The following is a 144179-nucleotide window of genomic DNA, read 5'->3' on the forward strand; positions in this document are numbered from 1 at the left end:
GTGCAACTGGAATAAAATGATGAATACAGGGCCAATCTTTACATTTTCCAAGAATATTTAATCTTGGGAGTAATTTTGTCACCAGGGGACATGTTCGTTACTTCAATTCAAGGCTATGAAAATCACCTCAGATATTGTTTTCTCTGTCGGAGAAAGTTTTTATGTGGTTACCATAGAATATAGAGCATCAATGCATGAAGCAGGAAGAGTGGTCTCTTTCAAAGGGATCCAGTGATATGGGGGCAGAAAAGAACTCCTGAGACTTTCAGCTGCTGATGGGGCATGACTGAAAAAAGATCAAACAGCTGCAAATATCCACCAATAAATAGAAAGTGAAACGTGTGAAGTGTGAATCCAGGAAAAATGGAAGTCTTGAAAAGTGACATGCACAAAGTCTTAGTAAACGGAGTGCGCACAGTGGATTTCCTGGATGTTGCCCAGATTTGCTGCCATCAAGTCGTTTCTGACTCATGGTGACACTTTGACTCTTTGGGACAGAGCAGAACTGCCCCTGTGGGTTTCTGGGGTTGTAATTCTTTACCTGTAGTACGTTGACTATGCAAAGATATTTGACGGCACTTTCAAAAAGTTTAATTGTGTTTATGTGGAACCTATACATGGACCAAGAGTGTGAACCAGGAAAGACTGCATACTTTTTATCAGAAAAGGTGTGTATCGGTGTCAACTGAGCAACTGATTAAAAAAATTAAACAATATGAAGAAAAAACTATGTTGTCAGGATTGGAGGATGGCTTGTTAACCGACAATGTGCAGATGACACAATCTTGTTTACAGAGAATAACGAGAACTTGAAACATTTCCTAATGAAGACCAAAGATTCTAGCCTTCAACGTGGATTACCCCGTAATATTAATAGAAATTACTCAGAATTGCACCAGCAAACATTATCAGGATAAATAAAGTTACAGATGGAAGCTGTCAAGAATTTCATCCTCCTTGTACACACAGTAAACACCCAAGGGAGTGGCAGTCAGAAAATCAAAGAACCTGGTGCATCGGCTAAATCTGTTCTAGTCCATTCTGTAGGTCGCTGTGAGTTAAAATGGACACAATCAGTGAGTTTTTGTTTTGAAATCAATGGTAAAATGATCAGAACCCTGTATATATCATTGTAATCTGCTGGATTGTGTCTCTGCTCTTTGTGTTGTCTTCATTCTTACATAACTGATAACATAAATTAACAAAATTGAGAGAAAATTATGAGGGTAATCATACATTGTTTTTTAGAGCTCCTACACAGGAGTGTTTTCAGTGGCTAATCTGTCAGAAGTGGATATTTGCCCAGTTTTTCTTTTAGTCTGTTTCTTAGTCTGGAAGTGTGATAATATCTTTTTTCAGAATTAATACCAGACTTGTCCCAAGGAGTTAGAGATGGAAGATGCCCCAAATTCTCAGCTCTTCCAAGATGTTGTTCTGCTCCGTTTTCCCCTCCTCCTGTGATTTATCATAACATCCCACAGAAACGCACGCACCTTTCAGGAAACGCCACATATTGTGATAGGAGCTGTTCAGCCAACCCTCCTGAAGCCAGACAGAGGTGAACTAAATGCAGGCTCCAGAGCGAGAAGCACAAGAGCTTCAGAAGTCAGCACAGGTCTTCCTGCTTCTACCAAAGCTCAGTCAGGAAATGCAGGGCTGGCTTCCTAGTTGCGTGTGTAAGAACTATACAGTGGTACTAGCATATACCCCATTCAAGAAGGGGAATGCAAAGAAAAATGCCGTAAGTCACACCCTCCAAAAGTCTTAAAGGTAACCCAAGGAAACAAAGTTGCCACTTGGTTCAAACCCTCTACTAAAGTCAGATCCTAGTCACACTCGGACCCTGTCTATTAGTAGAGTACAGAATACCCTCCAAATTGGGAGGATAGCCACAGCTCTAGAGTCCAGAGTTATAATACATCACACAAGGAATTATGGTTAGAATGGTCATATTAATTGACTACAAATTGGGAAGCTCCCAGAGACCCGGTTCACCCTGCTGGTGTTTGGAATAAGATGGTATAGCTCCCAGCTTCCAGAATCACACGACAAACAAGTCGACAACCTGAGAGATGAGTGTTGTCAAGAACAGATTGATTATCCAAAATTTCTGTTATACAAGGATGAAGTAGTAGCTGCATTAAAGGCATTAGTGAACAGCAAGGCTCCAGAATTGATAAATACCCATGGTCATGTTTCAAGAAACAGATGCAGAAATTAAGACATAGGACTACACAAAGCCTGCATGCAAATATTTAAAACAATTTTCTTTATAATTATAAAGATGAAAACACCTCAATTGTCCATCAGTTAATGAATGTAAAGCAACTTGTGGCACATCATACAATAGAATTATAATCAGCAATAAAATGGAGCAACTTATTGATGATAACGCTACCAACATGGATAACTATCAAAAGTATTGACTAAGTGAAATAATCCAGACTCAAATGGTTGTCTATTACTCCACTTACATAAACTAAAACAGTAACTGCCATTGAGTCTATGCTGACTAGAAGCCAGGGAAAAATTGCCTCTGGGGTTTCTGAGATTGTTATTGGATAAGAAAGTCTTGGGGGTGGGTAGTGGAGCAGGGAGGGGGGGGGAAATGAGGAGCTGATGCCAGGGGCTTGGGTGGAGAGCAAATGTTTTGAGAACGATGAGGGCAATGAATGTACTATGTGCTTTACACAATTGATGTATGTATGGATTGTGCTAAGAGTTGTATGAGCCCCCAATAAAATGATTAAAAATAAATAAGAAAGAACATCTTGTCTTTCTCCTGAGGAGGAGCAGGTGGTGAATTCAAACTGCTCACCTTCTGGGTTGCAACCCAACACCTAACTACTAGATCCACCGAAACTTCCATCCACGTATATGTGTGTATATTCCATCCATTAGTAGTCTGGATATAGGCACACAAAGATAACAACAACAACAAAACCAGTGATTGACAGGAAATGGGGGGGTGAGGGAAGGCATGGGTTATAAATGCAAACAAAGGAATTATTTTAGGATGATGACATTATTTTATATATTTTTAAGGTTATAGGTTAATTTTTGTGAAAACTCACAAAACAGTGCCTATAAACAGAATGAGTCTTACCGTATATTAATTTATACATCAATAATCATGAGTTTTAAAAGGAAGTTATATTTTCAGAATACATTATCATTTCAGACTTAAATAACTTAATACTCACTTAAAATACAAATCACACAAAAAATAAAGCATAACAATCCCAAACCACTTGACTCTGACTCTTATCAACCGAGGTAGGGTTTCAGAGACGGCAAACCTTCGCAGGAACACAGAGGTCAATAATTGTCCCGCAGAGCACCCTGATGTGTTGGAATGGCCAAGCCTGCAGTTAACAACCCAGTGCCCAACTCAGGGCTCCTTTTAAAGATGGATACTTTAACATATGTTGTTAACCTAATAAAAATAAAGCAAACAAAAAGGCCATTCAGATACAGTTTTTGTTTCTGTGGTTTACTTTTTTTCTAAGGCAGAAAATCCTATGTAGACCCTCCTAATGTAACACGCATGGGGTCATCATGAGCCAAAGCCTGCTGGAAAGCAATTTGTGTTAATTCACGTATTTAGAGAAAGCTTTGTACAAATACCACTTATATATGAAAATTTCATAATTAAGACAGGTAAGTTTTATTGTCACTTTAAGGGAATAATCCACGGAATGTTCTACTGCTTATGCATTTCATGACTTGGGTATTTTACAAGAGAAGTGGGTCCTAGTAGAAAATTGTACAGTGCTCTTGAGTCACTCTCATTCTCTAAGAAATATGAATTATCTAAATAAAAATGTTACATTTTAATGGGCATAATATTTTAATTTTGTAGTCCCGCAAAACTGTGTTCTGGCAGTTTATAAATTATATGAGCATATGCAAATTCAACTATCATGCATTATTCAAGAATGAATAAATATTCAAAGAGATGAGTAGAGATAAAAAGAATAAAGTATAATCACTCTCTCTCCAATTCGCTCTGTTTCCCTCCTTCATTTCAAAATAGCAAAATATGTACAGAAAATAGGGAATAGATTACTTTGCTCTATTCAATAAAATGATCCCAGTAAAAATAAACGATAACAGGATAGGGGAATATTTTAAATATTTGTTTCTCTCTGAAATACTTTTACATGGTTTGAGTAATTCAGTTGAAGAGCTGGTGAATTAAGATAAATATCTGTATTAGTTTTATCTAAAGCAAAACAAAGAGTGACCATCTTGATCGCTTATTTTGACATTTTCTGTGGGGGTAATCTTAAATCCATAAAGGACTTCTAAGAATGAAATGCTTGTATTAGACACTTGCATAGGGTCTGATCTATTCTTAATTACTTTATGTAAAGAGCTATCGCCGATCACAATTCTCAGCCTCTCCTTAAGAAGCCCGAGCGTGTGCAGGCTTGTCTCTTGATTGCTAGGTTTGTGGTCCGACAAAGTGGATGCATTTCATGCCTTGGCTGCCCTGTCCTGACTCCTCAGTCACGAATAGGGTTTCAAATAGATTTCGGTGGGAAGATATTTTATTTCTTGAAATATGACTCTAAAATCGATCCTGAATTGGTGCAGCAGCATGAGGCTTCCTAGCTAATTATTAAACATTTTTTTTAGGAACCGTGGTGAGTTGCTAGGTGGTGGAAATGGTTAGCATATTCAATTCCAGCAGAGAGCTTGTAGGTTTGAATTGACATAGAGACACTTCTACAAAAAGGGCCTGAGCATCAACTTCTATAAAAATGGCAATTGAAATCCCTACATGGCCTTTCTTTTCCTCCCACATCACTTTCTACTTTTTAACTACGTTTGATCATTCCTTCGTAATGGCCACACAGAACTCACAGACGATGCTCACAATTATGGTGCTTATGAGGGAAGTTAACAGCTTACAATTCAGATGATAAATGCTCAGGGAACAGTTATTAAATCAGGACAATTTTCTACTGTGCCCACAAGCAGGACCCTCTCTAGCCTTGACATTGCTTTTTGGGGCTGCAAATAAATTCCCAGAGGGCATGCTACTCTTCCATAAATCTGTAGGTCAGCAAACCCTGTTAACCAAGTTAAATGCCCAGATGCAACTTCTGATCAAGAGCACACAACTCGACGTGCTCTGTGGGCTGGGAACTCTAGTACCGTGTTTCTTGTCCTCTGGCTCCTGGCTCTGTTGTCACTGCCCCCTTGCCTCTCCTCTGGTGTCACTGCTCTCTCCGCTCAAGGAGATTCCCCTTACAAGGATCTTAAAGTCCAAGGGACACAGTACACCCCTGACTCTTGTCTCTGATTTGCAGTGAAATTCCTCTTACTTTTTCTGAGATGGTTGATTTTATACCCATCAGGGAGGCCATCAAAATCAGCCCTATTAACTCGCAACTGAATTATCACCACATTAATATCTTCCCTCATCTTCTTGTCTGAAGCTGTCAGGAAAAATAAGTCAAGAATAAAAAAGGCCATAGATAGAAGAGTCATATAGAGTAATTAATTACATTGAAACCATTGTTTTATTTTGACACATTTGGAGTCACCATGGGTTTGAATCAACCTGGTTGTAGGAATCCCTAATAAGGATCATTACTGATATATTGATATCAAACAACCTATGAATGGCATAGTCACTTTATCAAGCAATTTGGAACCTTGGCTGTGCTTTCAGGTCTAAGTGTCAGACAGTGTATTTGGCTTCTCTAGAGAAGTAAAATCAGATATCTTTATCTGTATAAATATGTAATATATATATATATATATATATATATATCAAACAAAACATAAAGCATAACAAGGCCAAACCACTTGATTGTGGCTCATATTAACCCCACGTAGGGTTTCGGAGATGGCAACCTTTTCTAGGAACAGAAAGGGTAATAATTTATATCAAGAAGATGGCTCACACAATTGCCAAAATCCAATACAGTTCAGGACTGTGGGTCCGATGTGAAGTTGGAGGCTTCTTCTAAGCAGCCTGTGGGAGCAAATGAAGCAGGAAGCATGAAGAACAACTAGGAAACGGGAAGGCAAACTAGAAGAACACAGGCTAGAGGATGCAGATGTCAGCAGCTCAAGACTGTGGCTGAAGCGTCCAATGAACCCAATCTTGGCAGGTCGGATGGGAGGCTGCTGACGGCTCTCAGGGCCACCCACCAATATGTTGGGGAATTTGCTCAAGCCCAAAGAACCAAAGGTCACTGAGCCATAAGACAAGAAGCAAAAAAAAAAAAAATCCCTCTATACAAAATCCACTTAAAGAAGAAATAAGCTACAACCCAGAAGCAATATTATCAGGGTTGTGACTTTCATAAGTGGATAACATCCCGCCCTATATTCTTATAATTGACTGGCTGTTCACAGTAGAGCCCGCGATAGAGTTGATTACACTGCCTTAACTCATAATGAAGGATTACTAAGTATTAGCTGCCAAACTATTGAGAACCTCAGCACAGCCAAGTCAACACAAACTATTACACACTGCTAGCTATGAAGTCAGTGATTTAAATCCACCAGTCACTCTATAAAAGCAGGATGAATCCTCTACAGGATTACTGTGAGTTGAAATTAACTATATGGCCGAACGTTTGGTTTGTATAGCAGATGTATTTCATTTACTGCCTTCACTCCTTACGTCGCAAATATTTTCAGGTTCATGGAAATTTATATAACCCCACTCTTCATAAAAGAAAGTTGATTTTGATTCCTAATGACCAACCTTAAGAGATAGACTAGAACTGGCCCTATCGGTTTCAGAGACTAAAATATTACTGCAGCAGAGAACACGTCTTTCTCCTGCACAGTAACCGCTAGGTTTAAACTGCTGGTGATTTTGTGATTAGCAGCTCCATGCATACTCTGCCAGACTCCAGAGCAGTTTATTGGAAGGATGTTTTCAGTCATCAAAAAAATCTACCTTTTAAACAAGTGTTTATCTATCCTCTCTTAAAAATTGATAGTAAAGAACCCTCCACAGTGTCCAGAACTATTTGGTATATCCTGTTCTGACCCCAACTTAGATGCATGTATTTTCTCAGTGATAGGTGGTTCTTAATCCATTCACGTACACGCATCCCGGGTTTGGATAAGTGATCAACCTCATGAAGTAGTCAAATAATGCCTGAGAAGATTTTAGTAGTGAGCAGATTGCTGCTCCCAGTCTCTGTAAGCCTAAGATCACTGGTAGTGGTAAAAGAAGTAATTAGTGATGCAATGATTGATTGGTTGGCTAGGGTCGGGTTTCTCATCACGACAGCTCTCGGGCATTAAAATAACACTTCCTGTATGGTCTTCTGGAGCCCTGGTGACTCAGTGGTTACACATTGAATTACAGTTCTAAACCACAAATGCTCTGCAGGCCAAAGATGTGGCTTCCTATTCCGACAAAGAGTAGGAGTATCGAAAACTCACAGGGGCAGTTGTACCCTGTCCAATAGGCTGCTATTAGTTGAAATCAGCTCTCTAGCAATGAGTTTGTATGAAATCTTTCTCCTCATACACTTGCAGCAGGCATTTCTGAGTAGATACAAAACGTGAATATGCTTAGAGACATTTGACCCTTGGCTTCTATATTTCCCTAACAATGTCTAAAATGTCTAAATTGTTCAAAGAGTTTTCACTCACATCTTCTTGCTAGAAAACAACTAGACTGCTTGGACAGGATTATTTTTTCCTAGTGGCAGGGTCCTTGTGACCCTTGGGAAAGAGTAGGAGAAGCTACCGTAAGAGACCCAACTCCATTGGTAATTTTAACAAGTATATGTAATATTCCCTATATATTTATATCTATTCAGCCTTCCAAAGGATGAAGGATCATGAGGGGGTACTATGTTATTCATTGAACTGCAAACAACAGGCCAGCAGTTCAAACACACCAGTTATGCCACAGAAGCACAATGAGGCTATCTATTCCAGTGATGTTTTACAGTCTTTGAAACCCACAGTAGCTGTGCTTTTTTGTCCGATGTATGTACACTGTGATTGGAACCGACTCTAGTGCAGGAAGTTTGGTTTGGGTTACATTGGAAGGATAGAGGCCACCCCCTGCCTGTTATTTGTTCAAACTGTGGAACATTATTGTCTATTAATATGATGCTGAAAGCTATGCCACCTGTAGAAATACTAGTAGGGTCCCTGAAAGTGGACAGGTTTGGGCAATGCTTCCAGGTTAAAACAGACTAGAAAGATGGACTTAAGCTTCTATTTTGAAATGAATTGGCCACTGGAAAAAATATAGTAGTGGAACACCATCTGATATAATGCTGGGAAATGAGCCACTCAGTTTGGAAGGCACTCAAAATAAGACTTGTGAAGAGCTGCTTCTTCGAAGTAGAATCAAGCTTAATGACATGGGTGAAGCAGGGCATTTGGGACACTCATTTGCTAATAAAATCATAAGATGGCATGAAACAGGTGACAACATGTTTTAACCCATAAAGTATATGTAAGAAGTATGAATCTAGGAAGAGTGGAAGTTGAAATAAAATTAAAATGAAATGGAATGTATACAGATCCATATCCTACACACTAATATATGAAGACTGACTGGTATCATCCATTTGAATTAAACACTACTGTGGTCTTCTATGCTCAAATGACAAAATGAGGAGGAATTGAGTGAAATTTATTTTCAAAATGGAAAATTTCAAGATCGAATCAGAAGTATAACACTCTCAGTGGCAGGATGATATTAGTACCCTAGAATGAAGACCAATTAATAGAACTATTATCCAAATTTAAACATCAAAAATTAAAGTCAAAGATAAAGAAATTAAAGAATACTTCCAATTTCTCTAGACTTAAGTTGACCAAACAAACATTCAATTAAGTTGCATTGATAATTACTAGTGATTGAAATAAAAAAGTTGGAAAATTATGGCCTTGGGAATAGAAATTATGCTTGAAATCACATGAAGTTATTTTGCAAAATCAATAACATAATTACTCCAAATACCTTTTTTAAAACAACATAAGTGATAATCTTGTCTAAAAGTACACAGGCATCAATGGCTCTTACACCAGTTTAATTGGAAGCTGACAAAATTTTAAAAAACTCTATGGGAACCAAATATTAATTTGATTGACTTTGAAGGTGAAGCAAAATAACACAAATACTTGAGAGCTAAAATAAAGTCTTAAGTAAATACCACCTGAACTTAGAGAGAATTTCAAGAATAAGTTTGCTGTAATGAACAACAATGACTTAAGACCAGCCAGGTTGTGTGATGATGTCCAAGATACCATACATGAATAAATCAAACAATTATTAAAAAGAGAGACAAGAAATAACGACCAAATTTAATCAGAAAGACTCTGTGCCTTGTTCTCTAGACCATAAATTTCTAAGGAAAATGAGAAAAGTGATGAAGTTAAAGAACTAAGCAGACCTCAAAGGATAGCACAGGAAAACAATGAGTGAAGTATTATACTGAAACATGCAACGACCCAGGATGTGAACAAGCTGAAATAACTGAGGAAAAATTGAAGCCTTCAGTTGAAATATTTAAGGATTCTATGGGGGCAATATTGAATGAACCACAAAGCATCAAAAGAAGATGGAAGAAATACACAGAGTAGTTTTTCCAAAATACATTCACTCATTTTACAACGTGACATGTGATCAAGTACTAGAAGGTGTCCCAGTTGCACTGAAGGTAGTCACCAAAAACAAACAAAAGCCCAAGGCTATAGGAATTGAAGGTATGCTGATGGACGTGTTTCAACAAACACGGGTTGTCACTGGGGGTGCTCATTTGTCTATGACAAGAAATTTGGAAAACACGAACCTCGTAAATTTACTGGAAGACATCTATATGGATGTCTACTCCAAAGAAAAGTGATGCAACAGATTGTGTAAATTTTCTAACATTGTCATTAATATCACACACAAGTAAACTTGTGCTGAGGAGAGTTCAAAATCATTTTAAAGAAAAATAAGATAGTGAATTACCCAAAATTCAGGCTAGATTCAGAAGAGGGAATGAATTGAGGGATACCATTGCTGATATTGTATGTATCTGAAAGCAGAGACTATCAGAAAGATGTTTTCCTGTACATGTTGATTATGAAAAGAGCACTCAGTTGTGTGGATCACAAGCTATGGATACCATTGTGATGAATGGGAACTTCAGAGTGCTTACATAATTGTACTCATAAGGGACCTATAACCAGACCAAGAAGCAGTAGTTGTTCTAACAGAACAAGGAGATAATGAGTGGTTTAAAATTAGGAAAGGTATTTATCAGCGTGATGCTGCGGTAATTACATAATCTGGGGTCAATTTGGGACTTGAGAGGATTAAGAGTGAAGGGGTGGAGTGTAGTCTGTCAATAAGGTTATAGCCAATAAGGCCTCTGTGTAGGCATGGCCTTCTCCTGAGGATTCTGGGAACTCCTGGATTTCCTCCTTGGGGTGGGAGACACTTTCTCTCTGCTCACTCCCTGAGAGGTGCTCTACTGACAAGACACATGGTACTATGCTGAGAGACCCTGTGACTTGGGATCTTGAGGAGCCATGTGGAGACCCCTGCCAGCGCTGAGATGCTTCTACTGCCACTGAATCCACAAGACTTCGTGCCCACCAGCCTGTGATCATGTGCTTCGTGAGTCTGAAGAGGATTTTATAGATGGGTATCGGACAGATGGGCTAATATTGGACTTAGGGATTTGATCTGAACTGGGATGGGATGTTTCCTCTATATTCAGCTGCTCTTGTAAATAAATCTCTTTCCTAAACATCTATGAGTCTCCCTGGATTTGTTTCTCTAGTCTACCCAGACTAACATATATGCCTTTCACCATACTTATTAAGTCTGTATGCTGCGCAAACAATCAGAAAAGTTGAATAGTATGAAGAATTCAGGCATCAGTATTAGAGGAAGACTATCAAGTTTCAGTTAGAAGATGATAAAGCCTTACTGAAAACAAGGAGAACTTGAGCACTTCCTGATGATGATAAAAGACTGTAGATTTCAGTATAGTTTATTCCTCAATATCAATAAAGAACATATTTTCATAACTGAACAATAAACATCTTTTTTCCAAAGAGTTTTTATTGGCACTAGTTTACATATCATACAACTCAAAAGTTCAATCATATCAAGGAAAATTGTTCAGTCATTACCACATTAGTTTTAGAGCACTGCCCCCCTCACCCCTCCCATGTTTACATTTCTGTGACAGTTACATAATCTCCTGTCAATTTTGCGAAAGGGTGGAGTTTAGCTTGTCAATTGGGTCACAGCTTGACAACCTCATTTGGAGGCGCTACAGAGATAAATAGCTCACTGGAGGCCTTATGTTCTCTCTTTCTGCTTTGTCTCCCTGTGAGACATTCCTGTTGATAAGTCACATGGTGCTATGCTGATGGTAGCCGGAACCCTGGAACTGGAGAAGCCACATAGAGACCCATGTCAGTGCTGAGATGCCTCCACTTCCACTGGATCCACAGGACTTTCCACCCACTGCCTTGTCATCGTCCTGCACTCAGTATCATTGCATGTGTTGTGTCAGTCTGAAGAGGAGTTTATAGACTGGTATCAGACATATGACCTAATATTAAATTATTTACTTGATCTCGACTGGGCTGGGATGTTTTCTAAACATACAATTAATCTTTTATATAAAACTATCTCTTATACATATATGAGTGGCTATGTATTTGCGTCTCTAGTCTACCCGGACTAACACAATTGCCTTTAAAATTCGTTATGCAATTCTAATTTGTTCTGATGCTCCCTCCAGCCTCCTGCCTTCATTATTTACTCTCCAAATCACCTTTCCTTCCCTATCACTCACTCCTATCCCCACGTTCCCTATATCCCCTTGTATCAGTTATTAGCATTCTGCATCCACAGCTCCTGTGCATCTTAATTAATAGAGAAACAAGGATTTTATTTTACTTGGATACACAATTAGAAATCAAATGATCTATTGAATTAAGCAAATCTGTGACAGATTTCTTCAAAATGTGAAAATACAAATAGGGCGTTGAGAAGGCGAAGTTGTATCCAACTTAAGTCATGGTGTTTTCAACCGTCTCATGATAAACATGCAGATGTTGGGCAATGACAAAAGAAGACTGGAGAATGGATGACTGAACTGCAGTGTTAGAAAGAACTTTGTACCAGGGACTATCAGAAGAAGGAATGAATCTATGTTTGGAGGAGGTGCAATAATATTGGAAGAGGTCCAATAATCTGAATTCAACTTGGAAGCAAAGCTGGGGAGACGCCCTCTCAATGCTCTAGTCATTTAATCAGAAGGTACTCGTTCTCAGAGAAGGACATCATGTGTAATAAAGCAGATAGTTGGCAAAAAAGCAGGAGCCTCAGTATGGAAAAAATGATTGCAATCATTGGCTAGAGTACCGCAACCCTTACTAAGATTGTGCAGCTGCAGGCAGCATTTCTGTCAGTTGTACGTGTAGAGTCACCACGAGTTGGGAGTGACTGAATGGCACTGCCTCATAACAACAACAAAGGGTAGGGATGACGCTGGCAGAAGAACTCAATTCTAATGCCTGGCTCAATTTCCTACAGGGCAAGGAATATACTTTATCTTGTCCTTAGAGGTGTGTCTCATCAATGGAAGGTTGAATAACTCCTAATGTAATAAATGCAAAGGAAATTTTCATATCAAAAGCAAGTTTTTATATATTATGTTATATAATAAGTTATAAAAGGAAAATTTTTCTACTTCTGTAAAGAGTTACAATCTGGGAAACCCACAAGGGCACTTCTACCCCATCCTATAGAGCTGCTGTGATTTGGAATTGACTTGATGGCCGTGAGTTGTTGTTGTTGTTTGTTTATATCCTATATTAAGAAGCCATGATAGCATAGTGGATTATACTGGTAGCATCAAGGTCAGCATCTCAAACCCACCAAGCCGCTCCTCTGGAGAAAGATAAGACTTTCTGCTCAAGTAAAGATTTAAAATCTCAGATATCTGAAGGTGCAGTATTAGTTAGAATCAACTTCATGACAATTAGTATACCTTATGTTGCATACTGGGCTCATAGTAGCTACTAGATGAATATATGCCGTATATATATACACATATATGCTGTATGTATATTTAAATATATGATTACACTGTATAAAATTAATGTCATAATGCTATGTTGGGTTGTGGAATTATGCATAGTTTTAGTTATTTTCTTCATTTTGGGAATCCCTTTCCAGATATACCAAGTTTATGTACAATAACACGTATTTTAATTTTTATTATGTACAACAATGTATATATTTTTAGCCCAGTGCAAAACATTTTATGTTTAAAAAGGAGATTTTTTTTCACAAAGAGGGACAACACCAATAAAACAACCAGTTACTGTTTATGGAAAACAAAAACTCAGACTTAGTCTTTATGTAGCTGTAATCTTCCCCACATACAGGGACAGCCACATAGCAGAGAAACAACTTCTTCCTGTTTTAGTCATGAACTAGTTTTTCCATTGTACATTTATTCCACAGCTAATAAAACAGAACAACTCTACTTGTTTTTAATGTTCTGCCAATGAACATATTGCTAAGAACAATAAGTATGAAATACATTCTCTCTCTCTTTTTTTAAGAGAAAACTAGTCTTTGACCACGAATTGTGGCCAAGTCAGGCAAATTGAACCTAGAGAGTTTCAATTACAAATGTTACAGCATAGAATTATCTTTTCAGTCCCCAGAGCAATTGGTGTTACAGAAATCCACAGATAATATAACAATAGTCGTTACCATGTAATTGTTTCATGCATATAATCAAAAGAGATGATTTTCTGCTGTGTAAGAAATCATCCAATCTTTACATTTGATTCAATTGTTCAAGAAATGCATATGGAAGTTTCATCCGTGGTTAGATATATAACATTGTATGTTACGTTAACATTTCTGGGTTTTAGTTTCATCTGTAACAGGCAGGTGCTATTCGTAATGACTCTTACAATGGAAGTTAAGGACACGTGAAGTGAACCACTCCAGCAGCATCTGAGAAGTTCTAGCATATGTTAAGACCTCAGACAGTGTTGGCTTTTTTTTTGTCCACAAAGCATGGTGTTAGTAATTGGAAGTGGAGTGGTATAAAAAGAATAGATTTAGATCTCATTTATAGTAGCTTAAAATCTAATGAGTATCACTGTTACCGAAAATTATCCATGGATCTGGTTTTTCTGCATGTCTCATAAGCAGAAACCTTGACAGCCTTTGATTCACCTTTTCAAGGATGTGAATATAAAGCACAGGCCTGTTTGTTGTACATTATATATAATACAGATAAATGCGGCTTGTGTTCATTAGAAATGCAAAGATGAGCTCGCTCCAGCCTTGTCTTAAAGATCGGCATTTCCTAAAGTCAGAATCCTGTTTGGTGACAAAATTCAGTGCATGTGCAGCCTTCACATTGCCTCTGCGTCTTGCTTGTGGGAATTGAGACTTGGGGCACTAGTGGAATATAAAGAAGGACACGATGCTTAACCAAGTAGAGGGGACAAAGAAAGGAGCTACTTCAATGAAGGGCATTGACACAGGGGTGCCAGCGATGGGTTTAAATAAGCAATGATTGTGCAGATGGTGCCGCATTGGGCACATCATACACAGAGAGTGGGAGCCCAGGCAAGGGCACCTCACCGCAATTCCTGTGAGCAGTAAACTTCTCATGGTTTCTGACACAAGAGTTCCTTGTCTGGAGCTAGCATCCCTGTAATGGAGATGAGATTGTCTTACTAACTTGCGTGCAAGTTAAACATCTCAGATTTCGCATGATACCTGGCAATGATTAGGTAAATGATCAGATGTAGAAAATATATATGTATAAATATAAGCATGTATCCTTACACACAAGTACACATTGTCATGTACATAGGAAAACAAGAGCGTGGTTAAGTGTTATAGGAGCTGCACTGTATATAGTAGACTGTGTGTGTGTCAATGTCCTGTTACCTTATTAACTTTATCCAAAGAATCGTAGAATTAAAAACAAATGATAATTGTGTTAGGCTGAGCTAACTAGAGCAACAAATCCAGACACTCATATATGTGTAAGAAAGCTTTATATCAAGGAGTAGTTGTATGTGAAGAAAACATCCCAAACTCAAGTCTGGCACTGGTCTGTAAGTCCCTCTTCAGACTCTCGCAGCCACCAGCAATGATGCAGAACGCGGGGGTATCACAGGTTGGTGGTGCAGAGGCGTGTACCTCCAATGGTGCTGCCGGGGCTCTGGCAGCAATTGGGGTCTGCCATTAGGAAGGGGACCGCAGAGAGAGGGAGCGTTTCCCAGCCCCCTCCTTTGAGAGGGTTTCAACATAAGGAGTCATCCTCAGGCTGTGATCTAATCGACAAGCTAAACTCCACCCCTACACTTTTACAGATCTTCAAGTTAACATGAAAATTTTGTAACTACCACCGCAATCCAATGAAATGTACTAGCTAATGATGAGACTGCAAATTTCACCACGTTCCAGGAACTGTGTGTGTGTGTACAGAAACTGTGAGATATGCGGAGTGTCAGAAATCAGAAATCGAGGTCATTGAAGCTTCCATTCCATGCTGCAGCTTCACGAAAGAACTATCCCATTGTCAATCTCAGACAGGACGACACGGGATACATCAAAAATGTTTAGTTTCACCACAAATTGTTGGGTTTATCTTGAAAAATACAAGACAATCCTGAAGTGAAACTTTCCTGGGCCTCCTAAGGTCGTGGCTTCTGTTATCAGGAAGAAGGAATGCTCTAATAGGAAATAAGTTGTGGCTTAGAAAAATAAAAACTCTCAACCTTTCTCATTCCAGGAACAAAGTGCGAAAATCTTCTGGAAACTACACATTATTTACGCATAAATGGAAGAGGTACTAATTTGTATTTAGAAAGTATGGGGTTAACAAAGTAATTGTGTATGTTTGCCCCCATTATCATTTCACTCTGCGATAAGAATTCTAAAACATGAAAAATGCACAGTGCCTAGCCTGCCTTTCTTCCAAACAGAATGGAGATCTTAAGGGGCAAAGTGCCTGGAAAAGGACTTTGTAATATCAAAAATAACAAATGTACAAGATCACCATTTGTTATTTCCTAAGTTTCCAAATTAAAACATCCTCCCAGACATTAGAGATGAAGCTAGCTGTCTGGGTGTTAAGAAATAAACAAGTAAGTTATTCTTATAGAAGAACTGGGAACATGACGCAGAATCGGCAAAGTTATAAACTCACTCTCTTCAATTCCCCTTTGAGTAACATGTGTAGCCTCTGTCACTAATAGCTGAACTCTAGAAACACTGAGTGAGTGAACAATGTTGAACAAGTCTTTTCACCCCTGTCTTGCCTCATGATTCTCCTTTGCATTGAGAGATAAATATTTTACTAATCTCTCATATTTGTTGTGAAGATAAGATGAGTTAATACATGAATAGTTTTTAGAGTCTTGCCTGGCACACATGATTGTCATTGAGTTGATGCCAACACATGGCATGTGCATGTGCAATAGAATGAAGCATTGCCTGATGCTGCAATACCTTCATGATCACTGGTAGGCTTGTGTCTATAGTGGTGGCCACAGTATATTTCTAGTGCCTTCCAAACTACGGAGCTCATCTTTCAGCACTCTCGTAATATGTGTGCTTGATGCATACAGCATGTACTATATTAGTTAGATCATTTCAGGAAGTCTGTCCCTAAGTAGACCACCAGTAAGTTGCTATTAGTTATTGTTATCAGAGTCAATGTATATTTGCTGAGATCCCAATAGATTTTACTCTTTCCCATTATACCACAGAGATTGTGGCATTTTAAATCTTTTAAAGTATTTTTGAAATATCACTCATTAAATCCAACATCGCATAATTGCTTTCTAGATTAATTTGAATATATATGTTTGAAGATGCTTTGAAGGATTTGATAGATTAGGATTTTTGAAATAATTAAATATTTTATTATTATAATTAAGAACTCATATCAATTACAGTTACAGTTTGGTTCTGCTATCGCTTGAAAATATTAGTATAAACCAGGTCTTCGAGGGGGGAGTGGGGAGGGAGGGAAAAAAAAAAGAGGACCTGATGTGGAGGGCTTAAGTGGAGAGCAAAGGCTTTGAGAGTGATTAGGGCAAAGAATGTACGGATGTGCTTTATACAATTGATGTATGTATATGTATGGATTGTGATAAGAGTTGTATGAGCCCCTAATAAAATGTTTTGAAAAAAACCAAAAAACCAGGTCTTCATTTGTGATATGTGGCACCACTAAAATTCACTTGGCTTGAACTTAATTTCCTTGAACTTAGTGCAGTTGAATCAATGTTGACTCTTAGAGACCATAAAGGGCAGGGTAGAGTGGTCCTTGTGAGTTTCTGAAGTTGCAAATCTTTATGGGAGTAGGAAGTTTCATCTTTGACCTGAGGTGAACGTGCTTTCAAACTGCTGGCCTTGCAAATAACAGGCAACCATTTCACCACAAGGACTCTTTACATGGCTTCCAGGCACTAAGACATTTTCAGCATCAAGCCAGAAAGCATACATACAAATGCTCATTACTTGTATTCCATTCTATTTTCTGTTGAAAGAAACCAAAAGAGGACCAAATGAACAATTTCACAACATTCACAGTTTACTGGGGGGGCGGGGGGCAGGAGTTGGGGGTTGGGGGTTAGGGGTGAGGTGGGGGGAAGTTTTCTATCTTGAATCAGTTCAACAGGTTAGTTTTATGTAGTTTATGATTGGTGCCTTGTGAGTCTACAAAGAAATACTGGACTCTTTTCTTTATGGAATTTATATTTTCATAAGGTAGGCAATTATGACAATTGAACTAATCATAGGAAAATAAAGCACATAAATACAAATGGCATAAAGTCAAGTTCCTAAGTAGAAAATATAGGCAATAAAAAGTGTAACACAAGGAAGCCAATTTTCATGTTAATATATATTTCCTACAGGAGATAAAACTTACAATGGGTCTTGGAAGTAGGTGGATGTTTAATATATTCCAGTCAATGGAAGCCACAGACAATAATGTTACGATGTTTTCTCCAGTGGCCTATTTATAAAAATAAATGAAGTGGGCGGCAAAGATTCAACTAAACTAAATTTAAGATTAAAAAAAGCGTGCATTTCTCATTTTTTGACCAACCACAATGCATGAAAATTTAAGGAAGAAACAACACAAACATAAGAGCAACTTTTGTTTCACAAACTTTTTTGGCCTTCAAAGTGGTCAAAACATAAAAAAGCTTTGCTATATAGAAAACTCCTTTTATGATTACTAAGCATAAATTACTTACAGGAATTGTCATATACTCTCAAAGTTCAGGCTGTCACCTCTGGTACAAAGTGAGGACACAACCTACGCTGCTTCTTTGTACCGAGTGATGGTTAGGAGTCATGTGAAATATTTTTTTTCTCTTTACTTGTTTTCTTCTGAATGACAGCAACATGGGTTTTTGGCTTTATTTACCCTGATGTATTTAAATCAAGTTATAAAACTAATGTATTAAAATGAAAACTAAATCCAAACCAGATTCTTCCGGCTGCTGTGACTTATTAGACCAATTGGTCTTTGTCTGTACCTAGTTAGCCTAGTGAGTTAGAACACAGATCGACTTATGTCAAGATCAAGGGCTTAATCGTGCTGGCCTACTTATCACTGTTCCATTCCATAGACAGAACTATACCTACACCCTAGTCAGAGCCACAGGACTGAATTTCCCTTGTCAGAAGTTGACAGACAGCATGAATATGGATTAATCTAGATCTGCCATTACTACTGGAAAAATTAGCAAAGAAATGGGCAGTAAACTCAAGGTACATCTTGAACTAAGAGTTCATAGTTATGATCTCTCACTAAAAACAGATTATTATTTGGTTAGGTGCATACTCTTTGATCCCTTTTGAATATAAGTCACCTCACTTCTGAATGCACAGCCTCCAAATTGGGGGTTCTATTATTAAATGTATATAAAATGTATGCATTCAGGAGTACTAGAATTTTCTGTAAAGTTATGAAGTCATGCTGAAAATATATGAAATTCTGCAAAACTCATCAAAGAAAGCAAAATTTTACTGATAAACCCTGTGAAATTCTCTACAGGGAGAACACAATAAATAATGATTTCATGGAGTGTGTGTTAATGGTAGATACTAAAGCCAGAGTGTTTCTTCGAAGTAAACATGACCAGGGCTTTAGATCACTTACTTTGCATATGTAATCAGAAAACCATTTGGTATTAAATGCAACATGTTTGGTAACATAGGAGATTAGTGAAAATGAAAGAACTTCTTAGTAAGATGGATTGACACTACTGACATAAAAATGGACTCAGACATATCAAAGATCTTAAAAGGAGCTACCGCTCAAAAAAGAAAAGTTCTATTCTTGGAAACAGTTTTCAAATTCATCAATTTGGATGGCAGAAAACACCTTCCTGATTTTTTTTTCTTCACCTCTTCTATGTCCTCAAATGGCGCTCCTTTCATGTCCCTCTTCATTAATGGAAACAAAAAGAAGTCTCAGAGAGTGCGGCCAGATGAGTAAGGTGTGTGAGGCAAGACATGCTGTTCTTTGCCAAAACTGGCACACTGACATGGTAGTGCAAGTGGTTACAGGAGCAGATGCATTGTTGTGGTGGCAAAACCAATCCCTGTCTGCAATAAATCAGGCCTTTTATGTCATACACTGTAATGCAATCTTTTCAGAATCTGTAAATAGAAAGCTTGATTAACAGTCTGAGAACCTTTTGGAACAAACTCCAAATGCACTAAGAGTCCACATTATCATCCATTAAGTAAGTTGATGCATGTCCAGAAGGAGGCTCATCGTCAATTGACATTTCATCTCTTTTGAAATGAGAAAACCATTCATGCACTTGAGTTTTTTCCCACAGCACTCTCCTTCTAAGCATCACAATAGGTTATGTGCCATTTTTTCCCAACCAAGAAAAACAATTTCACAGCCATATGCTTTTCTCTTAAAACAAGGTTCGAGCAAAACTGATTTATGAAAACATTCACTGTGACCAGAGAAGCTTCCTAGGCAGTGCCCCTGCATGCACTAACTCATAGCAAGTTGCTGCTCAATGCTCGTCTAGATGGGAAAATGCATACTAGAAAGCTCAGCTCTGCCCAGCACAATTCTGTTCAGGACTGGGGTAGTGACGTCACAGGACTGCTGTGAAAAAGCAGTTGCAATTTTTCTGTGTCTTCAATAAAACAATCTCACAGCCATTGAGTCCATTGCAACTGAGAGCAAGCCTCTAGGACTGTGCAGCACTGCTCCTGTGGTTCCTGGCACTGTCAATGTTTACAGAATCCAGTCCTTCCCCCTGGACTGCTAACTTTTCAGTTAGCGACCCAGGGCATAACCCATGATGGAACCAAGACCCAGGAAGTATCTTTAGAGTTATTTAAAATCTTATTTTTATCAAACAGAGCCAAACATGAAATATATCCAATGTCCCAATTATTGATTGTTAATAGATAAGGCTCACTTAGTCTGGGAGGGTCTTTAAGTAAAGTCATCAAATTGTAATCAGTACTGTGTACACCAAACTAAGATTGCCAACAACCAAATGGTAAATCAAAATTGTTGAATCTCAGAAGGAACTATTTACTAAATGTTAAAAAAAATATTGGAAAAGAGTCATCTTGAATCACATCGCAAATTTAAAAAAATCTACTCAATGTCTATGAAATTCTTGTAAGTAATCTTTTTTAAATGTATATGAGCTTACTAATGAAATCTTACCAGGCTGGACATGATAGAGGGAAAATACATTACAGATATGTCCCATGCTTGACTCTCTCGTGCTCTACTTCTTAGGCAGGATGATTTACTTGCGTATTTAGATCAGAACTCTAAAAAAGATCCCCAAATTATGTCCCCCCCCAATTTTTCCAGTTATCCTCAGATCTTCTTAATCATTTTTACCTATTTCACAAGTTACTGAGGTAGATTTTAACAATAGACCAATATTTTAAAGTTCAAAGTTGCTCTCGTGATGCAGTCTCAAGCCAGAGGCCAATGGTTTTAACCCACCAGTGGTTTCTTGGGAGAGAGATGAGACGTTCGGCTTCCATGAGGATTACAGCCTGGGAACACCTGTGAGGCAGTTCTACTCAGTCCTAGAGGTTTTGCTGTGAATCAAAAACCAGTCAAAGGCAGCGGATTTTGATTTGGGTTTAAAGATCAGCATGTATCGTTTTCACCTTGGTTTGTTTTATATGCATTCTATAGTCATCCTTACAGAACCCTATGCGTGCTTCAGTTTAAAATTGTTGTTGCTCTTATTGTGAACATACAAAGCAAACATATACCAATTCCGTAGCTTCTCTATGTATAACTCAGGTACATTGATGTCATTCTTGTATCTGTTTCTGATTTATTCTTTTCCCCATTAACGAAAGGAAAATGAAGCTTAGAGTTGTGTCTGATATCAAATTAGGTGTTCTTAGTTGTTATCTAGTTGATTCCAACTCATAGCAATCTTCGATGTAGAAACCATTTATTATTAGGTAATACGGTAACAGGGAACAGGTTAACTGATAAAAACAACGAACACCCAGGGGTTTGGGAGTCAGACTTGAAGTCAAATCCCTATCTCCTCATCAACTAGATGATCAATAAAAAAGTGCTTATTTTCTAGTCACTAACCTTTTTTTTATGTAAAATGTTGCTGTCAACTACTTCATTGAGTCATTGGGAGAATTAAATGAATGAGAACAATGAAATCTTAATCTCATTTGCAGTTCCTCAAAAACATGAGTTCCCTGTATCTTCCCCCATGAAAATACCATCGTTATAGAGTCTGTAATATAGACAGACACCTGATCTTCCAGAACACTCTTTTAATTACCCTTCTTTCTATTATAAATAGGGAGCCTTGGTGATGTAAAGGGTTCTGCTTTGGGCTGTTAACCCAGGTTTGTGGTTCGCATCCATTAGGCACTTCTCCTGAAAAATAAGTGGCTATACGTTGCCATCGAGATTTACATTATCAGAAACTCTATACAGAATTACTATAGGTCTGAATTTCCTCCATGGCAGTGGGTTTCTCCCATTAAAGCTTGTGTTTAAATACTTTTACATGATCTAACAAATTTATGTTTCGGTTCTAAAACAGTAAAAATCTACTCCTGAAAAAAATCAATTTCAACAAATTTGACTATGTTGACCACTATATGCCCCAAAGATTATTCCTGAATGAGGCCTAACATAATTTAGCAAATCATTCAATTATTGTTTGTTAAAGAGCTATTAGATTCCAAGATATCATAGGGTATAAAATTCACACTGGTAGGTGTTGTTTGTGTTCAGGTTTTGTGGATTATTTGGGGGAGAAGGGGGAGAAAGTAACAAAACATTTGTATTTCAAGTCATGTTTGTTGCTAAGAAGGGAAAGATCAGTCTGTTTTTTGGAGAGAATAAAGATTTGAGGCCTTAATCTCTTATTGTCTGAGTTGGTCTAAATTCCTGTATGCCCCTCTCACATTTCTACTAATTTGTCTGTCTCTTGAGTATGATTTTAGTATTTAAAATTTTGCATATTTCTTTAAGAGATAGGGCTCTTAACCAATATCTCATTGTATAAACCTAAAAAGAAGGCAATTTTTTTCTGATGGGGAGGCCACATGCAATGACACTGATTGCAGGAGGAAAGCCAAATCAGTAAGCGTGTAAGCATCTCAGTGCTGGCAGGGGTCTCCACACGGCTGCTCCAGCACCCAGGGTTGCATTGGGGTAGGCAAATATGACTTCTCCTCTGGGATGTATTTCAGGAAGTGAGCCTTGCCAGCTGAAACAGGGAATTGGCTAAGACAGCTGCACCTGGTCCAACCATCAGAAAGCAAGAGACCTGAGATCTAGCAAGGCAAGGCTCACCGAGCCGTTTATCTCTCCGTCCTTCAATTAATCCCACATGTGTTTATCAGCCAGGTTGGCATAATAAACCTTAACTATCTCAACCCACTCCTTGCCAACTTAGCACCTGTACACAATTCTTTAACCTAACAATTGCAGTTAAGTGAACACCTACACCTTGAACCTATAATCCTATGAATATATTCCCCTACCTTTGAAAGTTTTTAAGCCAACTACTTCATGCCTTTATTCCCCCAATTTTGGATATCCAATTTCTATACTGTCTGCCTACATCAACCCAGTGCTCTGAGGAGACAATCATATTTTTCAACATGAAGTATCTTCAGCCCAGTTGGAACCTTGTGAAGTCTGCATCCATAAGCAAAGTCAAATCTAGACAGGCTATCCATAAAGTCAGCAACAATATGCACCAGTTCACAGGCTCAAAAATCTCTTCATCTGGTCGGGTTCTGGTCAACTCTATGTGGCTGCCTCACTTAGCCTCCCCAGGGTGCCCATTGGTCATTTTGCCTTTAGACCACAGGCTTAACCAATACTCAACAAGCCTAGCCCCCTCATGCTAGGTCATGATCTTTAGACCTTCTTTTCTGTAGACCAATCCCCCAGGTGTCATGTCCAAACTCAACGCATCTTTTTATTCCTGAATTTCTCCCACTTCCACTCAACAAGTAGATCCAGGTGGTCACCTAGCAAGCCTTTCAGCCTGCCCACAGACTCGAGAGGAGTTTTCATCATGGTTTCAGATTTTTTCCAGCTTCTGGCAAAGACTACTGGTTTCTGAGTACTCCAAATAGCTGAGTGGGTCATATCTTTTCAAAGTGATCTTTGCAAACCTGGCCTAACCCCTTTCTTAAAGATTATATTTTAACGACTGAAGGAAGGTGGGCTTACAAACTTTCTATTTTCATACTTCCCATATTTTTCCCAGAAAACAACAGAATAAACAATGTGGCTTCATCTGACCTCTGGCTAGACAAAGAAGAAAATCCACCATGAGGGAGAGGTTAAACAAACATCTACTCAACATCTTATGATTTGTTTCTCCAGTACTACATTCCTGGTACCATATTGTGTTAGTTTGGGTAAACTAGGGAAACAAATCCACAGAAACTCATATATATATATGAGAGAGTTTTATATAAAGGTAAGCATCCCAACCCTGTCCATTTACCCCTCTTCCCTTTAAGTAATCCTACATGTGTTTATCGGCCAGGTTGGCACCATAAACCTTAGCTATGAGAGATGGAAATCTTTTATTTAAAAGTATACAGACCCAATGGCACTATGGTAATGCAGTACTTAAAGTTATGGCCTCTGATAGGTGAGTATTTGAACCAAGCAGTTCCTCTGTGGATGCAAGGTGTGACATTCTGCTTCCATAAAGAAGCAACAAAGTCCACATGGAAGAAACACACCAGCCTGTGTGACCACGAGCTGTCAAAGGGATCAGGTATTAAGCATCAAGGAACATAAAATCATATCATTGAAAAGGTGGGGGAATCCAGGACAGATGACTCCTCCAGAACCAGTGATGAGAGTGGTGATGCCTGGAGGGTGGAGGGAATGTGGGGTAGAAAGGGGGAATTGATTACAGGAATTTACACATAGCCTCATCCCTGGGGGAGGGACAGCAGAGAAGAGGTCAGGGGGAGATGTCAGACAGTGTAATATATGACAAAGTAATAATATATGAATGATGAAGGGTTCACGAGGTGGGGGGCGTGGGGAGGAAGGGAGAAAATGAACAGCAGATATTGAGGGCTCAAGTAGAAGGCAAATGTTTTGAGAATGATGATGGCAACAAATGTGCACATGTGTTTGACACAATGGATGTATGTATGGATTGTGATCAGAATTGTACGAGCCCCCAATAAAATGATTAAAAAAAGATTTATATCCATGGCCATTTGATGGTTGATAATGAGTTTGAATCAACTCACCTATAATGTGCTTTGAGGATATGATTTTATAAGGATATATGATGAAGATAATTAATTAGACAAAAGGCAGATTTTTTAAAAAGATGTGATTCCCTGAAGCATCAGGAAAGAATGAGATGGATAATATAGCACTAAGGTTGAGCCTTTGATCGGATGAGAGGGCAAGGCAGGGAGAAGGTAATAAGTCTAGCCCCACTCACTGCCATCAAGTCCATTCTGATGACAGACAGGGTTTTCACACTGAAAGCAGAGAGATAAGAAAGTTCCAATCTGATTGCTGATATTTTTCTCAATAAGTTCTAAAGCAGTAGCAGAGTGAGAATCAAAAAGGAAAAGAGGTGAATTTGCCAAGTAGGAGTTGTAGAGGAGGTGCGTGAGCATGGAGGCCAACATGAAACAACTACATGCTTGGGCTTTCAGAAGAGCCACGGAAGGCAGGTAATCCTGCAGGGCACCTGAATAAGATGTCTTATTGATTTGTGTGTATATTTTGGTCTCCCCTTTTATTTTCCAGGAACTTTGGTAGCATTGTGGATTAGGCATTGGACTATGAGCCCTAAGGTTGATACTTCAAATCTACCAGCTGCCTCAAGAGAGCATAATGGCAGTGTTCTCAGTAAAGCTTTACAGTCTCAGGAAGTCTACACAGGGTCCCTGTGTGTAGGAATGGACCCAATTGCAGTGGACTTTATTTGAATTTGTTTTCGTGTGTTCCTCCTTTCTATCCCACTGCGGTAATTGATGCACACTTATATCCATGCAGTCAGTGTTCTTCCATGGCCTCAGAACTTTAGATGTTGCTGCAGCTGTTCTGAGCTCACCTTCCCAATTGGATGAGAAATCTGCAGGGCACAGGTGGCCTCCTGGCTGGAAACATATGCCCTTCATTGTAGCTATCACTCAACCCCTTATTAAAACCTACTGCTTTCCGGAGGATTCCAACCTATGTAGGGTTGTTGAGACATCACCTCATTAAATGACTGTATCAGACTCCTATGGCTACTGTAGTACATCATCCTAAATTTTGTAACTTAAAACAATACAGATGGCATTACAGAATGACAGGATTGTGTTCATTTGAAAGCTCCGGTGGAGTCTGCTGTCTTGTCTTTTCTAGCTTCTGTAGTTGTTCCTCCTCCTCAATTTACGGCTCCTATGGAACTGCCACGGCACCGATGTCTGGTAGACATTTTCACATATCAGTTTCACAGATCACAATCATCAGAGTAATTAATGACAATATATATTTAAAATCAGCTGGTTAATAACTTCAACTTCCCTTTTACCATATAACATAACATATTCACAGGTTTCAGAAATTAGAGTGTGGACATTTTGAGGGGATAGTATTTTGCTTATCCAGGTTATGTTTATATACTCAAGATTTGGGGCTTCCATGCCCAGTCTAGTCATCCATATCCTTGTTTCTTCCTCTGGGCTGTGTTACCAGTGCACCTACCACCAGAGGACGAGCTAAGAGTCAGTGTATCTGTAGTTTGGGGAGGCACATGGAGGCAGAGGTAGAGATGTCTGTGCATGTGGACTACAAATCCCATATGTTTGCTATTGCTGGGCCAGTGAGCTAAGGAGGACTTGGCTGTCATTATTTTAAAAAGAACATGTTTCCTCTTCCTCGTTCCTAGCTCAAGAGGCATTAGCAAAATCTACTACAAATTGTCACTGTAAACAAAATATATTTGAGGCTTCACTACATCACAGTTGAAAATCTTGGAAACATCTTGAGAAATTTGGTTAGTGACGGCAGAAAGTCAGTGATTATTAACTCTTGATTAAAAAAACAAATGAAATTAAAGTGGCTAGTGAAGAAAATCATAAAAAGGAAAAACACAGAAAAGAAGTGGAAGACACACACACAACATGCATGTGTATACAAACAAATCTGTTTGTTTACCCAGAAAAACCTTTAAAAGCCAGAGCATGTATAGTTAGAGCAGAAATCTGTCAGAGAAAAAACAAACAAATATTTTCCACTAACAGAGAGTGACAGACAAGTGGTAAGATGTCCATCAAAGGCAGAGGCAGAAAATATTTGAGACCTGCAGAACAAGATCGTCCTGCTTGATTATGGCTATCCTAGATTTCACTGTCTATTTTTATCAGTGGGTGAAGGCGCCCTAGTGATGCAGTGGTCAATTGCTTGGTTGCTCACCAAAAGGCGGGGAGTTCAAACACACAAGCAGACAGGCCTTGGGCATCGATTGTTGTCAAGACCAAGGGAATAGTACAGGGACAATTAGGCTCTGGGTTGCTGTACATTGAAATGGACTGGATGAAACACTACTAAACACCAATGAAAGGGTGATAAAAAGAGCCCTGAACTAAGAGTCAGTGACTAATGCTCTTGGTTGCCCTTCTGCTAACAATTCCCTAGCAGTGTTTACTTAGGCCGAAGGTGTGCTCCTTGAGGACAAAAGGCAGAGAATGTTTCTGATTCTTCTCCATTCTAGAAGCCTAAGCATCTACCCAGGTGCTTCTGCTTTCCTATCACAATGACAATTGAGTTCTCATCACCAAATTGTTCTCAATTTTATTAATGAGTGAAATACTACAGACGTTTGGTAAGAAATTTTTTCTCTTTTTATGTTTTTCATTCTTCCTCTAAAGTTTAATTCTGGAAACATAATCATTTATTATTTTCTCATTTCCTTCCCTCAGTAAAATATAGAAACAAAGAAACATACTCAAAGCATACTTCCTGCATTGCAGGAAGATTTGGTGAAACAACCAAACTTTTGTGCAGGCCTTGCTGTTGTTGTGTCACTCGGGGTCAAGGATGGCTCCTGCTCCTGATGCACAGTCATTAAATGCTTGACTGCCGGGAAGAGCTCTAGCCAGCTAGGAAACCCCATGTGGTGATTGTACTCCATCCTTCAGAACAGTGTCCTCAACCTTCCTTATGCCACCACCCTTTAATATAGTTCCTCATGTTGTGGTGACCCCCAACCATAAAATTATTTTCGTTACTACTTCTTAACTGTGATTTTGCAACTGCTATGAATTGGGCGACCCCTGTGAAAGGGTCATTTGACTCCCAAAGGGGTCGTGACCCAAAAGTTGAGAACCACTGCTTTAGAATCACTATGTGTTATAACTTGGTGGAATCAGGAATTGCATCTTTATCAAGCAGTAAGTACTTGAACCACACTAGGAATGATTCAGTTCATTTGGTTATCACCAAAGTCAGTGGTTCAAACCCACCAGCAACTACAAGGGAGAAAGATAAGGCTAGCTAGTGGTTCCTGTAAACAATAACAGTCTTGGTAACCTTAAGGAGCAGTTTGATTCTGGCCTGTATGAGTAAGAATTGAGTAGAAGCTATGGTTTATTTAGAGGCAATGTAGGGGTCCTAGTGGTACAGAGATTAAGTACTCAGTTATTAATTCAAAGGTTGAATGTTTGAACCCACTAGCTGCTCCACCATGGGGAAAGAGATGTGGTAGTCATCTTCTGTAAATATTTAGGGGCTGGAAACCCTATAGGTAAGTTCTACTCTGTCCTATACATTTCTGTGAGTCTTAATCAACTCAAATGCAATGGGTTGAGACATGATGTAGACACGGAGAGAAGATATTGGTAGAAGGTATGAGCATCTGGAATCTATTTTCAACTCAACTTCAGGTAAAAAATTACATATTGAACACAACATTTCCATTAGCAGACAACCATGTGAACCATTTGCACCACCCAGTGACAGATTTTGGGAAAGGTAGTAATATAAATTTAGCATAAAATGGTATCAGTTTTATTGATACTCCCTCACAACAAAGTACACAATGTACAACTTATGGCATAAGTCCTCATTAAACATAATTTTAAAACATTCAATAGATGAAAGAAAAGGTGAATGAATAAGGACTATTATGTGGTGTAGTGGTTACATGCTGGTGATCTGCCTGGTTGGCTCTTAAAAACCACTAGCAGCTCCACAGGAGAAAGACTGGTTTTTCTACTCCTGTAAACAGCTACAATCTCAGAAACCCACAGGGGGTCACAATGAGTCAGTATTGTCTCCATTGTAGAGAGAGAGAGGGAGAGGGAAGGAGGGTGGGAGGAGGAGATATAGATTGAGAGAAATGAGAGAGAGAGAGAGAGAGAGAGAGAGAGAGAGAGAGAGAGAGAGAGAGAGAGAGAGAGAGAGAGAGTGTAGCAAAGGAGTAGTTTAATTGGTTAAGTACTTGGCTGCCAATTTAAAGGTTGACTGTTCAAACCCTCTTCAGGTATCTTGGATGTAAGCCCTGGTGATGTACTTGCCAAATATCACAGTCATTAAAAACCCTATTTTGACACTTATGGAGTTCCTGTGAGTCAGCATCAGTGCCACCACTGACAAGAGGTTTGGTTTATTGGTAAATATGGAAATAAAGATTTACTATTTTATTATTATCAGGGATCAGACCCTAGAAAAGGCTATTATACATTTTCAAACAGAGTCAGCAGGGTCTAAAAAAAGAAGAGGAACACTGAGATGGATCGACACCATGGTTGCAACAGTGTGCTCAGAAATAACATCAGTCATAAGAATTGTGAAGTGTTTCACTTTGTTGTACAGGGGTCACTGTAGGAGCCCTGTTGGCTTAGTGGGTTGTGTTTTAGGCTGTTTAGTGCTAGGTCAGTAGTTTGAATACACCAGTCATTCCAAAACATAAAGATGAGGTTTTCTGCTTTGACAAAGAGTCACAACCCTGGAAATCTAGGCCAGTTCTACTCTGTCCCATAGTCGGAATGTCTCATCGTTCCAATGAGTTGGCATGAGCTGAATGGCAATGGGTGTAGTCACTGTGTGTTGGAAGTTACCCTACAACACCTACCAACAAAAACGGCATGCGTTTATGATAGATTGGGCGTGAACGTGTGTACAGAGATTTACACCCTGTTAGTAGATCACAGAAGGCTGCTGCGTTTGAGCCAGCTCAGTCGCACCTAACACACAACAGTCTAGATATATAAATCACAAATCACAATGACTCTCCAGAACAGAGTAAACTTGCTCCACGGTGTTTCTAAGGCTATCAATCTGTGGAGAAGCAGAATGAAACACATTTCACCCCTGTGGCGGGTTCCAATTCCCGCCCTTTGGGTTCTCAGCCACACTTATGGGCTCCCCAGCAGGAGCTCCTCCCAAATAACACAGGGGCAGAGTTTATGAGACACCCGGAGGCTGATCTTTCCTCTTAGGAAGGAGCGAATCTACTAAACTAAGAGAGCTTGTCTGTGTCATAAAAAAAGTGTAGCTATTTAAAATGATAGCAAAAGCCAGAGCTCAAGTTCGCTCATTTATAAGCCCAAATCTTTTGTAGTTTGCATGATTATCTTGAAATATTCCTAAAGGTAGGTATTTTGCTTTTGTCCTCGCCCCCCCTCTTTTGAGGAGGACGGCTATAAACATATAAAACCTTAAATAAAGGCGAATAAACCAACATTAAGATAATAGTTACGTGAGTTTAAGCAAGTGTTGTTTTGTAGAAAACAGGAGGGAAAAGACCAAACCAAATCGAAGAACGTCCCACACTGAAAACTTACACGGAGGTGGGTAAAAATTGTGTTTCACGACTGTTTTGCGTGCAAGCAGAGTATGACTTTCACTGGAGTAAATCCCTATCTATCTTTCTATCTATCTATCTATCTATCTATCTATCTATCTATCTATCTATCTATCTATCTATCTATCTATCTATCTATCTATCTATCTATCCATCCATCTATCCATCCTTTCTGGTTTTGTGTTACCTCTTTGCACATTTTGCTCCTGGATGGGATGGCTCTCGCCCTTGAGATGGTGGTCCCTGGAAAAATCGAAACAGAACCAAACCAAGGTCCTCTGGGTTAAGTGGTCTCCAGGTGGCGGCCAGGTGACCCAGATGGGTTGGGAACGCAGGGAGTTTGGAGGGTGCGGAGCCTCTCACACACCATCCCCTCCCATAGCGGCCCCCCTGCTGGGAGGCGGAGCGCGCTGCAAACTTTGCTCCAATCGCAGGCTGCAGGCCCTCCCCGAAGTCCCCCTGCTGGGTGACGCGCTGGCCAGGGACCGGGTCGGCGGAACTTCGCGAAGCCCCGCGTCCCAGGCGGCCCCGGCGAAGTGCTCGCCCTTTCCCCGAGCGCCCCCTCTCCTGCCCGGCCCTGCCCAGCCCGCGCCGGCGGGGGACGAGCCGCGCGCCCGCCCCCGGGCCCCCCACCCCCCGGCCACCCCCGGGGACCCCCGGCCCGAGGCTGCGGCTGCGGCCCGGGCTCGCGCGGCACGGCCACGGCGCTGCCCTCCCGGAGCGGCGCGCTGCTGGGTCTCCGGCGCGCGGGGGGCCCGCGCGTCGCCCCGCCGCTCCCTAAGCGCGGGCAGCGGGGCACCCGGAGGGGCTGAAGATGAAGGTGCCCGCGCTGGGGCCCCCGCCGACTGCCAATCCCTCCCGAGCCCGCGCCCCGAGCGCAGCCCCGGGCCGCCGAGGACCCGCCTTCGCCGCGGCGGCGGCTGGAGCAGTGACAGCGGTGGCGGCGGCGGCGGCGCTCCTCCCGCGGGCGCGTAGCGCGGCGGCCGCAGCTCGGGGCCCGCGGCCGTCCCGGCTGCCATGAGTTGTGCGGAGGTGATGCATCACCCCCAGCCGTATGGAGCGTCCCAGTACCTGGCCAACCCCGTGGCAGCTGCAACCTGCCCCACAGCCTACTACCATCCGGTGCCCCAACCTGGCCAGCAGGTGAGTCACCGGCCGGGCAGCCTGCCGGGGGCGGGGGCCAGGGGCACCCAGAGTATCGGTCTGGGGCTCCCGCGGTGCCCGGCGGACGGGTGCCTGGGAAGATGCTCTGAGACTGCGGAAGGCGGCAGACCCGGTGGGAGAGGCTCCTGGAAGGGCCGAGCTGAGCGGCCGGACTGGCTGGGTGGGGATTCCTGGGCAGGGAGTACCTGACTGAGGACTTCAGGGACCTGTTGTCACCAGAAGCCAGAGGTGGGTCCTCCCTGCCACCTAGCTTTAGGGCTCAGTTCTCTGAAGGTCACCCAGGGCACCTGTCTTAGGAATATGTGAGTAAACGACCTTTAAACCATTTACTTTGTTGCCTGTGGAAAGGTGGAGGGGTTCGCGGTTTTCGTGAGAAGGCGAAGGCAGCGTGTATGCCTCAGGATGGCGGCCACTTGGACAGTGTTCTTAAGTAAACCTTTCTGGGACGTGATTGACTGGACAGGGCTCTCAGATGTTACTAGAACTTCCCCCGAAAGTCCGATCCCCCTTAGAGTGGGATTTTAGAGGGCTGACATGGATCCTACAGGTCCTCATCAATCTAACGCCAACATCGGTTTTTTTAGAGAAAATGATCAGTTTGTTGAAAGTGTGTCTGCCCCCCCACCCCAGCAAAGAGGCAAGCTATGCAAAGTGTGGAAGCCGCGTCTTTTATGTGCCAAGAGTGGATGAGAAAGCTGGGGGGAGAAGGGAAGTAGAAATGGGGGTGATCATGTAATTTAGATCATAGAGTTAGTTTAGAGGAGTAGAGTTTGGGGAGATTTGTCATTGGATATCCTTGGCATCCCTTATCCACAAGCGAAGTATATCCAGGCTAAGGCAGGTCTTCATAAAGCACATGTGTGCATATGTGGCAAGGGCCTATTCCAGAAGGGGGTCCCCAGGCTCTGCCAAGCATCGTGGATTGATTTGGACTTCACAACCACATTTTATAAGCTCTGAAATGGAGACTTATTTATAGGAACTGGGTAAGGTTAAGAAATTAGCATCCACAGAAATGAAAGGTGCACTTTTTTTTAGTTAGGAATAGTAAGCTTTATTGTGATTTTTATGGGTTTGGCCCTTTAATTTATCTGACCTTGTCGTTCCTATATTTCTTCTACCTCTTTCAATGGGCTAGGCTTAGAACCCTACTCTTTGGAAAGGACCCTCGACTTTGGTTTACAATTTAGAGACTGGGAAATTCAGCTGATTCTGCAAGGGTGGATGCCCCAGAGATTGATCAGGGCTAGTAAGGTAAAAAGAGGAAGGAGTTTCTCCCTCTCCCTGTGACTTCTTATTTATTTGCTTATAATCTTCAGCAACTTCTGCATATCAACATAAAATCACTTTTGGGGAGGGTGAAGAAGCATTCAAAAAAAATTATAGGCAGGAATCCAGACTAACACGTTGGTGATATTCTCTGCTTTTCTTGGACTTCAAATATATAAAAAACAAAATTAATGGTGAAAGTCATCTAGGTGCAAAACACGGAAGTGAGACAAATTGAGCCTGTGTATCAGTTCTGTGGGTCTTCTAAATGCTGCATCTCAGATCAACCACGCTTCCCTCCCCTTTCTCTGTACCAGAGACTCTGCAGCAGCAGCAGCAGATGTTGCCCTTTGGTAGATTCTGAATCACAATAACCCTCTAGGACGGAGAACAGCTATGCCACAGCATTGCCAAGGCTTTCCTAGAATCTAGACAGAAGCAGACTGCCACATCTTCTTTCCGCAGAGCAGTTGTGGGCCTTTTGGTTAACATTTGAACACTTAACCACTGTGTTAACAAAGGCTCCTTCAGAGACTGGAGAAGCCTTCAATTATCTACTGGAATGTGGACAAGCAACAGACTCCAACTTTACAAAAACACTCAGAAAAGTACATCTTTTTGCTTTAGAGATCACTAGAACTAGTGTAAAGAGTTGGGTGATTTTCAGAGCATCATGTACTTCCATTAAAATGTGACTCTGTGAAGAGGTATTCGTGTGCTACTTCTTGAACTAGAAAATAAAATTCAGAAAAAATTTAAATGAGCATCCATTAATTATAGTTCTCAATAAGTCAGTACTTCAATTCTTTATGAAACTTTTGCCATAGTCTTAAAATGTAGTCCCTAAATTGCATTCTTTTATTAGAACAACCAATAAGCTGGAAAATGAATTTTTGAAAAAAGTAACTTTAAAAAACTTAAAAAAAGAACTGAAAAAAAAAACCCTTAAGAAAAGTAACTTGAATTGTCCACAATCATATTAGTTTTAATCAACTTTTGCTCCACCATGGGCTTCTGTAGCGCTCACGTAAGAAATAGTCGCTAGGTTGAGTGGATCACAAGACATTAGTTTAGAAGTATGTTTGGAAATTTCCATGTTGCTTAAACTAAAATGGCTTATCTGATATGATTCTCTGTCTCTGTCTCTTTGTCTCTCTGTCTCTTTGCCTCTCTCTTTCTGTGTGTGTGTGTGTGTTTAGGAAAGAAACTATATCTGGCTAGCAAAATGATAAAAAAAAACTTGATAGTGTAACTACTGTTCTTTTACTGTCAAGAGTTTACTTGATGACCTATATTTTCTATTGGAAAAAGAGTAAATCAGGAAATTCTTATCAGGCTGACAGCATTTTTAGACGAATGCGATGCGTGGGTGAAGTGGGACTAATGTTCACTTGGCCCTAATGCAGTCATTTGAGAATACATATTCTGGTTGTTGTTGCATTCCACAAGGTTTGATCATTATAACCCATAAACATTGTTTTCTCCGTCCATGGGAAGTAATCCCTAATAGCAGTGTGCCTGAGAGAAAGGGGAAAAAACCCCCAAGAGTTCTAACTCTTGCTGTGTTTGAAAATTTGTTTGTGTCTCGCAGAAGGGGCAAGGAAAGAAACAAAAAAGTGACAGCGTTTTCAAGACAGTTTAATAGGCATTTATAAAATGCTACAAAAATGAATGTTAAAGTTTTGGGTAACTTCTATATGCAATTTTAGTATTTTGTCTTTCAATTGATTGCTTTCCCCAAATTGTATAGCCCGGAAGCACTTATGAATTAGTCTGTCATAATTGTTCATTATGGTGGATTTCCAATATAAATCTATTTTGCTCTTTTTACTGTCATATAACTTGCATCTTTTTTCTGAAAAAATAGAAACTCCATACTTCAGTCATTGCATATTCTCAACGTTTCCCCTAAAAGCCCACATGTGCACGGGGCATTTTTGATTTAGTTTTCCATGGAAACAGATGGAAAATGGGCAATAGGCGAAGTGCCTTAAAGGCATAGTTAATTGAATATGTATCAGTTTGTCTTAGGGATGTGTCACTTATGCATACAGGAGGCTACCTGAGTCCAAGGAACCTGTGAATGCGTCAGGCAAATGTTTGAGTCTCTGATGTAAATTACAGTACTAGAAATTGCATGGCAGTGCATACACCTTACAATGTGTTTCAGAGAGCATGGACTTTTCTGAAGGGGTGCTTCGCTCCTTGTTCCAAGTGTCCACCATATCCTTATAGCTTGACTATCCCAGCCAGCAGCATCTCCTTCAAAACTCTTGACTAAGATCTATCCCTGACTCTCTTTCTCTCTCTCTCTCTCTCTCTCTCTCTCTCTCTCTCTCTCTCTCTCTCTCTCTCTCTCTCAGTGTGCAATGTCAGCGGAGAGTGTCTGCAGAAAGGAATGCACTTATGTTCTAGGAGAAAGTAGAAACCAACAGAACATTTTTAAATAGGTGTCAGGGAAAATAGTCTGTTGTGCACATCTCCTCCATGCTCATAATGATACTGTGGGGCAGACACAGCAAAGCGTTCACACTTGTGTAGTTTATAAATGAGATGGTGAAAGCAAAGCACAGTGGCCAATTTTCCAAGTGTGCACAGGTGATACCAACAGCATACAAGGTAAAACGTTCCCTCTCTTTGCTCTCTTCAAGGGTGGCTGCTGGGAGATCCTACATGCATGCTTGCACTTAAAGTCATTAAAACCCCATTGGAAGGCAGTTTTCCAGTTATACATTTGTGAAGAGGTTTTGTTTCAGACTCTTTCTCTGGTCTCTGCCCCCTGAGTTAGGTCATAAAACTGCTCAGAGGTTCTGTTTGTCAGGCCAGATCCCTGGGAAGACATAGTTTAACCCTTTCTGAGGCAGATGAGGGGGAAAAAATGGATGTTCTGCAAAGTGTGGCTACAGATGCCAACGTCAATCGGTGGCCGTACGGGGATCACAGGTCCCTGGGTCTCCTTTCCACCATGCCAAATAGTCTCCGAAGCTTTTTCTCTGCTATTGCACAATAGCTTATTTTTTACTTTAATGTTTCAAATCAACTTCTTTGATAAAGAAGATTAATGTGCAGTAGATGTTTTGGCCTTGAAACTTGAAATCCTTTCCAAGTCCTTGGTTGTGTACTTTTTTAAGTTTAGGCATTCCAAAGGCCTTCTGCAAGCATTTACATTATGCTAATGACTTTTGCTATCCATGCTGCGTCCTTGGTTGACGAGGCAGAATATCCATTTAGCAATTGCACATCTATTATTTTAAAAATAAAATCCAGGGAGTAGTATTAGCAGTCAGTTTTCAGTGCCTCATGTATCTTGGGTACTCCAACACATGTTTAGATTGATTAGGAAGAAAGCATACAATATTATCCTAAATAGTTTGAATAGACCCTCAAATTAATTAAGACAGAGGATTTAATATTCTTGAAACTGTAAGCAAAGACTTAAGTGGATTTATAAGCATTCATATGGGACTTCTTTGAGAAATAGCAGCTCCTATAATTCTTCACTACACAAATTAACATGACAGAAGAGACTTAGAAGCTAAACGTGCACTCGGAGTTTCATGCTCCCAGACAAAACACTCAAAGGTAGAGGGGAAAAGAAATCTTAAAATTCCTAAACTCAACTGTTGTCTCTGCTCGTCCATCAGAGTGGAGATGACAATACTTATAGTAAAGGCAGGTATAAAACCATAAGATACATTCATCAAGATCCCTAATAGGGACAAGGAGACACATTTTGGAAACTCAAGGGAAGGTTATTAGGGTGAAACACATGGAAGAGCACTCTAACTGTTGATCTTAGCTGCTGCTGTCTATTTGGCGGCTCCTAGCTCATGGGGACTCAAGCACAAAGGATGGAAACACAGCCCTGTTCTATGTCCATGCTGAATTGGGATCAGAGTGTTTTGCCACAGTGCTTTTTTCCTGGGCTAATGTTCAGAAGTCGATCACCAGGCTTCCCCCACGCCCCTTAGGCACATTTCCACTAACTGAGAGGGTGGCTATTGGCTGGGAATCACGTCTGGGTTTGCTGCCTGGAAAGCTAGAACTATATCATGAACCCCCCAGCCCTTGATAAAATCTCATAAGACACAGGTTGAAAACCGGCCTCTACCAAGGGACATGAGGTTGTTGGGAGAACAGAGCCTCATCTTCAAGCACAGTGCTGTTGGAGGCCACTGAACTGACCTCCTTGGGCAACATCTATGTCTAGGTAATTTTCAATGAGAACATTTCAAATATACACCCGATGTCTAAGGAAGTTTCTAAAGGAAACTTGTGAGTTATGTGACTATCCACTTCTAAAACCTAAGTGTGTTTCCATTCTCATAGGTTTCCCGTTCCCATAGGTCCCTTTCCCAGCTAACTTACACAAACTCCAGAACTGTTCTATGAGGTAATCGATACTGATTTAAAGTATTATCTTCAGGAAGCCATTTTCAATTCAAGAAACCCCCCAAAAACAAGCTCTTTCGTCATGGAATTGCAGGCTCAAGTTGAGACAGCCAAGGGAATAATGTTGGGACAAATTCTATTCTGAGCTCTCCCGAACTCACCTCTTTAAGTAGCTGCTCTCCTGTACTGACTACTCATTTAGGAGGATCCCAAGGGTGATTGGGAGTTTCTGGGTGGTTCAAATGGTTAGCAAGCTCATTTGCTGGCTGGAAGTTTGAGTTTTGCATCTGTGAAACCAGCCTTTGAACCCCCCCAGGGAGCATAGTCCAACTCTCACACATCAGGAGATGCCATGGGCTGAGGTGATCATGACAACTAATTTTAGCAGTGACCTGAACCATTAGCTGCTGATAGATCACTCATAAATATCATAGCCACAGATATTTAAGTGGAGACCATATTTAGGCTATCAATTTAGGCATGTGGCCTTCAGATGGCTAACTGAATCCCTCAATCCCCACGCCCCTTATCACCGATTTTAAGAGAGAAAAAGAATGGCCGAAACACATGCCCTTTCCATTTAACTTGTGCCATTTTAGGGTTCTAAAGATCTTGTCATTGGGAGGGCATTGGGAGGGCATTGGGAGGGCATTGGAAGGGGGGGTTGTCTCAGTGAGAAACCATCCCACTCGCCACCTAAGGAACCATGATTTGGCTTATTATGAATGTAGCCTTCACGTGAATCTGAAGATAGAAGAAGGAAGTGCTATAAGTAATTCTGAAGAATTGGGCTAGATGACCCCGGTCTTCAGTGGTCTGTAGTATATTTTGGGCTAATTTTCCGCAAAACGACAGAGGCAGCTACTGTAAGAAACACAATTAAGTGCTAGCGTGTCTTTAGCTCCAGTATGCTGCTTATGAGGATGGAGGGAGGGAAGGTATCTCGGAGAGAATCACGTCAAAATTCTTCATCTGCCAGAATTGCCAGGCATGTCAGTGACTTGTCCACACTGATGGGACTCGTTATGGCCAAGCCTTTTCTCCCATTCTACTTCTTTCTACTGTCTTGCCTTCCTGTCTGGGTTTCCTTAGAAATGAGGAAACAATTAGTCATTTACCAACTGCTACCTTCCTGTCTTCATAATTTGCATTTTAGGATATTAGCTCTTTGTAAAAATAATCTGATTAATTGGATAACCATAACTCCGAGGTCTTATGTATCATCGCACGTACGATGCTCACCTTACTAATTATGAACAGTTTGAGTTTAAAGAAAGACTGTGCCCTGAATTTTTGTTTCTCCCTTTGCATGATTATTGCCATGAAATAGGAAATAACTTCTAGTTTGATGACTGGATCAATAATAGAAAAACATTTTAATGGCATCATACCTAAGTCTCATAATAAGATGATGCAAACAAACCAACAATGTACCCTTTGGAAACTGGTTTCATTCAAAGGAGTCAGTTTTGAGAGATGAACACATTCCCAAATGATGTGATCATTGCTTGAAACATTTTGGGAATGCAAATTTTGAAATTGCCTTTAAGCCCGTGGCACATTTTTTTTGAATGCTCTCAAACTAGAAAACTGTCATTCTTCAAGGGGGTGAGTTTGATTTAATGATAGAAATCATTTAGAAGTGAGTGTACTCAAAATAGCTCATCTATTAAATAATATTATTTTTGGTTTGCTCTTCTCTACTTTTAACACACACACACACACACACACACACACACACACACACGATCTTGAGGTGTGACTAACAGTGTCTCACAAATTGGCTGTGCTCACATTTCCTAAAAAGGATTTCCAGAAAATCTGTAGGCAGTTGTTTTATGTATCTGGCTTGCCAAGGAATTATGCTTTTTGTAAAATAGGATTTCAGCTTTGTCTAGATGTACATACATTTTAATAGTACTGTTTTATAGTCACCCCTACAGTATGTTTATATCCCTAAAGATACTGTTATATAGATAAATTTAGATGGTCTTTAGTTAGTATGAAATGCCATGCTGACTGTAGGCTTATATTTATTTATGTAATTAACACAAAAATCATATGCTTTTTTCCTTTAGTTTGATTTCTTGGCACATACCATCTAGTCAGACTGAAATAAATTCGAATTCTATCTCTGCCATTTTACTAGTAGATACAGTAAGTAAGTAAATAAATGTTTGCACATATAGATCAGGAATGATTATTCTGACAAGTTGTAACTGTGTGTGTGAATTAAGTGAAATAAAGCATATAAAAAGTCCTCTGACACAGGTTCCCCATCCAAATAGGCTAAGAATTAAAACTCCATCTTAGCTATTTAAAAAGCTATATGTCCCCCAACTGAAGGGAAGGATGATGAAAGGAATGTGGGGTTCCTTAATGAACTTTATAGTTGTAAACGAATTTCCCTGGACGCTAATGATGCATTTTCCTTTCCTTTTTTTTTCCCCCAATGAAAAAGAACTACTGCATTGGGAGAACATAAGCGGGAGAACATAGGCAGGAGAAATTGAAGGGAAAAAAAATAAAAACCAAGAAAACAATAGCAAATGATTCATTAAATTTCTCTTTTCTTTTTTTCAAGGGGAAAAGTTTCCACATATGCACAGTAATCATTTGGCATTTTGTAAGCTTAAGCCTTGGGGAGTTAGTGGTATTTGGCTCCTGACGTGGAAGTCTTTCTCTTGTCAGACACATCCTTTCCCTTGCACATTCCTGGTACACTTTGTTTCTGCTGTGCCTTGTGGCAGGCTTTGAGGCGGTTGGGTATAGATTGCACAGCCTGGACTGACCCTCCTTCCTATTGGCACTTTATCCTCTTCGTGGAGTAGCAGTGAGCAGTGTGGCTATTAACTAGTTCATTACGTCACCTTACCCAAGGATCTTTTTTACCTCGGGAACCGTTGTCATTACTCTGATCATTTTGGGAAGAATCAGTTAATGCACATGGGATAAATAAACTTGTAGTCTTTGACGTCCTCTTTCATAAGTGTATTTCTTGCTAAAGATCCTTCTAAGTTTCTTAAGGAAAGCGTGAACATTTCTGGCAGCTATGAATAGTTTTACGAAATTAATTTGCACGTTAATAAATTATGAAGTAGATTATGGTTTGCTCTTGATTTGGAGATGATAGGCTCCGATGATTTGAGGTTTAATCTAAATATTTTGAATATTACCTAGCATCCCTAAGGACCAAATATCCAACCACAATATGACAGAAGTGTGCAGGAGTTATTGTTGGTGGGTGCCCGTCTGTGCCAGCTCATAATGGCTGCATGTAACAGAGCAGAACTGTCCCAGAGGCTTTTCTTGGCTATGAAATTGATGGAGACATTCTTTGAGCTACTGGCAGGGTTTGAATTCCTAACCTCTCGGTTAGCAGCCAAGCTTAACTATTATGCCACTAAGGATTATTTTACTTGGTTTACAAAAGAAAGACAAATAATTTATTTGTGCTTTAATAAATATATGTGTATATGTATTATGTAGATGTGTAAGAATACCAATAGGTGCATAATCTATTGACCCATTGTTGATTTTTAGAAAATAAGCTAATGATGGCTATTGGCAAGCAGAACTCACTCACTTCTTTCCCATTAAAAATGCGTGGATTTTAGTTAATATCTTGGTATCCAATCAGTCAAGCAATAGAAAAAGCATAACACACAACTGTATAATTTAGAATTATTCTTGCTAAAGAAAGTTAGCTTATCCTAGGATATACTTTCTAAGTCTCTTAGAAAAAGAATGGACCATTAATCCTTAAGGGAAATATACATGTCATTGTTTGATTTTTATATCTGTAGGAATAAATCTATATTTCACCATGCTAGTCATTACGTAGTCATAGCTTATAACTGGAATAGTGTTTTGTAATGTAAGCAATGGGATATTTTTACATAATCTTAAATAGATCGAGTGTTTACAAATTAAGGGGTGTCAACTAAAAAATTTAAGCTATTAATGTTGATGATCAGAATTATATTTGACATATTTCACCAGAGTTTATAATTTTAAAATCTGTATATAACATCATTCTCCTTAATTTTATTTCATCAAAGAATTTATGACTAATTTGGATTAAAAAACCACTATTTCTTTGGATAGTTAGCATGGCCAGGACGAATCATTTAAAAGACGTGTGTTAAGTGAAATTAAAGGGATGAAACAATGGTATGCCAAGTCCAACTCTCAGAAACTGATGGTGAGCTGCGCTGGAAGGCGTGTCTCATAGATCACAGTGAGCACCGTGGGCAGTCTGTAGACTAGTATTAATTTTCTCTTTCTACAAAACAGTGCTTCTTTCCAACGGCTCATAATGTTTGACAGAAAGGGTGTGCATGTGCTTAAAACTGTGTATACTTTGTGTAAACACATATACACAGAGAGAAATAATGCTCTGATTATAAATGTAACATCCACTGAGTCTTACAATTTAGAAGGTAGAGGCAACTTTAGAAGTCACTTAGTCCAACCGCTGGTGTTCTATGTAAACAATGTTACAGGAAGGGGTCCCGGTAGTACAATGGGTTAAATGTTTGGCTGATAACTTTAAGGTCAGTACTTCAAGCCCACCAGATGCTCCAAGAGAGAAAGATCAAGCTGTCTGCTCCTTTACAGATGTACAGTCTTGAAAACCCTAGGGAGCAGTTCTATGCTGTCCTATATGGTCTCTATGAGTTGAAAATGACTCAATGGCAGTGAGATGGGTTATATGTTATCATAATGTTTTTACTACATTAAATATAAACATTTCCATATCTATGCAAGTGATGATAAATGTAGCCAATGAGTCATCATAACCTCATTTCATCAGCAAGGTATATTTTCTCAAGGAATGAATAATGGACTCATCAACAAGTGATTATCATAATGGCACCTCTTATATGAAAATGAACATGTATGTTTATAAATGACAGCCCTGCAACAGAAGCTATTAGCTCATGATGCTGCTGAACATTATGGAACTCATTTAACACAAAGCAAGATATTTACTGCTAGAGTGAAAAGGGTTTAATTTATTAAAGGATGTCTTTATAATCTGGGGTTAAAGATTTTACAGCTAGTTAATACATTGGACTGTGAACCACAAGGTCAGAAGTTCAAAACCACCAGTAACTCTGAGGGAATAAGATGAGGCTATCTGATCAAGTAAAACGGACAGCCTCAGAATTCCTCTATAGGGTCGGTAGGCATAGAACTCAGAAGCCCTGCACGCATAGTGGGTCGTGTGTCTGATTGATAGCAGCATGGCCAGGAGTTCGAATCTTCTGGGCCTCCAGAGAAAAATGAGACTTTCTGCTACAAAACTAGGAGGAGAGCCTACGCTTCTCCGTAGGCCACTCTGCATTGCAATAGAATCTATGGCAGTAGGTTTGGTTTGGGTTTTGGATTATTATAGTTATGATTATGCTGCCATAAACTTTAAGGCATTAAATGTTTTTTCAATTTAATGAAAAATTAGTCTATGCAAGTATCTGTATCGTTTTTAGTAGAAGATAACATTTTTTTCTCTTCCTGTATGATAATGTTGGTGAGTGGAACATCAGAAAAATATGTTCCATGCAAAATGGATCTTCACACAGACTTATTTTGTCATTTCAGCTTGAGTTTTGAGAAATAAGTTTGGCGCATCTGCCAACTCCTTTTATAAGATGTTACGTTCCTGATTTCATTTTGTTTATTTCATTTATGAGAAGCTCTCTTCCTTACCTCTCTGCCAAACACTTAGGCCTTCTCCCCCTTCCCCATCACCAACCCTATTCTAAACTGTAATGTTGCTGTAAGTAAATAGAACAGAGAAAGAATCACTACAAGGGATCTGCCACTCATTAAAAAATCAAATCACTCTCCTTTTGATACATGTGTGTTTTAAGCTAAGAAACCTGCGCACATTCTGAAAATACAACATTCCACAATGGGCTTTTCCATAGGAGGCAAATTTGGAATCACAGACTTTTTTTTCATTATGAAGGAAGAAGTGCGGTTTGGGGAGGGGAAAGACGGAGCAAACATGGGGCAAACCAGATGAAGGAGCATCGGTTTGCAAACATATGTTCATATGTAGACGCTTTTTTAAAGTAAAAAAAGTTAACTAGTTGATGCTTTTTTTTTTTTTTTGGTTTACAAACTATCTTTGATAATGTGTTTTGTTTTCTCCATCCCAGAAGAAGCTAGCGGTGCACAGCAAGATGCAGGACTCTCTGGAAGTCACCCTTCCCAGCAAACACGAGGAGGAGGAGGACGATGAGGAGGAGGAAGAGGAAGAGGAGGAGAAAGACCAGCCTGCCGAGATGGAGTACCTTAACTCTCGCTGTGTCCTTTTCACTTATTTCCAGGGAGACATTGGGTCAGTAGTGGATGAACACTTCTCAAGAGCTTTGGGCCAAGCCAGCACCCTCCATCCAGAATCTGTCATTACAAAAAGCAAGCTGGGGCTCACCCCCTTCTGGCGAGGTAAGAATTCAAAAGCAGACGCTCCTCAGGGCACTGTCTGTTTCACAAGCGCCTGTACCAGGTTCCAGCTGGATGTGCGCCCCTGGAGGACGGATATCCACTGGCTTTTTAATTTTTCAGGACAGCAAGGAATTTCTTTCAGACAAACAGCTGGATCAGTTTTGTCACATGTGGAATGCAGGGTTGGAAAGGATGCAGTCACACCCCTTAAATTCCTCATGGAAAGTAGTGATGCAACCAGCCTGAGTTTATAGTGGCAGGATCAAGCTGCAAAGCCCCATTCCTGAAGCCCCGATGGCCCAATTTGGATCTCTACATAATAGGCGTGCCTGAATCAGCTTTTAAAAAATTAGCTTTTGCTCATTCCACTAGGTGCTATGTGGTGACATATAGCAGAGATCTGAGTCTGACTCAAGAGAACAGACTTTGGAGATGTATGGGGTTCTCCTGGTAGCTTTCTGTGTCCTGCTATGCTGTAGTATTACCTGTTTGTCATACGCCTACATCCATATGGATCAATCCATTGCTTTCACCGAGGTGAGGTAAACTGGTGAATTGTGAATCTGCTTCTATATGGAGGTCACAGAAGAATGTTTGGATCTGATTTCTGGCTCCCAGAAAATTGCTGGCAACATCTTAACCAGTATAATTATAATGTTTCAGAAAAATTCATACACATAGTAATGATAGCTTCTGAGGAAGGTGTTACAAAGTTTTCTTCTCATAAACTAATTGTTAAAAACTATGATATCTCGATAGATACAAAAATTCTGAGGGCTATCCCATCCACACCTGAATAAGAACAGCGGATGAGGCCCCACATCCTATGCTTTAAAGATTCCACTCGGTGGGCCAGATAGCGGCTCAATTTTGATAACCCCTGTTCTAATAGTATGTATACATTTCATCCTGACCCCTCACTCCTTGCCCCCTCAACACCCCCCACCCCCCACCACAACTCACACAACAGAGATCTATTGAATCAGACTCTCCAAAGGGAGACTCTGGGAATCAAACACTAGCAAGTGCCCAGAGAGGACAGGCTAGCCATCCGTGGCAGGTCATACCAAATAACCGAGGCAAGGGGGAAGATGAGTGATTATTAGTGGTCATCTCTTAGGCGAAAGACTGGTTTTGCTACATTGTAGAGGAAATCATGGACAAATGTAATGTGTGGATCTCATTTTCCCTCCTCCCTCCCTTCCTTTTCTTTTTCCTTTTATTAAATATAAAGGCTGTTAAGATAAACAGTGACTAAAAAGCAGTAGGAGGAGTAGGAGTTAAATGATAGAGGTCTTGGTGAAAATGAACTGAGAAGCATACTGATGATATGATTAGCAAATTGTTTTGACTTTCTATAGCCATTGAGAACTAAAAATGTAAGTTGTTTATGGATTCAAAGAATTTCCAATTAAAGAGCACCTGGTGAATACTGTGAATAATTGGTGGAGGACAAACATGAAAATTTCACTGGAAACCCAGACCTTGAGAAATAATTTATATAACAATCATAAATTTTATCAGGGTCGTCAGTCCCAAGGTCGTAATAAAAATAGTGTCTATTTCTTTTAACATACAATCATATGTAACCTGATCATGTAAATGGAAAACAGAACATGGAGCCCAAAGTTATACCGAGGTCTAGGAATACTTGTATATAGTGTCATAAAAAAGAAAAAATATTAAGTGCGGTATGTGCAAAAATATCGGTTCAGCATCTTCCCATAATCTGTATGATGGAAGAGTAAAACAACTGCGCCGACATTGTGTTTATGTATAGAAAAAGAGTCTATTGATAATACTTAGAAAGTTTTGTTGTGTACTTTGGCGTTATCTTAAATTTTGCTCAGCAAGTATTTATTAAGTTCATACTGAGCTTAGTGATGGAACACTTGCCTTCCTGTGGGTCAGTGTAGGCTTTCATGTTGTTATGATGATCAACCCACAGTCCTCTGTCAGTTTAACCTACTGTGCAAGCTTGCATGTTGCTGTTATGATGACATCATCCCACAGATATGTCAATATTAGTAGGGTCGTTTGTGGGGAACAGGCATCTGTGGTGTTTCCGGAGCGACAAATTAGAAAAAACTTGTCAATCTAATTCTTGAAAAACAATGGTCAATGAAAACTGTATGTACTGCTATGGAACGTGTCTGACATAGTGGCAGAGATACGCCTGGGGCAGAGCGGTCTCCTCAAAATGAAGCTGCCCTGCATGATGTGAATGAACCGACACTTCTGGGACATTCACTTGCTGATGTGGCAATGAGTCAAAAGAAACTGAAACAGCTGCAAATGTTTATGAATAACTGAGATATGTAATGTAAAGAGTATGAATCTAGGAAATTGGTAGTTTTCAAAAATGGAAGTGAGTGGAAAACTTAAAAATCAATATCCCTATGCAATAATGAGCAGAAACAAACTGGTTTGGCCTATTCTAAATTATAAAATCCTGTCATCTACTATATAAGGAATGACAAATTGAAGAGGAACAGCATAACATTCAAAACATTTTAATATCCTTCCTGATATGCAGTGCTATCCCTGATGGGGTAATCGCCATATTTGTACAAAGGAGACCAAATAATATGACTATTATTCAAAATTTTGCACTAACCACTAATGCCCAAAGTTAAGAAACTGAAGATTTTTACCAGCTTCTACAGTACGAAACTGATGAAATGTGTGATCCAGATATGTTAATAATTACAGGTGACTGCAACAAGAAAGTTAGGGACAACAAGGAAGGATAATACTTGGAAAATATGGCCTTGGTGATAGAAATTATGCCATAGATCACATAAAAGAACTTTTCAAGATCAACCGTCTGTTCACAAAAAGTACATTTTTTCAACAACAAAAGTGACTGTACACATTCAAACCGACCTTCTCTATATAAAGAACAACAAAGAAGTTCAATGTATCGGCCAAAACAAGGTCAGGAGTTGACTGTAGAGCACATTCCATCAGTTTCTCCTACGCAAGTTCAAGTTAGCACCGAATAACATTAGAACAATGAAAACTAATACCTTGAGTATATTCCACACTGGATTTTAGAGACCTCCTCAAGAATACATATGACATATTGATGCTAATGACCAAAGGCCAAATAAGTTGTGAGGTGACATCAAGACCACTGTGCATAAAGAAAGCAAAAATTCATTTGAGGAAAAGATAGAAAAGAATAAAACGATGGAATTGTATGTTGTGGGCCTAAAACGTACTCTTGAGAATATGGTGGCAGAGATAATGATGTCGTGGAGTTGAATAGAAGATCTCCGTGGACATGGAGAAGACAACGATTATAATTAAATGTTCCAAATTCTGACGTTCGAAAACCAAAAGAGAAGAACACGCCTGATTTTCTAAAGCAAGGAAAGATCTGGAAAAACCCAGCCTCAAGTTCCAATATTGAAAGATTCTGTGATCAAACTATTCAACATCCCAGCAAACACCAGAAGATGATGAAAGGAGTTTATACGTTACCTCAGACACACGCACTGCAATAAACCTTGACAACACCAACTCTAGAACCAGGCAAAATAGACATAGAAAATGACCAGAAAGTCCAGAGGCTCAAACGGAGTTGAAGACACAGACTGAGCAGTGAACGGATGTGAAGCAGAGAGAAACGAGCAGTAAAGTAGAAATTCACGCCTGCACGGTGCCAGCTTTGGGGGAGGCATCGAACCGAGTCTAAGCGAGAAGCCCAGGAAGGCAGAGCCCAGCAGGTAGCAGCGATTCTGTACAACCAGCCCCAGAAATAAATGAAAAGGTGGGCAGGATGTGGCCCAAGATGAACCATGCTTGGTGGGTGGGAATTGGGGGGCGTGGAAGGTGGAGAATGGAATAGCTTTGAAAGAAGGGAAGTTTCCTTACAAAAGAATCTTGAGGAACGTACCTATCTCACAGCACCCGAGCTTTTGCTAAGGAGAAAGTGTAGGCAGGCAGTGCGCACGTGTTAGAAAAGGGAAGGAACAGACGGGTGGGTGAGAGTTACAGTCCTTCTAGTGAGTGCAAGAAGGGAGGGTGCTAGCTAATAACGCTAATTAATATTTGCTTTCCAGTGCCAACACCTGATCATTTATAGGTGAGCCACTCAGAGAAAAGCCAACACACAGAACAACTAGAGTCAAGCCCCACACCCAGTGTTAGGGTACCTCCGGAAGCACGCATAGACAGCCAAGGCAGGCCAGCCTAGCCAACGCCAACACGCCCTCCTTCAATCACAGGGGGTGTTTGCTGACATGCAAGTCGAGCCATAATACCTACTCCCTTCCTGAGATGTAAGTACTTGTACTTGTGCACCCAAGTTCTGCTCACCAATTCACCTTGAGGTGCAAGGAGCTTGGGTTTGTACTTGCAAACCTGGCCACACACCTACAACTCCTTTCCTGAGGTGTAGGGCACACAAGCGATGCAGGAAAACCGGCCCTGTTCACTCTTCCTCCCCAACAAGCAGGTGCCTGTGTTGATGCATACTCACCAGTGTAAGTCCATCCAAACCTCCTACCATCTGCCTAAGACACAGGGAGTTCGTACTGAAGGGCACAAGCCCAGCTCTACCCACCATCTCTTCTCTGAAGTACAAACAGCTTGCCCTTGCACGCCTTCTACCCCCTGCACCCATGCCCTAGAAGTTGCCTGGACAGACACACCACCTCTTCAGTAACAGCAGTCACATCTTGATAGGCGCCATCTGTCCCCAGGACAAAAGATGAGCGAGAGACGCTAGTGCCGCATAGAACTTCTGTCCAGATGCCACATCACGCATCCTACACCTAAATATTTTTTGTAAGGTACCTACATTTATACTGAAACTGCTTGATATCTCAGGAACTACTCTGTTGATGATTTAAATGGACTAGTCCAGAGACAGAGAGGGGAAGAATATAAAAATAAATAAATAAAAGATAAATAACCCATTGTTATAGTGCCTCTAACAGTCACACTATAGACACAAAAACATATGTAGCGTAAAAATCAAAGAATCAAACCAAAATATATCACCACATCACAGTAACAGTAATAAAAAAGGAACAAGAGTGACAATAATAACTTATAAAATATATTTTAAGAAAAATCTGTTACTAAAGACAAAGACAGGCATTACATAATAATTAAAGGATAAATCCAAAAGGATAGCACAGTCACAAATCCTACAATAAATGTTAACAGAGACCATTCTGAAAAGAAAATCAAGAAACCAACACTCTTTACAAAAAAGCAAACCCATTACCTTTGAGCGGATTCTGGCTCACAGTGACCTGAGAGGACCGAGCAGATTCCATCATAGTGTTGCCCAGGCTGCACATGTTTATGGAAGAGTACTGCCGCAAATTTCTCTACAGAGCAGCTGAAAGGCTCCAACTCCAATAGTCTGTTAGCAGAAGAGCACATTTGAATCAATGCAGCACCAGAACTCCCAAAATAGTACAATAAAGACAAATTAATGAGGAATAAACCTAACTAGGGAAAGAAAGCACATATATACGACCCCCCACCCCCAACACTCCGTACTCACATACACACAATGCGGGAGTGCCTGATAATCTGGATCCCCACACCTTTCAGGTAACGGCTTAGTGCCTCACACACAGTGGCATTAGGTTTATATAAAGACATACAAGTTAAGCTATAAAACACTACTGCCAGAAGCAAAATGAGATCTATATAAATAGAAAAAGATACCATATTCATTGACTGATAGACAGAACATTACAGAAATGTCAGTATTATCAAAAGTGATTTATAGATATAATATACCTTCCATCTCAATTCCAACAACATTTTAAAGTAAAGCAGAATAACTTAGCTGCAAATTTATATGAAAAGGAAGGAGACCAAAAATACAAAAGAATATTGAATGCTTTAAAAAAGTGGCCTTTCACTTCCCAGTTTTAAAACTCTCTATAAACCATTGCCATAAAGTCAATGATGACCCATAGCGACTCTGGAGACAGAATCGAACAGCCACATCAGATTCCCAAAGCTTCATGGTAGAAACTGCTATACCTTTCTCCAGTGAAACGTGCTATACTGTCAGCAATCAGGCTAGCCTTTTCATCAATGTGCAACCATACCTTCTAAAATTTCTGGTAATCAAAACAGTCTGGTACCGTGTAGATCGTAACAAATTATTTTGAAAATCGCGATTGCACAACACTTAATTGCTCTTATGGGGAGTCACTACATAGACCAGTAAACAGTCCTTCCAATAGGACAAGAAGACAAGCTAGGACATAAAAGGTATATGTCAGGATTGTATCCTTGCACCATATTTACTCAATCTGTGTACTCAACAAATAATCACAGAACTAGCCTCTAAGAAAAATGCATTATCGCTATTGTAAGAAGACTCATGAACAAACTGCAATGTGCAATTGGCACACCTTCCTTGCTGAAATTGAAGAGGACAGGAAGCACTTCGTGACAAAGAGCACATTGTACAGTCTTCAGTATGCATTGTACTACAGCATCAAGAAAACAAGCCATCGCAACTTGACCAATAAGCAGTTATAGTAGGAAAACACATTACATATGGAAAACATTGAAGTTGTCAAAGAGTTCACTTTATTGATGCCTACAATCACTTCTCACGAAATGACCAGTCAAAAACTCAATTGAAGTATTGAAATGGACAGTCCTGTTGAAAAAAAAATCTCTTTAAATTGCTAAGAAGCAAATATGTCTCCTTGTCAGCTAGGTTGTGCCTGACCCATGCCATGATCTGTGAATTGCCTGTGAAGGTTAGTCCATAAAGAGAGAAGAATGGAGGGGATTGGTTGCCTTTAAATTATGTGGGGGAATATATTCACAGGATTAAGATGTAGGTGTTACTTAATTGCAATTGTTAGACAATGAATATTGTTGTTGTTCCTTTATAGAATATTATGTTTAAATGAGGCTTTGGCACATTTTTAAATTGTATGCATTTCAGTTCTATCCTGTCAGGTACAGATATGATTTTATTACTGTTTGTTTGAAAATCATATATGGCTAAAGAAAAAAGTAATGGTGCTAGTGAAGGATATTCAGTATGTCATTGCCATCCAGAAACAATGAATCAATCCGTCTTGGAGGAAGTACAGCCACAATCCCTATTATAGTAGAAGATGCCATTACTTTATTTTATGTACTTTGTGTCAGAAAGGAGAAGACGCTGGGTAAGTGCATCATACTTGGTCAAGAAAAGGGCAGTGAAGAAAAAGACAACCCTCAGTGGGATGGGCTGACACAGCAGCTGCAACGGTGGGCTCCACTGTCGCAATCATTGTGAGGCTGGGCCAGAGCCAGGCAGTGTTCAGTTCTGTTGCCATGGGATTACCCTAAATCATAAATGACTTGACATTACATAACCGCAACAATAACTTTTATTTTAAACAAGTGGGAAGCTCGAGATAAAGTAAGATATAGTGAAATGTACAAAGATTTAGTTAGAAAATTCTATATGGAGAACATTCCCACCTAACATGAAAGAACTCAAGAAAAAAAAATTCAAGTCTGTAGCTGCAATACTGAAAGATTATATGGGAAAAATTTTGAACGACACAAGAAGCATCAAAAAAAAAAAAAGAAAAAAAGACAATGAAGGAAATAGGCCAAGAAGCATGGACGGCATTAGCCAACAAAAAAAGAAAAAAAAAGACGCTGGAAATGGTAGACTACCCATTGTATTGTTTCAACAAGCTGATGAAGCACTCACTCATCTATGCAAAGAAATTTCAAAGATAGCTACATGGTCAACTGACAAGAAGAGATCCATATCTAGATCCATTCAAAAGAAAAGTGCTGCAAAGTGAGCACGTGGTTAATTCATTCTCCCTATAGAAGCAGACATTCCTATTTGGCTCTATTTTCTTCCTGCTGCAGCATCCAGCTCCTCTCACACTTTCCTCCAATAGCAGATGGGCATAGCAAGACTTTCTCCTCCATGCCTAGATTCAAAATGTTTCTATTAAGCCTGAATTTTTGGCTATATTAATTGGATCATGAAGTTTTGCCTTGACAGCTTTTGCTGTATAGAAAATAACCATGTCGCCCATGTGGCTTTTGAATCTTATATGTAAAGTAAAATGGGGACTTGTGGGGGGAGGCCAGATGCTCTCAGCCATCCTCCCAGTTGCCAGACTGCAGCGGGCACCACTCCCTGCTGTTAAAGACAATGGATGCCTGCAGACATCCATTTGGTTCCAGTAGGTGGGGTTTACACCCTACTGATAATGGTTCCTATGGAGATCTAGGGAATAGGTCAAAGTTAAGCCGCCATCCTAAACCTAGGATCTAACCATCTTGTCACATGTATAACCCCAATCCCTCCCCTTCCTATTGCATGTATGTCCCTAGACCACCCCCCTCTCATTACTGTATTACCCATAGGACAGCCCCTTCCAGTGACATGTGTCCTCACCTGTAATTAGGGGGTTTGCACGTCCCCAGAGAATATAAAAGGCCTGGGCTAGCATTAAATCTCTCTCTCTCTCCAAAATACAAAAAAATGTTTAAATTTTAGAGCAATATCATTGATATCACATGCAAGTAAATTATTTCTGAAGATTATCCAACAGGGTTTCAGCAGTGCATTGGCATCCCTGCTAGAAACGCAGGCCAGATGCAGAATAGGTCATGGAAAGGGATATCATTGCGAAGAGGATGAGGTGAATCTTGGCTGAAAGCCAAGACTACCAGAAAAAGGTTTATTTGGGCTTTATTGACTAAGCAAAGGCATCTGACTCTGTGCACCATAACAAACCATAGCTCACCATGCAAAACCATAGATAGCCTGGAGAAGAATGGGAACACTTACTTTTGCTCAGGCAGAACCTGTACATGCATCAAAAGGCAGTGTGTGAACAGAACGAGAGAATACCGGATGGGTGAAAATCAACAGCGGTGTGCATTAGGGGTGTCTCCTCTCACTGTTCTTATTCAATAAATAATCAAAGAAGCTGGGTTATATGAAGAAGAATGCTGCATCAGGGTTGGGTAATAGCTTATTAACAACTGCAATTAGTGGATGACACAATGGTCCTGGCTTCAAGTGAGGAGGACTTAATGCACATGCTGATAAAGATAAAAGATTATAGTCTCATTGTAAATAAAACAAAAATTTTCATAACTGGACCAATAAGTAACATCCTGAAAAACTGAGAAAACATCGAAGTTGTCAATGATTTTGTCTTGCTTGGATACATGATCAATGTTCAGGGAGATACCAATAATAAACTCAAAGGATACATTGCATTGGGTAAATCTGCTGCACAAGACTTTTTTTTTTAGAGTACTGAAGAGCAAGGATGTTATTTTTAGGACTGAGGTGTGGCTAACCCAATTAATAATATTTTCAATCATGTCATATGCATGTGAAGGTTGTGCATTGCATACAGAAGACTAAAGAAGACTAGATACAGTGTAATTATGGTGCGCATGAAGACTATTGATAGCACCATGGACTGCCAAGAAGGACGAACTACAACCACCGTGCTCCTTAGAAGCAAGCATGTAAAGAGTTTGTCACATGTACTTTGGATATGTTGTCAGGAAAGACCAGTTCCTGGAAAATGACTTCATGCCTGGCAAAGTTTAGGGACCGTGAACAAGAGGAAGTCCTTCAACAAGATGGATGTACGTACTGGCGGGGACACTTGGCTCAAGCAGAAGAACAATTGTGGGAATGGTGCAGGACTAGGTGGTGTTGACTTCCAGAACCCAGCACCAGCAACATCTCTGACATTGCAAGGTACCGCTGCCTACATCTTTTAGACTCCCCTCATGATGTTCTTGTTATATCTGTATCCGGGAACAGGTCACTCCAAGTCTCTACACTCAAGGATTTGAAATTGTAGATGAAGAATAAACAGGTATGTCATGAAGGTAAGAAAAAATATATATTGGTAAAGGTCCTTTTACTTAGAGTGACCATAGAAGCCCCTGAAGCTGTCATGGTTATGCAGAGACTTGAGAGAAATTTATAGACGTACTCAGTGTATGAATATCTAAGGAAAATACTTTTAGGCAGAGAACAGTCAATGAAAGTGCTCTGAAGAACTGAGCCTAGAGTGTTCCAGAGCGGAGAGAAGTGAAAAGCCAGAGAAACCTGGTGGTTTTAGAGCCATTTGCTTCGTGAGAGCGCCCTGGAAAAAGAAATGATGCTCTTCAAATGCTCTTTTCTCTCTTGGCTATGTCTGCATCTGTATCATACTTAGTTAACGCCGATCCTTTCTCGTGATACTTAGGACAATGCATTTCTAAATGTGAAATATAGAATATTGATGAAATGATTAAATTTATGAAATTCGTTTGAAACATGCAACGAGGACTAGAAAACAACAACAACCCCCCTTAGCGACATCGGGGGCAGTAGGTGGTACCAGACTTGGGTGTATTTTTCTTACTTAATTAAGGCATTGTTAATTTTTCCCCTGTAAATTTCCCTGATTTAAATATAGTATTTATTCATCGTTTATGAAAACTACTTTGCTATTGTTGTCTCCAATTAAGTGTTGTGTTTTAAAGTAACACGATAACACTTGTGTCAGATTGAAAGAGGCACCAGACCATAGCAAAGAGGTAAACTATTTTAAAGTAATAAAATATAATAAAATTCACATGTCTAATGAAGGGGGCTAAGGAAGATTTAATATCGATTGAAAAAAGGATCTGGGCTTGGAAATGGGCTGATCATCTTTGGTTCCAGTCTGTGCGTTGTCATTTTTGGGTACAGTGAGACTTTGTGTCAATCATTGAAAATCTATCTGAGTTCACACTTCTCTTGGAGCTTTTTATGGCTTTTTTGATACACCCAGTACTCACTTATCAGGGTGATCAGCTTCCAAGCATAAAGTCATTATGCAAAAATTAACATTTTGTAAAATGGAGGATGGATACATTATTACTTACATGCCAAATTGCATCATTACACAGACTCAAAATTACATCTCTATATACAGGCCAAATTTTACTATACGATTGCGACATTGCTTCACTATATAACTTCAAAACCAATGAGAATCCTGGCCCAGGCAAGTGGTCACATAGCCACAATAACTAGACATGCTCTCTCATAGCTCCTTGGCATTCCTTACTTCCAGATGAACACATACAACATAAATGTGCAAAATAATTGTACAGTAGATTCTTTCCAATACTTGTAAGTGCACAGTGCCAGCTAAGGAGAGATAGCAGGTGAAGCACAGGTGTGGTGTGCGTAAGGTATTTAGGACTTGACACAGGGCTCAATGAAATCGAATGCCTTTTCTCTTTCTTATGTTTACCATCAGTTGACTCAGCAAAGCCACCTTGGTTATTTAAGTGGAAGCACTATATTATAAAACGGATATTTCCTGGCACACCACACATTATCTTAGACAAAAGAAGCAGTCAAGCCTGTTGATAATGTTAATGACAGTGACAATAAAAATTGATACAGGAAAATTGATACCCACTACATTCAAGAAAAGAGTTTAACAGGCTTTGAAATTTTTACAGTGCCTTCATGCTAACAAGAATTTGAAATGAATTATGTTTGATTATAACATGCATTTCTACTTTAAGTTTCTGGGCAAATGTTAGTATATAAACAAATGATCTTATTTATATGCGTACTTTCCTTTATGGCACTAGGAATGGTCTATGTAGGCTTTGAGTGCTTTGAAGTCAACAATTTATGACAAGAAATACTTGTACTTTATTTTGTACAATGGCCCATCAATTTTCTCTCGTCCCACTGTTGGCTTATGTTCTCAAGGATTCAAAGGGGTTTCTCAACTGAGAAAACCTAACGCACCTGACTGTCCTCTTATTCCCACTGCAATACAAGCAGATCTTAAAACACATTCACACACGCACACACGCATACTCACAAACAAAAGGGTCTTCAAAAGGGTCATGGGACAATTCCATTATTTTTAGTTGCTTTGCTAAATATTTGAAGTCTCTTCATGTATATATGTATATCTATCTAGTATCTATTTATCTGTCATCTATCTAATCTATCACCCATCTATCATATCTGCTTATGTATTGGAAATTAATGCTTGTATTTCCATGGGAATACCTTGTGTGTAGGAGAATGATTAGGCTTTCAACTCCGTTAAGGAATCTTGGAAACCCACAGTGGATCACTGAGTCAGCACTGACTCAATGGCCATGGCCTTTTATATGTGTGTGTATGTTTAAAGGAACTATTTGTGTGTGTGAGAAGTGGACAAAATAATACTTAAGTGGCTCAAAAGTAACATCTATTACTGACTTTTCAAAAAGTACTAAATTTATGGACATTACTTTTTTTGTTTCTTCTTGCAATTCCAAGGCAAATCCATATTTCTTAATGATTGATTTACATAGAAAAGATTTCTAACATGAATACTAATGATAAACAGCCAAAAGAGAGAAGGGAAAGAAGCATGTGGATCCTGAAATGACTCGTGTTGAGACGAAGGGAGCTGAGCTGAATCTCTAGGTGACACAGAGATGATCACAGCAAGCAAGTTTAGGCCAAGCACGTGAGAGGAAAGTGCGGCCTGACTTACCTCATTTTACAGCCTCCAAGGAGGATGGACTTCGGACATCACCTCTCAACACCCATTTTAAAGCCACCACCCCCATTTTTAACATATCTGCACAAAATTACAGGAGGGCAATCTTTGATGAATATGCAGAATTCCTTAATGACAGAAAATATAGGAATACAACTTATTTTATATTTGACCCAATATATATTCCCAGGATTTTGAATAATTGAGTGGGAACTAAGCTAAAGCAAGAATAGTTAATTATAAGGACTGAGTAGACTGGTTTTATAGATATTACAAAGATTAATTGTTAGCTTTCAAAATGAGTATTCCCAATCATTATTCAGTGCCTCATAGGAAGATTCTCAGGGTTAATTTAGAGCAAGGTTTGCAAACTTATTTGGCCTACCACCGCCCCTTTTTCAGGAAAATAAAATTACTGCCAATTAAAAAAAATGTTGTATGGCAGCCACAGAACTCAAAACAGCCTGGTGCCAGTACACTGACAGATACACGGTCCAATAGAACACGAGAGAGAAAAACAGAAATTAAAGTATCCACCTACAGGCAACTGGTTTTTGACAAGGGACCAAATAACATTAAATGGGAAAGGGACATACTCTTCAGCAAATGGATCTCCATCTGCAGAAGGATGAAATAGAAGCCATCCCTTACCCCATGCAAAAGGGGACTCAAGTTGGATTAAAGATCTCATTGTAAACCCCAGAGTTATAAGGACAATTAAGGTCCAGTTCAGATAGTTCATAAAAGCAAAAAAGCTGGAAACACTCCAAATGTCGACAGTGATAAAACCATGAAACTTCTCGTGACATGGATGGACCTGAAAAACATGCCAAGTGAAGTTAGTTGATCACAAAAGGACCAATATTGTATTAGTCTACTACTATAGGTGTAACAACCAATGTGCAGACAGGCTTCTGCTCCAAGGTGATATACTCTTCTAATCTGGTCTCCTAAGCAAAGAAGTAGAGAGCCTGCCTTGGGTCCATCCTCAATATATTACCCCTTTTATATACCTTAAAACAATTCAGCAGAGGAGACTCACCTCAACTTGGGAGAGTTTCTCAAGGTGTAGGGAGAGGGAAAACACCATTCAGTTGCTGATACGACGTGGTGCTAAGGTCCCCCCAAATCAACAATCACTCCAAATCAACGTACAACAATAGTACGCAAATCTTACTGGAAATTCAAGTCAGGATGGGCGGAAGGAAGTATGTATGTCTCAAAGAAGGTTATTTCACTTCTGTTGGTGGGTAAACTGGGTGGAACTGCCTTTCACTGGGAAGGACAGGAAAGGTGCTTGACAATACTTATATAGAACCCAAGGGGCAAAGACCCCTCCTCCTCTGTTCCTAAGTGAACGTGTTCTACCAAGTTTCTATCCAGTGCAGGGTAACTCAGGCCCTGTGATATGAACTCCTGGGTCTTGAGACTCTGACTTTTCGAGGGAAAAACCATCCTCCATAGGCCACTCCAGATGGACTTGATGTGGAAACCCCACTAAGTGAACTGGGCTTTACCTCCAACTTACCCGTAACAGAATTAAGGAACCAGTGTACTCCCTTAGACTTGAGGCTGAAAAGCCCTATCATGAGAAGAAACAGATGACTTCTATCCCCAGGGTATAGAATTGGGGTCATTGGACTTTGGTTTGGACCTCCTCTTTGTCAATGCCCACTGAATGGTGCTACTGGACTAGCATAATGTGGCATTTGGATGCCCTCCTTGCTTTGGTATGCCATCATTCTGCTTGGTGAATGAGTGCCACGGAACGTTTTGCCGTTCAACTGAATCCACATGGAAGAAGCCCACCAGCCTACATGAGCCAAGGACTGTAAATACTACAATTCAAATGTGAATGAGAGGATTATAAGAGAAGGCTGTGTATGACAACGGAAGCCCCCAATCCATTTATATGGTTCCCCCATGGATTAAGTCTCTGGTGAATCCCCTCTAGCCACAGGTGACCGTTATGAATAGCCATGGATCCAGACAGAGAGCACTGTAAAGTTGATGATGGCAGATGTATTTAGGTTAAAATGTAACGTTATCATTTGATTCCCCTTTTGATCAATTTTAAAATTACAAGTTTTAACATTTTCTGTTCTCTTTTCCATTGAGGTTTTTATGTTTTGTCTAGTAATTTTTGGTTTTATATTTGTGTGCTGTTTATGTTTTATATGATTTTCTGTGTCCACAATAGGTGAATCTCTGGAGACAGTAATTGGATTGACAATTGCCTAGGGGATGGGAGAAATGGGGAGCTAAGAATGAGGAGAAGAGAATGCTCTTCTGCATTCTGTGGTGAAGATACAACTCGTCTTACTATGACTGAAAAATGTTTTAAAACTTTTATTCCATAGCCCAGAATGCAGAGTAGGGTACAGTCATCTGCGTGCGAATCCCCCCTGCATCAGTCCAGCCCTTTCTCAAGGATGGTGTTGCACATTCTGGGAAACACTTTGACTTAGAGATGCTGCACAGTATTATTTCCCATTTTAATTTTAATATACTTAACTTTGACTTATTCATAAACATAATTTCTCTTCAATATTGTTTCACTTACTTTTAAATTGCCACAGGTTTTTTTTTTTGCAAAAGGCTACATAGAATTGTATGCAAATTTAATATGCTGGCTGACTGGGAGAATCTGAAGTTGCTTCTAATTTCCTTGTTGCATTTTAAAGTTTTGTTCCATTTTTATGGAGGGCATTTTTAAAAATGGATTCCCACTTTCAGTGATAGTCCATTCAGTCACACAATGCAGTAGTTCATAAATTGCACAATGATATCATGGTAAAGAATTCACCTTTCTGCAGGCATATTAAATTATTTAAACATTTATACAAAGAATACAATGAGAGGAGAAAAGGAGAAATGATACATATATTTAACACTTTAATGGAGGTACTCGGTTAAAAAGGCGATACTTGTAGGTTAGGTGGCGGTCATCATTTTGCATAAATTTGATCCCAGTCCCACGCAGAGTCAGTTATGAGCAGACTGAAAGGTTCGGCCTTAAGTAGGGCAGCGAAAGCAAAGTGGCAGTTTGGTGATTACAAAGCTATAATTTGCAATATAAGGACCCTCGATCAACTCTTGTAGGGGGTTACACTTTAAACAGACAACTTTTGATATGAGAGTGAGAGAAATACTCTGCTAATGGCCATTATTTAAATTAAATTGGTTTTTTCTCATAGTATATAGTATTGCCCTTCTTCTCCTTAGCAAGCCATTCTCGTGTGTTTAAAAAAGACAATTGTTAGAAAAATAATGTCAATAACTTTAAATGTCATTTTCTGATAGCTGCTGATTGCGACAAAACCGTCATTGAATTAGAAGTTTGCAGAGATTGTTTGGAGACTCAAAAAACAATCAGCGTGCCCGTCCTATGCCTCTAGAAGAACCTCATTTCCTAGGTTTCCACGGGGGGGGGGGGGGGATATAAATCCATGGTGATAGTGGGAAAGAGAGACTTGAATAGCCGTTCGTCCACAGAATGAATGGGGCGAATGACGACGACTCTGGTAGAGGACTGACTGGGGAGAAAGTGTGAGAGTTTAGGAGTGCCACAGCCTCCAGGCACGCTAGGGAAAGAATATGTTGAAACACCACAGTTGGAGGTCAATGATGCTGCTCAAACCACATAGGGAGGTTGACTTGAGTTACATAAGCTTTTCCCGAGGCAGAAAAACCATGTCCTTGAAGTTTACAAAGTGAGAACATGGGGTACGTCAGACTTTAAAAAATACTTGTAGTTCAGAGTACTTCTTAGAATATTTTTCATTCAATTAAAGGATCTGGCAAGACTCTTTTCTATGTATGACCCACTGTGAAAATATTATCTCATGGTACGTTCACGATTAATGCTTGAGTCACTTTATCTGCTACCTATAAATTGAAATAACCCATGCATCATTTCACAGAATGATGAATGGTGCTGGAAGATCGCTGGAGTTAGTTCAACTGGCTGATTCATTAGTTGAACAGCCAATCCAGGTCACACAATGAAGAAGGGCAAGAGTTAGCCAGAGAGCCAAGTTCTGTAGACTGCGAGCCCCGGGCTCATTCAAGTCTACCCCGTTGTGGACAAGAGACTATCCCTAAAGCTGCTGGATATTCTAAACACACATCAGACTGTGCTCTTCCCTAGGTGAAAACCCTCAAAAGCCCCCTGGGATTCACCTGGGTCACATCCCTTAGTCATCACTAGCAAGGCCACCTTCACCCGGGTACTGCTGCTACTGCACTCGTATTGTGTGTGACTTTCTGCCCACTGGTTTTATGTTCCTCAGATGCTGTATGTTTTGTTTTATTTTGTTGTTTGCCTTTTATGATTGATTCCCTTTCCCCCGTGATTTCACTGTCAAAGTACACGTCCCGGTCTCTTCCCAGGGTATCCATCTCTTATGCTCTCAGCTTTTACTTACAATCACTGGGTTAGGTTGGTTTGCTGGCCTGTATCTTTTCTTCCCCTTGTGAAAATTTGTCCCATGCCACGTATAAACATCTGTGTACTTAGCAGTCTCCATCAGATGGTGTACAAAATGATGTCAGTCTGGGCACCCATGGACCTTCTATTCGACCATGCTAGCTCGTACTTTAGGAACCCTGCTGGGGTGGTGGTACACGTCGGGCTGTGATCTGCATGGACCGTCGTCCCAAAGCACCAGCGGCTCCATGGGAGAAAGACCGTGCTTTCTATGTCCATGAACAGTTCCAGCCTCAGAGAGCCACAGGGACTCACGATGACTCAGCATTAACTCCATGGCAACACGTTTGGACTTGATTAATGGGTAATGATGATGGAGCGGAGAAATTGAGGTGATGTGGAGTTTGGGAGAGCCCTTTCTCTCCATTCCGCATCTCTAAGTGCTTGACACCCCTCCCCCACTTCACTTGCTCTAAGGTAGTGCTACTGCTTGAATCTCCTATACTTACTCCCATAAAAGCATCCCATTCTAGACGTGCAGCTTCTAGCTCCAAGTGTGCCCTCTTGTGGCACATGTACAAAGAGTGCTAGCCGTTGAAGACAGCTACCTGGTCTCTCACTTGCTTGCTACCCAGGCGACCTTGGACTTCTTCACGGCTTCCGTTTCTTCATGTATAAAATGAGGATGATACCATGAACTCTTTCAGGGGTTAAAGTGAGTACTCTTTGAGATCACTGATGGAGAACTGTTGACCTAGTGGGGAACATTGGATTAGTGCTTATTGAAGGTTATTGAATTTATCATTCTTAGTCTGGACACTCTCTGGACAATTAAATCTCAAAAACAAAAATACTACTTGGAGTATTGATGCAAAATTAGTGTTGTGTTGGTGAGTATAATTGTCCTCATTATGTCTTTGGTATCTTCTGCATAAAAGTGTTCCGTTTGAGTGAAAATTCTATTAGTATTTTAAAGAAGTTGGTAGAAAATGCTATGTGTATATACATCTACGTGCACATGTGTACATATATGTTGTTGTTCTTAGGTGCCATCGAATCAGCTCCAACCCTTTGCAACCTGTTGCACCACAGAGGGAAACAGTGCACGGTCCTGAGCCATGCTCACAATTGCGCCTGTGCCCAAGCCCATTGATGCAGGCCTGTGTCAATTCATGTCCTCGAGGGTCTTCCTCGTTTTCACTGTGCTTCCGCTTTGGCAAGCATGATGGCCCTCGCCTGACAATATGCCCAAAGTATACCAGGTGAAGTCTTGCCTTCCTTGCCCCCAACACATACTCTGGCCTAACTTCTTCCAACAAAGATCAGTTAGTCCTTTTAGCAGTCCATGATACTGTCACCATTCATCTCCAGCATCACAATTCAAATGAAATATTTATATATATTTTATACATACGTACTTTATGCATCATCATTTTCAGCCTTTCCTACGGTTTAAAGTACCTCCGTAAGATACCAAGGAGGAAGTTAAAAACTTGTGAATCCAGGACTTTCAGAGCTTCACATTGACCGTGAAGACCAAGCAAATGGAGAGGACCGTGCTGTTACCACCTCGAATTCTTCATGTCATTTTGAGGCCCTTCATGTCATTTAGAGTCCAGAGGCTTAGCTGATATCGATTCATCTCTGTGCGTAAAAAGAAAAAAGTAAATACAAGTTAGCCTGCTTTGAGATAATTTTGGACATGTAGAGGCAAGTCTATCCTAGAATTGAATCTTATGTAAATAAATCTGTATCTATCTCTCTCTATTTTTCCTTCTTGTCTTCATAGATAGCTCAGCTCTCTCAAGCCAGCGGAGTAGTTTTCCAGCTTCTTTTTGGACCGGCTCTTACCAGCCCCCACCTGCACCCTGTTTGGGGGGAGTTCATCCTGACTTTCCGGTCACTGCACCCCCTGGCACCTTTACTGCAGGAGATCCCAGCCCCTGGCCAGGACATGGCCTGCATCAGACTAGCCCAACCCCTCACCCTCCTGTTTCAGAGTCCTGGCACTATCCTTTGGCATCTCAGGTGAGCCCATCCTACAGCCATATGCATGATGTGTACATGCGACACCACCACCCCCATGCCCACATGCACCACCGGCACCACCACCACCACCACCACCACCCTTCGGCTGGCTCCACCCTGGACCCGTCCTATGGGCCTCTGTTAATGCCGTCCGTGCGTGCAGCCAGGATTCCTGCGCCCCAGTGTGACATCACGAAGACAGACCCGTCTCCAGTCACCACTGCTACCTCAGCGTGGGCCGGCGCCTTGCACGGGACCGTGGACATAGTGCCGCCTGTGGGGTTTGACACAGGTAAGCGGGACTCTTCTTCTCTGTAAAGGAATAGAATATAGAATGTTGGGGATTTTTTTTTATGAGTGAGAGGCATTTTAAATGTTTCAAAATATATTTTTAAAAATATATGTCACGTTGTGCTTTGTCAATACACGCTTTAACCGTTTCGCAATAACTTCTGCATTCCTGCAGAAACTGGTATGACTAACTTATCAACTAAAGCGTCAGAGTCATCTCAGAACCTTTCTCCCGTCTCTTAGGAGAATACTTCCCTTGAATTGGCATCTCTGATACCTTCTCAGAGTTCACCACGCCTAATATATTTCTCCCTGTCTCTGTGTTCAATACTATCCTGTGTATCCTACGTAATCAAATTCAGAAATAATTGTTTCAACTATTTTTCTTTCGCTTGTTTTTATGATGTCTTACTGATTTCTACAAAATGAACTTTCTACCCTGTAGTCCTTTGTCCATTCTTTTGAAAAAGAATTTAGAAAAATAAATTAAAGCATAATTTGAAAGAATGGATGGCCTTGTCCAATTCCTCTTATTCCCTCTCTGTTTACTCTTTACAGTTTCTCTCTTTCAACTTCTCTGACTTTCCCTCTCTCTGATTCAAATACTGTCACCTACACGAACGACTACAGCGTTTATAGTCAGGAAATATACATAGAGCCTTTACCTCCCTGGCATTCACTACTTCGGAAAATCATGGTGTTACATGTTTGTTTGTTTTTTAAACTGAGCTTGTTCATAAAATTACAGGAATCAGAAGCTAAAAAATAAAATAAAATAAATAGATGGAGGGAATACTTACACCCCCCAACAGTCTCTCTTCTAGAGTCGCTCACCTCCAATCTCAGGTTCTGTGTGGGATTCTAGAACTTGCCCTCTACAAATTTCAAGAAAATATTATTTTCAGTAGCTTTTCTGTGGTGTTGAGAATCTCTAACCTGACTGCTAGTTCATAGTAGAGAATGTGCTAGAAGTGTAATTGCTTCAACATCCAGTTGCATTTGTTTTGCGTGAGCGGGGTAATGTTCCATTGGCTAACTGTTCTGTGTGGGGTTTTCAGTGTTTGCCATTGCCTCACTTCACCAAATTCAACTTAATGGTGAGCCTCTGGGTCCAAGTTGCTTTTCCAAATAACACATGGAGAATCTGGGTGAATCCTATTGTAGGACAGACAGATGGGACTAGCCCTCACATTTGTCATTTGACAAATAGTAGCAGAATCAAGGCAAGGCCAAATCAACTGAGACTATGTGCCAGATCTCAAGTGGAGTCCCAATTCTTTGTTTCCACGAGCAGGACGATTTCAGAAGTGCTTCCTGATCCCCCTCCATGGCACTTGTTGCACAGAGTGCCATTCTCTGAGCTGGTGGGGACTGCTCTGCTCTGCATTCTAGGTCCTAAGAGGGGATTTGTAGTTGTTCTCCAATTCTCTGTCAAAGTTTACCTAGGTTGTACCTCTAGTGTATGTGTTACCCTAACTCATGGATTCGTTGTTCAGAAATTCAGCTTGAAATAGTCCATGATATTGAAAATGCATCCCACTTCTTTTGGAAGTGGTCAATAAAGGCATCTTTTTATTGTTTTTTTTGTTTTTAATCTTGTTTTGCTTTTTGATCCCCTAGAACCCTAAAGAAGGTCCATTTGCATGTATCATACAATCATTTTTTGATACTTGCAAGCTGTGCATTAATATTTATTCAACAGTATAAGAGGTTTTGAGGGGCAGCAGTAGTTCAATGGCAGGGCTTTCTGTTTCCCAGGGGAAGAGAAGATATGACTTTAATTCCTAGTCAATGAACCTCTTGTGCAGTTATAATATCAGTGGAGGCCTAAGTGTTACTATGAGACAAAAAACGTTTCAACAGAATTTTGAGAATATGAATCATAAGAAAAGCCGTAAGGCACGCTTACGTAAGTAAAAAATAACCCAGGCGAACTCACCATCCGTAATTGATCATGGGGATGTACAGGACTGGGCATCGAGTGCTTTCATGGTGCCTGGTGTCAATTAGAAGGCATTGGATGAGACAGTTTATTATCACTTTCAATATTTAAACCAAATCTGATATGGGTCTTTTTAGATTAATTTACAAATATGTCTACTAAACCTTAATTCCTCATTTGAAATCTACTTGTCCAAATCACATTGATAAATGCCAAAGCCGAGATTTGAACTGCTCTTCTCTGGGAGCCTGCTGGAAGAACATCTCCTGTGTAAGTCAGAAATGGGGAATGCATATTTCTCCTCTGGATGCATATGCTGCTACTTCATACCAGTAAGAGTTTAGGACCATTTTTACTATTCGATCCATCCTAAGAGTTTGAATGAAATTGAGAAAACGAAGGCATGGGAATAAAGGAAATAAAGAGGAGACCATTAGTATAATCACATATCAGGCAGAATTGGAGATCATAACATAATTTTAGTGCCCTAGTTGGAATTTGAGGAGCTTTGTGTGGGGCTCCCATGGCATAGTGGTTACTCACTGGGCTGCAATCCGAAAGGTCAGCAGTTCAAAATCACCAGCTATTTCTTGGAAGAAAGATGAAGCTTTCTAATCTTGTGAACAGTCAGTCTCAGAAACTCCCAGGGAAGTTCTACCCGGCCTGATATGGTTGCTATTAGTTGGCATCGACTCGACAGTAGTGAATTTTTTGAGGGCTTTGGCTAGAATTCATATTCTAGGAGATCCAATCCAAAGGAAAAACTGGGTTTCACAGAAGTTTCTTATATAAATATTCACATCCTTCTTGTTCCAGAGATGAGACCCTCCAATACTGTGAAAAAAACAATGGCCATTCGAGTTTCCCTCTTGAAGTCATAATCTGAGGCATGGCCCGTTGTGTGTACACAGTAGGGGACAGGATCCGGAGGAGAGCACACTCCTTTCCATCATGGCTAGTTCATAGAAGAGAGGAGAGGGGACTGAGACCCATGTGCTCTGAACTCTGGATTCACATCAAATGGCATGCCCCTTTCTTGTAAAGGAATGAGAGAGGGGTGCGGTAGGTGACCCCCCTTAGAAACTGACTTCGAGACTCAAATCTGCTTGACAAGGTTTTTCTGCAAAGCATACTTGGAACATCATCTTTGGAAGAGGAAGATTGGGTAGGAGGAGGAGTGGAAAGTTGAAACAGAAGCTTTTGTAGATTCTACAGAGAGTCCTGGAACTGGAATGGCACTTCACAATGATCTTCATGACTTGTCTGAAAGAAGTTGAGCTTTCCCGTTTCTACGTTAGCACACTATTTAGGTGGTTGCTACCTCTGGGAAGAGGGCACACTCTTGGGAAAGGTAGCTTTCTTCATCTGAAGGCCATGACCCTAAAGAAAAACACCTATGTGATGTGAGTTGCCAAAAGCTGGGAGGATAGATGTCTTGTGACCAAAGAGGACCAGCTCTGGCAGCTCCAGTAGCATCTCCTGAGATGGGCAAAGAAGGAGAAGAGTCATAAGTACTCTGGACTCTTCCACCGGCTTTGCGGAGGATGAAGTTCTTGTTTTATTAGGCCAAGGTAGAAGGGGCAGGAGGAGTGACAGGACAAAGACCAAGATCCCTCCAAACAATCATGCCACTCAGAACAGTGTCTCAGTTTAGAATGCATCAATTTTGCATAGCTACCAAGCCAACAAGAGGTAAACCTCCATTTACATGAGACATGAGTAAAACTTCTGGAATCTCAATACCTGGCCCATCAGCATGTTGGTCATTTTCACATACTTACAGGATAAATACACTAATTCAACTATTTTTGAAGCAATTTAGCTGAAGAAATGACATATTCTTAAGTAGGAAAATGGCTAAGTAATGTTAGGCACATTTTTATCTTACAGCCATTTAAGTATATTAAGGGAATTTGTAGGAATTCTGAAGGTTACTGTTTATAATGTTTAGTTCCAAAATAAAATTTAAGAATGGCAGACTGTTCTTTGGCAGGCTTTTGTTACAGGAGAAAAATATCTTAGATTTGGAGGCCAGACTGCAGTCGTCATAATCCTTATGTTAAAGGGAGAAGGTTAAACACGAGTTAAAGAAAAAGATATGGCTGTGTTTGAGCAGCCCTTTATTGGTTTTATATTATATATGCTCTGCATATTATTTAAAAACTTTGTTTGTCAACCATTAAAACTGCAAACACCATTCTTAGCTCACCAAACCAAATGACCACACTCATTGCCACTGGATTCATGTCTACTCCCAGGGAGCCTGTTGGACAGGGTGGAGCGGCCCCTGTGATTTCTGAGGCTTGTTATGGCTCAGAAAGCCCCATTCACCCCCCCCGCCCCGTCTTAGCCTATGAGCTGTTTCGAAATAAGCAACAGGGGAGATTTGATACATTAAAATCAATGAGCTATATAATCCATAAAATAAACTTGACAGTTTTGGATGTGTACAATTTACTGTCTTGCTTAGCATATTAATAATGTTGTACAAACATTACTACTATTTATTTCCAAATTATTTCCATCATCCCAACAGAAATCGATACCAGTTACCTATTATTCTCTGTTGCCTACTCTCTAATCTCTGTCAGTCACTAACACACTTTCTGTCTCTGTGAATTTTCCTATTCAGATTACCTAATATAAAAAATCATAAAAGATATATCTTGGCTGAAAGCAGAGAATATTTGTGTTTGACTATGCAAAGGTATTCAACTGCATGAACCATAACAAACTATGGTTTCATTGAGAAGAATGGGGATTTATGGAACCTGGACATGAATCAAGGGGCAGACTTTCAGACAGAACAAAATCATGGTGTATAGTTAAAAATCAGGAAAAATATGTGAGGGTCGTATCGCCTCACCATATTTATTCATTCTGTATGCTGAGAAAATACACTGAGAACTGGACTATGCAAAGAAGAACCAGGCATGGGGATGGGCAGGAGGCTTATGGCCAACTTGTACACAGGTGACAGAACCTTGTTTAGTGAAAGTGAGGAGGATTTGAAGCACTTCAAAGCGAGGATTTCAGTATTTAAAATGGATTAACATTCAATGTCATGAAAACCCAAGTCCTCACAATTGGACCAACCAGTCGGAAACCTCGTGATAAAGGGAGAAATGCTCAAAGCGGGTGAGGATGTGATTTTTCTTGGCTCTACAGTCAAAGTTCATAGAAGCGACAGTCAAGACATTAAACCGTGTATCCCAAAGTACAGATGTTACTTTGAGAACTCAGGTCTTCCTGGCCCCAGCTGGGGCGCTCTCAGTTGCCTCGTGTGCAAGTTAAAGTTGTACATTGGATAAGGAACACCGCAGAAGCATTAGTGCATTTGAGTTGTGGTGTTGTTGAGGAATGTTTTAAATGCATGGGTTGCCACAAGAACAAACAAATCTGTCTTGTCAGATATATAGCCAGAATACTCCTTAGGGAAGTGGATTATGACAGACATAACTACATTAAAAATCTAACATCTTACTATCTGATTTCCCTTTGACCCATTTTCAATTTATTATACTTTTTAAGATTTTCTGTTTTATATCCATCTGGAGCTTATTTCTATTTTATTTTGATTTTGTTGTTAGCTTTTCTGACACTTTGGTTGTTTTTTTTAATGTGTTTTGGTATATGAAATCCAGTTTGTTTATCTATTCATTTACTGGTAGACTTGTTGAATGAAAATAAGTGACCAAGTTAACATAAAGGAAAGGTCTATGGTGAAATGAATTTGAAAACATATAGCATACGCTGTTCCTCTCTTGGAGATCACATTCACTTTATGGTATAATATGCTTTTATATACATTGACATAAAAACATGCTGATTTTTTGATAGATGATTTACAGACTGATTTTTAAAAGCATACTTACCAACTTTTCATAGAATTCTCTTGGGACAACGCTATTTAATTTAGTTGAAAGTTATTCTTTCAGCATTTATCAGTATCACTTTTTCTAAAGTATTATTTATTTTGCTGCCCTTGTTGGGAATATAAGCAGCAAGATGGGGCCAGTTCAGCAGTTCATGCAGGTGTCCTTTGGTGGCAGTAGTTACAGTCTCTGAGTGGTGTCCCACCCCCACCTTCTTCCTCTGCGTGGTTCCTTCCTGATTAACATAAACTCACTGCCACCTAAGTTTCCTGTCTATTCTTTTGAATTTCTGCTGTCAATTAGATTCCTATATATATGAAGTTCTTAAAAGACCATATAACACTCAAGGCAGGCATTTTTTTTCCTAGTGAAACTTAAGTATTGTCTGGTTTATAGAGTACTTCAAGGGATATTTTGGTTTGAGTTTTAATGATTATTTCATAGCAATCATTTTGGGGTTTCATTCAGTCTTCATGACTCCAGAAAGATTAGAATATATGAATATTTGAAATCTGTTCTAGATTTCCCCTGTTTTTATTAGGATTCTTCGGTGGATTCTATTACCAAAATGTTGAGTACTGGAAGTGGGCCCCATCCATTTGTTCTGCTCTCATGGAGAAGGAGGAATTAGCTCATGGCGGCAATTGGTCATATTCATATCATCCTTCTATTCCTGACCTGCCCCATCTTCCGCTGCTTAAGGTGAAGAGAGTTTAATCGTTCCTTGTACAGCCATTTGCAAGCTCTTGAGACCCGAGGAGCTACCCGAGAAACAAGGAGATAGAACGGAAACACTAAATATTTTATTAGGTCAACAAAGTGGGTTGAGTAATACCAAGAAACAAAAAATCCTAAATCTCCAAATCAAGAAGCCAACCCCCACAGGGTGCCTGAGTGCACAAAAACAGCCCCAGCAGTGGAGACACACACACACACACACACACACACACAAATATCCATTGCTATGTGGAATTTTTCACTTTACATTACACTGTTAGAAAGTCATACAAATTATGAAGATGTGAAGCTCAAGATAAAAAATGCTCTGTTGAAAAAGATGAAGAAAGAGGTCGCAGGGCACAGAGAATGGACCCCCAACTAGCGCAGAGTATCGTCTTAGTTTTCTTCGTCTATCAGGAGCCCTACATGAGCAACTGTGTGTTTCTGATTGTGATGTAATATATTACTAAACATGCATCCTGTAAATGGCCGAATTGGCTCCTCCTTATTCCCTGATTTTCATTTATGACATTAAATAAACTGTTCTAATCGCTTTTAGTAATCAAAACCATGCAACGTATTTCCCTGAACTGCTTGTCATTGTTATTTTGTCAGATTGCTGCGTTTACCTAATGTCATACCTATAATGTTATACATCAAAACCATTTTGGATTAATTTTTCAAGTAAAGATTAATTAAGAGAGTTGTTCCACTGATATGCACAGTTGACTTTGTTTATAACATGCACTATATTTAAAATGTTCTTGAAAAGAAAAGGAGTTGTGCTTTGTGGTATAACTTCTAGGAAAACAAAACATTCTTTCAGCTTGAGATTGCTTTCACTTGAAAATCCATAGATTTATTTTTCCTACTATTTCTCATGCTATTTTAAACTATAAAGCATGATTTTGTTTTTTAGAAATGTTTGAAAAACTTAACCAAAACAGACACAAGTGTTTTTTTGAGACTATACCACGAGCAATGAGGTAGCCTATTTTTTTTAAAAAAGAGAGAGAAAAATAAACCTGAACCATAGCACAAGGAATCTACAGCTAAAAGGAAAATAACATGGAGTAATGTTCTTTTGTCTTCTGCTATTTTAAAATATAATGTATTAGAATTTAACATTGCACATGTAGCTACTTAATAGTGGATTTAATAGTGGATTTGGGGATGAATCATTTGAACCTGCCTCAGACTTTAATTATATCCAGATATTAAACAGTATTCAGATGATAGTTCATTGGCAAAATATTTTCAGATAGCAAAGTTATTTATAAATAAAAATGTATAAATCTATTTTTTCTTACCAGACAGAAAAACAAACAAACTAAATTTTCTACCAGATACACAAATAATTTGCTAGATGCAGGTTACAGCATTTTCGTGAATGTAGGAGACTATGGTTCAATATTCTCTCAGGTCATAAGGAACAAGCTCTGAGTTATTTCTAAAAAAACTTACATACCAATGGCACTTGTCAGTTTCTGTCATTGCTGGTAATCCTTGGCATTCCTTGGTGGGTAGCTACATCACTTCATTCTCAGCCCATGAATTCCCATGGCCTGCTTCTTCTGTGTGTGCCTCTGACTTTGTGTGATCACAAGCCCTTCTTATAACGGAGCTACTTCTTGGATTTTGGCTTCACTCTAATTTACTATGACATCATCTTAACTAGTTATTTTTGCCTAGTTACTATTTATAAAACAGTCATATTCTGAGTTTCTGGATTGATATTAATAGGAGATACTATTAGGCTTAGTACAGCCAATTAAATATATATTTATATTAATATAAAATTATATTTTATTGGTGGTACTAAGGCTGTATTATGTATATATAAACACACATATGTTTATAAACTATATATCTATATGGACACACATACATACAAGTATATATGTTTATATTCTTGTTTAATATAAATCTCTTATTTGAGCAGTTAGTGAAAAGTACATAATTCTAAAATGAAAAAAAGTATTTTTACTGTGATTTTAAGCTGTGAATATTATTGGTCAAAATTAATCATGTTCCATTTGATTGAGGTTCTGATTCAGCTACTTCATTGATGAATATCATAGTGTCATTCTTGTTCAATATTATGAGACTATTTTACGATAGCATAAACAATTAGCAAAAACGTTAATACCTTTTTATCAAGAACCAAACCCATGGCCATTCAATCATTTCCAGCTCCTAGCAGGCCTAGATGGAGTTTCCGAGATTACAGGTCTCTTATGTGAGTGGTCTCTTCCTCCTCCCATGGAACAGCTAGTGTGTTTGAACCACTGACCCTGCGATTAGAAGTCCAACATTTACCTGACAGTGCTATTGGGGGGGGGGAGAGTAAAGTAAAAAAGAATCAATGTATTATGGCATGCAATGGAGGGGTAATTTCTCTCCATGAAATAGAATGGAATATCAGGTAGCCCTTTGCTTTTCTAACCATTTATGTGACCTCTTTCTGTATCACAACACAAGCCTTTTTAGGTGCTAACCAACGTGGGCAAAATAGTTGTGATTACATTAGTGTTTTAGAGTAAGGTCATTAAAATATTTTATTACTGTTCTCAAGGGGATTAAATATAAATTTTATTTCTAACAACTTATTGGAAGTAATTTTTTCTATACGTATCACAGTATAGTAAAAATACTTAAATCAAGAGTCATTGACCCAATACCTTCTTATATTGACTTGGCTTTATAATGCTTCAATTTCAGGTTTTTCAATGAAAGGGAAATGTAGTAAATTTGATAAGGAATAATTACTAACAAGCTAGTATGATTTATATTGAAGTGGTAAGGCACTAAATAATTTTTCAGCCTCGATAAGAAAGGGCACTAAAGTAACAGATTTTGGATATAATGGAAATTTCCTCCCTTTCAGCTCACCTCCTCTCAGGAGCATGTAATTAGAGACCAAATTCATTGCCTTGGGGCAATTCTGACTGATAGCACCCCTGTAGAACAGAGTAGAATTCCTTGGAATTTCCAAGTCTAAATATTTACAGGAGAAGACAGTCCATCTTTTTTTTCTCACATGAAGCTTTTGGTGGATTCCCATCCCTGCCTTAAAGTTAGTAGTTCAGTGCCTAAACCATTGCTCTTCCAGGGCTACTGGCAATAGGTGTTACACAACTGAACACAAACTAAAGAAACCTAGGTGTGCCCTGAAGTTGTTCCCGACCAAATTAATAATTTCCATAAACACTCAAGAAAATGTGATTTTAAAAATGAAAATTAGAATATACATAAAACTTATTTGTAATCATTTGATCCTGGCAGAATAGACAGGTGTAATGGCATTTTTATTTAGAAGTCATCTTTTGGAAAATATGATTTCTTTGCATTGTAGTTGTGCCATTTAATACAGATTGATAACTTTCTGGATTCCTACCTTGAGGTCACAGGTGGTTAAACTTAAGTCTTAAAAGCAATAGATTCAGATTTTTTAAAGGACTAAAGATACTCGGCAGAACATTTGTGAACTAAAAAACATACTTCTCATGGACTTACGTTTTATGTTTATTTATTTATTATTTGGTGACAATAGTCCGATAGTCAACACTTGATTGCTTCACACTTTCTGCAAAAAATTATGCTTTGGAGGTTAATTCTTAAGATTATTTTATACTGGGTTAAAAAATGAAAGAAATATTAACACATATTGCTAACTCTAATGTGACCTTAGTTGCATAGGGCACCTGCTTACAATGACAATTTAATAACCAGAAGGAGATCAAACAATCCTGAGACTTATGTGAAAGACCAGGAGATCCCCGCCAGAGAGAGAGCTATGTGAAGAGTAACTGGAGATGAATGAGAGGGGAGAGGTGCGTCTCAGAGCACCACCGTCAGCTCCCTGTATCCATGTGTGGATCCTGCAAGACATGAATGGAATGCTCCCATTGTCCCAGAGCCACGAGGAGATTGGGCCCATGCCCTCTGCCCCACCCAGTTTCCTAGAATAGTGCCATGATGTCACAGAGTCCCACAAAGAACTCTGCCTTATGGATCACACTCAAGATTGTCCTCTCACCTGACAGGTACGCTGGGTGCATGAGGCTCCCGAGAGAACTATGAACGTAGTAGAATGCCTTTGGACAGAAATGCAAATGATTGTGTGGGTGTACAAATTTAAGCACAAATTTAGCTATGCACTTGGGTTACTAGCTGTAGTTCACACCTACCCAGAAGCACCTCAGGAGAGAGGCCTGGCAATCTACTTCTGAAGCCACAGCCTTGAAAACTCTACGGAACTGCTACACTGCACCCATGCGGCTGCCATGAGTTGAAGTGTCTCCATGGAAACCAACAACTGCAACTAAGGCATCTTGGGTAAGGGAAAATGCTAGTCTTACAGAGTGCTGGCATAAATTGTGTAAATTGTAGCCTTATTAAAGAATAAACTGTTAATATATTAAAAATAAAATACTCATAAACTTTGGCCAACATTCTCATTCCTGTAAATCCCCTCTACAATGCGAACTAGAAATGTAGTCTATCCATCTAATTAGACTCACCAAAATTCTATCCGAGAATATAAATAGTGAGAGTGCTCCCATTAGCAAAGTACTGGGATCAAGTGACAGCTCCTTGAGCAGGGATGACTTTTGTTTCATGTGGGGGAAAAAAAAACAACAGAAAAGTTTTAAATCATACACACACAGTTTCCTAAAAAGTGAGGGCCAAAATTCTACACATGTGCATCTATATTTTGAGTGAAAATACATATAACTTAAGGAATGCAGGGAAAACTGGTTTGTCGCCCTAGAAATTACTTTAGGAATTGAGACACCTTAATATGAATTGAAGGAGAGGAGGAGTCTGTAAGAAGAAAATAATAGTACATGCGTCTGTCTGCATGTCTCACACACAAAATGTGTGCAAGAGAGGAAAAAACAGTAAGGAGAAAGAGAGATTTTATTAGTTATTTTCCCCTCGACTCATTTAGAGGCTCAGAGAAATATTCAATCTAGGGAACCAGGTGGTACAAACTCTTGACACCCAACAACTAATTAAAAAGTTGGTGGTGCAGACTGAACCATCCACACTGTGGAAGGACAAGCTGACAACTGACTCTCATACGCCTGCAGCTACTGGAAACCCCATGAAACACACTCGTACCCCGACACACGCCACGTGTCCGGGAAATGGCGTCAACTTGGAGCAATGGGTGATAGATGAAACCTGCAGGGATAGAAGGGACTGCGTAAGGCAAAAGGAGAGGACTACAAAACAGACTTTTGGAAACTTGCCACCATGTACTGGCTGTATTATCTTCTCAGTTTCCCTTCTTTAAATGCAAAGCAAAAGTTCCACTATGCGCTCTGACACAACAGGGAGCTCCCCAAGGCCCGACGCCATGGGAGCGCTTTGCAAACAGTGCCACAGGGCCCAGAACTGCAGCTCTCAATAGACTGGTCGGATCTGAAGTCGCCCCTCAAACCGCCCAGCACTTCACCATGGCGGTCTCAGGTAGCACACGTAATTGAAATGCAAACTTTGTTTCAGTCTCTTTTATAACTAGGTCTAGATTGTTTCTCTTCTGCTCCTGAGGTTTCGTATAATATAGTATATGTATATGTTCAAGCTGTATAAATAGATTTCGTGATAGGGCTGTTTTGCTAGTGATTATCATATAATGGCAATTGGGTGCCTTTGGATCGAGTGGACATACAATGTGAGAAAAACAGATAAAGTGGTAAGAATTTGAAGCATGACTAGAATGGACGCCTTGAGAGACTTTGCATGTCGTCCCCCTTGTAGAATGCTCTGCCTTGTGGAATGAGAAATAACTAAAAAAATAAGCACAATCCAAGACATGTACTTACAGAATTTCTACACTATTTTTCATATAGATCAAAAGGAAAAATTATATGCAGAATCTATAATTTGAAGCATACATATGATTATATTCATACCAATCAATCAATGCATGATTAGATTTAAAAGCTCTAAACTAAAAACATCATATTTTCATTCCAGTATTAATTTTGTGGAAGAGATTCCATTGTTTACTATACCAATTGTGTAGTCTCTCTTACCTTCTGAATTATTTTCTTGGAAACTGCCAGAAAGGTTAGGAAATACCTTCAGTGTTTGATTTTTACCTAGGAAGTTGTCCTGGGCTCTCTGTGGTCAGGAGCGGTGGACTTCTTGCAGTTGGGCCACATCCTCACAAAAGGTGCCGAGAATGAAAAGGCCACCGAGGCCAGTCTGGCGTGACTCTGGAGGGGAAAGCCAAGGATCTTTTCAGTAATGTTTGCTTATTTCCCATCGCACCCACAGGGTGTGTCAGAGGGGAACAGATGAGAAAAAAGCAAGCAGACATCTGCTCCCAAAAGTGGCCCCAGATAATTTTAGCTTTCAATAGGCTACAAATATTAGATGTAAAAATTCTACATGTGTGATGGGATTTGTAGATTTTAGATTTTTCTTCCCCTTCAGGCTGCAACCTCGTCTTAGATTGTTCTATTTTTTTTAACAATAAAAGGTGTCCTAAATAGTTATCTCTGTTCAGCGTGCTTTGGATCCTTTGGCAAAAAGATGCCCCCAAATAACCTGGAAACAAACTAATGATCTAAAGCCTGATGTTTGCAGGTTATTTTTCTAATTGTTTTATGGCCATAAATTAGTAATTAATACTGTTTGGTAATAAAACGGAAAGACTACTTTGCTGGAAAAGTAGCAGGAAACCCTGTGCTAGTCTGGACACTTTAGAGAAACAAATCCACAGACGCTCATGTATAAGAGAGAGTTTTATATAAAGGTTAAGTGCGCATCAAGAAAACATCCCAACCCAGTGCTGCCCAAGCCCACAAGTCCAACATTTAAGCCATAGGTCTAACACCAACCCACAAAGTCCTCCTCCATCTCACAAAACAGATGCAATGATACCGACTGCAGGAGGAAAGCTGAGTCAGTGAACATGTAAACATCTCAGCCCCGGCAGGTGTCTCCACACGGCTGCTCCAGCACCCAGGGCTACATCAGGGTAGATTCATGTGGCTTCTCCTCGGGCATGTCTTGCAGGAAGTCAGCCTTGCCAGGTGAAGCAGGGAACTGGCTAAGGCAGCTGCACCCTGGTCCGACCATCACAAAACAAGAGACCCGAGAGCTAGAAAGGTGAGGCTTATGAAGCCATTTATCCCTCCGCCCTTCAATTAACCCCACATGTGTTTATCGGCCAGGTTGGCACAATAAACTAACTAACTCAACCCCCAGATCTTCATGATCCCTGGAGCCCTCTTTAGGTCTGCTTTTGTTGGAAGAAAGATGAGGTTCTCAACTCCCTTAAAGTGATCCGTGTGACAAACCCAAAGGGGCTCCTTCTCTTCTGCAAGGTCTGTTTGAGTCCAAATGGACACAGTGATGGTGAGTTTGTTTTGTTTTTAATATTGAAGGGCCTGTGCTGAAAAGGACCCAAGACTGAGGTGTCCTCATGCCACTTGCAAGTGAGGTAAACACCACAGATGGCAACACGGGATTCATTGTGGTTGCTCTGTCTCACTGTTACTGAATATTTCCAATATGCTTTGCTTTAGTGCAGAGATTATTTAAGCCAAGTGATCATGAAAATCAATTAGTATATATTTCAGTTTTAAAGAGATTATCAAAATCTAACAGTAGTCAATCACTCATACTCGCAGGTGTTGTTTTCTGTGTTCGTGTTGGACTAGAATATGTCTTATGAGTAAGCCAGAAATGACAGATTCGTTCTTCCTATGATTGGACTATGGATTGTTTCAGGCTTTGGAAGAGGTCTGGAATGGACCCATTCCAGAATTTGTAAAACGTGTGTGTTTTCCTGAGAGATAACCGGAAGACAAAAGTTTATAGGTAGACACTCTGATAGAAATGTAATCTCCCTCCTCGAAAATTCTCCCTCGTAGCAATCAAAACTCTTCACTGGCAGCGTTGGGGAAGCAATGCTCTGCTCAAGATGACAGCCAGCCAGGTTGCTATCTGGACAATAAACCAGTCTCCCCGGCAGGCTGCGTGTGAGACTTCTGCATCTCCCATTCTAGAACTTTGGCCCACAGTTTCCCCCATTCTGGTTATCATGCTGGTCCACCCACATTTTACAAATTTCAGTCTGTTTGGTTTCAATGTATCAGCCATGGCTGAACCTGTTTAAACCAATTCAAAGCCCTGCTATTTTCTCGATTGTAAAGCTGTCGCTGCCTAACCTAGAAAGCTCTTTAAAGATGCATGTTTGGCTGCGTTTGTTATCCAACAGATGTGGGGATAGTTAGGATCTCTTGAGAGTATCACAACTTGTGGTTTCAGTTACAATTAAGTGATCCAAGAATGTTTTTGTCTTGCTCCTCTCTAGTTCTTGAGGAAAGTCTGTAGAAGAACTTACAGAGGGTATTCATTTTCACTCTTCTCCACGCCCCCTTTCCCTTCTTCTTTGATTCTTCCTTCAAAGTTTCCTGATATCTGCTTTTGAAATTGAGGCCGCAGAATTGGTAAGCAGTGTTGAAATTCCAGTTTGTGTACACTGGCCCCCTGCTCTTCTCACCTAAGACATTATCTATCACCTTGACATTCAAATCTTGAGCACATTAAATAGCTGCTCTGATGGGAAACTGCCCACCTCTGTGATTTATATTTTATATTTGCCCACAAGTGCAGTTTTAAAAGGGCTGGTTTAGATTTGTAACTCAATATCCTGATGCTTAAAGTGCTTGCCAATTTACCTTCTAGCGGGCATTTTAATGTGCACGCGTCGGAGGGGCGGATGTTGCCACAAGGCAGAGGCTGAACGCTGTTCATTAGGAGGGTTTGGGAGCAGTGAAGGTTCTAGGAGAGCAGGCAGGCCACGCTGGGTAGCTGCTCGGGCCTGGGAAAACAAGAACAGCGGGAAACACCTGGGTGCTGGACCGCGTGTCACCTGCAGTGTTTGCCTGGGGTGTGCAGGTGCTGGCTCCTTACAATAACAGAGTAAATGATCGCATACAACCGAAAGTCAGGTTGGGTAGGTTTTCATGTCTACCCCTGTTTCATCTGAATTTAAAGACATGTTTACAAGTTCAGGCAGTTTTCACTTCATTCTTCCTGACAGTAATACCATACCGTATGGAAAGGTTAAGTGTACTCTAAATGCACCTCCAGAAAGCATCTCTATACTCGTGGAAATCTCCTTTTGCTAATCAGCGCTTGCACTGGCTGGACGAGGTAGCTTAGGCAATTATTTTAGTACACCAAGGTTTTATGGTAAGATGGTCATTGTGACTCAATTGTCATGACACATCTAATCATTGGTTTTATCGGAAAAGAATGCATCTTGTTATTGGAAATGAGTTTAAAAAATTATCGTCCAACATTTAAGTACTTATGTTAAGTCACCAGACAGTTAAAGTTTTTGTAAGAGTTAAGAAAAGTGTTAATTTAATATTTTAAAAACAGTGAAACAATGAGGAAGTAGTGTTGTTTTTTTCTAGTGGCCAAAATAAACCTGCAGATTTTACCATCACATAAAACTCTGTTCTGTATTGCTGTTCTCCAGTAAAATAATTGAAATAATTCTAAATAATTGAAATAATTCTAATTATAATAATCTATATAAAGTGTTATGAATACTTATACCAGAACAAGCTTTCTTAGTGAAATTAGCCAATTATTTAAAGGTGCTTATGCTTTTATTTGATTCAATATTCTATTCCTAGGTAGTCAGCCTTACCCTTCACACCAGTGTGGACGTGTGTGTGTCTGCATGTGACGTACATTTATAGGGAACTGGATAACTTATGGCGTACTGTGGAAACAATATTGTGAATGTAGCAGCATTGTGAAATGAAGATGTTACAACACACTATAAATAGTGAACAACATTGGCGGGATCAAAGGAAGAAATCCAAGCTGCTCTGAAGGTATTGGGGGAAAGCCAGGTTCCTAGAGTTGACAGGACACCCGCAGAAATGTCTCCACAAACTTACACATCATTTGAGGCACTCACTTATCTGTGCCAAGCTATTTGGAATTGAGCTACAAGGCCAACCCATTGAGCACGATCCATATCTGCCCAGAAGAAACCAAGGCGACCCAATAGGATGAGGGAATTAGCGCACGGTTTTCATCAATATCACAAGCAAGTACAGTTTTCTAAAGCGAATGTTGAAACTGTGGTAGCAGTCCATGAGCACGGAGCTGCAAAAATTCAAGCTAGATTCAGAACCGGATGAGGAACAGGGCTATCCTCACTGACATCAGACGGCGTATACTTGAAACAGAGAATGCCAAAAGGATATTAACTTGTGTTGTATTGCCTATGCCAATGAATCCAACTATTTGGATCATAGCAAACTTTGGATAACTCTGTGAGGCAGAGTGATTTCAGGATATTTCATTGTGCTCAAGCAAAACCTGCACATAGACCAAGTGGCAGAGTTTCAATAAGTGCGAAGGGATACGGAATATTTTAAAACAGTAACGCTGAATGTCAGGGTTGTGTACTTGAACTAAACTTATTCCGTCTCTCTGCTGAGTAAATAATTTGAGAAGACAAAGAGGGATGTGGCGGCAGGATTGTGGAAGGCTCATTAACAACCCGTAATACGCAGAAGTCAAGCGAAGAAAACCGGAAGCACCGAGGAAGATCCAGTATCACAGTCTTCATCGTCGATTCCATCTCAACATCGGAAAACAAATTCTCAGAACTGGATCAGCAACGTTATCATTTAACATAATGATAAATGGAAAGTAGAAGAAGTTGTCAGGAATTGCATTTCACTTGAACCCCCAATCAATGCTCATGGAGGCAGCTGGTAAGAAGTCCAAGGTTGCATTGAATTGAGCACGTGAGCCACAAATAGCCCTGAAGTGTTAAAGAACAACGACGCCACTCTGAGCGCTTCACTTCTAATTTAATAAAGATGTCATCTGTGAATCCGCCTACTCAAAATAGATACACTTTACATTTAGGGATTATGCCACCAGCTTCTTAATGCCTGATAGCACATGTGATCCTAAATTATTTCGAAACATTTAATATCCATGAAAAGTGTATATTAATTCACTTAAGCACGTTCCTTACTTTTAGGTTACAAAGTACATTTTTAAGTATCATATCTCTATGCTTTACTTTTATCAACAGCATATTTACACTTTATAGTTACCATATTACCTCTTTTATTTCCAGCAATAAAGTTAATTGGAAGCATATTCAACTTACTTAAAGAACCACGAAGGCCAATGGTGTTTTCAAGTTGCTATGCTTCCTTTGAACTTGGAAGTGTGTTTTAAAATAAATATGAGTCTCACAATCAAACCCGCTGCCCTGGAGCAGACTCTGGGTCCTGACAACTCCATGTATGCCGGAGTAGCAGATTCAAAACCAGACTCCTTACCACTGAGTCTGTTCTGACTCACAGAGGGTCTGACTCTATGGGAGCAGAAAGCCTTTCCTTCCTGCCCTCCAGCAGCTGGCGGGTTCTAGCCGCGGGCCTTCAAGTTAGCAGCTCCACACAAACTCCTGTTTGCTATCACTGTGCGTTTTAGGGCTTTCAGTGCCTGATGTTTTTTAATGATTTATTTTATAGAAGTTGATCACCAGGTCTTTCTACCATGGTGGATTCCAACTCTGAATCTTTTGATTAGCAGCTGAATCTATCAACTTTTCACACTGTCCGGTTGGACAAGAACAATCAGTTAACCCCCAAAATACATGAATACAGCAATGTAACTTTTTCCATAAACTAATCTATTCTTTTTTATATTTTGAAAAATTCTTATCCTCATCAATTTTGACCTAATTTGAGGCTTTTCCCAAAGCTTCTGATTGAAAACAAAGTTCCCTTGAGAGAGGAAATTCTGAGATTTTTTTTTCTTACCCCAGGACTGATTTTTCCCTTTGCTACTTTGCCCTGTAATTTCACTGTATCTTACAGTATCACTCACATGATATAAGTGTCAAGTAGGTGTTGGTTGTATGCTCATATATTTTGTCTTTTATCCGTACTCCATCCCTCGCTTCTAAAGATAGCTGCTGCCCCAATCAACTTCTCTCAGCATTCTTTCTATGTACCCCAGAACTATTCTGATAATCTGATGTCAGATCAGGAAAATTGTCTTTTTGTGGATAATACAAAAAGGGCATATGTAAAATCTAGTAATTTTTAATTTAATTTTGATAAAAGGTATTTGACTTGGGAATTATAGATTTGTAGTCAATATAGACCATATATAATGCAGTATATATGTGGGGTTGAGACCATGGACTGATATTGGCCATCTTATTTTATCTTTTATTATTTCTTAAAGTTTTACTTCTAGAAACTGTTTATAGTGAATTGGGTAAAGATTTACAGAGCAGATCAACTTTCCATTCAACAATCCGTACACATTTTGTTTCATGCTGCTGACTATAATCGAGCCATCTCATTTAAATTCTAATTCTGCCAGCTAACCTCAAGGTAGGAAGTTCAAACCCACCAGCTATTGTTTTTGTTGGAGAAACACCACCTGCTCTTTTAATGATTTACAGTGTGGGAAACCCTAGACAGGGTGGTTTGATGAGAGGTAGTGGTTTTTACCATGTAATGGTTGCGTAACATGTCTTAGTATCAATCATCTCAGCTGTTAAAAGAGTATCGCCACAGTATGTAAACCAGAGCAAGGTTGAAAGCTGTAAACAAATGATTTCACGTTAAGATGCTTGGCATAGTATCCGGAGGATCAAAGCCCAAAGAAAATGTTAGTTGTTGCTTTTTATGTTTATTTTCATTTTTATTTAAACTATCAAAGGCTAGATGATAAAGCAAGAATTGCAAATCTGATATAAAAACGCTGACAGTGATGAGGTTAGACAGCTTATAGGGGTACTTTAGGATAGCTATGAATTAATTTTGGATAGGTTGGAGATAAGGCACAAAATGAATGGGAGGCAATTGTGTAATAGAAAATTCTGAGTTCTGATAAGCAACTTTTGAAAAATCTTCACTATATATTAACCATATAACTATCATGGATTAACGATATTACTTACCTGACTTCTCACTGGGAAGAACCAAATGACCTTCATCCTCACCAATGGTGTACTAGAAAATTGTACAGCTGATTTTGAGTTGCACCTTAATAATGGGACCTTTTGTGAGGTGTATGGTTGCTTATTTTGTTATCATTTACCTTTGCATGTTTCGGAGTTCCAAATAGGACGATCAGGATCACATTAGATATTTAATAAATGTCAGACCACAGATGAATTAATCTTTTAGGTTTGCATCGGCATGTTGGAGAGCTAGGGAAGGGAAGAATGACTTCTGTTATGCTGGTTGGCATCTTCAGGGCCAGTCAGCAGTGCAATACATGTCCACAGAGAGAAGGTCACCATGACTTGGAAGGATTCATATGTCTGCAAGACAAACGGGCAGTGGCCTTTATTTCTGCGGTAATTGAGTGGTAATAGTGTTGGGAGGAATTGAAGCCAAGCATGGACTGATGGGCTTGCATCTCATAAGAGTGGAGGAGGGGGACGGCACTCAAGCCACTTGATCACAACAGTATTCATGACTCGCAGTGCTGACAGTCTGTAAATTGATGCAGTCCTCAAGTGTGGAGAGACTGACTCATCCAAAAGAGGAGGCTTTTGATAGTAAAAAAAATTATGCATTCAGCAGATTGTCAGTAAGGTGGTTTTGATTATGAGAATCACTCAGTAGAGACTGGCAGGTTGCAAACTATTCTAACCACAGAATTATTTGAACATGAATAAAGCGAAGTTAGATTGGATTGATTATCCGGGGTCATTTTCTTTCTTCATCCTTTCCTTTCTCCTTTTGAAAGGGAGAACGGAAAAGAACCGTTGACTCAGCATCTAAGGCTTACACTCGAGAGAAGAAAACGGAGCTAGTCTCTTGGCATTCAGAGACGGTCCTACTCTTTCAGTGCATACATGTCAGAGTTCAAAGACCGTGACTTTGTAGTTCTATAAGGTGCTTTTTATACTTTTTAAATGGACTTCTCCCTCTTTCCTTAAATCTGAATGTTGGTTCTCTCATTGTTAGGTGCCACCTAGTCAGCGCTGAATCTCAGAGGCCTTATTTATATGCACAACATAAGACGACACAGCTGGTCCCCTCCTCCCCAATTGCCTTGTGCTTGTTGGAGCCTCTGGGCCAGTCCTTGTCAGTGCGAGTCTTCCTGGATTTTGCTGCCTCTGTCTCACCAAGCACGATGCCCCGCATTACAGGCCGTCTTAAGGGCTCCTGCTGACAATCATGGCACCCCACTTTCATAGCAATCACTCCATGTTTCGTGAAATTCTTTAACCACTCAAGGAGTAGGAAATATAATCATTGCACCCATTTTGGTAATAATGTAAATTTATAAACCATGTTGGTTTGTCTAAATATCCAATTTCTGACATTTGGTTGAGACAACTTTAGATTAAGCCCCCTGATCCCAAGGATATACACATTCCACCCTTGCACCATGCCCCCAGAAACCGTGGGAGAAGGGACACAGCTGTCGGTATAAGATATGAAAATAATAATAATTTATAATTTACCAAGGGATCATGGGGGAGGGCAGGGGGAGGGGAAAAAGAGGAGCTGATACCAAGGGTTTAATAGAAAGTAAATGTGTACAAAATAATTATGGCAACATATGGACAAATGTACTTGATACAATTGATGTATGGATTGTTATAAGAGCTGTAAAGGCCCCCAACAAAATGTTCTTTTAATGAAAAAAAGCAAGTAGCCGTGAGAGCACAGTAACTACATGGCAACCATCACACTGCCATTCTACCCCGTTCTTTGAAGACTTCCCTTGTCTTTGTGTTTGGCCTTAAACTTTGAAAAAGTAACTGTTACTCTCAGTCTTCACTCTCAAATAATTGTGCCTCCCATTAAACAAATAATTGAAAAGCAAACAAAAGAAAGTGATGTTGTGTTGGCATAAACTTAATGTTCTGTACAATTTGCCCATAAGAAATTAGGGCATTGACAGTTATTAGACCCAGATCAGAGTCACATAATGTGTTGTCCCTCCATAATAAAATTCGAGTGAATTGTTTTCGCCTTATTTTGGAATTAATGCAAGTTTAAGGTATTTTTCTTTTTGGTTCCTTTTAAAAACTTCGTTAACCACCCCCCACCCCCTCTCAGCCATGCAGTATGAATTTAATATAATTCATCTTAAATGCTTTCTCACAGATGTAACCACAATTGATAACTACATAAAGAAACTGGAGTAAGGTTTCACTATTAGCTATCAACAGTCAGGACCCATTTTACTGATAATATTAAACTGAATTGTTCGCCATGTTGAATTCTGGCCTAAAACTGATACCATTCCCACTGTCCAATATATTGTAAATTTTCTAAGGCGCTATTTTGAAGAGCCCTGGCGGTTAGGGGCTGGGCTGCGATCTGCATAGTCGGCAGTTTGAACCTCCAGGTGCTCCGCGGGAGAAAGAAGGGGCTTTCTACTCCCAAACACAAGGACAGCCTCGGAAAGCCACCAGGGGCTTCTCTGAATCTGCATTGACTTGGGCAGTGAGTTTGGTTTGTGGTAGGAGTGATTTAGCCCTCTTTCTAGTCCTGTGAAGAGGTGCAGGAAGCTCTTAGCAGGGTCCCGAGGAGTCGGAATCAACTCGCTGGCAGGAAGTGAGGGGAAGAGTCCCCAAGTAGCCTGTGGGTGGTTGATGGGAGCATTCATAAGTCCCCTGCCATCGAGGCCATCCCAACTCATGGCCACCCTGTAGGGCCATGCAGGAAAACCCCCGTGAGCTTCTAAGACGGTAACGCTTTTGGGGAGTAGAAAGCCTCCTCTTTCTCACTTATTAATAAAGTGCTGCCTAAATGCCACAAAGATTCGTTTTTCTCCCTTTGTCCCTTATTTGAAGTTCCCTTATAAATTACAAATTACAACAACAAAGTTTCATTTTAAAACAACCCATTTAATTAATTACTTAATCTTACCCCAAGAAGGTAATACCCAGAGCAGAGACTTGTACTACATAAATACGCACGTGTTGGTAGGATCCCAGCGTTGCTCCAGCTGGGTATCCGTTAGCCTTTGAAACTTGCGAATTCAAACGGGATTTCCTCAGAGAACCGTACTCTTTAGATCAGACTCCACACACGCCTAGATTCCCTTGTGGCGTCCCTAACATCACAGAAACACTGCAGGCTAGGCCCGGTTTGAAGTGATGCACAGATCAATGATGCTTGTTTTTCTCATTGTCACCTTTGCTAGGTCTGCAGCATCAAGACAAGGGCAAAGAAGCGCCATGGTATTAGCAAGCCGCCTGCAACTGAGTCCCAAGGACACTGGGAAAAGAGGCTGCCGGGATTTTCCATTCTGCCAGGAGACAAAATCGACAAGGAAGGAGGAGGGGAAATGTTAGCCAGCTGACTTCTGTTTTGAGTGCTTTCTTATGAAAGCCGAGTACATCGCAGGAATTGAAGAAAAGCATTTTTTTTTGATGCGTGCCCCCACCTCCCGCCCCATCTGAGCCTTTACAACTGTGCAACTCTCTCTCTCTTTGCTTGCCTCTTTTAATTTTTTTTTTGAGTTCATTTTTTGTCAGGAAAAAAAAAACAAATGAAAATGTTGATTCTTTCAGGAATACGATTTTGTACCTTTATGTGCATCTATTTTTGTATAAATGCAGAAAGCTTGAATTAGCATTGATGGGGTATTTCATAGGGATTTAAAAATATTTTAAAATTGATTAAGTTCTGTTTAAAGAACTCGCTTTCAGAGAAGCACTGGCAACATGTTTAAAAATGCTGATTGTCAAGATGTCTGTGATATGCTCCAAGTGTGCTTTTAGGTCCTTCAAGTGTTTGATATTTTCTCATTTTTATAAAAGTAGCACCCTAGCCGAGCCAATACAGTATTGTTTTTACATTAAATCTCAGTGAATGTTTAATTCAATGATAGGTCACTTTGTTTGGAATGTAAAGTTTAAGAAGGAATTATTTTGTAATGACCAGGGTAAAGGAAGGAAATTTTATTCCTTTGATTTCTCCCAAAGAGCATTTGGAAATTTAACTAAGAAGAAAGTTTTCATAACTTCTCAGTCTGACGAAAGTTTGCCTGAAGTATTATAATTCTTTATAGTCCATCCAAGTTTGATAAATGGAACCAGAATTTAGATGTAACTACTGGAAAAAAAAAAACCCTAGTTTTTGAGTATCATTGTGAGTGCCAGTGATTTATTTTTCTTGTTTGTGATTAGTCATCGTAGCAAAATTTACAAGTTATTATTTTGAGTAGTTTTTCCTTTTTTCTATTTCTCGGAGGGAATTTGAAGGGATACTGTTTGGCCAGGTAGTTGACATATCACAAAGCCTTTGTCAATGACTGTTTCTGGTTAATAGCACTCACTATTATAAACTCAAAAAAGTAATATATTTGATATATAATGTTTTAACGTGTGTTTATTGTTATTGTTAGGCCCTGTCAAGTCAGGTGGGACTCTTACTGACCCCATGCACAGAAGAACAAAGTGGTCCTGCAGCTTTCCCAAAGCCTTTGCTGTGGATGAGCCATTGGGAATAGCCACTGTTCCGATCCCGCTCTTGGGGGCTCCTTCTTTGTTCCCTCCTAACGCTCTACTTTGCCAAGACTAATTTCCTCTTCCAGGGGCTGGTTCTTCCTGATCTCGGGTCCAAAACATGTGAAACAAAATCTTTCCATCTTTGCTTCTAAATCACATTGTGGCTGCGCTTCTCCCTGGACAACTTACTCATTCTTTCGGCAGTCCGTAGTCTATTCAATAGTGTTTGCTGACACCGCCATTTAAATGCGTTGATTCCTCTTTGGTCTTCCTTATTCAATGTCCATCTTTCACAGGCTTATGAATCAATTCAAAATATTTTTTTCAATTCAAAATATTATGGCTTTGGCAAGGCAATCAGTTTCCAAAGTGACATCATTTTTTGGTGGCAGTATATTTGCCTAATGTGTTACTTTATTTGATTTCTTGACTACTGTTTCCATGGACATTGATCATTGGTTTACGTAAAATGGAATGCTTGACAGCTTCAATAATTCCTTTATTTAATGTGATGTTTATTGGCACAGTTGTAAAGATTTTTTATTTTCTTACTGTTGAGGTGTAATCTATACTAAAAGCTGTAGTCTTTGCTTATCAGTCATTGCTTCAAGTCTTCTCTGCATTCAATGTAGAGTTTTCAATTCTTTACTCTTTGATTTAAGCCTGATTCTAGTATTAATTATAAGGAGGGAAATTAAGACAAAATGTTATTTGAATTGAGAGTGATGCCACAATTCAGAGAAATAGTTCAAACATTGAATATTTGAGAATTCCATGTGCCATAGTCATTAGGCTCTAAATAAAATAAGATTAGAATCACTTTTAGGATTCTGTTAGAAATAGAGTAGAATTATTCAAGTGTCAGTTTCTGGTATTTTAAGGACTCTACATGCAAAGTCCGTTTTTCTTCTATCAGCTTCTTCCAGTGATGAATCATAATAAAAAGTTGATGTTATATTGAAATTTTAGTTTGATAAAAAATGTTTCTCAGATTTCCCAACCTCTCCCTCTCCATCTTGTGGCATACAGTGCTCACTGAAAGGACACTATCCGTCTCAAATTGTGTAGGTGTGAATTTTTCAAATCATGCCACGCACTTCTCCAGATAGTTTTCACTGGTCATTTCCAGAAATCTCCTTGGCTATACATATTCATCTTTTTTTTTTCATTCTTGGTGCATCCTGCGAGCGTTTAATCTATACGCTCTCTTGCATTTTCATATTGGTCCTTCTTAACCAGACTCTACTATGATTAATAACATCATGTGGAATTTAAGCTTAAGGTACCCCCACTTACCACTGATGTGAACTTCAATTCTTAGGAATTTGATTTAATTAAATGTTTCACATTTTCATTCAGTCAAATACTTGACATACATAATTTTGCCTGTACATTGCACAAATTTATGGAACAAAGAGCTTACCAAATATATATAATTGGTTTTATTTTTGGGTTCTTCTGAGTTGTTATAGAACATTATTCTGGAAGGTCTCCTGGGATCACTCACTGGGGCTATTTATTTACATTATCTTCCCTTAGAAGCTATTTACTTCTTTTGGATATTTCTCTTGGAAGAGTGTTATACTGGAGCTCATTCAAATTATTCAATTGGATTTTATCAACGAAGAATAGAAGGAAAGCATTAAGCATTTTCTCCTTTCCTTATTCTTCACTGAGGAGCCAAGTCCATTAGAAAGCTCCTCTCTGAATATAGAGTCTGCCATGTATCATTTCTGGTAACAACTGAATAAAAGATGTCTTGACACTATAGGCCAAGAAAAGCTAGCTATCTGAATCCTGATGCACAAAGGGAAGATTTGTATGAGATTTCTTCCCCCTAGAAAAGAATCCCAGCTATCGTTGACATGCCACCATCCAAGGAACAGATCAAATCCGTGAAAGCCGGTGAGGGTATGTCTCCTTAATTTCATGGCATCTCCTGCTAGGATCATATTATTAACACAAGGAAGGGACTGAGCTGTAATTTCTCATATTCTGACTTCATTTAACCTTTACAGGGTTTCATTTATTGGTTCTGTTTTCTTATGTTAAATGATGCTGTGGAACTAATAGACTTCCAAGCAGACCTTCTGAGAGCTGTCATCATCCTTTATAATTTCAATTTGAACCAGTCCACCAGTGACTCTTTTTCAAATTATGCATTATTCATCCTTTCTAAAAATCTACACACCAGTTACTAGAAAAATCTTCTAACTTAGTCTAAAGCTAATCTATTCTACCAATACTAAATTGTTACTAGTTAAGAAACAGCAGAAGGTTGGCAAGTTCAGGTTCTAGCAGAGTTATTTGGGCCCTCATTGTTTATTTGAAAAACAAAAACAAAAAAAGTCTTCTTAAGAAAGTTAATTACCTCTTCCTACTGTGTTCTCCAAATTTCTCTTTCATCTTTTCTATTAAAATTATTTTCTTAACTAATTTTGGAAAAAATTGTAAGAATCACTCACATTCAAAACATTAATAACTGCTGGGTTGAAAATAATTGAGGAATTAATTTCTTTAATTTTAAAACAAACTCTTTTCAAGACACAGGTTCTACTCACTGGCACAATATAAGTTGATGGGGAACGCATTATATATTTTATAAATAGAATGTGCCCATTCACGTTCTAATATCTGCATCAGAATCTAGCTTTTGAGTTTACATTCTGCTTTAATGTGATACATTCAAGTTAAAGTTGCAATTAGAAACACTATTTCTAGAAACTGAGTATCTCTTTGTTACTTGGTGTTTGGCAAATTGAAACAAGGGTGTAATGGCATTCCATGATGTAAATGAAAGATAATGCTAGAGTCTGAACTGGGGGACATAGAGAGAAGCAGAATGGATCGATATGAAAAAAAAAAAGCAACAACATTGGCCTGGACATCAGGTCAATCTTAGCTTGAATTCTGCCTTAGCTAAAATTAGATGTACGATTTTCAGTTTTCTTCTCAGTAAAATAGGTGTGTGTGTGTATATTGCTCATGATAGATATTCTGTAATTGAAAAACCAAATCACCAAATTCACTAGTATCTGATCAATTCTGACTCATGGCAACTCTTGGACAGAGCACACCTGGCCCTGGAATTTCAAGGACGTAAGATATTTATGGGAGTAGAAAGCCTCATCTTTCTGTCCTGTAAATGAAAGTTACTACAAATGTCTATCCATTGAATTAGCAGATCATTCAATTGAGTTTCCGATGATCTCTTCTCCTCCTTTTCCATGCCCATCTGTCTGTCCATATCTTTCCACTCTTCTATAAGAAATGGTGCAGAGAAAAATCATTGTCTCATGCTAGGTTTGGGTGAGAAAATATAAATTAATTACTTCACTAACTCTGGTTTGCTTAATGTGCCACTTATACAGTAAAATAACTTCATTCTACCGTGGAAGTCCAACGTTGAGTTTTTATTACATATTCCAAGATTTTATTCATTGGGAACCATATGTATTGTTATCGCTAAAACTGAAGTGACAGTTTAGATAAAAGACCAAAGTTTAAAGTTTTCCTTTATATTTTGGCCATTTTGTCCTTTAAAAATGAATACATTGCCTTTGAAGCTACCCAGCTATTACTTACCTTTAAAAGAGTAGTTGCAAAATGTGAGGAAAAAAATCTGCCTCTGCCTGCATTAGGAGCAGGCATGTTTTTACCCTCTCAGTCAGCAGATATGCTGTGTATCAGGAGGAAAAGAAACAATTTTATTGGAAGCAGATGCTGACACCGTGTCAGTTATTACAGGTAGAGAGGATTTTACTCGAGCCATTCCAGTTACAAAACAGTACTGATGGCAGTTGGGAATCCTATGATTGATCACCTTCATGAACAACAAAACAGCAGAGCCCTTAGGAGACCAAGACTGCAATAATTGAGATTTTGTACATTCCTCTAAGAATTCAAGCGTCTTTTCTTTCCAGGAGAGGAAATGACGTTCATCTTCCTCAAAAGCAAGGCCTTATTTGAGCAAGAATTAAGAAAGTGTTTTCTAAAACAATTGCCCAAGAATATTTTATCATGAAAGCATAAAAGACCCTTGTATTAAAATGTTTTTGAAAAAAATGAAAGTAAAGGTTTAGGCAAAACAAATATATATGAAGGGGCTTCAAAAGTTGATGGGAGAAATCCATTATCTTTCAGTTTCCTCTTTCCACAAACCTTTTGAGATCCCTTCTTCTTTGAAAGATGCACATGTAAATAACACAAGAGGCTTGGTTTGGTGTGAGTGAGGCGGGGGTGGAACTTTTAGGGAAACATCAATGTCAGTAGTTTCAAAATGTCAATTTTCTTGATAACTTGGTCTTGGATATTGGTCACAGTGCAAACTTTTAGAATTTTTCAGTAGGTTTTATTTTTTTAGTACTCTCTTGTAATATTTTACACTTTTCCAACCTATAGAATTAACCATAGCTATTAAAATATCTTAATTTTATTATAGTTCTTAATGTCCACTGTGCTTCTTTGAAAAAAAATGTTTCTATAGTGATAAATAATTGATGTACTTACTGTGTTTTCAAATGAGTCAAATATTTTGATCAATTAGTTACCCCAATCTCCTATATAAATTCAAAAAATACCTTAGTGTAATTTATGAGTATGTCTGTGTAAGCCTTCGATGAACGATTCAAGAAAAGGGAAGGGCAACATCATTGCCTTTTGAACCATTTCTGCACCACCAAGTTTTGACCTAAGGATAACTCTTTTAGTATACAAGATTCTTCTAATGATTTTCATATATGAGTATGGTGAGAAACTTTCTAAAATCTCTTTATACAATTAGAGATGCACATTTTTTATAGTCTATGGTTAGGGCAAAAATTAATAATGATTATTTGCACACTCAATTTAATTTCTTCTACTATTTGTGATCTTGAATGTTATATGTGATTTAAGAATTTTATTCCATACACCTTTCAGGATTTACAATATAAAAAGGGTTTTCATTTGAATTATTTGAGATCATTTTTAAGTTTATATATTACAAAGGAAAATAGGCATTCTATTTGTTTCCATCAAATAAACCTAGGTAAGGTGAGATTCCTTTAAAAACAAAACGAATCACGCAGCATGGTAAACTTCATGTTTCTCACTTGATTAAGTGAACTCAAAAGTAATAATAGAAATATCATCTTGCAGCAGTGAGATGCAATGAATTTCAAGAGTTGTTAGTTCTATAAGCAATTTTATGCTTGCTTAATTTTGCATTTCTAGGAAAAGAAACTAATTTTAGCTATGATGTCATGCTGAACTCTCAAGAATATATAATACATAGCGATTTCAGTATTATAAGACTATTATGGAATCTTTCTTCTGGTTACTTTGTGGGGTTTGGGGAAAGCAGCCTTTTCTCCCCTCTCTTCATTCTTCAGAGCTAGCTTCCAGAACTACATCTTGATGCTACAAGATGATGGAAGATTTTATAATAAAAGCAAATGTCATTCTCTTCAGTTTGTTCAATAAAACATTAAATGTGGATTTCATGTTTGCATTTTGACGTAGCCTTTTGTTCTGGTCTGCTATTTCTTACAGTAACCTACAACTCTCTCATCTTCATTTTATGAAGCGAAAGAACTTATAAGCGCCTTCAAAATTATTGTTAGGCTAACATATCAATTTGAAAGTGTATATATTGCGGTGAAGAATAGAATGTGAACAAATATTGATAATGTGAGAGAAAATGAAGTGGTTACTATTAATTACATAACAACAAAAGACAGATTAATTTCTGAGACTTAATACAGGATTACTAAGATCATCTCTTGTCTCTTGGAGGGAAGTACATTGTGTTGTTTTGTTTACACATTTTTAGTACATTGACTTGGCATTTTTTTAATGAAAAACAATGTAAAATGAAACTTTCCTACAATGCACTGATATAAAAGAGAGAGGCACCTTTAAAGGAGAATCACAAGAGCTTATATGATGAAGGATGTTAGATTCCTCATACATGGGTGTTCTATTATTAAATCAGTTTCTAACATTGAATGTAAAAAACTCTTGAAATCACTATTTAAATCAGGGAAAGCTCCCCATCCCCCAGCATTACGGGTGAAATAACTTTTCCAACGTTTCTGAAATGTCTATCACATTTAGACGATACTAATGTATTAGTTTTCTATGACTGCATAAAAAAGAACCACACATTTAATAGCTTAGAACAACACAAATGTATGATCTTATCGTTTGTAGGCCAGATGTTCATCCCTGGTCTCTCTGGGCCCAAATCAAAGTGTTGACTGCATTCTTTCTGGATGCTCTGGGGAAGAATTCATTTCCTTGATTTTTCCAGCTTCTGGACTCATTGGCTCATGGCCCCTGCCTTGATCTTCAAAGTTAACTACAACTGATAAGTCTTGTACATCGCATGACTCTGACATCTTTTACCTCTCTTTTTTCTTTGAAGGACCCTTGAGATCCCATGTGAGGTTCCATATTCATGAGGAATGCGGTGTGGACATTATGGCTTCTTATTTTCCTATCCAAGAAAATTAGTATTGGAGCTCAAGCATTTTTTATATCTCTTTTTCATATTTTACCGGGGAGGACTGAGCATATCACTGGAACCAGCAAGGCACGGCATTTGCATGGGCATGTGTGCGAGGTTCCTCTTCTGTCGTGTATTTGGTTGCCTTTGAAGAGAATCGCAGTCACTATTTCAAACATGTCACATGGTTGTTATGTTGCTTCAACATCCAAAGGGCTGTGTGGTATTTGTGTTCAGCATTCAGAAGGGGGGAGCGAGCCATCTGGTGTGGATTCCTCCTAACTGAAGATTATTTTCTCTGGAGATGACCAACTACCATTTAATTGTGTTGGCTTCCTTTTGGGGGAACCATATGACCATCCTGTGATGTCCTCAGTCCCCAAGCATCTTATTTGCCTAAATAGCTATAGGTGACCACATTGATCTGGTAAAGCTTTCCACTTTTGTCCAAATCAAATGAGAGCATCTGTTGTCAGTTAACGAGTGGGAAGCTATTAGGAAAACTTAAGATATAAAATAGATATCCATACTCTGGAATGTTGCTGATCAATACATGAGCTTCAACCTTGTTAGCAACGTGCAGGCACCATGGCCTCACTTTCCAGACCAACATTGGCTGAGACTGAATGGAGAACACCAGCAGTGAGCTTTACTTTGCACTTGGACAAGAGACTATTTTCACAGAGCCAAATATAGCAACGGAGGATTTAAGATCTTGCCAAAATATACAAAATCTGTTCCCCTTTAAGCATGACACTCTATCCTTTCCTTGTAGATCTTGCTAAAAGGAAAATACAGCTTTAAAATACTCCATTCCTTCTGTTGGAAATTCTATAATCTTTTGCAAAGGGCCCATGTGTGGTGTCATGGGGGTTTACATTTCCAAAAGAAAATGGCTATGTGATAAAATCTGTCAGTGTTATCTTTGTCCTTTAAAAATATAAATTAAAAGTAAACCTTTTGAATTATGGCAACATATGTACAAATTGCTTAATACAATTGTGTGGAATGTTATAAGAGTTATAAGACCCCCCAGTAAAATGATGTTTTAATTAAAAAACATTTAAATCAAAGATTAGGATACATTTTGAATTGGTTAGTATCATAGACACGTTAGAATCAGAATCACTCACACTTAGGCGCTTGTAGGAATAGCTAGGTAGTAGTAGGAGATGGTGCATGTTTTATTTCTAATTTAACTAAAAAGTAAAAAAGAAAAAACTGGCTTCAAACAAGCAGGTAGTTCATTTCTTCTGGATCAGAGATTTTTTCTTCGCAATGTTCCTGACTAAAAGGTGGACTCACTTCTCCAGATTTCACTACGGTGTGCTTAACAGTTAGGACTCCTCCTCCTCTGCTTAGTACATGATGTATGGACTGAAGTTTGAAAACCGTTTTTGCAAACATCACCAAGAAAAACTTTCCACAGTGACAGTTTTACCAGACAACTCTGTGTGGGATTTTAAAACAAACAAAAGCCTGTTTGGAAATAGTTGGTGTCTGTAAATATGCAAAAAATGCTGCACAGTGCTCACAGCTGTGGGGTGTACTTTCTCATTTCTGAGCAGAATGCCTTGGCGGCAGTGTTGGTTATTTGTTCCATATTTGCTTGTCATTGTTCTTTCCCCCTTGTCTCTACCCATTTGACTTTCCACAATCTCCTCCTCTGAAGGCATATGTTTCTCACCCTCTGCCCCTACTTTCATGCTGCTTCTCCGAGGCTTGTTTCAAGAGATTTCCACTGGGAAAGGTGGTTGGTGGTTGAAAGGAATGTTTCTGAGTTGCACGATGTTGTAAAGGCTGAGTTTCGGGAAACTTGCTTGGACTTGCTCTGACATCAGCCTCACACACGCAGCCCAGACATTCTGCAGACCAGATTCCATGAAGGCTTGTCATCGAAAGGGGAGGGAAACTCCTATTGACCGTGACCTAGCTGCCATGATGATCCCAAAGAGCACAGTGGAGTCATTTTAAGCATTCATGATCAAGTTGTGTAACTTCAAGGCACACATCCAGTTATGACAATGAGCGTATACTTCTCTGCCGAGAGCCAAAAAAAAAGGAGGGGCATAAAAAAAGGCAAAATGAAAATGCCTTCCTGCAGGACTTGGATCAATGGAAGGTTTGGAGAGGTGAAGTGGGGAGTGTGGAGACAGACGCCTCAGGTTGTCTGACCAATCCCACTGGTATGGTCGACATTATTTTTATATTGCCTTATATTACCTTCGGGTCCTTATTTGATGAGATGTATTTCGAGAGCAAATGAGGCAAATTAAAATTGCTGGAAAAAGTAAAAGCACAGCACCGATGCAAAGATACAGGAACGAGTGGTTGTTCAATGTTCTTTACATACCAAGGTACCTGGGTGTGCAAAGAGTTTGCATTCTACTACCTCAAGATCAGTGGTTCACACGACCGGCAGCACCGTGGAAGGAAGTCCTGGTGAACCTCTGTTATGATTATTGAGAAGAACACCCTGTAGAGAAGTTCTACTCTAAAACAGAGGGGGACCGTGAGTATTCAAAGTAAATATGGAGTTGTGAACCTTAAATAATATATATATATATATATATATAATTTAATGCTAAGCAAATATGAATGTTTTTCTTTGCAGTAATCTTATGTTTGGGGAATTGAGTGAACAGAGGATCTCAGCAGCGTGGCACATGCGCAAGGAGATTCAACTACAAGGGACTCAAACTCGGGCTCAACCTCAACAGAATTTCAGCATACCACCCACCCCTGCTATCAAATTTATTACTATCAAATATGGATATATTTACTCAAAGTACATTTTAATTGTCTCATAGTCTACTAGGATTCAAGAGGCAACAGAAGTAACTGAAAATGGACTTTGGGGGAGAGAAAGCACACTGATAATGAACGAGAATTCAGACAGGAGTTGGAGGTATAGACTACTTACAGCTTGAGGACACAGAATGAGCTCCCTCGACACAGTCTTCTGGTCTGAAGGATTACATTTATTTTCCTACCCAGGGCAACCTCAAGTCTCATTGGAAGAGTGAATAATGAATTTCAAGATTTATAGCTTCTCGGTGTTGACATGCTATCTTGGTTTTTATCTGAAAATGTCAACTCCTTAATCTTTTAAATGATAACCTCTTATTTTGTCAGTGTAAAAAAAGAACACATTTTGATTCTAATTTATATATACAAGGGGCTTACAAAAGATTGTGGGGAAAAATAGTACCCCCCCCACACACACACGCATGCGTGCACGTGCACAAGGTCACTTCACAGTTTATGGAGTAATAAAAGACAATTACAATTGCCCACAAACTTTTAGAAGCTCCTATAATATAAATAATAATGTTTATGAAGAATACTCATTGCTCACACTCTGAACGTGTATTGTTGTAGGTCAGAAATTGGTGAGAGAAATAATTTTAATGCAGTGATCTTTTATTTTTTCATTTTTATTGTAAATTGGGGGAAGGTTTACAGAGATGATCAGTTTCCCATTCAAAAATCCACACATGCTTAGTTTCATGTCACTTAAGGCAATGGCCACAATATAACACCACTTCCTCCCTGGGCTTGCTGTGTCTGGGTGCTTTCAAACCCCAGGAGCTGCTCACTACAGGCGGCTGTGGGTTATTGTCTCTGTGGACCGCAGTACGGTATTTGCCTTTGGTGACCCCTAAGATGTGCTCCTCTGCCCCCAGTCCCAATGACTCATTCCATTAAGCCACTTGCTATGTCAAAGACATTTTTATAATTGTCCCCTGTAATTTCCACCTCATTCATGGATATATTTGCCGCACATTACAAAAAATTACTGTCAAATCTATATATATTCTTGGGTGTATTCCAGCTCTCCCTTTCACACCCATTCACCCTGTCTGTTCATGCTCCTACTAGTGTTAGATGCCGTCAAGTCAGTTCTAATCCACAGTGGCCTTATGCCCAACAGAAGGCAGCATCACCAGGCACTGCTTACGCTTCACAACGGTCCCTGTGCCTGAGCCCATCGGGGTGGCCACGGTGTCAATCCATCTCCTTGAAGGCCTTCCTTTTTGAGCTGCCCCTCAACTGTCCCAAGCATGATGTCTTTCCCTAGGGAGCAGTTCTCACCCTTCCTAATGCCGTGACCCTTTAATAGAGTTCCTCATGTTGTGGTGGCCCCCCTCCCCCACCATAAAATTATTTTCTTTGCTACTACATAACTGTAATTTTGCTACTCTTATGAATCAGGCGACCCCTGTAAAAGGGTCATTTGACCCCAAAGGGGTCACGACCCACAGGTTGAGAACCGCTGCTCTAGAGGTTGGTGTCTGCTGACAATATGTCCAAAGTCTGTGAGACAAAGCCTGGCCATCCTTGCCTGTAGGGAGCACTCTCACCACACGTCTTCCAAGACCAAGCTCTGTCCTCTTCCAGTCCAGGATGTTTTCGATATTATCCTTCACCACAATTCAAAAGTACCAGTTTTTCTCCCGTCTTCATTATTCAGTGTCTGACTTTCACACACAGATGAGGCAATTGCAAAAACTGCCAGGCGCCCAGGAGTTCTCCAAGGAACATCCTTGCTTTTCAGTATTCTAAAGAGGTCTTTGTCTTTTTATCTTTTGACTGCCTCTTCCATGAGCTTTGATTGTGGATTCAAGAGAGATAAAATCCTTGCCAACTTCAACAAATTCTTCATTTGTTATGATGTGAACTATTAGTCTATTTGTGAGGCTCTTGGTCCTCATTACACTGTCCTAATCCCTACCATAGGCTGAAATATGGTCTTCCTTAGCAAGCGTTTATAGTCCTCCCTACTTTCAGTAAACTGCATGGTGCCATCTGCATATCAAAAGTTGTTAATAAGCCTCCAGTCCAGAGGCCATATTCTTCTTCATATAAGCCAGTTTCTCTGGTACCCTGTTCATCATAGGGATTGAATAAGTATGGTGAGTAATATAGTTAAAGTTTATTATGCCAACCTGGCCGATAAACACATGTGGGGTTAATTGAAGGATGAGAGATAAATGGCTCTGTGAGTCACGCCTTTCAGATTCTCTGGTCTCTTGCTTCGTGATGGTCGAAACAGGGTGCAGCTGCCTTAGCCAGTGCCCTGCTTCAGCTGGCAAGTCTCACTGCAAGACATCCCCAAGAAGAAGCCAAATGGACCTACCCTGATGCAGCCTTGGGTGCTGGAGCAGCCATGTGGAGACCCCTGCCAGTGCTGAGATGCTTACACATTCACTGACTTGGCTTTTCTCCTGCAGTTGGCATCATTGCATGTGTTTTGTGAGATGGAGGAGGACTTGGTGGATTGGTGTCAGACATATGCGCTAATGTTGGACTTATGGGTTAATAGGTTAATGTTGGACTTTTGGACTTGGATAGCACTGGGGTGGAATGTTTTCTTGAAGTATACTTAACCTTTATATAAAATCCTCTTTTATGCATGAGTTTCTGTGGATTTGTTTCTCTAAAGTACCCAGACTAGCACAGTGAGAGGGAAGTGACTCTGTTACACACCTTTCCTGATTTTAACCCATGCTGTTATTCCTTTGCTCTGTTCCCACAACTGCCCCTCGATCCATGTACATGTTCCTCATGGGCAAAATGAGTATTCTGAAATTCCCATTCTTTTCAAGGTTATCTTTAGTTTGTTATGATCCAGAAAGCCCAATGCCTTGGACTTGTCAATACCATATAAGTAAGCATCTTTCAATAAAACACAAATACACATTTTTATTTATTTAAGTAAAGAATTCATCTTTCTTGTATTCGGTGCTTTCAACCAAGATTCCTCTGACGTCAATAATGATACCCCCTTTTCCCAGATTCTCTTTTGCTTCTGCCCTGAACCTCGGACAGCTCCTGTCAAGGCACAGCTGTAGCTCGTGTTGGATGATCTTCAGCAAAAATTTCCTTACAGGTGATATCCGTGATACTGTTCTATAGTTTGAGTATTGTGTGTATTTCTTCAAAACAGGTCCAAACATGGAGTTCTCCATTCAGTTGAGCAAGTTATCTATTTCAAAATTTCTTGGCACACACGAGTAAGTACCTTCCTTGCTTAGTCACTGATTGGAAAATTTCTCTTGGAATTCCATAAATTCCTCGAGTCTTGTTTTGGGCCAATGATTTCATCGTGGCTTAGATTCTTCCATCAGCCTCATTGGTTCTTGTTCCTGTGCTACTTCCTGAAGGGGTGACAAATCTTTTTGGTCCAATGACTCGATGTATCCTTTCTATCTTCTATTAATGACCCCTGCATCATTCAATATTTTCCCCTGATCTTTCAATATTGCAACTCAACTCTTGAATTTCTTCTTGAATTCTTTCAGCTTCAGTTATTTGGCGTGTGTGCTTCATATTTGGTTTTTGAATTCTTGGTCTTTGCACATTTCATTATAATATTTTGTCTCCTGGAGCTTCCCTTTGAAATGTTCTCTTTGACGTCGTCCTTTCTTCCATTTGTTTTAGCTACTCTCTGATGATCTTTGATTATAGATCCTCTCCTTACATCCACTTTGATCCTCTCTTTTTTCCAAATGTCTAGTGACCCTTTTGATTTCTTCATGAATGATAATCTTGATGTCCTCCCACAGTTCCTCAGGTCTTCTATCATTAGTGTTCAATATGTCAAATCTGTTCTTCTTTAAAAAAATCATTTCATTGAGGGCTCTTACTAGCTCTTATAACATTCCATACACCAATTGTATCAAGCATATTTGTATATATGTTGCCGTCATCATTTCCAAAACATTTTCTACTTGAGCCCTTGGTATAAGCTTCACTTTGTACCCCTCTCTCCCCCACCCTCCCACCCTCATGAATCCTTGATCAATTATATATTATTATTATTTTTTATCTTACACTTTTTATTGTCTCCCTTCACCCACATTTCTGTTATTCCTCCCCTTCAGGGGGTACTATATATCAAATCTTGTGATGGGTTCCCCCTTTCTCACCCTTCCCCCTCCATGACCATTCTCCGACCCTCATGATATCGCGACTCCCACTACTATCCCTGAGAGGTTTATCTGTCCTGAATTCCGTGTGTTGAGTGCTCTTATCTGTACCAATATGTGCCCTCTGGTCTAGTCAGATAAAATATGTTCTTAAGACGTTCTTTAAATGCCTCAAGATCTCCAGCTTCCTTTCTATCACCAATTTCATTTTTTCCAACTATTCTTCCTTCCTGTTTGTTTCCAACTTTTGCATTCAAACAGCCAATAAATATCAATGCATCTTGATTGCATGATTGATCAATTTCAGATTGAAGAAGTTGGTAGGACTATTCAGTGTCTTCGTCACCACCATTTGAGGTCGGTGCCTAAATTTGAGTAATAGGTATATTGATTGGATTTCCTTGAAAGTGGAGTAACATCTTGTATCACAGACATTGCGCTCCATGGTGGATTTTGCAACAAACGTTGACAATGAATGCCCTGCCATTTCCCTTGATTGTGTTATTGCTGGCACACTAAATTATATGATTTTCTGCTTCAGATTATCCATCGCCAATCCATTTTACCCCACTAATGCCTCGGTATCTTTATTCATGCATTCCATTTCCTTTTGGACGACTTCTCATTTTCCTGGACGCATGCTTCACACATTTCAAGTTCTGATCATTAGCAGATGCTTGCAGCGGTTTCTCCTCACCTTGAGTGGCGCCTCTTCAGCTGAGGAGGATTTATCACATTTATCCGACTCCAGTCACCATGGTCAGCTTCACTCTGAGAAGGCAGTTGCTCCTCAGTCACATGTCACATGCCTTGGACCCAAGACGTCCATCCTCCTGCACTATCTCAAGAAATGTCCCCTTCCAGTCATTATGTTTTCAGTATCAGACAATGTTTGAAGTCATGAATAAGGTTTTCAGTGGCATCTTCCTGTTAAGTTGTGGGGCCGGAGGGCGGAGGAGGGAGGGGACGCGAGTCCTTCATTGTCTGCTCTTACTCTGAAGGCTCTGCTGAAATGTGTTCACGTTGTGCGCTCCTGCCGACATTTGAAATACTAGTGATGTAACTTCCAGCGTGACAACAGCACACAAGCCAACAGAGGATGACCAACAGAGAAAAGCAGACCTACTCATAGATCCACTTTATTTCAGGCTTATGTATATAAAGGGATTTACCCCCGTTGCTTTTAACTTCTCCACTCTTTTCAGTGTCTTTTCTTGCTTCCATCAAAAAATGACAGTTTTCTTAATTGGTAAAAAAAAAAAAAAGTCCACTTGCAACTTCGCTGTCAAAAAGCTGAGCATACTGTAGGAACATTCAGTTTTCAGTCCGCCTCCACCAGCAAGATGTTTGACTTGTACAAGTGCCTACCTAGTTGTTGCTGTTGCTAGGTGTCATGCGGTTGGTCTGCTCTCATAGCGTTATTCCGGGCAATAGAAAGAAACTCTCGCTGACCCTGCGGCATCCGAGACATTGGCTGTGTTTGAGTGCATGGCTGTCTCAGGTGCCACGAAATCAGCTCAGACTCAACTCGATGCTGTGTTCAGTCGAATGGAATGCATCACGCCCCTGTGCATACCAATCCTCACAATTCATTTTACATTTTAGTCCAAGGTTGCAGCCACTGTGTTAACCCGTCTCATTGAGAAACTTCCTCTCTCATGCTGATTTTCTACCAAGCATGGTGTCTTTTCCCAAAGGCTGCAATTAGTTGGAAGGCAAAGCATTTAAAGTTTTAACAATCAATATAATAATCTAGGCTAATTTATGCTTTAGTTAAAATATTCCCTCCCCCACAACTAAATCTCAATGATATTAAAAATTATCATTCACCGTTTACTCACACTGACGTTCAATGTGGTTTTACAGGAAGCCCTGCCCATCATCATCTCTAAGGCACCAATAGAACAGCAGCTTATGATCTATAATAGATGGAGAGCATGGTTTATCACTGTGCAAAAGTAAAGAAGTAAAGTGAACTGGGTACTGACTTTGCAAACTTTAGTCTGAGCAGCACTTCCGCTTAAATGCCATCGGACAGAGTATTTCCAATGTCAACTTCAAACAGAGGAGCAATGGTGTTCCTGTGATTTGCACAAAAGGAGGCAAAAGACAATAGCACATATATTTTTATTAGAAAAGACAAAACAACTTGCGGGTGCCAGAGTGCTTCAGATTGCACACTGTGTATCCATAAATGGAAGTCTTAGAAATGCTCCTTGTTTTTGTGGACATATTCTTAAATCAACCCCAGCCTCTTTCTCTCTGCTCCCCGTCTGGGTCTGAGAGCCTTCTGAACTCCATGCCCAAGGCTCCTAGCCCCATGGTGACCCCTTTAGACTGTCTATGGAATTCTACTCTTCTGATGTTTTTACTGAACTTCCCATGGGGAGAGTTTACCCTGTTTTCACTACTTTCATAGTAGGTCTTTTCTACCCCACCCCTGCTGAGTCCTGATTGCTGGAGTGAGACAGGGTAAAGCTATTCTAACTGCCCACAGGGATTGATTAATTGACTTTGAAAAGTTAATCACCCAGAAGCTGATCCAGGTGTTATAAAGCCCAGTAGGAAGGATTTATGGGCAAAGAAAACAAAATTTTGGATAATACCTAGTGTGAAAGTGAATATGTAAAATAAGAAAGGAAATCACCTGTGACAAATTTTGAAAAACTGATAAATACCCCCCAAAAAATTCAGAATAATGATGCAAAAATGTATTGATTAACTACTGAAGATAATATATTATACATACCACTTTTCTAACACCTAGTTTTATTCTCTAAACATTTCAGACCCCCAGTCCTTTTGAGATAACTAACTTAGTGAAGAAAGAAGTATTCCTTGAATTATACATGGAAGTTCCTGGAAATGCCATAAACATAGCCTACTAAATGTGTGTGTATCTATCTATCTATCTATCTATCTATCTATCTATCTATCTATCTATCTATCTATCTATCTATCTATCTATATATTTAGTAGTATATATATATCCTAAGCCTAGGATCCTCACCACTGGAAAAGGGGAACGCACTTCAGGGAAAAGATAATATTCTTACCTGATTGTGGATACAATAACTTATTTTTGTAAAGTTTGAAAACACATGTTGATAAAAACACATAACTGGATCTTTCCCAGGGCCTTGGAATGAATCTGGGCAAAGAAGGTTTTCTTGACGCTTGACCTTCTTAGGTCCACAGCAGATCTACCTATGTAAATGTCCCTTGTATATGTGTTCCTTATATTCAAAATGGAAATTCTAACCTACAAAAACATTGATTTGTCACTTTACCTTTTAATGTCTTAGTTTTAATCTAGTTCATTAAGTTAAATTCCAACTTCAAAGAAAATAAGAGAGTTCTACACATGGAATAGCTAAGATTAAAAGACTTCCAATCAAGAGAGGAAAAGTAAAAAAAAAAAAAAAGGTTTGCCAGGCCATTAACATAGAAAAAGAAAGAGGGAACAATGCCAGGGATGATAAAATCAATTTGTATTATGATTGTTACCTGAAAAAATTGTGTTCACATAAACTGAATATGAGAAGAGTGGGGAATGAGTTATACCCTGAATAATGCAAGCTGGTCAGGGTGCAGTGTAGCAACAATGTAACATAAATCTTTCCTCTAGTTCCTAAATATTACCACCCCAACCACTATCGTGATCCCAATTCTACCTTACAAATCTGGCTAGACCAGAGGATGTACACTGGTACAAATAGGAATTGGAAACACATGGACTCCAGGAGAGATGATCCCTTCAGGACCAGTGGTGTCAGTAGTGATACCAGCAGGGTGGAGGGAAGGTGGGGTAGAGAGGGGGGACCTATTATAATGATCTACATACAACCTCCTCCCTGAGGGACGGAAAACATAAAAGTGGGTGAAGGGAAACGTTGGACAGTGTAAGATATGACAAAATAATAATTTATAAATTATCAAATGTTCCTGAGGGAGGGGGAAGTAGGAGGGGAGGTGAAAAAATGAGGAACTTATGTGGAGGGGCTTATATGGAGAGCAAATGTTTTGAGAATGATAAGGGTAATGAATGTACAAATGTACTTTATATAATTGATATATGTATGGATTATGACAAGACTTGTATGAGCCCCCAGTAAATGATTTAATAAATAAAGAACACTATATGTAGTGTTCAACTATGTAGAACCACTGACCAGAATTATATCACATGGTTAAAATAATTAAATTTCATTAAAAGGATGCTTTCTTAGATGTCAGTTGGAAAACTGGATGCCTGATCCAGCTCTGTCTATAACAACCTATACTCTCTTGAAAAACTGATTAAACCTTCTTGACATGATTGCTCATCTGTGAAATGGTGACAGTAAAATTTTATAATGGAAAATTTCTAAGATATCCTCTAAGATGTCTTCTAGTTCAGTAAGTTCTGGTGTTTTATGTGTATTTTGTGTATTTTTAAAAGACCACACCATATGCAGAAGTCATAATTGCTATCTTTCTGTAGCTAAAATAACTTGAAAATAGTAAGCAAACCCATAAGATTATGTGACAATTCCTTCATAGGCAAATGTGTGTCTGAATTATCATTTATTAATGACAATATTGCACAGAGTGGAACAAAGACTGACTCCAATGGATCTTTTTGTAAGAAATGTTATTGGTGTTTACATGATCTGAAAAAGAGAAACAAGAAAGATGTGAATCCCATATGGATTTAACATTTGAAATTTTAGCACGGATTTTCCTTCAAGGAGACAATATTCAAACCTGTGTACAAGAGAGAATACCCCCATTCTATTTGCTCCAAGTACTGGTTTAAACTACTGGATTCTGGGAAAGAGAGATGATAAAATTAAAATATATATTCACAGCATTGTTTAGAGGAATTATGGCAGAACAGGAAAGTTAAACATACATTTTACGAAATACATACGAGGTTTTTCAGCATTAGCCTGTATTAATTCAGCTCTGCCTCTTTCTAGATATTATAATCTTTGAGATGGGATGGTTTAATTTTCACAATTCCTGTTGGATTCTGTGACTTCCCCTCAAAAATAACTAATTGGATAAAATTCAATATCAATAAACATGCTACGGCTCTTTAATTTTGCTACAGCCAAATTCCATGTCAAGTGAAGTTCCCCAGGAAGCTATATATGCTCTCTACATAGTTGCAGAGGCTGGGAATTCCCAAATCTGTGAATCATGCCTCACGCTAGCGCCAGAGCCTTGTCTTGACTAATGTGATTACAGGAGTTGATGAACCCACAATTAGCAGGTGACATCACAAGCTTCTCCTTCCTATCCCAAGAACCAGGGATGAGAGAACAATAATTCAGACCCAGTACCAAGAGTGTGAACTTTGTCAGACATCCATACTGGGTTCAAGCCTCAACCCTAAATAAAATCTTTGTCTTTCTACTTATTGTGCTGCTCACATCAGATCATAAAATGCAGAATCATGATATTCCATTATGAGAATGTAATCTCACTGTCTATCTAACCACTGGGATCATAGCCCAGCCAAGCTGATGTGTAACACCAACTATCAGAATTTATCCCTTGTTAATTTGGCACACCGCCTTAAAGCATACAAAATCTCTAAATAAATAAAGTAAATCATTCTTGTGCCTAACTATAAGTAACTATGTATACAACAGGAAATACACTTACCCTACTTCCATATTGTTATACACAATGGGATAATGGAGGGAAGAAAAAAAAACATTATATATTTTTAAAACTACTATGTACATAAATATTTGCATACATATATACCCATATTATCTCGCATGTAAAAACACATATGTTTAAACAAGAAAGAAATAACATGATACAGTTGAGTAAATTAGTAGTGGTGCTCATATAAATTTAGGGTTCTCTCAGAGCCAATGTCACTAGTGTCTAATAATTTACAAGGAGTATGATTATTTATTATCCCCCATGAACATTCATTCTTGAAAAGTACTATATATTCCTTGGGGAAAGGCTTAGAGAAATATTAACAATATGAAGTTTGGAAATTGTGGTGGGAGTCTTCCAAAGAACACAGCTCCCTTTTATTCCGAGAGCTCTTGGTTGGCCTATAAAATTGGCAAAAGTCTCAGGATCAAAGGAGGGGCCTTGACTCCATTCTGGTTATTTGAGTTAGGCAGCCATTCATCTGACTTTGGTTTTCTCTGCTTGCTCAGGTCAAGTAAATCTTTATTGTATTTGTGAATATAACACTCCAACCTAAATACAAGTACATGGGTCCTGTGTGCCTGGAGGGCATGGGAAACAAATGCAAGGGGGAGTGACACAACATTCAAAAAGGATACCGTATGTGTGTTCTTGAGTATAAATATAGTAGTAGAGGCCCCACCTATTTCGCTTGGGGCTGCTGCCTCTCCTGCCACTTCTACCACTGTTGCTTCCCCACAAAACAGTCCAGATAACACACCTTCCTCATGGCTGCTCTTACTGGATGCTCTTACACCACTCAGTTTTAGCCCCCCAGACACTATTTTGTCAGAGTAGCAACTGGGGATATTAAAAGGTTGCAGGTGACGAATGAAGGTACAACTATTGGTCTCTTCTTGGCTGGAGCAGTGAAGAATGTAGAAAACCAAGAACTCCAAGAAACAATTAGTAAAACGCACTCACAAACCATGTGAAGCATAACCTCCACTCTCTGGAGACCAGAATAATTGAGTTATACCTGTGTATCACCAGCTACCTCGTTACTTAGAATCTCCAGAATTGGAGACAAAAATGGTGTGTAACAAAATTCAAAAGCCTGAGAATGATCAAACATGAAGGCCTGATAAGACTATTGTAACCCTCAAGATTGTGGCCTAAAAACCATATATCTATAAATATTGTTACATGGAGGAAATAGCAGTCAATGTCAGAAATAAGCTGTATGTTCATTTTTTAATAAAACATTTTTTTCTAAAAACATAGGCTTGAGATCCAATTCAAATGTCTTAGACTCTGCTCACTAGGGGCAGCAAGTCAGTAAAGCGTCGCCTGAGAAATACAGGATGTTGTTGTTGTTGGGTACCATCGAGATGTCCCAGCTCACAGTGACCCTATGAGAACAGAATAAATCACTCTCCGGTCCTGCATCATTCTCAAAATTATTAAGTTTGAACCCATTTTTGAAGCCACTGTATTAATCCATCTTTTCAGGGGCTTTCCTTTTTTTTATGGAGGCTGGCAGGTCGCATATCCATAGATCAGACATCGAAGTAGACTATTATAACCCTCAAAATTGGGGCCTGAAAACCTTTCCCTGATGCACATTGTTGCAGACTGCTGGTTTCTGGGTGATGGGAGCTGCTGGATCCCCAGAGCTGCAGTTTGGATGGCTCCTATCACCATGTCACAGAACTTAGCAGAGGATGAGTCAGGAACAGGCTAGAGAAAGCAAGCTTGTCAGATACTTATGTTTGTGAACATAACCTCACCTCACTGAACGTGACTCTGCTTAAATTGGCAGTCTTTTCAACTGACTGGCTGCTTACATCATATCACAAAATGGCGGATGGTTGTGCTACCTCATAGAAGAGTAATCAGACCAATGTCTGCGAAGCGCCTGCAAACTGTAGCCAATCCGAGTTGGCGTAGATCTCTAACCATCACAAATGAATGCAGTCCTGTGACCTGAGAGCATTTTCCTTTGTCTGAGTCAGGCGGTTTCAAGTGTTCAGATTCCTATCACACCCTCTTCTCCCAATAATTTTACCACATCCATCACTTTTTCATTTCTCATAAATCAATATATATTTCTCCACATTTCTCCCTTAGTAAATATCACAAGTCACACATAATCCTGTTTCACTGTACCAGGAACTTTTTGGTTCATATTAGGACTCAGCAGTCTTGACGCCCTCTTCATTGGGTGGTAGTGGTTGTTCGACGCGCAGTGGAGTCATCCTTCTGAGGCAGGAGGCAGAATAATTCTTGCTCCTTAGGATAGCTCCCTGCTTGTGAATAAAGACAACTCCATTTATTGGTCGCCCTGGGGAATATTTGCTCTCAGACAACGCGCCCCTTCCCCTGCCCAATGCACTGTTTGTCATCATCTAGAGGATTTTCCCCTGATGAGATAGGAAGTGGGAAGTTGAAGGGAACAAGTAGACAGAAGGAAAAGTCAGGATATTTCTCCATCTCTCTTGTGCTTTGGATAACTCTGACAGTGTGGCAGGCAGGGTTCTCTAGAGAAGAAGTGAAAAAAACCTCTTTGATGCATATGTGTATAGAAAGAGATTTATACCAAGAAATATCTTACACTGTTCTAGAAGGGCTAAGTCCAGTCTAGTTCAAGTCTGCGTGTCAAATCTAAACTGACGGCTTCTCATGTCGGTTGCTGCAGGGGCTGACAAATAGGAAACAGGAAGATGAAGCTGGAAGATCACAGGCTGGTGGATGACAAGTTGAATGATTTCCAGGTCAACAGTCCAGAGGTGACCCCTAAGAATAGCGCACAATACAGCAGAAGATCGACAGACAAACAAGATTCAGGATCCATCTGGCCTTAGAAGCGAGCTAGCTTGCACGCATTGGCCACATCCTGAATGAAATCTGCCTCAATTGTACCAAGACTGTGGCTAGATTCAATGCTTGGCTGCTTCATAAAAGATCCCATCATGTAATTGACTGCTTTATGTTAGATCATATCATGGGAGAAACCTGGCCCACCCAAGTTGACATAAAACCTATCTATCGTGATGATCATTGCATTTCCCAGGTGAGTGGGACTCTCTTGTGGCTCTAGCTCCGGCCAGGCATTGAGCATCTGGACGCTCCTCTTGTTTGTCCTGGTGTTGGTGGTGGCTTCTGGATATTACTAATCTCTAATTTGCTCCCCCGTATCTGACTGGTGTGACTACTTAGCCCCCCTTATTGGTGAGGAGCAAGAAGTGATCTAGACATGGGTATGCCCCAGGAGTCTAGAATCTATAAAATGAAAATCAATACTTTTCTGTGCTTAGGCCACTCAGGCCGATTGTGAGGATCGATGGCATCATTTCATAGGCAGTTGCTTTTGCTCTCCACTATGTAAGAGAAGGTTCCGGGATTTTAGAACTCTGATTAAGAACATCCTGAATCCACAAAATAGCCATATAGACTGCTGTTTTGCCTGTATTAAAATTTTAATGACACATATTTCTTATTATAAAAGGGCTTCAAAAATTATAAGGCACTTCTGTGAAAAATTTGAGGTGAAAGAGAATGAATTTCGCACAGTTTTGAACCCCTTAATTTAAACATATAAATGTCCTCCTATCTGTCTGTCTGTCCGTCTAACTATATACCTATCTGTTCTTTAAACTATGATTTTTGTCTCCTCATTTAGATAAAGTCTTTTCTAATTCCTTCTTTAGGTCTTCTGGACCGGATAGTCCTGCTGCTTTAGTTATCTCATCCTTTTGTAACAAACTACTGCAAATGAAGACCTCGGAGAACAGGAGTTCATCTCACAGGAAGCTAGAAATCCAAGTTCTAGGAAAAGGCTTTCTCTATTTTCTCTGAAGGATGGTCTGTACCTCAGTTTCTCTAACATGCTTCCCAGCATTTTTCTGTACACCTCTGTTGGGCTCTGTGCCTAATCCACATTTTTTCTATCTCCAAAGTGGTTAAGTTTAAGATACACCTTACATTAAGATGACCTCATTACATAACAAAGACAAATCTTATTCCCATATGAGATTACATACAGATACAAGAGTTAGGATTTATAACACATATTTTGGGGGACACAATTCAATACATAACACCCATCAACCTTGTTTTAATCTCATGGGAAGGACTTGAATATAAAAGGAATATCACTGCAGTGCATTAATAATCCCACATTTGTTTTGTAAAATAACTGCCATGGTGAGTTGAGAGTAATATCCCATTTCTTTAGCAAACAAGCACCTGCTTAAAGTAGGCTTGTTCTCATTTTCATGAATATTTTATTTTAAAATGTTATTGTTCACTTTTAAAGGATAGGATCTTAAGTAATTCATGTTTAAATCTGCATGCATTTTACAATCCGTCTTGTGCCTTACTATGCATGTTTTGTAAACACTTCTCATATTAATAAGTCTTTCCTTTTCCATCATTCTAAAATGCCATGCACACAAATTGTTGTTATTGTTTCCAAGTAGCACAGTCTAATTGCCAAGTGCACCTGACCTAGAGCTCACCCCATGCAGTGCCTATACAAACTGTCCTTGTTTTGGATTTTTGTCATTACCATCATATATGTACCTTGTGCTAGGCTTCTCTAATTTAGGTCACACATGTTTTATTTATAGACTCTCACTAAAAGTCTGATTTGAGAGTATTTTTGGTGTTTCTTATCTCACGTTAGCCTTTGTTATTTGTGTTCATGCTCCCGGACTTTTGTGAAGATGGCTGAGATTGCATTGCTACGGACATTTTGATAAAAGGAGCTCTTAAACCTTTTTAATTGAACATTTATTGATTACAAATGATATTTTATATATCCTTAGTTCCAGTGTTATTATTAATATAAGTAGTTTCTTGAAAGCAACTAGCTGTGACCAGGAGCATTATTGCTAACCAAATAGAATAAATTATTCTGAATATATTATTTTACTAAAATCTTGAATGAAGCACTGAGATTTCTAAAAGTGTAAAGATTAGTTAATTTCATAGTTTGTTTATTTTAGTCTAGTATATTCTCTTCTAAGGTTTTTAAAAGATACGCTCTTTTGAGTTTAATGTTTTACTAATTTTGGAGAAAAAGATCTTCTTTTAGCAAAAAATACTATCGCCATTAAATCATTAATATTCATCTTAAACCCATGTCTGTCACAGTGGAACTTACTTCCCCAGGATTTTCTATATTTGATTTAATAAGTATATTCTTTTCGTCCTAGGCCTCTGTGAGTGGACTTAAACTTCCAAACATTCACTCTGCAGTTCAGCGATTTGCACCTCCTAGGACGTTTACTATACAGAATATATTAACTATTACGAAGCTATTGGCAATGATCTAGTGTTCCTGTATGACTCATACTTCTAAACAACAAGTATAATGTAAATTGTCTTACTGACATTTGAAGATTGATGTTATCTATGTATCATCAGAGATGAATGAAACTGTTTTTCCCAAGCTGAATCTAGTTAGATATTGAAATTACTACAATAACATGGGTGACAGTGGGTGCATTCGTTCATCTTTCAGAACTGAAATTACAAATGTGAACAGATAAAATGGTTTCTTCTGAGTGTTGAAATGTAGTTTGCAACTGAATAGAAAGTGATATGATACATTTAGATTTCTTCATTAAAATGAATTAGAATCTTTTTGAAAGCATTTCAAAATGAATGTCATCGAGTATAGAAATCTCTTTGATGACAAACTTTAAAATCAAGAATAATTTTATAAACAAATGAAATGCCAAACAGAAAATAATACTTTTCAGTCAAAATTATCACACTGTTTTATGTCCACAGTACAAATTATTGAAATTTCCCAATAATTTTCACTTATTATGTTTGGAGTTTCCATCTTTTTAGAATATAACTGATTATTGTTGTTGAAGGGTAAGCATGATACATCAGTCTTAGTCTGATTAAGAAAATTAGACTGAGGTTAACATCAACAGGCTTCTTGGTCTTAATGCAAGAAATGTTTAATTCTCAGCATACAGAGTTTAACAGGTCATTTACTCTAGTAATCCAAAGAACTGCCGCCATCAAGTCTATCCTAATTCCTAGGGACCCTATATAAATTTCTACATCTTTATATCCCTATGGATGCAGATAGCTTCATATTTCTCACCTACAGCAACTGTTCAATTTGAACTGCCAACCTGATGGTTAACACCGCTGGAGGCTCCTGGCCATTCGCTATTTGAAATCCGAAATAAAGAAGACTGCATCTTGAAGCAGCAGCACCTTAACCTTTTCAGTTCTGAAAGCACGGAAAATATTGTTTTGTTTAAATGGATTCACTTAGACATTACACATATTACTTCCTTCACTTTTAACTGGCTCAAACTATTCATAGGACACTGAAAGGAAGAAGGAATATGAGCATGTGGGTGAGAAATTTGGTGTTTCCTCTGTCACAGTCTCCAACCGAACAAATATTTATTGCATTCCTGCAATGAAATCTCTTGGCTTGGTTCTTCTATCCATAGTCATTGTCATGTCTACCGAATGATTGTATGGGAGCAGAGGATACTAAGGATGGGGATGAGTAGGATTCTAAGGACGGGCTTGGCCTGTTTTGCTATTCCTCTGGATGTAACTGAGCCATCAGAAGCAGGGAAGGAGTAATCTCACTATAATAAGCAGGAGGACCAGGCTTGTCTGTGGGAAAAGGGCAGCAGGGAGACCATAAAGTGCTAAAGCAGAAGCATGCCATAAGATAGGATAGCTTCCTTCGAAGCCCATGAAAAAATAAGGTTGAAGGCTTCTTGGCAAGAGACTGGCTTACAGAGTAGCATGCCCTTTGGGCACTTCTCAGTACTAAAGGAGATTTACAACATTTGCCTAAGCAGGGCCATGTCCTAGGACCTGCTCTGCTAAGAGGCTGAGGAACAAAAATAAGAGAAAGATGTGCCTGATCTTTAAGGGTGAGAAGTGCTACTGACAAAAGGATTGCGGTTTTCATGGTTTCTGATCCAGACTTGGAAGCTTCTGGCTTCCCTAATAAATCCCATGATCCTGAATATTGTTGTAACCTCCTTGTGATTTTTCACCTCTCAGCCACATTGCCATGTGGCTTCACCCTCCATGGAGCAGAAAAGGTGCCTGCTGCTCTTCTGTTCCGTTCCTCTGTTCTGCCTCGTGGTCTCTGGGCAGTTCCTTGGTTCTTGGAGTGGTGCCTTTCCTTCATGGTCTAAATGATACAATTGCTCCTGCCTCCAACATTTTAGGCCAGGATTTCACAAACAACCCAGTAGGAATTCTTTCTTGATGGTCATGGGATTCTCTCGCTCTGATTCTGTGATCACTCTCCCTTAAATATCGAGTGTGCTGGCCACACTGATCAAAGTTCCACACACCTTTGCATGATCTCACCCACATTTTTAAAATGAAATGGAGCATATAAATATTGATATCCTAGGCATTAGGGAGCCGAGATGGGTTGGTATTGGCTATTTTAAAAGGGAAATTAAAAGATTGGCTCTGCTGGGAATAAAACAATTAAGATAAATGTTAAGGCACTCATTGTCAAAAAGAAAATCGCAAAATCCATCAAGTACAATGCTGTCTGTGACAGCATTCTATCTATCCACCTTCAAGGAAATCCAATCGATACAACTATCATTCAAATTTATGCACCAAGCACAAAAACTAGTGATGAAGAAATTGAATAATTGTACCAAGAACTTCAGCTGGACATTGATCAATGATGCAATCAAAATGCATTGATAGTTATTGGTGATTGGAACACAGAGTTGGAAACAAGGAAGAAGGAACAGAGGTTGGAAAATATGATCTTGTAGATAGAAATTAAGATGGAAATCACATGATATAATTTTTCAAGAGCAGCAATTTATCCATAGCAAATACATTTGTTTTCAACAACAGAAAAGGTGACTATACACACATGGACTTCCCCAGATGGATTATACAGAAATGAAGTTGACTACATCTGAGGTAAAACACAATGGAGAAGCTTAATGTCAACAGCTCAGATGAGATCAGGAGCCGACTGTGGACCAAACCAGGAGTTGCTCATACATAAGTTCAGGATAAAGTTGAGGAAAATTAAAAATCCACCAGAGCAAAAATACGACTTTGAGTCTATCCTTCTGGAATCTCAAGAACAGACCTGAGACATTGACCACTAATGACAGAAGACCTGAGGACCTGTGTGAGAGCATTAAAACCATCATTCAAGAAGAAATCAAAGGACATTAAAAAGAGACGGAAGAAAGAAGAGATCAAAGTGGATTTCAGAAGAGACTATGATATTTGCTCTTAATAGCAGAGCAGTTAAAGCAAATGGAAGAAAGGATGAACTCAAAGAGATGAATAGAAAAATTCAAAGGTGACTGGATAGGACAAAATAAAATATTATAACAAGATGTGAAAAGATCTAGAATTAGAAAACCATAAGGGAAGAAGACGCTCAAGAAAAACTCAAACTTTGAGTTGCAAGTTTGAGATTCTGTGAAAATATTGAGTGATGCAGAAATCATCAAGAGAAGATGGAAAGACTACACAGAGATAGTGTACCAAAGAGAACTAGTTGACATTCCACCACTTCAGGAAGCAGCACATGAGCAACAAACAACCAAAGGAGTTGAAGGAAGAAATTTAAGGGGCGCTGAGTGCATTCGCCATAAACAAGGCTCTAGGAATTGATGGAATGACAATTAAAATGTGGCAGGAAGCTGTTGAAGCACTGGAAGCACTCATTCATCTATGCCAGGAAATTTGGGAGATAAGCAACTGACTGGAAGAGATCCATATTTATGCCTATTCCAAAGAAAGATGACCTAACAGGATACTTGAATTCTAGAAGTATATCACTGGTAACTCACACAAGTAAAATTTTGCTGAGGATCATCCGAAACAGTCCTACATTGACAGGGAACTGCCAAAAGTTGAGGGAGGATTCAGAAGAGGATGTGAAACAAAGGATAATGTGGCTAATGTCATACGGATCTTGGCTCAAAGTACAGAATACTAGAAAGATGTTTACTTCTGCTTTATTGACTAAGTCAAGGAATTATATTGCGTGGATAAGAACAAACTCTGGATAAACTTGAGAAGAACTGAAACTCCAGAACATTTGCTTGTGCTCATGAGGAACCTGCGCATGGATCAAGAGGCAATTATGTGAACAGAACAAGGAAACGCTGCCTGGGTGAAAATCAGGAAGAGTGTGCATCAGGATTCTCACTATATTATTCCACCATATTATTCCATCTTCTCACCATATTATTCCATCTGCATGCTGAGCAAATCATCAGGGAAGCTGACTTATATGAAGAATTATTACCAACCTGGGATAAGCCGATGACACAAACTTGCTTACTGAAAGTGAGGAGGACTTGATGTGCTTGCTGATGAAGACCAAGGATTGTAGCCTTCAATATAGATTGCCACTGAGTTTAAAGAAGGCCTAAATCCCCACCACTGAATTAATAGATAGCATCATAATAAATGGAGAAATGGTTGAAGTTGTCAAGGATTTGTTCTTGCTTGGCTCCACAATCAATGCTCATGGAAACAGCCATCAGAAGATGAAATGTGAGTGCACGATCAATCTGCTTTTCAGAGTATTGAAAAGACAACATGTAACTTTTAGGGCTAAGATGTCTCTGACTCAAGCCATGCTATTATCCATTGCCTCATATGGAAGACCAAAGAATACATGATCCATTTGAATTGTGGAGTTGGTAAGAGTATTGAAATAACCTGGACTGCTAAACTGCTAAAGTGATCTGTCTTGGAAGAATTATTGGCCAGAGTGCTCCTTAGGTGGAAGGATGGCAAGACTTTGTCATGTTGTCAGGAAAGACCAATCCCGGGAGAAGACGCCATGCTTGGCAAAGTGGAGGGGCAGTGAAAAGTAGGAAGGCACGCAAGAGGTGGACTGGCACCCTGGCTGCAACAACGAGTCAGCTATAGGGCAAATGGACGGTGGTGCAGGACCGCACAGTGTTTCATTCTGCTGTATATAGGGCTGGGGTGGGGTGAAACTGATTTGATGGCCCCTAACCACACCACCACCCCATCATTTGCTGAGACGTACAAAGACATGAGTAGAAGAGCCAGTCTGAATCAATTCACTTCACCTCACAGCACCCTCAGCTCTTCTACCCATTTCCCCTTTCATATACGAAGGGTTAACTTTCTCCCTCTTAAAGTTACAACTTCCAAAATTGTACTTTTCATCATCACAGCTAACCCCGTAACGATCTTTTCTACCTGAATCATATCATTCTTAGTACATGTTCATCCAACTTTCCCTTTTCCAGACCCATCAGGAGAAGAGACGATGATTTAGTGAAGATACCCCTTGTCCACTCATTTCTCATTTTGAGACTTACCACCTGCATGACAGTTTTAAACTGGCAACTTTGCGCCTTTTCCACTCCTTGTTTTAGATATCCAATTTACACATTGCCCTTGCCTTTCAACGCAGCACTCGGAGGGGATCTGCGTGTGCTTTGGCATGAAGGATCTTCATTTGCAGTGGAGACTTTGAGTATCTGCATCCACGGGAAATGTACAGTGCAGAGCTAGCCATCAAATGGCAGCAATTTAGACCAGCTCACAGTAACATATCTTTCATTTCCCTTGGTCAGATTCTGGTCAATGCAGCCCTAGCCATCCAAGTCAGAACAAATGAGCACCCTTTTAAGCTGGACAGCTTCCAGCCTCACTGCACTTCAGACTACCTGACCCCTTCAGACACTTTCATCAGCTCTAGCCCTTGGGGGTTAGGCCTCACCTGCAGCTTTAGGATGTGCATAACCCTGAACTTCAGACCAGCCAGCTCTTCTCATCTAGCCTCTTTAGAGGCTAAAGGGTGCCAATGGCGTATGTCTAAATTCAGTGCATCTCTTCATTGCTGCATTGCTGCCTCTTCCACTCAACAAGTGGACCTAGATTATCCACATAGTGGCCATACCAATCATGTCATTTGTGTCATTTAATATCCATTCCTAGATGGTGATTTTTTGTTTTGTTTTATGCCTTCGATTGACACAGATATTCTAGCCCAGGTACAACCAAAGGCAAACCACTTGCTCAAATTAAAAAGCTCATCTTAATTTTTGGCAAGTCAATCCTTCAAAGATAAATCTCCTGTTCTCTCAGCTGTTCTGGCTGGATCAAGTGTGAACCCTTTGATGCTAAAGGTTTTAGATACGGTGGAAGTTTCTATTTCAGCCTCCATTTTCTACATTGCCTTAGAGTTAAAAACATAATTCTTTTGGGCGACTTCTAATTCCCCTATTAGCCAAATCAATCAAGAATAGCCTGAATGAGGGCTTATAAATAAAAGCATAATTTCCAGTATTCATTTCTATCACACATATATGTCACATACACACTTTCTCTCACTGCTATTGAGTCACTTCAGACCCATTCCAATTCTGAAGGACAGAGTGGCTTCTCAAGCCTTTCCACCTTTATAGGACAGCTTCATCTCTCTCCAGTGGAGCAGCAGGTGGTTTCAAACTGAGGACAATGAGACACTAATATCTATAGTAGAGTCTGCTAATCAAGTAATCCTAAATAGATAATCCTTTTGGAAACACCCAAATTGAATTTTCTTTTCTCTCTCCAGGATTATTTCATTCATATGCATATGATGTGGGGTCTCTGGCAGAGTGCTTTCAGAAGGCCTGGCCTGGCATCAATCATCTTGTTCAGCCAGCTTGCATTTTGCCCCAAGCCACTCCAAAAGTTGGCCCTTTCCTCTCAGCTACAGTTTAATATTGATTACATTCCTCCCAGTCATTAAGGGTAAGAAGAAGCCAATTTACTATCTATGATTCCAAGTTTTACTTCTATGCTCCATCTGTTTTTTCTCTTTAAGACCCCTGGCTTCCCTTATGATGGAGCCAATGCAAGAATTCCTACCTCTGATGCCAATGGAGGAAATGACATCAGGGCCATTTCCTATTTTTGCTCTGTAGCAATTGGCCTTTGGCTGATGGGGAGTTCTACTCTCCTTCATTTTAGGATAGTCAGAGGAGTCAGACACGTCCCCAAATTACTCTTCAGGGTACTAATACGTGTAAAGTACGGAGAAAAAGAAGGAACACAGAGAGATAATAATTCTGGTTTCTCTCCAGAGACAAATACAATCACCCAATTGAAAGGATATAACAGCTTCCCTAAAGGATACAATTTGTATATGAACTGTGCATTTACATTTGAAGGAAAGAAAAGATCCATTAAAATAATGAAATATGGTAAACTATGTTTTGATAGATAGAAAGATGGTTGCATTTTATTTTTGTTGTTGTCATTATTAGAGGATGTGGAGTTGCTTACAACTCGTCGTGACTGCACAACTGCATGAAACACTGCATGGTCTCACATTTGTCCTCAACTTTTATTGTGTTTGAGCCCATCAGTTTAGCCACTGTGTCAACCCATCTCATCATAGGTCTTCCTCTTTTCAGTGACCTTCTACTTTACCAAACATGAGGTCCTTCTCCAAGGAATGGTTTCTCTTGGCAGCACGTTCAAAGCACATGAGACTATCTTTCTCCATTCCAGCTGCGAAGGAGCATTCTGGCTATACTTCTAAACAGAACTGCTTGTTCTTTGGCAGTCTGTGGTACTTCCAATATTCTTTGCCATAACTCAAATGTATTGATTATTCTTTGTCATTCTTAATCAATATCCAACTTCCACATGTATATCAGGCCATTGGAAATACTATGGCACAGACACAGACACGTTTTAGTCCTCAAAGTAACTTCCTTGATTTTGAACACTTTATGGAGATCTTGTACAGCAGATTTACCCAGTGCAATGCATCCATTAGTCTCTTTACAGTGAACATCGATTGTAAATCCAAGGTAGACAGAAACCGTGACAACTTCTATCTTTTCTCCAGTTCTCATGATGTGAACTATTGATTCAATAATAAGGATTTTGATTTTCTGTACTTTGAGTTGTAATCCACATTGAAGACTACAATCTTTGATCTCAGGAAATGCTTCAAGTCCTCTTTACTTTCAGTGAGCAAGGTTGGATCATCTGCATATAACAGGTTCAACTGATGCCTCATTCTTCTTCATATAATCCTGTTTCTCTGATTATCTTCTCAGCATACAGATTGAACACACATGGGAAGAGAATACAAACCTGACACACACCTGACCTGGTGTGTCAGACAGGGTTCTCTAGAGAGACAAAACCAGATTGCTAGTAATTATATAAAAATATATTTATAAAAATAGATATATAACAAGAAATGAACCATTAAATCACATACAGATATATAATATAAGAAATTAACAGTTAAATTATAAAGCAGTGAGACACTAGCAGTCCTTTAAGTCTTGAGAGCTGCCAGTCCCTTTTTTGTAGAGAGAGCTGGGCTATATATATCCAGGCAGCAAACCCCAAGGCAGGTCACCAACTGTCGGTCCCCAGCTCCAGGGATTAACACTCCAATCATGTGGGCTTGAAGGGACCTTAACTTACAGTGACACCGTCCACAGGCTAGGCGTCCCACCGGTAGTGTACCCTTTAAATTGAGGCACAGAACTAGCAAGGCGAGGCTCACCAAGCCATTTATCTCTCCGCCCTTCAATTAATCCTACTTGTGTATATAGGCCAGGCTGGCACAATAAACTATCACACCTGGTTTTAAACCATACAGTATTCCCCTGTTCTGTTCTCCAAACTGTCTCTTGATCCATGTACAGATTCAGCATGAGCACAATTAAGTGTTCTGTAAGCCCATTATTCTGAAGTCTATCCATAGTTTATGACCCACACTGTTGTATGTTTTTGCATAGTCAATAAAGCACCGGTATGTAATGTTCTGCTAGTCTCTGCACTGATCCAAGATCCATCTGACATCAGCAATGGTATTCCTTGTTCTGCATTATCTTCTGAAGTTGGCCTAAACCTCTGCAAGCTCCTTGTCAAAGTACTACTACAACTACTACAACTGTTGTTGGATGATTGGCAGGAAAATGTTACTTTGTTGTGATATGCATCATATTTTTCTATAATATGAGCATTCTCTTGGGTCACCTTTTTTGGAATGGGCATGTGATAGGTAGGTTTGTTGTGCCAACATGGCCAATGAACACATGTGAGATTAGTTGAAGGGAGGCGAGATAAATGGCTCGGCAAGCCTCCCCTCCCTCTCTCTTGCTCTTGGATCATCTGACCAGTGTCCGGCTCCCTTGCTTGCTCTGTCCTTCCATTTGCAAGCTACACTACCTGTGGGACAGCTAACTTGTGGACTATGTCTCTGTAACTTGAAGTTCCTTCAAGACCTGCTTTGACACACTACTGGGATGTGCATCTCTTGAGCTGAGCACTGTCGGACCCTGTGAACTGGCTGACTGTTGGTGACCTGCCTTGCTGTCTGCTGCCTGTGCCCAGATAGCCTGACTTGCTCTACAGAGGACTACCCGGCGGCCCTCAAGACATGAAGGACTACCAGCGCCTCACAACTGTCTCATGGGAGTGAGTTGCAGTGAGCCATTTGCACTGCTTTATACATTAACTAACTTTATTTCTTATGCTATCTCTCTCTCTGTATACACATATATAAAATTATGTGTGTCCTGGTTTTGTTTCTCTAGAGAACCCTGTCTAACCAGGATCTCATCTAGGCAGTTGGTCCAATAACCCTCTTCCAAATTTTCTGGCCTCGCCCATGAGTGCTTCATCAACTTGTTGAAATAAGTCAACTGGTATTCCATCAACTTCTGGAGTTTTGTTTCAGCTAAAGCTTTCAGTGCAGCTTGAACTTCGTCCTTCAGTACCATTGGTTCTTGTTTATATGCTACCTTTTGAAATGGTTAAAATGTCAACTTGTTATTTTTTCATCTTTTTTGATGCTTCCTGATCATTCTACATTTTGCCTATCAAATCTTTCAATACTGCTTGATTTTTTTCCTTCAGATCTAACAATTTAAGATATGCTGACTTTATTCTTCCTTTTTAGTTTTATAACTCTATACACATTTTGTTCTTACAGTGTTTTTACATACTATTTATTTCATACTCCATTTTCATTTCTAAATTACCACAATGTATTATTATTAGGGTATCACTATGAGTTGGAGTGGAGCTCTGGTGGCGCCGCTGGATGAGCACTGGGCTTCTGACACTGCAAATGTCGCAGTTCACACTCACCAGGAGCTGCATGGGAGGCAGGTGAGGCTCTCTGCTGCTGTAAAGATTACAGCATTGAAACCTTCTAGAAGCTCTGTATAAGTAGAAATTGACTCAGTAGCACTGGGTTCCGATATGAGTTGAAATTGGCTCAATGGCTTTGGAAATTTTTATTGTGATTCAAACGGTTAAAACCCAGGTGGTTTTAAAACCCAAAGGAAGAACACATTAAGCAGGTTCAACAAATTGGGACAAGGTGTAATTCATCTAATTCAGAGCCCAGACTACCTGGCTTCTTACAATCGTGGGTAACCGTTATACATTAACTCTTCCAAAGGGTTAGTTAGGCCCGCAAGTCGATGAAAAGGCCAGTCTCCTGTCTTGTTTGATGTTCATGTCACTCCTGTGCTTCATGTAAAACAGGCAATATGAATTATCCCTTGGACAGCCATTTTTTGGTACTCCAATTGTTTTAGTCATTGGGCTGTCCATCTCAATGTCAGTTCAAATCCAACAGTTGCTCTGTGGGAGACAGATGAGGCTACCTGCTCCTGTATGATTTACAGTCTCCTTTTACTGTTTGTCAGTAACTCGATACAGGTAGTATTTATCTTTTCTTTTTGTTCTTGAATATACAGATAGTGGGAGATAAGACTACTTATAAGACATTTAAAGAATTATTTCTAAAATAACTTTTCCCCTCATATATTAATGCAATTTTCCCTTTAATGCTACATGTTTAGAATAAGTGCATAACACTCAAATGGTTTCTGAGACTCCCTTTATATTAAATGTATAGTAAATAAATATGTCTAAATATGTACTCATACTTAGAACTCTAGTCTATAGAGTTCTTACTGAAAATTGGTCGATGGCATAGGTGATTCAGTCCCCTCCTCTTTCGAGAGAAAGTTGCGCCTCGGGTGCACATGGCTCGTGAAGTATTTCGTAACGCTCTACGGAAAGACGCCCTATGCTGCCTCCTTCCACTCTGCCGGGCACACTCCCTCAAAGCTGCCTTATAGTCTTAACGACTTTCCACATGCATAGGGCTTGCGTCCTTCACAAAAATATGCCTGCATCGTGATCGTCTCAAAGCAGGTCCTTTTATGTATTGGATATGCCTTGATATGCTAACATAAACGTCATTCTGTTGCAAAGAGTTTTATTTAGTTGGAGAAAAATGAAATATCTGGCTAATTTAAGATGAATGACATACAACTCAGTTGTCAAAAGTACTTCTAAAGAGAAGTTCAGTGGAAAGAATACCGAGGTGGGCATCAGGAAAACTGGCCTGTTTCTCAGGCTCAGGGACAAAGGAATTAATGAAGGGTTTAGAAGCCTTCCTTGTACCTGGTTCCCAGAACCAGAAAGAAAATTGCATTAAGTGATTTTAAGATGCTAAAGATTCAAGACTGCTACTTTATGAAATAGTCTATAGCTCTTTTCATATTTTTATTTATTTTATATTAGCTTAGTCCTATTAATCCTACTATGATAATGGTTTAAGAATATACTGAATTTTGGAATAATCTCCTTAAACTGCTTTGAAATTTTCAGAAGTGCTCTGTTGAAAGAAGAATAACATGGTTAATTAAAAAAAATAGGTGGCATATAATAAAGAGATTAATTCTGGTGTTTTATCATCCTGTTGTAGTTGAAAGATATTTTGCAAAAGAAAATAAAACAGAGCAGGTCCCCTTATGTATTGTTTATGCCTTGAAATATTAAGTAAACAGTGATAATAGTGTGAAAGGAATAACTCACTTCTGTGTTTACAGCTGATATTTTGTGTTATTTTCAGGTTATTATGATTGACAATTTAAATAAATTTACATGAAATATTAGCAGTCTCATCCAAAGGAGGGTCAAAACCTCTATGTCCATGTCCATTTGGAAACTCTTAACATAAGACACAATTACAAGAAAACCTGCAAATAAAAATCATGCCGCTTTCCGAGAGCTCTACAGGCACGCTAAGTGCCTCTTGTAGAAAGAATGTCCTTCTTTCTCTTCTTCTTCCCAAGGGATCAACTTTAAACTATCCGTAAACAGATGGCAGGGGATGTGGAAGTAAGGCTGTTACCAAAGACGTCTGCAGCTGTCAGGGTGTGTTTGAGGAAGTCCAAATGGTTCACTAGCAACAGGATGGACTATCTCCAGGGAGAACAAGGTACAACCTTGAGGGAAAGGGCTACTCCACCTGGTTGGCTGTGTTGGCACACCCATGGTTAGGTGATGTGTGTAGACACTTCCTGACTGACCCCTGTTCCCATGGGCCTGGGCTGCGATTCTGTTCAAGGTCTCTGTGTTCTCGCAGGCATCACACACCAGAGGTTTCCATCAGGCCTCAGGCATGGCTTTTAAAAATCTTCCATGTCCACATTCTTCTTGCTTTGTTCGTCACCCATACTCACCAACTAGTGATAACTTTTTGACAGGAAAGAGATAAAAGAAAAAAATATTTCCATGATGCAATAAGGCTTTGAGTTTCTGTTGCTGCTTTTGTGGTTGCTCTGTTCAATTACACGAAGCAGAGGAAAGGAGACTGGTGGCACACTGGTTTTAAGTGCAGGGATGCTAACTGAGAAATTGGCACTTTGAATCCATCCAGGGGCTGATTCTGAAGGAGAAAGTTCTGATGATTTGCATCTGTAAAGATTACAGTTCAGAAACCCTCCGGAGCAGTGTACTCTGTCACTTGGAGTTGTTCTGAGTGGGAATTGACTCAGCGGCATCCAAAAATCATATAGGAGAGACAAACCTGACACGGACTTGGGCCTTCCAGGAAGCAGGCACTGTTTCACGTCGAAGACACACTCAGACTCTCTCGAGTCTCTTGCTCCTCCAGGTGACAAACATTCTGGGGTTTTTTTTTTAAGGTTTGATTTTTTGTTTTCTGTGTTTCCACGCCATATAAACAAAAGATGCTTTGCTTGATGTCTCCAATAGCTAGCCAAAGTCAAATGGGTTCTTGGAACATTAGGTCCCATTAAAAAAGTGAAAAGCATAAAAGTCATGCAAAAGCAATATTTGCTACAAAAGGCATATTCACCGAAAGTGCATCATTCGTGTTGTTTTCATGTAAGGGCTCTTTTCACTTTTCAGCATGAGCGCTCTAGTTTTTACTGGTTACACAAATGACTCCATATTTAGCATTCTTCATTGTGATCAAATTAACCTACTTATGGCCTCGCAAACGTGCCCATGCTTACCAACTCCACACATGTGTTCTCCATCGTCCTCCGACAGAGGATGCTCACACACTCTCTCTGTTTGTCTCAGTCTTACTCAGATTGTAAGACCCCTAAAAACCACTTTCTCCTCTCTATTACCTGCAGCATGTGTAAGTCACACAGTAAATCTTCTTTGGGATTATCGGCTTTTTATGTGCTTGGGCAGTTTTCCCAAGTACTCAGAACCTCTCAGTGACAAAGATGCTGTGATACACTTCCCTGTATTTATAATATCTTTCAAAACACCTTATGCAGAGTAAGTGGTCATTAATTGACAAGGATGACAGTAATTTGATATCCTGCTTAGAATATTACAGGAATGAAAAAGTTGTTAAAATACTTGTACTGATAATAATTGCATCGTATAATATTTTCAAGATGTCAGGGTACAAATATGTTCAAAGCTAAAAGCCCTATGGACCTGAGTTTCATCATCTCTCGTGACTAAATCGTATTAAAGTTTGCCTCATATTTAAGGGAAAAGCTCTGTTCCAAAATAAGAGTGGAATGCAATGCAGACCTCAGAGCAAGAAAGAGAAAATGGTTTAACTGTTGTAATTTTGGAAAGAAAAGGAAGACGCTTACTGGAAATGCTGGTGCCGTTATTTTCTGTCAAATGGATTCTGACTCACAGTCAGCCTGTGCATGAAGATGACAAGTGCACTCGCAGTTTTGCAGACACATATTTCCAGCCTTTCTACCAAGGTTCTTCTGAGTGGGTTTGAACGGCCCAATGCTTTGCTAGTGCTCTCATGTCGAACCATGTGCATTGACCAGGAGCTCCCCCTGGAAATTTAGGCAAAAGTCAAAATTTGAAATCAACCATGTTAGGTTGGGGTGGTTAGAGAAATAAAACCAGTAATACTCATATATGTTTAGGGAAGAACTTTAGATTAAGAAATACTTTCATATCAAGAAGGCACCACAGCCAAGTCCAAGTCAAGTCCATAGGTCCAACGTTAGCCAGGGACCCCTTCAGACTCACATCACTGCAGGCTAATGATGAGGGAAAAAATGCGACTGGAGAACACAGGCCTGTGGGTGAGGATTCGAATCATGCGCACCCAAGGTCAGTGAAACATGGCAGGGTGCAGACAGCTTGGAGGTTGATTCCCTGGAGGGTTAGTGGCCCACATGGGGCCATCCCTGTGATAGAGTCAGTGTCCCAGCAGCAGGAAGGTGAGGGGTCAAACGGAAGGAGAATTTCTCATCCTCTCTCCTTTTCAGACAAGGACCCATCCCCAAGGAGGCATCATCAGGCTGTGATTTGATTGACAGGTTGGATTCCACCCATACACAAGTGCAAGTTGACATAAACTCTAACTACGACAGACACTTGGGAAGAAAGAGCTTACAGAATGCATCGTATGGTTGGACACAATGGGGCACTCAGTGTATAGATATAACAATATAACTTCTATATTAAAACCTGGAAGTGGAGGCTATGAGTTAGGGTTTGACCAGCTCCCTCAGGACTTTTGATTGCCAATAAGTTTGTTACAGTGATGCCTGTGAGCATGATAGAAATAATCTGAAAGTCACTCAACTTCATGAATACAAAAGCAAATGCCAGAATGATTATTAATCTGAGAGCCCTCATGATGATATATTGGTACACTGATTAATTAACTCTTCATTTATTCTTGGAAGAATAAAAACTTCAGGTAATAATGCTTTCTTTTAGTGCTTCCTATTGTACTGAAGCTTATTAGAGGAGTCTATACATTTTTAAAGCAATTAAATATGATAACCTTAATAGACATGCACTATGATTCCAGTTTTTCAGATGAAACATTTAGGCATAGCAAATTCAACAATATTTTCAAATGTGTGCACTCACACAACACACACACAGCTAGTGAGGAGAAAAAACACAGTGTGCAATCTGGGCCAAGGGATAACCACAATACTAAAGCATCTTTTGTATTGTGGGTGTGTTAGTCTGGGTAGACTAGAGAAACAAATCCATGGACACACATATGTGTATAAGAAAGAGATTTATATACAAGAGCAATTGAACATTGAGAAAACATCCCAGCCCAGTCCAGATCAAGTCCAGAAGTCTGATATTAGCCCATATGTCCAATGCTAATCTATAAAATCCTCTTCAGACTCACAGAGCACATGCAATGACGCTGAATGTAGAAGATCACAAGTCATTGGGTAGAAAGTCTTTGGATCCCATGGTATTGGAAACATCTCAGCAGGGGTCTCTGTACCAGGATGGGTCCATGTGTCTTGCCAGCTACTATGTTTCCCAGGGTGGGAGCAGAGAGTCTCCCACCTCTAAGGAGGAAAATACCAGATTTCCCGGAATTCTCAGGAGAAGGCCATACCCACACAGAGGCTTCATTTGCTATGATCTGATTGACAGGCTAGACGCCACCCCTACACTCTTAACCCTCAAACTGACAAACTATTATATATCTATCACAGGGGGCTACTTCAAGTAGCTGTGTGATGAATTTTGTGCAAAGTTGGAATAGATTCTATAAGTGTTTAGAACTATTAGACTTTGAGACTATCTCACAAAAGAGTACAAAAGTAATGTCTTTTAGAATAAAGGATAAAAAACTAACCCCAATGAGGGATAGTTTAAAGATGTTCCAACTTTTCCCCAAAATTGTATTCTGCTTGATTATCCTTGATTACCACCAACCACTAATCCTCTCCTTAGTACAATCTCTGACATCTCTGTATTTTGCAATTCACAGCAAAGTCTCACAGAATTCACAAACCATTAAGGTAATTTCTCACATGGCTGTGGATATTGGTAAATTCCAAATCCAAAATTCAGTTGTCCATCTGGAAGCGCCTCCTCAGCTACTAGGATGCAGACACTGGAAATCAGGTCAAATGATAGGCCACAACTTAAGCCCTGACAGTCAGAGGTCAGACAGAGCCCAACCAGATGCAGGATCCAGAGCCAGTAGTGAAATATCTGAAAGTCAAAACAAGACTCCTTGTTTCATGAAAAATAATGGTTTTTCTAGAAGTGTAGTTATTTTTATCTTTCAGGGTGGTTATTTTGTCACACCCTCTAATAAGGTGGGAACTCTTAATAAAGTCCACTGTTGTCCTGTTTCATGAGAGTATCAGACAATTTCCTCCAAAGGGAATTACAAACACAGATAGAGAAGTTAGAATTTACAATCCACCACAAAAGGGAAAGCTATGGCTAGAAGGATCATATTAAGTAATGAACTCATCTCAGCAGGAAGCTGGTGAATTTGTAGCTCAGTGGTTTCTTTCTAAGCTAGGAGACTGGTGCCTCTACGTATCACGATGGGCTCTAGTGTCCTTGCTAGATAATGTCATGTCCATGACCATCAGTATTGTGGATATCAATAGCAGGGCTCGCCTAAGAACGATCCAAGAAGCCGAAGCCACAGTTGCCTCCATATCCCTGACTCCAGCCCAGTGGTGATTCCGATGCTGATATAAAATCCTTGTTCATAAGGGTTCCTCTTCAAGCTAGATTTGTGATATGCTGTCAATATAATGTAATAATATTTGTTTGCAAATAGTGATATTTGATTATATCTTGATTAAATGGATAACTGAATGAATATAAAGAAAAAAACCACTCTAACAAACCCCATATCAACACCGTTTCTAGAGACATTGCCCTCTATATCAGTGGTTCTCAACCTTCCTTATGCCATGTCCCTTTAATACAGTTCCTCGTTGTGTGGTGATCCGCCAACCATAAAATTATTTTTGTTGCTACTTCATAACTGTAACTTTGCTATTGTTATGAATCGGGTGACCCTCGTGAAAGGGTTGTTAAACCCCCAAAGGGGTCGCGACCCACAGGTTGAGAACCCCTGCGCTATATGCTTATTCTCAAGAAACTCAAGCTCCCTGCCCTCACCAGTCTCTGATCCATACGAACTCTGTAGGGCAAGAGTTGTACTTCCCCTGTGGGCTTCTGAGACTGCAAACATTTAAAGAGTAGAAAGCCTTTCTGCCATGATGAGTATTAGACAGTAGACATGCAAGAATAAGTTAAAAAGCGTCATTACTAGGCTTCGAGTTCATATATTCAGGAGATGGGAGTGCTATTTTTATGTCAGGCTAATGTAAAATTTAAAAACAAAAAAACTCCAATGGACATCTTCCCAAGTTATTGAAGCTTTGCTATACCTTCAAGAGCATTTGCTCCGCATTGAACAAACGTTTTTAAACGAATCAGGCATCTGAAGGAAAGTCCTTGAAAATGGAAAAAGAGTTCCGGGAAGTCTGGGGATTGCGAGGAGTGAACAATCTGTGGCTGACCTCCCGAAAGTAATCGCACAAGGACACGCATCTCCATGGATGCCGTAGCATATCTAGTTAAGCTGGCGTCCCGCACAGGTGAGCATTCTCAATTGTAAGTGAGTATCTTGACCTCAGCGTGCTTCCAGTTTTATGAGTGCCCAAACTATTGTTCACATCTTAGTTAGTCAAAGCTTATATTTCCGTCAGTCTTTTAAGATGGAAGCTAATGAAGACAATTTCATGAAAAAAAAAACATAATCAGGGACAAGTTTTGCTTTACAAATACAATACAGAGTAAGATCCAATTAAAACAGGGTTTTTCAAGGGGACATTTTGGGCTGTAAAATTCAAGACTGAGATGTCTATTCAGAAGATTAAGGAAACTGGTCTCATTTTAAATTTTAAATTTAAATATATATATAGTTCTAAAAGGTAAACTTTAAAGATCTCCTTCAAAGTCATTGGATAGCCATAAATGATTATTATGATGAACTTCTCAGAGAACTGAAAAGTGCATGGATGAGAAAGAGGCCAAGAAAAATTCCTGGGAGAATTTTTGTTTTCATCGTGAAGATGCACCTGCTCATTCTTTGTAGGTAGCAAGGCTGTCTTAGAAGAACTTCTTAGGGAAAACATTCCCCATTAGCCTTATGGTCCTGATCTTTCCTTTCTTTGAAGAATTCCATTTGCTCCCACAGCTCAAAGAGCAGTTGAAAGGAACATGATTTGAGTCCCTGAAAGATACTCTTGTTTTGAACCAGTGTCAATAGGAAGTGCATAATTATTGGGGAAATAGCGAGATAAATCCACAACCTTCAGAAATATATAAAGCGAGAAGGAAGGTATGTTAAGGAAAAATAAATTTCAAATGCTATCTCTGTTTAATGAATGCATTTACAATCTGGTAGAAATTTTTTTGTGTGTGTTCACCACATTTAACCCTCAGACTTTGATTTGTTTTTGAATGTTTAACATATGGCAAGGCTTGTTATATAACTATAACCAATCTATTTAGATAAAGTTAATATGATTGAATATCTCAACACTAATATGTCATCTATTTCATGTGCTCATGCTCTAAATTGAATTCTTCATTCAATAATTAAATCGAGGGCTTCTGTACTCAGAAGCACTTATTTGTCTGTACCAAGAGAATTGGAAGACAGTGACCAGGTCAACTGACTGAACGAGATCAATATTTGTGCCCTAATCCAAAGAAAATTAACCTAACACTATGTAGAAGTTACTGAACAATAATATTATTAATATCACATGCGGGTAACATTTTGTAGATGATTCAAAAGCTGATGCAACAAGACATTGAGAGGGAACTACTGGAAATTTTAGCTGGATTCCTTAGACGACATGAAACAAGGGATAGCATTGGTGACCTCAGAGGGTTTTCATTCAAATCAGAGAGTATCCGAAAAATGTTTGTTTGTGTTGTGCTGACTATACAAAGCCATTGGACTGTGTTGATCACAACAAACTATGGATACAATTGTGAAGAATGGTGATTTCAGAACACATGATGGTACTAATGTAGAAACTAAACAGAGATCAAAGACTGCACTTTGAATAGAACAAGGGCATCCTCCTAGTTTAAAATAGTGTACCTCGGGGTATAACATTTCACCATGCTTTTGAATCTATATGCTGAGAAAATAATCTGAAAAGATGGACAATATGAAGAAATACAGCATCACTATTTCAGGATGCTCACTAATTAGATGGGGTATGCAGATGACACTTCTCTTGCTGAATGTGGAGGGCTTGAAGCACTTAATGATGAAGCTCAAAGACTACAGCTTTCAATATGGATTACACCTCAACGTAAAGAAAACAAAGTTCTTCAGAACTGGACAACAAACATCATGATACATAGATGAAAGACTAGCATTTTCAAGGATTGCATTTTAGTTTGATTCACAGTTAACTCTCACGGGTACTCATGGAGAGCGCTATGTACAAAGTGGAACTACCCTCCACAGAGTTTCTGTAACTGTCCCTTCCAGAGTAGCTTGCCAGGACTTTCTCCTGTGGTCGTTCTGGATCTATCAACCTGCTAAATTGGAGTGAAACACAAAGTGTTTGTCCCTTATAACTTCCAGGTGTTATTTTTAAGTTATTTGTGATCCATATATTTAAAAATAACTGCTCTGCAGCGATTGTGTCTAGCATGACGTTTTGATTCATTTGAAGGTTATTTTGGGAGTTAAAGAAGTAATTTGCTTTAAATAAGTACCATTATCTATAAGTATATATGTTTCAAATAAGCATTTCCCTTTTCTTCTCCCCATACATTGATCTGGACAAAGTGTGTGTGTGTATGTGTGTGTGTGTGTGCGTGTTGTGACTGGAGTATTCATGAGTTGCAGTTGGCTATGCAGGAACAAACAACAGTATGAATGGAGGAGAAGGGCAGCATTACCTTGAATGGGATTCACTCAGGATGTAAGGGATACTCATAGGTGCCGTCCCAGCATGACTCCTCCTTGCATTCATAGCTAATCAGCGAAGCACTGCAGCAGAGGGCATACATTATTTTTCTCCCCCCTCCTAGCCCCACCCCAAACATTCCCACTCTGGTCCTGTCAAACCCATCAATGGCCTTCTGGAATACAATTCAGCACCAATTTTGGAGATGCTGAATATTTTTTTTCAGTTATGATGTGTGCTTTCAAACACAGATGAACCAATACTTGCCCCAAAGGTATAATAGCACACTAGAAAAGAACACAGATTGTGGAGTCAGACTGGTTGGATTCTGGGTCTTCCATCAAGGTTTTGGGGGTATTTTATGGTTCTTTGTAGACTACTTGATTCCCCTATACCTTAGTTTTCTTCTCTCTAAAATAAGGATTAAATTACTAAATAAGTGAAATGTTTAGAATAGAGTTTACAGCATAATGAGCATTATTTACTGTTATTATGTCCATTGTTTCAGTTCAATCTGAATCAAAATAGAAGGTATGTTTACTGTTCTCAGTTTCCTCTTAAAGTTTCTTGATATTGTGAAATTTATTTATTCGCAACGGTGCATGATTACCTGTTAATTATTCAGGTGGCTTCTAGTAATTATAAATGTTAATGATTATCTAGGTCTCTTTGCCCATGTGGACCTTTTTGATTTATATAAATTCCACTGAAAGAATCTTATTTAGAATGGCAGTAAGTACTGTGAATGCTAAAAAGAAAAGATCTCTGTATGTATGCGTGTTTGGTAAAGAACATTTTATGAAGATTTCCAGACTAATATGAACAGTCTAAATAAATGTAAACAAGTGAAAATAAAGTTGATTGGTTTTAGAAATGGTTGCGAACATATTGATTTTATCATGTAAGACTTTGCTTTATATTAGTGCCACTTCTTTGGCGAAGGTCTGTAAAATTTTGGTAGTAGAAACTTTGGTCATATGATGAGTTACTCCGATGATGTAATGGGTCTGGTGATATAGGGACCCATGAATCCAACCCACAAGATGGTCTGCAGTGAGTTTGGTTTAGGTTTGGAGTTGTATCAGAAACCGTCAAACTTCAGAGAAGATAAAGGAAATCGAGGTCAGTCAAGGTTGGTTTCTGTAATATGGAAGTTAAATATACTTCTACTCCCTAACCTTTTTTTTTTTTTTAACCAATTCATCCATCCCTTTCACTTCTGGGTTTGATCATCCATTGCAATCACTATGCAAAACTCAAAGACCATACTTAGATAAGTCACGGTATGAATTGTGTGGAGACAGCATCTGAACTCTTTTGACTTCGTCAGAGGGTTGAAAAAAATCAAACTCATCATCCCAAGGTCAATCCCTATGAGGTAGAACTCAGCAATGCCTACACGCTCCCACTCCTCTTTCCAGAAAATTCTGATACCAACCATATCTCCTACAGCACTTTTTATTTCTCAGCTCAGTTGGATAATTTATTGCCATTTCCTGACAGAACTCACAGACCGTGGTTCTTAAAATAACACTAGTAATCGAGATAAGCCCCTTATTCATGGGGATTATTAGGGAAGTTAGGTTTCAAGTCAGGATCAGAAATGTTTAGGATGAAAACATTCTGTCAGAAGCGCTTCTCAGCTGTTCCTTGGCTGTTTAGCCACACAAACCCGAAGCTGCCTCCTTGATCAGGCAATGCTACAAAGCCACTTTCGTATGACTTAGAAAAAGCCAAATAACGCTCTATTTCACCAAAAGACTCAACCCAACACTGAGCTTTGGCGCCATTGGACAGCAAACCGATCTCCTTAAACTAAGTGCCTGGAGGCATCCCGCCACGAATGATCATTCTGCCTAAAGGGACTCCTCGTTATTTTTGCTGCAGGACTTGAAATCTATCACTGTCTCATGCTCTTATCCGTGGTTCTTCTGCGGCTTCTCCTCTGCCACTTTCTGCTTCCCCAAGTGCCAAGGGTCAACAGCCAAGCATCTCCGGACACGAAGCAAAAACTTTACTCCTACTCTTCGGAGTCCTTGTCCCTCCAATCTAAATATTGCTCTGAGTGGCTGAAAAAGAAGGACAAGTAAAACTGAAGTGGACTTGGAGTCTTTAATAATTTACAAGTTCATTACAAACATAGGAGGAAAAAAAACTTTGCTCCTTGCTCTTCTTTCTTAGAGTGCGATTCTCTGTTTCCGTTTCTGCGATGGTTCATTTCATATCCGGTGGGGTGGCAAATTTGTGCAATGCACACATTAGAGTTCTAAATTGTGATCATCACAATTGACTGTGTTAACGATGATCCCAATGGTCATATTCGTCTGAACATCTTCTTTCCCATTCTCTTTTCTGAATCCAGCACAGTAAAAGGAAATACCCCGACTCTGTGTGGTCCTTTTTCAGTGGGAGTACCAAAGCTCATGTGTACAAGAGCCCTGTCAACAAAACCAGTGCACACTTGCTTTATCAAGGAAGTATCGCTAGGGATCAAGATAAACTGGCTCAACTTGGAGAGCAGGGTCAGGAGCCTGGAGCGTGCAGGCAAAGGCTCCTTTCTTTCAGTGCAACGCATGGCTCTCTGTTCCCCTTGGTTGTTCAGGGTTTCGATCAGCCTGTCAAGGTCAGATTCCTCTTGGCCCGGATGCCTGTCTCCACTTGCTTTTATCACTAGGCCCTGCCCAGGGCCATCACTGTCTTCAGGATTATGGCCCCTGACCTATGTTACAGCTCTCTTAGGAGGTGTCCTCGCTCTCGCTCTCGCTCTCGCTCTCGCTCTCGCTCTCGCTCTCGCTCTCGCTCTCGCTCTCGCTCTCGCTCTCGCTCTCGCTCTCGCTCTCGCTCTCGCTCTCGCTCTCGCTCTCGCTCTCGCTCTCGCTCTCGCTCTCGCTCTCGCTCTCGCTCTCGCTCTCGCTCTCGCTCTCGCTCTCGCTCTCGCTCTCGCTCTCGCTCTCGCTCTCGCTCTCGCTCTCGCTCTCGCTCTCGCTCTCGCTCTCGCTCTCGCTCTCGCTCTCGCTCTCGCTCTCGCTCTCGCTCTCGCTCTCGCTTCTCCCTCCTTTTCCCTTTCTGCTTCTTCCTACTTGAAAAACCGTTCTGGTACTGAGTACTAATAGCGAAAACTCTTCATTTTCAAGGCATGGTTCTTAAAATATTATCGACATGATAACCCGAGAGCCACTCCCTTAGGAAGCAGAAATCAAATGACAGGCGTCATATTAGACTCTATGGTTGGAATGCTGCGTCTGCGTGACATCCTGCTTCAAACCTACGAACGAGGAAGCGAGCCCAGGAGGGATTTGGGTGGACATAGGCAACCTCAGCAGCTACATAATTGTTTTTGTCATATTCATCTTTCTCACAACTTCTGTCACATCAATTTTTAATATATTGAGGACTTATTGACAATAAGTATAATCATCAACTGTTGAGGATTTTAAAGGTTTACAAACATCAATGCAAAGCATAATTACTGGTCTCCTGGAGGAACCAAGGGAAAGGACAGTTAGGAAAACAAGAAGGACATGGAATGTGTGGCTAATTTCCCCCAGGAATAAGTACCTCCTTTCCCATGATAACAGGAAACCAGGATAATATCTGGTTACAGTTACTGAACATTTTGACAATGCGTAATCCACTATGCCACCAGGACTCATGAAGGTAGCCAGTATTCAGAAACAAACCAGATGGCAGTTAACAACTGCAAATTCTTTGCATCTTTAATTATTCTTAATAATATCTTCAAATCTCATTGAATGGTACTATGTTTTGCACAGTGCCTAGTCATAAAGCCAGTCATGTTTGGCTTCATTGTTTCCCCCTGTCCTTCTCCCCTCCCATTATTATATTTGTCTTGGGTATGCTGCCTCTTGCAGGATATGTAAAGATCATTAATAAAGTGAAATGCTAAATGCAAGCTTCCTTATTCATCTAAATAAATAAAGTTATAATTACCTGTATCACGAGTTATTGGGAAAGTTCAAAGAGTAATAGGTGGAAGTAAAATCCTTAGTAAATTTTAGCAATTTCTTTATCATCCATTCTTTTCTACCTGTGTGAGTTTCTCATTTTTCCCATAGTTCTTCTGTACTAAGGCCAACCTTTGAGCTGAGTATTCAGTATTTTTCAGGGGGTGCACCAAACCTGCAAATGCTCAGTGGAAGAACCACTCTGAATTGTTTTCTTCATTTATCGCTAGTCTTCATTTTGATATTTCCCCATTGTTTACCCAATTATTTACAATGCATTTCTCCCATGCTCACTCTCCAGCACTTAGATTTATTCCCTCAGCAACCTTGGGAAAATTTCATCATCACTCTGGAACTTAGTTTCCTGAATTAAATAATGAAAAAGAAAAGATAGAACTGAGATGTAATCCATATAATAGTTATGAGGAGTAAATGCAGTAATATTTTTAGCAGTTGGATGATGTATGGTTAAGTGCTCAATAAAATTTAGTCACTATTTAATAATGATATAAATTTTTAATAATTGTTTCTAATCATCATCACCATTAGCAGTAGCAGCAACAGCAACAGAACAAAAGCCTGGAGAGGTCTCGTTCTTTAGCGGGCAGTTAAAATCTGTCATCCCTAAGGATGGCTTGAGGAAGGTTTTTCCTTCACACTGCTGTGTTGTCTTATGAGCTCTGTATTTCCTCCATTTCTGAGCACCTTGAAGATAGGGACCTGTTCAGCCTTTCTTGGTACGTCCTAATACATGATCCAATATAGATTTTCAAAAAAAATTGAAGGGATAAAGATAAAACACAATTAATAAAACATATACATTTTTACTCTGTGGCAAATTCTTCTATGATACTGAACTCATTGATTCATGCAACCTTCTGATGTTCCTATGATTAGCTACAATGATCATCTTCATGGTACTGATAAGAAACTAAGACATTGATAAGGTAGGAAACTTGGAAAAGAGACAGTTTGTTTCCAGATTCTGCATGTTTAACCATTCTGATACATTGCTTCCACTGGCCAAAAAAGTAGGGCAGAGAGCAGAGGATTGAATATGATGTTCTCTAAAGTCACTTATAATTTCCAGTGGTCCTGGAATTCCTTTAAAATTTTAGTATATATTAAGTGCAGAAATAACTCACTAAAATATCAATTATTTCTTCAGAGTTTTTTATGAAAGATCCTAACTATGAATATTAATTCAATGGGCATTTCTAGCCAGATAAAATGATTATGTTCCATATCAATTAAGCATAGCATGTCTATTCATACTCTCAGCTCTTTATAATTTTATTCAAATTCATTTTCTTGAAATAAGTCGTTCTGTTTTAAATGGAAACAATTAGATAGCAGTCACCTTGAATCTGAAATATTATAATCCCCAAAGCCTGAGCTCTAACTTCTTTTGAATCTGTTGAAAGCATTACTGTGGGTTTGTCTATGCAAGGTGTGTACATTTCAAAGTACATTACTTTCAGGAAGGTGATTCTGGGAATACTATGGTGTATAACAATGAAATAGGCACTTCACCTGAGGATACAACCAGCTGTGCTTATATCTGAAAAATGGGCACCCAGGAGCACTGTATGATTATTAATAACTATTACAAAAGTTTTGAAAGTAAACAGATTGTAGAATCAAATATGCTAGCAGTGACTTAAACAGAAGAGGAATGTGGAAGTAAATATGCAGTAGGCAAGACAGAATGTCCTCCTTTGGCTGTAACTGAGTTTAGGAGCGGAGAGATAAGAGCTAAATAGGAATGGGAACAGGAATGATGAGGAAGAAAAACATGACTGCAGAAAGTTACTTAAGAAGTAGCCACAAAATGTAGTTAGTGCTTGGAATGCATGAGAATGAGGGACTTAAAGGACTCTATAAGGGAGAATTTAAGAGACAGCAAAGTGATCATTAGAACACAAGGATGAGTCTAAAAGTATTGCTATGGGGGCTCCAGTTCACCCACACCAGTTTATTGACCCACCAAAAAAAGAGCATGTTTTAACAGGTCCCTGAGCTCTGGGGATCGCTGCAGAGAAGTTCGATCAGTAATTCACGAACCCTAAAGTTGTTAGGGCGCCTTTCAAATACAGTACTTTTGTGCCAAGGACAGGGGATAATTTTTAGATCAGATCTCATATAAACTTAAAAAAAAACAACTCGAGTGGAAATCTTCTCAAAATAATGAAAGTATGTAACAGTTTACAGGAATACTGCCCCATGTAGAACAAGAGCTTTTAGATGGAGCAGAAAGGTTAAGTCAAGTTGGGAAGATTGAATCAAAGGTGAGTCAAGTCAGAGAGATCCGTTCAGATTATGGTGACTGTGGTTTGGGACTCCACAGGAGTGACCCTGATGGATTTTCTTAAAGCCACCACAGAGACTTATAATGAAAAACAAAAATTAAGAAAACGACATTCATGAGAAAAAAAAGACCACCAAAGTTGCATTGAAATAAATGTTTTCTTCATGGCAATATACCTGTTCATACTTTAAGGGTGGCAAGTGCTGTCCTATGAAAATTTCTTTGGGAAACTTTATCCTATTTAACTAATAACCTGATATTGCCTGTGTTAGTCTGGGTACTTTAAAGAAACAAATCCACAGAAGCTCATGTAAAAGAGAGAGTATTATATAGAGGTTAAGTCGACATCAAGAAAACATCCCAACCCAGTGCTGCCCAAGCCCACAAGTCCAACATTAACCCATTAACCCATATGCCGCACACCAATCCATAAAGTCCTCTTTCATCTCACAAAGCAGACACAATGATGCCAACTGCAGGAGGAAAGTTGCGTCAGTGAGCGTGTAAGCATCTCAGCACTGGCAGGTGTCTCCACACGGCTTCTCCAGCACCCAGGGCTGCACCGGGTAGGTCCGTGTGGCTTCTCCTCAGGGATGTCCTGCAGGAAGTGAGCCTTGCCAGCTGAAGCAGGAAACTGGCTAAGGCAGCTGCACCCAGGTGCGACCATCACAAAGCAAGAGACCCAAGAACTCGAGGCACGAGGCTTTTATCTCTCCTCCCTTGAATTAATCCCGGGTGTGTTTATTGGCCAGATTGGCACAATAAACTATCTCCTTGCCCCTTTCTTTTCAAAATCCAAGAATGTTTAAACAGATCATGATTAGAGCCCCCAATGGTTGCTGACATTCTCATTTTGGTGTTATATGAAATAGAGAGCACATAATTATTCTGGGGAGAGGTAGAGAAATGAAACCCTGATTCAGAAATGGATAGAGCTCAGTGGAGGATATACTGCAAAGCAATGCCTTCACATGTTGATATTTTCGCTTAGTGGGCTTCCATAATTTTGTAGCCAGACTTTTTCTCCCACTTATCCTCAGCTCTCCTGTTCCAGGAAAGCAAAGAACCTAAATCACTGACCTGTCATGCTTGAAGAGAGACCCAAAGTGAGCCAACAGCGAGCCCCAGTAAAATCCACTTTTGCCTCTCAGGTCATTGTTCTTTCTACTTGCCTGCTCAGGTTCTCAAGATGGAAGTTGCTCATCAGTGCATGCACTTGTACTTGACCTGCACATGAGAAAATCTCCAAGAAACTCAGCTGGTCAAATTTAATTACATTATTTCATATTTACTAACATAAAGGGTTATTTTCCAAAACACAAAAAAGGAGCAAATAGAATGAAGTATGGGTTGAAAGTGTTATAAAATTACTAAATTCAGAATGCATTTGAACTAATCGAAGAGCACAACTCGTGGCTAAATAAATCCTGACACTAAACGAGAGTTGACATTTTTAAATACACATTCAGATGTTGTCTTCTCCACAATGTGAATCAGAAAGTTTATGAAGAAATAATGGAATCGACACAAAGCATGACACATGTGGTGGGCATTTGTTTGAACATGTCTTGATGGGAGATTAAAAAATTTTTTAAAGTAACAATAAACTCTCATGAAACCATTATTCAGATACATATGCACATTGGTGCAGGTTTTATTGCTTCAGTTCTCCTAGTTAAAGGTAGTGTTTATTTTTAACTTAATGCAATACACAGAAACACAAGCAATGCTGAAGGCCATTCTAGAATGTGTAGCTGTCTCAAGTGTTTCTGGTTTGGCATCGCCAAAATTGCACTGTGCCAAACACTGCTTCTCCTTAATTTTTAAACCCTTGTGTATTTTTCAAGAAAATGCAATCCACATGTTCCTTATGCATTTACACTTAACTCATCAAATTCCTTTGGTATAAGAGTGACTTGACAACTAAAAGGATTTAGAAAATTATTTACTTTCCTGTCCTTCTCTTTTCATTAAGAAAATAATACCATGTTCTTTGGTATAATCCACATTCGATTTTCCAAGCATTCAGGTTTACAAGTGGATATTAAATATATAGAACATCTAACATTGTTTTTGTCAGTTGACTTTGAGTCAACATCAATGCTGGTAACCCGATGTGTGCCGCGTACAACTGCCCCATAGAAGTTTTCAAGACTATGACTTATAGGGAGCAGATTGCCAGGCCTTCCTTCCAAGGTACCTCTAGGTGAGCTAAACCAATCATCCTTTGGGCTAGTAATCAAGAGCTTAACAATCTGCAACACCCTAGGACTATATCTGGCCTTACCTCTTGCTTCTCTGCATTGTCCAATATCATGGTGATCATAATTCCATTGGCATCATCAGCGTTGATGCTATATTGTGGCATTCACAATTATTAAGGATTTGATAATATATACCTCATAATGACATTAATATTATTTAAACATAAGTATAACTTAAAAACATACTGCCATTATAAGACACATTTTCCTCATGTCTCTGCACTTAAAGACTTGTGGTAATGAACTTCTAGATTTTATAGCATACCCACCTATTTGACCGACTTCTTCCACAAACCTTCTTTTTGGGTCAAAAACTTTACCTGAGTTTTTACTACTTTGCATGTGTGATTCTTCTCACGAACACTTTCAGTAAGTAGTAATCTTCAAATCTGTGTGTCTATATTTAGATAAATGAAAATTAATCTCTTTTGAACTATTTAGTTATTGATGCAAAGGAACATGTGATACAGTGTTTATTTCCTGACTTTATACCACCTTTATGATACTGCTAACCAAAAGATTGTACACTCCCATCTACACTGAAGCATCTCAGATGAAAGGTCCGACAATCTATTTACAAAGAAATCGTCTTGGAAAGCGTTGCAGAGTGACCTGTCATCACTCCAGCATTGCTCAATGTCAACTGGTTTTAAATCTACAGGCACTGAATTATGTCAATTTCCTTATTTTCTGAATTATTCAAAGTTGCTGGTTTTTCTGAACCCACAACACCACTGCTATGCTGTCCTTTCAGACCCCTGGGAACTCTAGCTAAAGTGGCCGAGGCGCTGTCAACCTTCAGGAAGCAGGTAGCCTTATCTTTCCCTAGAGGGAAATTGGTGGGTTTGAGCCACTTCGTGGTTTCAATCTAACCGGCACCACTGGGGCTTCGAAGTAACATTGTGGCTGTGTGTTCTGAAACCCAAGACCACCAGGAGCAGGCTTTAAAGCAGAGGTTATATAGCTTTATTTTATGTCTTTTCTTTCCTGACTTGTCATAATAGTTATTTCTAATGCTTCAATTTATGATCTCAGTAAATTTTTGCTGTCTGGCTGTCAAAGGATAAATTATATTTTCATTATATTAAGTCTATCACACGTGTTATTGTTTATCTTCATGAAAGTAACATAGTAAAGATCCAGATAAATGTAGACCTCGACTCTGCCTCTTCTTCAAATTAGATGGTATGTGCCGTGTTGATTTGTATGTGACTTAAGTCCTCACAACGTCTCCTTTATACGGGACCTCAAGAACATTTGTGTACAACACGAGTAAGTGGAAGCAGGCCTTAAGTAATATGGTCAACTACAAAATATGATTCATTTAAACAAATGAAAAAGGAACATATGGAGCATACTAAGTAGGCATTGCCTCGTGTGGGGGATCAGGTCTGGAGGTAGTCCCACGGGATTTGACCGATCACCGAGGTGGGTAGTGATGACTATCTGAGCTGCCCACCGCTAGTGATTCTTTTCCCACTTGTAGAGACACGTAGGACAGAGGTACTGCTCCTCTTAGACTTGCCAAAGCTGTAAGTCTTTGTGAGAGCAGAAAGCCTCATTTTCTCCGGCAGTTGCTACTGAGTTCCAACAGCTGACCTGGGTGTTCGCAGCTCAGTGTGCATCTGCTCGAAGCCACAGCACAGCTGCTGGGTGGAGGAATACCTTCCCATAAAAAAAGAAAGAGAAATTGAAATACACACAGAATGGAATATTAGAAAATGCTCATGATCCAATGTAAAGAGAGATTGGATTCAACAATTGGTACTGACTGTTTAAATAAGTTGTATTATATATGTGAATGGATATTACACATTCACATAAGGCACCAGCAAAATATTTAATTATCAGGGAATTATTTATCAGATATAAAAATAATAGAATATTCAGATATCGCTCACTTGCTATTCACGTAGGTGATTTTAAAGGAGGGGTGATATTGATTTTCTTTACAGTACTTGTGTTGTATTTTTCAAAATGTATGTAAAGTGCCTACATATTTATTTATAAAATATTATTAAAATATAATTTAGTAGCCTAAGCAATATTACTGCTATTTAATTGTTTCAAAAGGACTTATATTTGCATTATAAGTACATAGGCAGCAAGGATCAGGACAGTTACCTGGATTATGAAGCTTACTCTGGCAGAAGAGGGAATCGGTCAAGATTATAATTACGAATGACAATTCATAAAAGGCCAAAGAGAGAAATAGCGAACTTTTGGTTATGACATTTCTTTCTTTGTTTTTATGACATTTCTGACATAATATTATAATAAAGTAGATCTGAAATAGTCACTAGGACATGGTGAATTATATTTTTATATATGAAGTGATATACTATTACAAGGTATTGACGTTTGTGAAGATATGCCAATGAAGTGTCGAACATGTCTGGAAATCAGTCTCAAGGGTTCAGAGAGAAGGTGCATATTCTGCTGGATATGAATTTCACTTAAAGACATTCACTTAATGTCTTTAAGTGAAATTAATTCCAGAAGTTACTGGTGCTTATATTGGAGAAAAGATAGATCCAAATGATCAGATAAAGATATAGGCCCAATCACAAAATTTTATCAAAAATTAAACCTATGCAAAGTAAAGCTGAACATGAATATAAGCTGAGCCTCCGTACAGGTGTTCAGTGGGTGTCTATATGAATTACATAACCAAATGAGAAAGAAACTTCCCAAGAAGTCAGCATTTATAATCCAGATCAAAATAATCAGTTCAAACACACTACCTATATGCTCCAGTAACTGCAGCCTCAGAACTGCAAACCCAGGGTCCCTCGGAGTTGGAATTGCATGGACAGAAGTGGGTTGCTGCTATATTATTTGGCGGTAGCTAGCTAGCTAGATATACATATTTAATTTAATGTATTTGGTAAATATTATATAAATACTAATATGATTATTAAATATATATGTCAAATTATAAACCTAATTTTTAGACAGATCCTCCATCTAGGTCTACACACTTTGGAAGGTGATATTTCCATCTCTAAAGACATTTCCTGACATATTTTATATTCATTGATGTTCACCACTACAAAACTGCAGTTTTGACATCTTTGAAGCATTCAAATTATTTTCCTTTTAAATGTTCTTTGCGTTTGGGAAACAAAAAGAAATGTGAAGGGACCGGATCAGGGCTGTAGGCTGCATAATGCAAGGCTTCCTTATGAAATTCTCCTGAAATATTCCTGGAGGACCTTAGTGACTGGGAAAATGTATTGCCAAGTTGGACCAAAACCCCTCAGTGACATTTTCCTGACGGTTTTAAATTCACCCATTCAGTTTTCAGTTTTCTTAAATGCCTTCCTATAAACCTTCATTATTTCCGTGTGAGTTCAAAAAACCCATATAGATTACCCTTTTGGAGTTCCAAAACATAGTCACCATCACTTCTGAGCTGACCTGTTTGCCTTGAATCTGTCCAATGATTGTTTTGATTGAACCCCCTTTTAAAAGGTATTTGAATGAGTTTAAGACAAATAAATGTGTTCCCGAGAGACTTGTCTGCAGCTGTTTATTGACTGCAGAGAAAACAAACACTTCCACAAGTTAATTTTTACTCAGTGACCCTTTAGAGCAGGGTACGATTGCCCTTGTGGGTTTCCAAAACTTCAACTCTTTATGGGAGTAGAAAGCCTCGTCTTTTCCCAGGAGACAGCTGGTGGTTTGAACAGCTGGCTTTGTGCTTAGCCGCCCGTCAATGACCTCTATGCCACCAGGGCTCTTACTGTCCAGAGAGACATGTTTAAGCACAGTCTTTTTGAAAGAAACCCACTCAAGTATGAACTGGAAACCTAGGGGTAATACTTTTTTATTCTCTCTTAAAATAAAGATGGTTATTTAAAATATTACTGGATCATATGATTGTTTATTCATTATTTACTAAATATTTAGGGGTGCATGTGGAAAAGTATCTACCAGTCTCAAATAAATCAATAAAATGAAGCCAAAGATGAATAATGATGACAAACGCAATGCTAATGATCATAACACCGTGATGGTTAGATTGTATGTCAACTTCGTAATATCTATATGGAGGTATTTATGGAGTACAATATGTCAATGAGTTCATAACCTGGTGATGCTTCTTTGGGAATATAGCCTTTTTCATAAAAAGAGAAACTGGTGATTTTTCCTTCTCTCTCTGTCCCTTTACCCTCCCTGCTAGGACTCGGTGTTTGCCTAGAAGTTATGCCCTATGTGGGATACCTGACTTTGAGAGCTGTCAGATGCACCCTACCACGTTTTCATTGACCTTAGGTGCAATTGACTCAGCACCCAATAGCCTGTGAACTCCCTTCATCGTTCTGCTTTAATAGCCTTTGACTGTGTGAGTTGGACGAGGACTTCAGTTAACATCAGACCCATGGGCTTGCGTTAGACTGGTTTGGGATTTTTTCTGAAAGTAAATTGTTGATTTAAAGTTATTTCTTATACATATGTGAGTGAAACTGGTTTTGTTTTTCTAGGAAGCCCACACGAACACAATTTGATACCAGGAGTGGGGTCCAGAGA

The 144179-nt window shown here is 39.5% G+C and overlaps 1 protein-coding gene across 1 annotated transcript; it reads left to right on the top strand.

Annotated features, from left to right (window-relative positions):
- Window positions 1-30857: 30857 nt before the first annotated feature.
- VGLL3 (vestigial like family member 3) lies at window positions 30858-92463 on the top strand. Its single transcript, XM_075542451.1, has 4 exons — window positions 30858-31506; window positions 43356-43644; window positions 62399-62929; window positions 85672-92463. Exons 1-4 carry the CDS (start codon window positions 31381-31383, stop codon window positions 85713-85715), a joined length of 990 nt encoding a protein of 329 aa, XP_075398566.1. The 5' UTR covers window positions 30858-31380; the 3' UTR covers window positions 85716-92463.
- The last annotated feature ends 51716 nt before the right edge of the window (window positions 92464-144179 follow it).

The sequence above is a fragment of the Tenrec ecaudatus genome, chromosome 2 (genome assembly GCF_050624435.1).
Source record: "Tenrec ecaudatus isolate mTenEca1 chromosome 2, mTenEca1.hap1, whole genome shotgun sequence".
Lineage (NCBI taxonomy): Eukaryota > Metazoa > Chordata > Mammalia > Afrosoricida > Tenrecidae > Tenrec > Tenrec ecaudatus.

What these genes read in the sequence shown, in the direction of transcription:
- VGLL3 (XM_075542451.1), top strand. Translation starts at nt 31,381, where the DNA reads ATGAGTTGTGCGGAGGTGATGCATCACCCCCAGCCGTATGGAGCGTCC. An exon ending in GCTCACCCCCTTCTGGCGAG is followed by an intron (nt 43,645 to 62,398) that starts GTAAGAATTCAA and finishes TTGTCTTCATAG; the next exon opens with ATAGCTCAGCTCTCTCAAGC. An exon ending in GCCTGTGGGGTTTGACACAG is followed by an intron (nt 62,930 to 85,671) that starts GTAAGCGGGACT and finishes CACCTTTGCTAG; the next exon opens with GTCTGCAGCATCAAGACAAG.